Source organism: Notamacropus eugenii, chromosome 3, assembly GCF_028372415.1.
Source record: "Notamacropus eugenii isolate mMacEug1 chromosome 3, mMacEug1.pri_v2, whole genome shotgun sequence".
Taxonomy (NCBI): Eukaryota; Metazoa; Chordata; class Mammalia; order Diprotodontia; family Macropodidae; genus Notamacropus; species Notamacropus eugenii.
Window position 1 is genome coordinate 202,939,190 of NC_092874.1, and position 124,129 is coordinate 203,063,318.

The 124,129-nt window shown below is 38.7% G+C and overlaps 4 protein-coding genes and 1 long non-coding RNA gene across 15 annotated transcripts; 3 read left to right on the forward strand and 2 right to left on the reverse strand.

Annotated features, from left to right (window-relative positions):
- Positions 1-2,906: 2,906 nt before the first annotated feature.
- Positions 2,907-58,269, reverse strand: TULP3 (TUB like protein 3). 4 transcript variants are annotated; one of them, XM_072654028.1, is made up of 12 exons: positions 58,064-58,185; positions 36,001-36,052; positions 24,793-24,955; positions 24,212-24,388; positions 12,526-12,659; positions 11,644-11,841; positions 10,248-10,360; positions 8,708-8,822; positions 7,227-7,325; positions 5,760-5,931; positions 5,242-5,368; positions 2,907-5,117 (listed from the first exon to the last, which is right to left on the reverse strand). In XM_072654028.1, the coding sequence occupies exons 1-12, from the start codon at positions 58,132-58,134 to the stop codon at positions 5,114-5,116; spliced, it is 1,425 nt and encodes a 474-aa protein (XP_072510129.1). In that variant the 5' UTR covers positions 58,135-58,185; the 3' UTR covers positions 2,907-5,113. The 4 variants fall into 4 exon arrangements, with proteins under 4 accessions (XP_072510129.1, XP_072510127.1, XP_072510126.1 ...); XM_072654026.1 differs by having other exon boundaries at positions 12,496-12,659; XM_072654025.1 differs by lacking the exon at positions 5,242-5,368 and having other exon boundaries at positions 12,496-12,659; positions 58,064-58,269.
- Positions 58,270-59,298: 1,029 nt separating this feature from the next.
- Positions 59,299-62,882, reverse strand: RHNO1 (RAD9-HUS1-RAD1 interacting nuclear orphan 1). 4 transcript variants are annotated; one of them, XM_072654032.1, is made up of 3 exons: positions 62,613-62,882; positions 62,088-62,342; positions 59,299-60,327 (listed from the first exon to the last, which is right to left on the reverse strand). In XM_072654032.1, the coding sequence occupies exons 2-3, from the start codon at positions 62,253-62,255 to the stop codon at positions 59,758-59,760; spliced, it is 738 nt and encodes a 245-aa protein (XP_072510133.1). In that variant the 5' UTR covers positions 62,256-62,342; positions 62,613-62,882; the 3' UTR covers positions 59,299-59,757. The 4 variants fall into 4 exon arrangements, with proteins under 4 accessions (XP_072510133.1, XP_072510135.1, XP_072510134.1 ...); XM_072654034.1 differs by having other exon boundaries at positions 62,088-62,297; positions 62,613-62,752; XM_072654033.1 differs by lacking the exon at positions 62,613-62,882 and adding an exon at positions 62,482-62,568.
- A 12-nt stretch (positions 62,883-62,894) lies between these two features.
- FOXM1 (forkhead box M1) lies at positions 62,895-85,055 on the forward strand. Of its 4 annotated transcripts, none has more exons than XM_072654021.1 (9): positions 62,895-63,191; positions 66,841-67,392; positions 68,234-68,388; positions 75,042-75,233; positions 78,383-78,511; positions 79,053-79,097; positions 79,769-79,841; positions 80,011-80,186; positions 82,968-85,055. In XM_072654021.1, the coding sequence occupies exons 2-9, from the start codon at positions 66,882-66,884 to the stop codon at positions 84,000-84,002; spliced, it is 2,316 nt and encodes a 771-aa protein (XP_072510122.1). In that variant the 5' UTR covers positions 62,895-63,191; positions 66,841-66,881; the 3' UTR covers positions 84,003-85,055. The 4 variants fall into 4 exon arrangements, with proteins under 4 accessions (XP_072510122.1, XP_072510123.1, XP_072510124.1 ...); XM_072654022.1 differs by having other exon boundaries at positions 79,772-79,841; XM_072654023.1 differs by lacking the exon at positions 79,053-79,097.
- A 97-nt stretch (positions 85,056-85,152) lies between these two features.
- On the forward strand, positions 85,153-93,522 carry TEX52 (testis expressed 52). 2 transcript variants are annotated; one of them, XM_072654031.1, is made up of 3 exons: positions 85,153-87,273; positions 91,017-91,191; positions 93,237-93,522. In XM_072654031.1, the coding sequence occupies exons 1-3, from the start codon at positions 86,726-86,728 to the stop codon at positions 93,243-93,245; spliced, it is 732 nt and encodes a 243-aa protein (XP_072510132.1). In that variant the 5' UTR covers positions 85,153-86,725; the 3' UTR covers positions 93,246-93,522. The 2 variants fall into 2 exon arrangements, with proteins under 2 accessions (XP_072510132.1, XP_072510131.1); XM_072654030.1 differs by lacking the exon at positions 93,237-93,522 and having other exon boundaries at positions 91,017-91,482.
- Positions 93,523-97,846: 4,324 nt separating this feature from the next.
- LOC140533805 (uncharacterized) lies at positions 97,847-120,894 on the forward strand. Its single transcript, XR_011977064.1, has 3 exons — positions 97,847-98,194; positions 116,319-116,493; positions 120,077-120,894. It is a non-coding gene; the product is annotated as an uncharacterized lncRNA (long non-coding RNA).
- Positions 120,895-124,129: the final 3,235 nt, after the last annotated feature.

Here is a 124,129-nt window from a genome sequence, read left to right on the forward strand (position 1 = left end):
AGTAAAGCAAGTCAGAAAAATAAAAAAAATTTAAAAAGGAATCATAGCATAACTTCTTGACAAAAATAAGAAATGAAAATGAGGCTGAAACCAAAGTAAGTTTCTCAGTGTCTCTTTAGGAGCCAAGCAAGGAAAGTTGTTTCCTTATAGTGAATTAATTAAATCAGGTTTGGTTGTAGAAACTGAAGAGACTGTGTCTAGAGAAAATGTTTGCTAAGACTATTAGTCTTTTGGTTCAACTGAAATCATATACTTGTAGATTGATATCAATATTTGGCAGTACCTACCTGTGTAAAGGAAAGCTAAGTGGTATGATGGATAGAACACCCCACCTAGAGGTACAAAGATCTGATTCAGCCTCAGATATGTCCTAGTTGTGTGACCCTGGGCAAGTCACTTAACTTTCTTTGCCTCAATTTTCTCATTTGTAAAATGAGCTGGAGAAGGAAATGGTAAACTAATTAGTATCTCTGCCAAAAAAACCTCAGATGGGGTCACAGAAAATCAGACATGACTAAACAACAAATCTGTGAAAAAGGTTGTTTTTTTCAAAGATAAACTATTTATAGATCAGCATTAATTATTAACATTTGCAATCAATTTTAATGATAGGGAAGTAATTTTGAACCCCAATTAAGTAAAATGATATTTCTCAAAAAGGAATTCCATTCTTCTCATTAGTAGACCTATAATCTAAAAAAAATTATACTCAATTATTGTTTGTTTTAGATTTTATCAGTAACTTGTGGAAATTTATTTTCTCCAGTTAGATAAGTTTACCTACATAGCATCTTTGGTTTTACCTCTTCGCCCACAAAGTCAAAAATATTTATTATCTGCTCCTTTACAGAAAATGTTTGCTGACTCCTAATCTAGAACAAGAGTTCTCAAAGTGCAGTCTGAGGACCTTCCTAGCGGGTCCCAAAACCCTTTCAGGGAGTCCTTGGGATCAAAATTGCTTTTAATAATAATAGCAAAACATTACTTGCCTAGTAAAATACTCCTTGCTTTCCCAATTAATTATGTATCTGTGTGGTCAGATTTTCTTCATATGCTTTGACCAAAACAATATATCAAAACAGATTGAATGTAAAATCAGACATGAAATTCCAGCTGTTTTCTCTTAAACTATGTGTTGAAGAGATTTGGCAAAAATATGCAAAACAATACTATTTTTTTCACTATTTTTTCTTTCAGAAGTTATTTTTCTTAAAAATGTTATTTGTTAACATGCAATGCATTTGTTATTTTGATGAATTAATATTTTAAAATTTAAAAGTTTTAATTTCTAACATGGTACAATTGATAGATATAACCTACATAAACAAAAGCTCTTTGGGGTCTTCAATTTTCAAGAGGGTAAAGAGCTTCTGAGACCAAAGTTTGAGAACTGCTGGTCTACAAAAAAACATTGAGGAACAAGGAGTATGCCTTCTACTTCTGTTCCTGTGTGAAGGGTATATGGGGTGTTCAGGAAGGACTAGAACCTTTGGTATAAGGGCTTGTCAAGCTCTTTTCTGGGCTACTCATCCACCTTTGGTGTTCACCTTGACCCAACTCTCATCTGCGGCTCCAAGAAGCTGTCAATAATGTGGAGCCACATCTGGGTAGGACCTTCTCAGTAGACAGGCTAAACCAGGTTAAGGGTAACCTACAGGGGTCAAATCTGTTGGTGAGTTGGGGGGATGTCTACTCCAAACATGAAGACATCCCCCTAGTAGAATGAGCAGATGAGAACAATTTGTTCCAACAGCCACGAAGCTGTGGAATACTTAGAGCTTAGCCTACCATCAAAGATGTCAAGATCATCCACTTGGTCCCAGGTCATTGACAGTTGTCCAGACTTTTGTTTTGCAACTGGACCTTGATGACTCAGGAAGATAGAGTGAGGCAATGACTTTGTGCAATTCTGCCTCACTTAAATCCAATTCACCCGTGAGTCAAGACATCACCCCATGATTTTATCGGTCCTCTTTGAAATGGACAAACAAGGCTCCTAATAGTAGGAATGCAGTGTCTTCTATATGGAGCTAGGGTTCTCTGAGTACAAGATGGAAAATAGGAAGAAGTCCAGGAAGAAGGAAAGTTTGCCAAGGGAGAACAGCGTTCTAGAGACCACAATGCCAAACTTGGAAAAATGAAGAACTGCACAGAATCCTGCCTCACACATTTACTATGTGATCATGGGCAAATCACTTAACCACTCAACCTCAGTTTCCTTAACTGCAAAATGGGGTAACAGCAATTTCCTCATAGGGGTATATGAATTTCAGATGAGATAATGTAAACTTTAAAAGACTACAAACATTAACTGTTATTATTGCCACTAGGCTACTGCTCTAAGCTAAGGCTAATTAAGATTTCTAGGGTCAGAATTTTTTAAAAATTGTATGTAAAGCAATTTGAAGGTGCAAATGGTGCTTGGGATTGGTTCTAATATAAAGCACTTAGTCCCTTGTGAAGGCTAAATCCATAACATAACAGCAAAGAAAATCCAAGGAAACAAAGTGGTAATTCCCTAACTCTCACATTTTCTATAATGCAGCCACAAAATGCCTATACTCTATTGGCATTATTCAGACATAGAATCACCATCATCTAGATTACATCAGTGTGTGAACCTCCACTCTACCCCATGATAAATATTTACTAGAGCATTCATTAACCACTGCTTTTGCATATTTTAGTAGAAAAGTTAGCAAACTTGGACTAAAGTCCCTGCTCTGCCACTACTTACTCACCTAAGTCCCTTTAAAATAGTGTGTTTGGCCTAAGAGTCTCTTCCAGCTTAAAACTCTAAAATACCTGCCTAATCCATTATTGCTAAATGATGAAAAAGTGCCATCTTGCCATGTTACTGCCAGGAGATTCTAAGTATAGATATTGAAGAAGAGATAGCAGTGAAATATTTGTATAAATTATTTTTTATTGATATAACATACAAAAGTTATAAATATGATTCATGTAAAACCAGAGTTGACTGGGGAAGGCATCTCTCTAGACACTCAAGCAGAAAGCACATAGGGCAGGGTGACTCTTCTGAAGATCAAAGGAAAAGCAAAAGAGAAAAGGAAAGAGACTACATTTACAGCCTCAGGTTTGGCTCCTAGCTTCCAGTTCTAGCTATTCCACAATAGCTGAAGACAAAGGAACAACTTCAGTTGGCCACCAGTTTATTATGTCTGGCAGCATGTTAGTGACCTAGGTCTAAAGGGCCTTGGAGCACTTAATGGTGAGGCACTTGACTGGAGGAGCCAGGCCTAAAATGGAAATAAATTAACAAAGGGAAGATGGGTTGAGTTGGCCAAAAGGGGATTAAATTTAAAGTCCTTTGATCTGCTGCCAGACTAATTTCCTATTCTAGGCATTCTGACTTGGAGAGATTGGTTGTGAGGAAGCAGGAAGTAGAAGACTGAGGCAGAAAAATACATAGACAACTGATTCCTAAATTTTGTTGCAAAAGACACTACTGGATTTATTGAGATTTTCTAGTAGCCAGAACACATCAAAGATATGGTGATTTATGAGTGAAGGCAACGACAGGGCAAGTTGTACCAAAATACAAAGGCTTTGGTGACACAGCAAGTGTACAAAGGACACTGAGTGCTCGTCATATTTATGCCAGGAAGGGTCAATCTCTGCCCATCTGAGGGCTGTAGAGTTAATACGACAGCCAGGGTCACCAAAATGTATAGGAACAAAACCTTTTCACTGCTACCTTTTTTCCTTTTATTTTTTAAACCTACAAGACAGCTGAAAGTTTCACTAGATAATTTCTGCTGGAGACTACATTCCCTAGGTGAATGGCTTCATAGACACCTACATACAGGAAGCACCACTGGGTTGAAAATAAGAGCAGCTGTAACACCACTGGGTGAAGCCATCTCCAGTACTTGTGCCTGGAAGGCACCACTGGCATCAGTCAGAGAAGAAAAGGATTTTAATCTTTACAATGAAATCAAGACAGCTAACTTACATTATCGCTTCACTGGTTACAAATCTGAAAGCCACTTCTCTATCCCCATAGCCAGTATTGGGGCCGGCTGAATAGTCGATTTTGAAACCAAGAGGGTTTCACACTGACCCAAGAACCTTTGGTGCTAAGGGAGAAACTAAACTAATTTCAAAAAGCAGATACTTAACTTCCTGAAAAGGGAGCTCCACAGTCAAACAAATAACATTATGGATAATCTCCAAGCATATATAGACTCTGGTTATCTAGGGCATTTCTTTTAGGATAGGGAAGAATGATGGATGCTGCTTCTTCCCATGGAACAGGGTGCGGGGAAGTCAGCATACATGAGCCACCAGTGAGGTGTCAAAAATGATAAGTCACTTTGGATTTCTCTGATCTTGGTAGAAGATCATTCTCTGGGAATCATCATCCCTGAAACAAGTCAAAAAGCTGGATATAAATAGACATATACTACTATGGACACATAAGCTTCATGGCCTCAGTCATTTAGCTACAGGGTGGTAGAAGGAGGCAGTAGCATGAATGGAGGCTTTTTTTTTTTTTTTTTTACATAATCAGTCCTCCCATTTACGAGCTCTGGACCACAGGCATAAGCTATAGAACCTCCTCTGTTGCTGAAAAGCTCTAAGCATGAGTTACCAATATGGGGCAAAAGAATGTTAGGAAACAACTGTCCCTTTCTGAAAATAGGTAAGTACCTGAAATAATCTGAACCTGATGCCAGATTCCAGGCATAGGAAAACTGATGTTTGAGGCACAGGGCAAATGGGCCTCATTAGTGTTCTATAGGTAAGATTTTCTTTGCAGCTTGAATAATCTTTCATCTCTACTGGGCTGGTAAGGCCTGGAAATTCCACTGAATAGTTTTTTTGTATATGCCAGAATCAACCCAAAAGATACTGGCTGACTTTTCTCATCTTTTTCACATTCGGGGAAGGGAAGTTATTTTCTCCCTAAATTTAGCTTCAGGGAGTAAAAGACAGGTTTGGGTCATGACATGTCTCCTTTCATTCACAAGCTAGTTTGCTGTCAAAGCTGGAGAGCCCAATAGCAAAGGCCTGGAGGGCACACATGGGATAGTTGTAGTCCAGGGTGAACACGTCTTCTGCCACACGTCCAAACTGCATGACTATATATTCAGCTGCGGAGATAGAAGAAAAGAGTTGAAGGAAATTGAGAATGTTTAAGGTAGTGATAAGGACAAACCTATTTTAATTTTAGAAAGAATTAAAAGTTTTGTAAAAGCTAATTAAAATTTGCCTTACATTAAAAATGTGAAAAAAGAAAAACTTTTTGAGGTTAAAAGCAGTTTCCCAGTCTTGAGGAGTTTTAATTTACTGCTTCTACTGTCCACTGGAAATAGAAGACTGTTTCTGACTACCATAAAGGATCCTGGTAAGAGGAAGGAAAGGATGAGAACAATTGACTAAAGGTACTAGGAATTAGTTAAACAAAAGGACTCAAGCTATGGGGGACCTTTGATGTATGTCATCTGATTGGGCCTTTCAAAAAATAGCTCAACCTAATACTCTCTCTGTGGTAGCCACAGCAGCTACCTGACATTCTCTTCACCTGTCCGTGCAGTAAAGTTCAGAAGCTCTTCTCCTAAAATATGACTCTGTCTTCCTAGAGGGAGTGGTCTCTCTCAAACAAAGGTATAACTCTTTAATTTGCCCATGAAAAGTAATTTGCAGAATTTGTCTTAACCAAAATGTAATTCAAAATCTCCCTTCCAGAAAAGCCCCTCTCACTGCCCCCACTTGGCCCTTTCTGGGGGTCTTACGGTCATTTGCATGGACGATCTGAAAATTCTTCACAGATGCCTGAGTCACTCGGCCATGGAAATTTAAAACATAGGACTGAGTGTCATCATTCCAGACTGGGGCTTTGTTGTGTAATTCTATCACATTTTCCATGTTTTTATTCTGCCATTTGGAAAGCAAGTTCTCATGCTCCTGCACAAGAGAAAAAATATAATGTTGTATTGAGAAGGCATCTATATCACAGGCATTTCTTCATTATGATCTTATTCATCCTTAAATAACAGTCAGAGGGTGCAGTGGAGGGGTGGGTTCTTTTTGCCATTTCAGAGAGGGTAAAGCTATGGTACAGAAAGAAAAAACACCTGAACTAGGATTTTTGATACTTATCCCAGTGCCCCATGTTACTATTTCATAAGCAACATACCTTTTAATCAGCAATTACACGTAGCTTTAGTCAGTAAGTATTTATTAATGTGCCATATACTAAGGTAAGTGAAAGGGATACAAGGAAATACAAAAAAACCAATTCTTACTCTCAAGGAGTTCACAGTCTAATGAGGAAGACAGCATGCAAACACAGCTATGCATAAGCAAGATACGCAGAGTAAGTGGGAGAAGGCACTAGCATTAAGGGAAATTGGGAAAGGCTTTTTATAGAAGGTAGAGTTTTAGCTGGTGCTTGAAGAGAGCCAGAGAAGCCAGGAAGAGAATCTGAGGAGAGAGAGAATTCCAGGCAATGAAGACAAGCAGGGATGAGGCCCAGGGCCAAGAAACAAACTATCTCTTTCCAGGAGCATCTGGAGGCCATTGTCAAGGGATCAAAGAGTATTTAGGGGTGAATAAGGTGGAAATACAGGAAAGGGAGGAGAGAACCATGTTATGAAGTGTTTCAAAAGCTAAAAGGAGGATTTGATGTCTTAATCCTGAAGGTAACAGTTTATCTGTATTTTAGGAAAATCAACTTAACAACTGAGTGGAGAACAGACTGGACTGGGAAGGAATTTGAAGCAGGGACACCAATCAAAAGGTCACTAATATAGTCCAGGTGTAAGCTGATAAAGGCCTGTACTAGGGAGATGACAGTACTAAAAGAACAACCCACACAATGACTAACAACAATTTAAATAAAGATGACACTAGTGCTAGTATCATGATGTGAAATTTAAAGCACATATTATTCCTTTCTAGTAGCTTACAATCGTGCAAAGTTGACATGTACTTTCAGTGGCAATCACAAGCTGTTAGGTGACTTTGCTTAACTTTTCTGGGAAAATACTTTATACAGGGGGTGATTCTGGAGGTGTGTTATAGGAAATGTTTTTTCTCTATCAAAACAAAAAAGGATCAATACATTTTTTAAAAGAAAAAATAAGGCTTTGCCCAGGAGATTTGACAACTGTAATCTGAATTGGAACCAAGGGAAAACTGAAGAGATTTCTTAACAGCCTTTCAAGCCCACTTTGCAAATTAGGTATGTCCCAACTTACATTTCGTGGCCGGAATGGGATTCTTTCATGACTCATATTCATCCCTGGAATAATCACAGACATTTTCCTGGGACCTTTAAATCCAAGCACATTGGTTTCCTAGAAAATAGAGAAACCTCTTGGAAAGTGAAATAGCACTCTTGGAAAAAAAAAGTGACAACTTTTTAACTATCCTTCTTTAGCACTTTTTTATTGGCAGTAATAAGAAAAAAAGTAATGGCAGTATCACGGTCAAGGCACACACAACTGGGTTTGGAGCAAAAGGACCCCCTCAAGCTCTGCCACCTAACTCCTCTGTGACCTTGGGGAAGTCACTTAATTTCTTTAAGTTTGTCTCCTTATTTATAAAATGAGGGGTTTGAAACAGATAATCTCAAAGGTCTTTCCCAGTTTACAAAGCATTTCTTTACTATAATTCTGTGAAGGACGATTATCTCCATTTTATAGATGAAGAAATTAAAATCCAAGGAACTTGCCCACAATCACACTGTCAGTAACTGATGGAGTGGCATTTAATAAGGTCTTCTTGGCTCCATATGTTTTTTCCCCTCTACATTAAACTGTTAGGAAGCATTATCTCTATCAGGAGACAGTAATGCAGTTGCTATAAACAGAGGTATAATCATATCAATCCATATAGATCTCCACAACAGATATCATTGTCCTAAAATTCATCTCCTTTGTTTCTAATTAAAAAGGAAATCACAAGTAACTTTAATAAATTGTCTAACAGTCATCCTCAAATATTTAACAAAACTATAAACTATGGAAGTGACAGACTTCAAATTAAATATGGTCTCTAATCTTGAGACAATCTAATAAGGAAGAATACGATCATACAATTAATATTTATTCAGAATACATAGAAGTTAAATGCATTATAGACAAAAAGAAGATAAATGGACAGGGTTTGGTTTGTATTACATAGAACAAATATTACTGAAAGGCATAGGCTGAACTATCATTTAGGATCAAAAAGATAAAGTTTGGCAGATAAATTAAAGATATTTCTGAAGAAACATCATTTTCACAAAAGCACAGAAATTAAAAAATAATTATTTGATTCAAACCTGTCAGCAAGCTGGCATTCTTAGAGATTTATAGTACTGTGATTTAAAGTTGGCTAAAAACAAATGAAAGTTCTTAGTTTCATTCTTAAATATTTGAGTGTATATCAGCTAGTTAGTTAAAAATCTTAATTTTTATCAGAGACTTTCCCCTCAGTATTATAGGAAGTAACCTGAAATTATAAGTGTTTATAATCCCTGGAGGTTAACCAAATTCCTCCATTATTATCAGGAATTACTGAAAGCACAGGGTTAGATTGGGTCCTCTGGAATTATCTGGTTTATTTTCTCAAGAAGTTTATATAATCTTACTGGGGCTTGTTGGTAGAAGCAACATAGTTCTCTAGATCCATTCTCTGTTCTAACCTTAGCTGGGAGTTCAGAGAAGGGATTAAATAGCAAGAATGGCCTTACATAACAGATAGCTGCGAGCTCCTGACGAGTATGGGCCTTTTCCACCAGGCCTTGTGCCTTAGTCGGGCTGACTCCATGATCGTACACTGTAAACTTGGTTCCCATGAGATTGGACCTAGAACAAGGAAGAGATTGTCACCAATAGTCTCATTTTTCTCTTACACAAACAAAAATATGCTACATTGAGTGACATAACAGGTAACTGTTCACATATTCCCTAAAATGTCAAAGTACATCTATCACATCTGCCACTTCTACAAATTCTTTCATTAGAAAAAAACGAGAACTCTTAGTTCAAATCAAAAGGCTGGGTTCCAACAACATTCTGTAGTAGCAAGTCTCACTGACTCACTGAAACTACAGGCACAGGTTACACACACCTTTTGGCAGAGGTGGTGGACTAAAGGTGCAGGAGACACACATTTTCAGATACAACCAATGTACTAAATGGTTTTGTCTGACTATACTTATATGTTATGGGGGCTTCTATTATTCAGTCAGCTGAATCAATAAGCATTTATTAAATGCCTATAATTTGCTAGGTACTGTGCTAAGCAATGGAGACATAAGGAAAAGCAAAAAACAGTCCTTGCCCTCAAAGAGTTCACAATGTAATGAGGAAGACAATACGCAAACAACTATGTACAAACAAGTTATATATAAGATAAAAAGAAAATAATTCATGATTGCCTCAAAAAAAGAAAAACGAGGGATTGGTAAAGGCTTGCTGTAGAAGGTGGCATTTTAGTTGGGACTTGAAGGAAGTCAAGGAAGCCAAGAGGCAGAAATGAGGCTGAGCATTCGAGGTATGAAGGACAATCAGAGTAGGAAATGAAGTGTCTTGACCTCTTTTTTGTTGTTGTTTGTTTGTTTAAGAAAAATACGAGGCAAAGTTCTCAGTTGAGAGAACAGGGAGAGGGAAATCATGAAAGGAAGGGAGGTTTCAGGAGGGATGAAAAGGTTTGCAAGAGCTGCGGCAGTGAGTAGGAAAACGAGTTAATTAGGGTGGTGTAAAAGGACTGCCAACAGCAAACCCAAGTGAGATTATATAACATAAATCGGTAGTGAATCCAGTCAGATTACCTGCTTGATTTTTCTATTAGCAAAGGACAGGGAAATAAAAGAATTGCTAGTGATAATAATAAAATAAAAAAGAATAATATACTTAAAGATACACAGAAGATAATAAAAGTCTATAAGGATACAAAACTTGGCAATTTTGTTACTATAACATTAAATTCAATACATTCTTAAAACAACAATCTGTATATAACAAAAGTTCATGATTTCATGTGTCTTTTTTGTTTCTTTGTATACTAAAACATACATGTTTGCTGATTATTTTTACAATAAAATTGAAAAATTAAGTTAAAAAAAGAAAGGGCAACAAACAGGGAAACTAAACAGAGTCCTTTAATCCCTCTTGACTTCCGTTTGCTCATTTGTAAAAAGAGGGGTTGAATTGAATGGTTTCTGAAGGGACCCCCAGTCACTAGGTGACCCCCCCAGCCTAAAACACTGTCAGCCCTGGGGCTTTCACCTGAGCTTGCCAATGTAGCTCTCCCCTTCCCGAGATAAATCCGTTGGGTCAATAGAGATGAGGTAGTTGGACGTTTTGCTCTTTTTTCGCTTTCTCCCAGCAAGAAGGAATGTCTGAAAAATGCAAAATGTCAAGTCAGGTCTGGAATGAAAAGAGCACAAATCTCACTCTATCTATTCAATCTCTTTGATCTCTCATTCCAACCTCAAACCTGTTTATACAAACTCACTCTCCACTGTTCTTTCTTCTTTCTTTCCTCTTTGGCAGTGAGGTGGCACAGTGGAGTTAATGTGCCCAACTGTAAAAGAGGGTCAATGTAAGGACCCAATGAGATCATATTTAGTGCCTGGTACACAGGAGGCACCTAATAAATATTTATTTCCTTTTTACAGCTTTCTAAGTTTTTTTCAAACCTTGCTCTCTGTATTGCTGCTTATTTTTCTATCTGTTTTCTATCTATGGAGCCAACAAAACATCTTTCTCCCTCACCATGAATTGAACCCAATTGATCAGTGCAGTCACCCTCTCCTACCTTTCGCTTTATATTCTTCACTGCAATAATTCCCTTGCTATTCTATTCTGTACCTCATCACTTCTATGACATGACCACTTCAGCATTAAGTTATGCCTTCCAATCACATCACCTGTAGGAACTCCATGTTAACTCTTCAGTCCTTTTTATACAGAATGAATTATTCATGAAGAAGTTTAAAAATGCTGAAAAACCCAAGTCTGAGATAAACTAAAATTGTTGGGGTAACTTAGCTTGTCTCCTCTTCTGACTATACCTAGGTCATTCCCCCACCCAACCCACACCCTTGTTTTCCTTTGTCATTCTTCTTCTCAGATTACACAGACAAAGCAAACCAAGATACTTCCCCCAGGAAAAAAAACAAACTTATTTCATATTTTTAAAAAAATAAGGGTATTCTCTACTGTATCTGGTGTGTCAAAACAAAATGCAACACTTTAAAATGATTTTTCCTTAAACAAATGTAACAAAGAAATCTATTTATTAAAACTTTCATTTCCTTATATTTAATTCATTGAAGAGAGCACTAACACACACTTACAAGCAATGGAAGCTCATCCACTTGCATTGAACTTGGCCTAACAGCACAGGATAAAAAGATAATAGATTTGTAACTGAAAAAAACCATGTAATCTACCTCTTTCATTTTACAAATGAGGAATAGAGGCCCAGAGTGGTTAAGTGACTTGCCCAAAGCTACAGAGTTATTGGTAAGTGGCAAGGTTGGAATTTGAATTCAGGTCCTCTGACAGAACTCTCTCCAATGTACTACATTTCCTCCACTAGTATTTTTTCCTTAGTACAAAATCCAACCTCCTATACTTCACCTCCTGAAAGCTCTGCCCTAGGAGATCATTCACATACCTTCCGATTTTCATCCCTTTCCAAGTGCATGTAATAGGTGGGGTAGAGGCCCCTGTCCATTCCCTTCTTATCTCTGGTGATTCGACATTTCACTGTAATTCCCCGAGGAGCAGGACGAAATGCAAAATCTTCTAAATTTTCTACTTCTCCTAGCTGGTTATCAGCCTGAAGGGATGATGTACAGGAGGCTCCTGTATCCTGAGGGAACAGTGATACTTGAGTGAGAGGAGAGACCAAGCTAGAAGCTCACACATTCTTGTGAGGAATAATTTGCCTTTGAATCTTCACAACTAAGGCCTTCTGATAATGGCAAAAGAAATTCAGGAACATCAAATGAAATGATAAACATTTGGCACAAGAGAAGGTAGCAAAATGGTGATGCCCTTAAAAGTTACTTTGAATGAGGGCTCCTGTAGGCGTTGATCTGTCCATGTTCAATATGAACTCTATGAAGGCACCTTCATTTAAAAAAAATGTTTTTACTGATATCTTCTGTTCTCAAAATTGCCTACATTTTGCAGCAGGTCTCTCCTCTGTTTCCTCATCCCTCACAAGCAATAAAGAATAGAAATATAATATGTAATAATGTATAACATGTATAATATAAATATATGAACATGTATAATATGTCATAATAATACAATTCGTGATAAAGAATAGAAAGGTGGGGGAGGGGAGGAAATATTCCTAAAAACTAACCAACATATACAAAAATCTGAAAATATTTCAGCACAACCATAGTCTCCCAGCTCTTCAATGAAATGCGGGGAGGGATGGGGGTCGAAAGCACCCTAATTCAACAGTGCTATTATGTTATGAAGGTAAGCTGTGGGGACAGTTGGTCTAATTTACCCAAAAGGAAGAGCTTCCAGAACTACATACTGCAACTGATTTCTGGCTAGATCCAGAACTGGGTCGCTGTGTTTCTGAGAAAGGTGAATGAGTTCTTGATTTCTTTTCTTCTTCTTCTTCCCCATCAGTCGCCTCTTCATCAAAGTTCAAACTGTCAGAAATGCCTGGTCAAATATAGAGATAAAACTTTCTAAATTAACTAAGAAAGAGTTTGAAAATTTAAGTAAAAAATTAATTCCCTTCTCTGCCCAGCCCCTCTACCCATTTAACATACACATATCCCGGTAAACCTTATCCAAATTGTTCCAAATCTTCTGGATTATTGCAAGAGCTTCTTTGTTGGGTTTCCCCTCACCAATCCAAATTAATTAGTCAAATTTATCTTCCCAAGTACCTATCATCCTGTAATTCCTTTCGTCAAAACTACTTTCAGTGGTTCTCCATAAAGCAATATCCTCAACTCCTTAGCTTGACATGCAAGTCTTCAGCAATCTTGCTACAATCCTCAGTCTGCAGATTATAATACTGAGGAGCTATGGACTTGAGTGACTTATTTAAGGACAGGAAAGTAATACACATTAGAGTTGGGAATGGACTCTAGATCCTCTAAGTCTAAATCCTATCCTCTTTCCAGAATTGTCCATTTACTGTTCTTCATATTTCCTTGCTTACATGATTTTTTCTTAGTGCTATCCCTGTTTTTAATAGCCTTCCTTTCCCCTTCCTATTCCCACCTATCCTTCAAGGACTAAGTCCTACTCACTCTATAAAGCCTTTCCTAATAATCCTCATCCTCACTCCCCTAGCTGGAAATGATCTCTCAATCCTTTGAACTCTTAAAAACATTTATTCTCTAGACCAATGATTTGGGATTTAGCATACTGCCTTGTATGGTAAAGTATTTTGCCTTTTTAAAAATGCTTATAAGCTTCCTGTTTCCAGCTAGATTATAAATAAGAAGAAAGTTGGGACTGTGCTTTATGAGTTCTTGTATTCTCAACAGAAAAAATGTCAAGCACATAGTAGACAATCAATACTTCTTGATTCAATTAAACAATTCAACAAACATTTATTAAATGCTTACTATGTTTCAGGTGCTGTGCTACATGCTGAAGATGGGAAGACCAAAATAAAATAATCTGCTCTCAAGAAACTTACATTCTAGGGGGAAGGGGAAGAGGAAATAATATATAAACAGTTAAGTAAATACAAAATAATTTTGAGAGGAACACTAACAATCATGGGAATTAGGAAAGGTCTCTTTAAAGGAGTGGTCTTTAAACTGAAGCTTGAAGGAAGCTGGGACTCCAAGAGGCAGAGGGGGAGCATCCCAGGTATGGGGGGGCAGCCTGTGTAAAGGCACAGACAGGAGAGATTATGAACAGGGCAGAGCAAGCAGGCCAATTTGGCTGTAATACCCTGTGTGTATAGGTCAGTAATATGTGCTCAATCTAGTAAGATAGGCCAGAGCCAGATTCTAAAGAGCTTTAAATATGAAAGGCATTTACATTTGATACCAGAAGCATTAGGGAGCCACTGAAGCTTTCTGAATAAGGAGTGACATAGAGAAAATGTGGATTTGGCTGTGGGAAGGGAGAACTTGTGTGATGGAAAGGCTGAATACCAGGATGTCAACAAGGAGGCCACTGCAGCAGGGCCTCAGTTAGTGTGGTGGCTATGGAAGTGGAGAAGAGGGAGCAGATTCAAACAAGACAATGTGAATAGGAATTAGATCAATTGATCAATCTGTTTGTTCTCTTTTCAGCATTTTCTCAGAGGAAAAAATGGGGCTTCTCTTATTTTTAGTAAATATTATTTTATTTTTTCTAATTACATGTAAAGATAGTTTTTAAATTAATTTTTTATAAGATTTGAGCTCCAATTTTTTCTCCCTCCCTTATCATCTCCTTCCCGCCAAGATGGCAAACAATCTGATAGAACTTATATATGTGCCATCATGTTAAACATATTTCTCCATTAGTCATATTGTGAAAGAAGAAACAGAACAAAAGGGAAAAGTCATGGAAAAACAAACAAAAAACTCCCCCCAAATAAAAATAGTACGCTTTGATTTGCATTCAGATACTATCAGTTCTTTCTCTGGATGTATGTAGCATTTTCCATTATGAGGCTTTTGGAATTATCTTGGATCATTGCATTACTGAGAAGAGCTAAGTCTATCACAGATAACCATCATGCAATGTTGCTGTTAACGTATACAATGTTCTCTTGGTTCTATTCACTTCACTCAGCCTCAGTTCAAGTAAGTCCAGGTTTTTTCTGAAATCTGCCCAGTCATCATTTCTTATGGACCAACAGTATTCCACCACATTCATATGCTACAACTTGTTCAGCCATTCCCCAAGTGATGCACAATTGCTCCATTTCCAATTCTTTGCCACCACAAAAGAGATGCTATATTTTTATACATGTAGGTCTTTTTCCTTTTTATATGACCTCTTTGGGATACAGACCTAGTAATGGTTTTAATGGATCAAAGGGTATGCAGAGTTTGATTGTCCTTTGGGCACAAAATTCCAAATTGCTCTCCAGAATGGTTGGACCACTTCAGAACTTCACCAACAATGCATTAGTGTTCCAATTTTCCCATATCTTCTCCAACATTTATTATTTTCTTTTTCTGTCATATTAGTTAATCTAATAGGTGTGAGATGATAACTCAGAGTTGTTTTAATTTGCATTTCTCTAGTCAAGAAATGGGACTTATTTTCTCCAGTTATACTGTGGAGATGCAAAAACTTTGAGAGGGATTCCAAAGCCACCCCAAAAATCCACATCAGAACCTAGCTGAAACCAATTTCTTTGGGTCTGGGTTCTTCCTAGCAGAGCAGAGAATTACAGAATTTCAGAGCTAAAATGGACCTTATAGGCTATCTAGTCACATCTCTGCCTAAAGAGAAATACTCGGTGTTACAAGGAGATGGATCTCTGTATAATGGAAAGGGGAAGGATATATTTAGAAATGAAGGGGATGTAAATTAAGCAATCAACAAACAAGTATTTATTAAGTGCTTATTATGGGTCAGGTAATGAGGGTACAAATACAAGGAACAAAACAGTCCCTTCTTGCAAAGAGCTTACATTCAAATGGTGTTTATGCATACATGTGTGTGTTTGTGTGTGTGTGTATATATATATATATATATACATATATATGCATATATATACACACACATATATATGCATACACACATATACATTCATATGTATGTGTAATGTTAATAAATATAAATTTATATAAAGTGGTTAAATACAAGGGAGGGAGGGCTCTACCTGTTGGGGGAGGTATCAGGAAAAGTTTCATGACAAAAATGGTGCTTGAATTGCATCTCAAAGAAAGAGAGGGGCTCCTGAGGCAGAGGTAAGAAGGGAGTGCACAGAGACAGGCAAAAGCTAAGAGACAGGAGATAGGCATGTCATGCATGAGGAACAGAGAGAAGGCCATCTGGGCTATCTCACATAGTATGCAGGTGGGGAAGTAACATCCAATAAGACTGAAAGATAGGTTGGGGAGCTTGTATATGAATTTAAAAGCTATACAAAAGGATTTATATTTTACCCTAGAAACAGCAAAAAAAACCACTGATGCTGGCTGAGTAAGGAAATCACAGATTTGTGATTAAGGAAAATTACTTTTGGCAGCAGTGTGCCAGATGGACTGGGGTGAGACACTTGAAGTAAGGAAATCAATTAGGAGGCTTTGAAAAAAATCTAGGCAAGAGGAGATAAGGGCCTGAACTAAAGTGGTAGTTGTGTGAGTTGGATGAGAGATATAAGGATAGAAATGGCAAAATGTAGCAATTGCTGTGTGGTGAGGAGTGCAACATAATACTAAGATTAAGAACCTGGGACACTGGAAAGATGGTGGCACCTCTGAAAGAAACAAGAAAGGATAGGGAGGATTTAGGAGGAAAGACAATGAGCATGCTGAGTTTAAGACATGTATGAAACATCCAGTTTGAAATATCCAATAGGCAATTGGTAATGTGGGACTGTTTTGATTGAAATTAAGGTACACTGAGGCACAAAGTTCCAAGTACATTCAATTTACTGATAAGACTAGCAACTGGCAATTAAATGGTTCTTTCACCTCCTCAGTAAGCAACAAGAGACAGGGCTTACTAGCCTTCATATAGTTTTGAGAAGTACAAGAGAACAAAGAACAGGAAGTATCATAGAAAGAAAACAATATGATTGGTTCTGATGTCCAAAGTATCAGAGATGATGAAAACAATATGACTGCATGGAACCTGGAATACAGGGCTAGCAACAACCTTCCTTTCATCTTTTTGCTATAGAAACTTCATTGCTGGTGTCCACTTGCATGGATAGTTAAGTGTCACAGTGATAACAGACCAGAGTTTCTTGAAAGATGGCCAGGATTGCAGAGATAACAGACCAGATTCCCTGGCATCCTACCACACCCTTCAAGGAGAACAGATTTCTTCTAATTACAAAAGGGCAGTTAGGGGTATGGAAATAAATGTTTTCTTTCAACTGAAGTGATTTATAGGGAAGCAACTTTTAAACAACTCAGAGAGGAAAGCTGAACTTCTGGACTCATGAACTTCTGAACCTCAGAGACAAAAAAATATGACTCAGATCATGAATAGAATCAATAGAGAATGGATTCAAAAATAAAATAAAGATCAGTATTTTATTTTCTCACAACTAAAGCTTGTGAGAAAGGGGACATGATGTGGATGAGCAGCCAGCAAAGGGGACTGAGAAGGAGCCATCAGACAGGTAGAAGGCGAAAGACAGTAGTATCATTTTCTACTAGCTGCGCTGTTTGGATTTGACTCCATCACCACCATGCCCCTGAGCCACACACCTTCTCCCTCCATCTTTTTCAGCTTTCTTTTCTATGTGGTCTTCCTCCTTTGGGACTGTCTTTCTTTTTCTTATTGGTATTCCGTGCTCTTAGTACAGTGCCTGGCACATAGCAAGTACTTAATAAACGTTTATCACATTGTATTACTGGGATGCGTCATGAAAATCTAGAAAGAAGAGTATCCAGGAGAGGCCGGGGAATGGGAATGAAAAAGATCATCAGATTTAGCAAGTAAGAGATAAATGGCAACTCTGGTGAGAGTGGTTTCAGTTGAGTGATAAGGTGCTAAGTCAGACTGCAAAGGTCTGAGGAATGGAGGTAAGGTGTGGTAGGTAAAAAGAGGAGAAAGGATTACTGGTCTAATGAAGATTTTAAGGATACAGGAAATTTGCATATGTTTGAAGGAAGGGAAGAAACAAGTTGATAGGGGGAGGATGAAGATTTAAAAAACAAGGAAAACCTGAGGGAAAAAACAGAAGACATTAACTTTTAAAAGAAGATCCTGTTGGCAACTTATCTGAAAGGTGATCCCCAGGCTTTACTTCAAAGTTTCAAATGAGGAAGGACCTACTGTTTCCAGATCTACTCATTCTACATTTACTTAGCTCTAGATTTTAGGACCACTTTCCTTGCCTCACATTTCTACAGGTCTCTTTACAACTTCAATTACTGTTCCCAATTCTATCCTTTGGAACCAAGGAGAATTAGTTTAAAGTTCTCGCTTTCATGTAACAATCCTTCATATGTCTGAAGTCAACTGTCAATGCCACAGGGCAGCTAGGTGATATAGTGGATAGCGTGCTGGACCTAGAGGCAGGAAGACTCATTTATCTGAGTTCAAATCTGATCTCAGACACTTACTAGCTTTGTGACCCTGGGTAAGTCACTTAATCCTATTTGCCTTGGCTTCCTCATCTGTCAAATGAGCTGGAGGAAGAAATGGCAAACCATTCCAGTATCTTTGCCAAGAAAATTCCAAATGGGATAATGAAGAGTAGCCTGAAAAACAAATGAAAATCATTTCTTCCATCCCATATATTCCCCTTTCACTATTCTCCTTTACATTAAACATTCCTGTTTCCTTCAACAAATACTCATATGTCATGAAGTTAAGAAAGCATGTTTACAGTATTTGCAAATGACACAAAACAGCTTCCAGGAATAAGGAGGTAGATGTGCTAATGTACTCTGCCCTGGTCAGAACATTTCTGGAGTACTATTCAGTTTTAGATACCACATTGTAGTTAATAATGTTGACAAACTGAAGATTGTCCAGAATAAGACAACCAGGATGGGGAAGGCTCTTGAATCCAAGCCATGTGAAGATAAGGGTGAGGAACTGGGGAGGTTAAGACTAAGCCCAGAGAAAATATGACTTCTGTCATCAAGTACTTGAAAGACTTTCATGTAGAAGAGGGATTCTCCCAGGAGGAAGAACTAGAAGCAATAGACGTAAAGTTGCAAAAAGGCAAATTTAGCATTTGCTAAAAAGAAAAACTTCCTTATTTATCTAGTTATTAATAGAGTTGTCCCAAAATGGAATGTGCTGTTTTGGGAAATACCCACTCAGTAGGGGTCTTCAAGCAAAGGGTGGATAATCACTTGTCAAGGGTATTATAAAAGAGACTCTTTCCTTGGGTTGTGAATTAGGTTAGGAAATTGTGGTGGTCCCCCCACTTCCAGCTCTGGAAGTATGTGATTTTGCAAACTCAAGGCACTTCTCTATCCTGGTTATCTTCCTCTATATTTTCTCTAGCTTATCAATTTCCTTTGCAAAATGTGCCCAGAACAGAACACAATATTCCAGGTGCTCTATATGATGGGATATCACTTGGATCATACATATGCCTCTCAATGTAGCCTAAGATCAAATAAGCGTAAGAACATAATATTACTGTCTTTATCAGTTTTACCTCTTAAAATATCTTAAATGTCCTTTTGCAATTTTGGAATATGTTATTTCTTGCTCTCAAGAAATATGAAGTTAAAATTTCATTATCATTTTTGATCAATATTTACTGAATACAACAAAATGTGCGACTCACTAGTTCACTTTGCTGAAATTTGACCTTAGTTGTACAATGCCTTATATAACAAATGCCTTCCAAACAAGCACGATGATTATAAGTAGAATTGTATTTTTCTTTTTAATCATATTTCTTTTGACTTACTTTGTAACTTAGAACTCTTCATTTCTGATTAGTGCTCTATTTAGTTCTCTATACTTTAAGCTTTATTTCCTTCAATCGTGCCTTCACAAAGTCACTCAGTCCAAAGTGCTTATTAATTTGTAAGCATTTCTTCTTGTGTATATATATATAAATATATAAAAGTTGTAAAAAACAAAAAAGACTCCCACCAATTAAATCCTATAGAATTTAAATGTAAATACGTATACATATACATGTATGGGTATGTACCATACATGTCTTCCCTGTATAAGGTAAGTTCCTTGAGGACACGGGTGTTTTATTTTTCTCTTTGGATTACCTGTACAACAAAGGAAGCATCGTGTGGTGTGTGGAGCACTCTGGCTTCAATCCAGCAAGATGTGGGTTTAAGTCCTGCCTGTGACCCTGGGCAAGTCCCTCAGCCTCTCAATGCTTTAGATATTCTACAACTCTAAGGCATAGAGAAAGTACAGACTTGTTGAAAGGAGATTCCATATAACAGTGAAACCACAGATTCCGTCTCAGCACCTAACACAGAGCCTGGTACCTAAGTACTTTAAAAACGCTTGTTAAATGATTAATAAAAGTCTTAATATAGAGGAAAACTAATGTCAATCTTTTGTAGTGCCAATTTATTTCACATTTTAGGAGTAAATTTCCTGTGAAAAGAGCTGTATAGTCTCTCCTTACCTTTTCTGAAAATCTGACTGTTCCCTTGAAGACTACATAATTTGTACAATCTAACACTGCTATGCTTCTGCTTTATTCCAGAATGTTTACTAAGTGTTCTAGCATTTTGTTCTCACTCATATTTGGGGACTTTGGGAGTTGATAATAGCAACAGCAATACTGAAACCTTGGAATTATAGAACATTTTTATGCTAAAAGTCTCAAAGTCCCTTCATAAACTATTCCTACCCCTTCAAAATTCTAATTTTATCTTCACATTTCTTTGAGTTAGATGAGGGTTAGGGAGAGTGAATTGTACTCCTACCTCCATCATACAGTATGTGGCAGAGGAAGGACTAGTGGAAATGTCGTGTTTTTTCTTTGCTTCTTAAGCTCAAGTTTACACTGAGATAAAGTTCCCAAATCACAGATTTTGAGGGCTATCTTCACCAGTGGCTCTCCCCACCACTCTTACTCCACTTTGATGCCCTACTGAAATGAATGCGCTGTTCACATTTGCACACTGTCTAAATCAGTGTTGTCAAACAAGAGGTCCCAACAGGCCCCAGTGGCTAGAATCAGATTAAAAAGTAACTGGGAAATAGTTAATAAAATAAATAAAAATATAATAAAACATAAATAACATTAATTTGTAGTTTTCAAAGTCCATTGGTGACCCATCATGACCTTTACATATGGTTTAGTGGCCCCCTTTCCTATTTGTCTTTGACACCATACGCTAAATGATTCAGGGTTGGTGGTACGCAAATTTATCAAAGGCCATCTGAATTCTCAAACTATGTTCTTCCTACATTTAATACTTCAGCTCTAGATTGCAGTGACTTAAGCCTTAACAAGACATATCTGTATTTACCTAAATTGAATGGAATCTGTATTCCGGAGTATTCTGTATTCTGGCTATTCACCCTGTGAGATAAGGTTTTCATGCAAAGGTCCTTTGCTAACCAATAAGAATTATTGATTTCATTTAATATGAAATTCAAGCATACACATCATTCTGGAAGTTTTGCTACACATGAAAATGGAACATATCATTGTGGAAATTTTGTGGAAAATAACTGTACCTTCACTCTCCTTTTTTGTAGTTACATAGATTTGCATGCTAACAAGCCCACCAGTAGAGCCTTGAGCCCTAAGTGTGTCCCAGTATGATTTTTATTTTTCAATCAACAAATACACTGTAGGCCCTAAATTGTTGTTGAAATGAATATCTGAGTGTTTACTATGTGCAAGGGACAATTTTAGCTTTCTTTTTCGTTTTTGCTGTTTTGGAATTCATAATCCAGAATACTTTTACTTAAGATTGAATAAAAGTTATGTAGCTTCAGTACGTGATACATTTTCCCCAAGTGATACATATACAAAGGAGAAATAATACCACTCTGATTTCAAGTGACTTCAGAAAATGAATTAAAATTCTTCCCCAATAATCTACATTGGAGCAATATGATTCATGTAGTTTTCTATATTTATCAATGAAAATGTCTATCTGTAGAAAGGAGAAGGCCAAACTTAAACAATTAGTGCTTAAAACTGAATTATAGGACATAGCATGATCTGAAATGCTAAAAAATCCTATTTTCTAGTCTTTAAAACATTTCTCAGACCCTTACAAAACAATTCAATATGTCAAAGAATAAAATATTGAACTTAGCTGAAATGTCTAGAATTTTATTCTGAATTATTTTAGTCATCATTAACTCAAAATATATGTAGTTAGAATACAATAAGGAGCAGCTAGAGACTGAATATTACTATTCTAAATATTACTATTTAGTAACATACTATTACTAAAAAGAAACAGGACATAATGGAAATAATGGTTTTTCTAACGTACTAAGATTTCTTTGTTTGTCAAAGGATATGAACAGCAGTTTTCAGAAGAAATCAAACCTATCTATAATAATATGAAAATATTCTATATCACTAATGATCAGAGATATGCAAGTCAAAACAACTCTGAGGTATCACCTCACACCTATCAGATTGGCAAAAATGAAAGAAAAAGAAAATGACAAACGCTGGAGGGGATGTAGGGAAACTGGGACACTAATGCATTGCTGGTGGTGAAATGGTCAAACTATGAACTATGATCAAAGGGCTATACAATCATGCATACATATACTCTTTGACCCAGCAATACTACTACAAGATTTGTATCCAAAAGAGATTAAAAAATAAAAAGGAAAAGGACCTTATATGTACAAAAATATTTTATAGTAGTTCTTTTTGTGGTGGCAAAGAATTGGAAATTGAGGGGATACCCATCAGTTGGGGAATGGCTCAACAAGATGTGGGACATGATTGTGATGGAATACTGTTGTGCTATAAAAAATGGTGAGCAGGATGCTCTCTGAAAAACCTGGAAAGCCATGAACTGATGCAAAGTGAAGTGAGCAAAATGGGGAGAACATTACATACAGCATCACCAATATCATATGATGATCAACTGTGAATGACATAGCATTTTACAAAATGACTAATATGGAAATATGCTTTGTATATACAATTTCACATGCATAACTAATACTCCCTTTCTTGCCTTCGTAAAAGGTAGGGAAGGGATGTGAAAGGAGAGAATTCAGAATTCAAAATTTAAAAAGAATTAACATAAAAAATAAATACTAAAAATTAACAGTGACTGCTTAGTTCATAATAAAAAAAGAAAATTTAGTGAAAAAAGGATGCTTCTGAAAGCAAAGTAATATAAACTAACTTTCCTTTGCAGGATAAGACATCATCAATACGTACAGAAGTTTTAAAGGATGAAATTTTCTAACAATAACTTACACTTAATAGATTGATCTCTCAAAAAAGACACCATTGGAGCTACTTCAAAAAATATGCTGTCAAACGAACACCTCTTGAAGAGCCCTTTTATCTCCAGGCTAATGGTGGACTTTAAAAACAGATATATTTTGAGGAGATAGACCTAAAGTGACTTTTGTTTCATCCAGTATTTTGAAGCCATTTCTGAGGAGGAATATAGCAGTGGTTATAATACAACAAGATCTAGTAGTTTGGCATAAATGGCTACAGGCCCTGGGTTCTGTTCCAGAGCTAGCACTTATTACTACGTGACAGCTGTCACAGTAGGGGCAGTTAGTGGTGCAACGGATAGAGTGACAGGCCTGGAGTCAGGAAGACTTAGAGAGTTCTAATCTGGCCTCAGACACTTACTAGCTATGTGACCCTGGGCAAGTCCCTTAACACTGTTTGCCTCAGTTTCCTCACCTGTCAAATAAGCTGGAGAAGGAAATGGAGAAGGAAATCCCTCCAGTATCTTTGCCAAGAAAATTTCAAATGGGTTCACAAAGATTCGGACACAACTGGAATGACTGAACAACGAATAGCTGTGTGACACAGAAGGCACTTCATCTTTCTCTATTCCTCAGTTTCATTTGTAAAATGGAGGAGTTAACTAAGTGATCTCTAAAGGGTCCTTCCAGCTATTAAATTCTATGTGTCTATTCTGAAGGGAAACAGAATACCATGCTTAAGTAAAATACATAAGAGCCTTAGGGGAGAACATGACCTATTAAAAGAGCACTAGAAAAAGGAATGTTTTGATTTAGCTTGTGCTCTTTCGAGGTTGGTTACTCATATTTTCCCCATCACCTGCAGTGAAGGACAGTTTCAGCACTCAACAGGACCTCTGTCAGAGAAAGAGGTAAGACAATGAAACCGAACATTCTTAGGAGATAACTAAATTCATGTACAGCAATTTTGCTGCTGAGGCTTTGGTTTACTCTTAGGGTAATTCTCTAATGTGTTATTCCAGATTATTAAGATAATTGCCAACATTATTGAAAGTCATTAATACTCCAGTGTCTGTGATGCTTGTTACCTTCACCTCTGTAAAGTCCTTTGCTGTCTTGATAAATTAATGATCCAGCTGGAAGTGAATCTGACTGATCAACTTAAACATTGATGACAAGAGTATAAAAAAATCACAAATGGTAAAATGAGCCTGTGAACAGAAATCCACACCAATCCTCACCACGTTTCTGAAGAAGTTCCTGGAGATCTGGTTTCGAGGCAGTGTCTACAATATTCTCTCCATCCAAGTCTGCCTCAGACTCTTCTTCTGTGGTAGAAGAGCCCACTGAGAGAACGTGGAGTTTGGTTCTCAAATCTTGAGCCTCTGGTTTCATAAAGGCAGCTGGACCATCAATTCCTAGAGAGAATAAAAGGGAACAGAGAAAAGAGATATCTGTTGTTCACCTGAATAGCTTGATATATTTCATTAGTTAAAGGATATTTAATTAAATCATTTCTCCTTCTCCCTCCTCTGACATCCCTGAAGTTCCTCATGATGTATTAATTGAGGAAATATTCCAGAATCAATATCCATAGCAGGCACATAGTAAGAGGCACTGCAGCAGGGCTAACTTATTTAGAAACTAGGGGGACTGGGATTCCAGTCCTACTTCTGATACATCTTGGCTCTGGGACTCCTCTAAAATCAGATCTATGAACACGAGTAATATTAAAAGGATTACTAGGACTGTTCCTTTTGCCCACCTGTTTTCCTGGCCTACCCTCAACACTGGTAAGAAAGAATGCTGGCGAGGTACATACCATGCAAAACTACATCATTGCCAAGGTGGGTGTGAGGCTCCACCAAAGGGGTCTGCTCTTCACAAGCTTTTGGCTTTGACCGGCGCAGCCTGGCTTCTGGGTTTGGTTGTACCATGAGGGGCTCAAGACGCTTCTTCCTTTGCTTCTTTTCCAGCAAAGCTCGCTATGAAATAATTATGATCATGAGAACTATAGCTGTCACTTGCCATAATAGTAATAACAACAGAATCTTGGACTCATTCTAATAAACTTAAAACTTGGAAAGTATCTTTCATTGACTCCCACAACCTCATGAGATAATGAGGCAAGCGCTTATTCTCCTTGTTTATGATCTGGGGAAACTGGCATAGAGGGGTATGTAATTGTCTAAAATCACACCATTCATTATTGGCAGAACTGAGACCATGATTCAGGTAAAATTAAAAACATACAATAGGCAGCTAGGTGGTGCAGTGGAGTAGAGTGCCAGTGCTAGAGTCAAGAAAATTTATCTTCTTGAGTTCAAATCTGGTCTCAAACACTTACTAGTGTGCTACCTTGGGTAAGTTACCTAACGCTGTTTACTTCATCTATCAAATGAGTTGGAGAAGGAAGTGGCAAATCACTTCAGTATCTTTGACAAGAAAATGCTAAATGAGGTCACAAAGAGTCAGACACGACTGAAAACAAGTGAACCAATAAAAAAACCATACAAAACGTACAAATTAAAACAACTTTTGGGTAAACAGATCATATCCAACAAATTAGTGAAAACAAGTGAAAGTGAGAAAATGTAATGCCATCTGGATTGTGGAAAAATAGATAAATTCACAGATAAGTGCAAATGGACAAAATCTTTTTGAAGAATAATCTGGAATCCCAGTTACAAAAATAATCATACTCTTCAACTTAATAATCTAATTATGGAGAATTTATTTTTTAAAAAGAGTCATCATATGTTCAAAGATATTTATAACAATGTTATTGTAATGATAAGTAACTGAAAATGTGTAACAGGAGGTAACTAAATAAACCATGAGAAATTAATGTCAGAGAATATTATAGTTAACTTAAAATGATGAAAAAGTATGGAAAGATAGGAAATAATTTTAAGTAAAAAAAAAAAGCAGAACCAAAATAACAGTATAAATATTGGTTATTAAGTATAAAAATAACACTGGTGAAATAAACAAATGAAGAGAATAGAAGGGGTACACAAAAACTATTATTACATATACGCTTACAAAATCTGTAGAACTACTTTTAAACATTCATATGAAAGGACAGGGTTGATACATGCTAAGTCTGACCATAGTCAAGTTACTTAACTTTTATGCCTCAGTTTCCTTATCCGTAAAATGGGAATAATAATACTTGCACACTTACCTTTGAGTTCTTCTGAGGAAAGAAGGGTTTTGTGAACCTTAAAGTGCAATATAAGTGTCAGCTGTTGTTATGCTGAAGGTCATTTTCAAATGGAAATTATCATAAATGAAAAACTGTTTTCATTTAAAATTTTGTTAAAATACTTCAACATAATAAATGGTAAAGAAAAAAACACTGTAAACCCCAAAGCTGGGTACTATGTAACTTAATGCTGTGGAGATAACCTGTAGGTAATATATTCCTCCCTTTAAACTTAACTACATTGTAGTAAAAGTCTGATTAACAGGCTTCACACGTGTCCCTTACTATGAGTTTAAAAAGGGTTCTTCTATTACTTGTATTTGTAAATAAAGTGCTATATGTGTATCTTAAAAAGGGTAAACTCACAACTAAATAACAGGTTCCTAACTCCCTAGCTAAATTCATTAAACTTGTAGATCCAATTTGAAGTGATTTTTGGGTTTAAATTTTTTACTAAAAGATAATTAGATTTACTTTCTTACTCACTTCATATTAACAGAAATGAATCAGAGACATGCAAAGGACAGAAGAAAATAGCAGAACAGGTTAAGAATCTAAAGAACTCGAGAATTCCCAGGGAAGCTACCTGAAAAGTAAATAAAGGACAGAGTGGTAAGAAGGAAACAGAACTAAAGAACAGTAAAAATGTGACAGATTATAAAGGACAAAAAGGGAAAACCTTACAATACTGACAAGTTTAAATTTACAGCATGTAAACAGTTAAATAATCTACAATGCTTGAAGCAATTATCAAGTCTCAAGGTTTAAATGGAAATTTTCCATGAAGCAAAAGGATAAGCATTCACTTTGCCTTTTTTCACTAACACTGCTTCCGAAAAGTGTTGCCAGGGAAGAAGAACTGATGGATGGGAAGGGAATAGGCTGCTAAAGTAACATAGTATTTTCCCTCCAGTAATCTATGAAGGCAACCAAATTTCAGAAGGTACTGGGGAAATTAAGTTGTCTTTTTTTTTAATCTACTCTTTCATATGGAAGAAAAACGACTCAGATAATATGGTAACTTGAGCCATACTATTAGCAGCGGTTAGGGAGAGAGAAAGAATAATTACAGCTAAGTTAATAGCCAAACAAGAAACAAACCATAAACTATAAGCCAAAGTTACTATAATGCGGTACTAAGATCTAACCTATCACTACCCCGCAACGCTGTAAACTGCATACATAGCAGTAACTATGAGCTAGCAAGTTACCGTCATGAACAAGTGGAATTGTGACTTGTTCTAAATGATAGCTTCTTCATAAGGTCTAGGCTTTGAGATTCAGTCTAATTCAGGAAACGTTTATTAAGCAAGGCATGTATGGGTGATACATAAAATAACCCAATACACTCAGGAAGTTTATAATCAAATAAGAAGATAAAGCATGTAAACAATTAACTGTGCTAGAAGAGAGAGTGAGACAAGTGCAAAGTACGTCAGGTATGATACTATGGGAAATTGAAGCCTGTCCCCAGGCTCACTAAGCTAAAGATAAAATGAGGAAAGGCTTTCATGAAGGGAAATAGCACCTGGGTTAAACCTTCAAATCCAACATATGGAGGCAGGGAGTTGGAGTGGGGTGGGGATGGGATCCATTCCAGAAATGGATAAAGACACAGAGATGGCAAAAGACAGAATAAGAATGGAAGGAGTGAGGGTGGGGTAAAGTAGTCCAATTTGGCCGTAACACAGAATACATGAAGAGAAGTAGTATGAGATAAGTGTTGAAAGATAGATTGGAGTCAGGTTCTGGAGAGTTTTGAATACCAGGATCAAGATGACAAATGCAAAGCAAATTTGGATATAACATTGACAAATGACACCTATTTATAGTTTACCTTTCTCTTAAATGCTAAAAAAAGTGCTCAAATAGAATTAGTGAAAATAGAATAGTTCTTTTTAAGTCAGAGTAGAAACAAATTTGATAAAACTCTATTACACTGTGGTTTTATCCACTGCTAGATCATTGTGTTCGTCTTTCGTTGCCAAAGAAGACCATGTCATCAGAGAAATGATGAAGAAATGACTTGCACTTCACTTTGTTTGGAGTGAGGGAGGGCTGTTGCCTTTGTGAATACACATACACACACATCATATGGACCAGAAAATTAGCAATTCCAAGAACTTCCTTATGGTAACTTGAAGAATCCTACTCTCTCCCACATCTGACAATACAGCTTACTCTTATACCACTAGGGAAGAAAGACTGAAAAGCAAAAGTTGTAATAAAGGATAAAGGAATGGAGCAAATTATATGTTAGTAAAACTTTCCTTCATAGAGAATTAGGGACCTCTTCATTTAACAAGAATAAAACTCATGTGAGTTATAAGAAGCTCCAATTAATTACTATCTAGATTTTTTGATGTTTATTTGAGGATTCCTTGAAGCTATTGAGTTTTAGCCTTACACTATCAAATTCTCTGAGGGTAGACTAGCTACAGCTGTACAGATGTACAAGCAAGAAGCAGCAGGACCAGATACATTGGTTATGGTCTTTGTATACATCCAGTTAAAAGTACTAAAACGTCTCTGATGTATTCCCTGGGGTCCTAGGTATAATGCCAATATGATACCCACAGCAGCCATTATGGATATGCATGTGTATTTCCAGGGTAAATTTACAAAATATAATAAACTTTCTTCCTCAAAGGCAAAATCAAAATATTTACTTGGGACCTCATTAGAATATCAGGAGGTAAGATTTAAAAGGATACTCATCACTAATTCAGGGAGTGCCAACATCTTAAATCTTCTTTCTGTCAGGCCTCCCCACAAGAACAAGGTCCCCTAGACAAATTCCTCCCTTCACCCACTCACAGCTTGCTTCTCTCACTCTCTGCTCTGCCTGCTCTCACTCTCTGCTCATGTACTCTCTCTCTCTCTCTCTCTCTCTCTCTCTCTCTCTCTCTCTCTCTCTCTCTTCCTTAGGCAAACTCCTCCCAGTCTGAGCTCCATGTGATCCAGGCTCCATGTGACCACAGTTTCCATGTGTTAGGCCTATTAATGGGTGGAGAAGATCTTCCTATTCTATTGACTTTACATTTGGCTCCAAGATCTTTCATATATATTACACAGGCCAATAGGACTTTAGGAATAACTTCTATCAACATAACTTGCATGACAATATAAAAGGGACAACACAAAATAAACACATAAAATAATGTCTTAGGGTGGGGGCATGGGCATAAGCACCCCATCTTCCCTCCTCAAATGAATGGGTCCCAAAATCCCTTGGTCTCATCTTCTGAAACTACTTCCTGCTGAAATTGGACATGGAGCTATCCCTGCCTCTTGAAGTTCTATTTGAAGGGTCAGTTCCTTATCGAGTATGTGGAGCTTGGTCAATGCCACGTCCAGGGGTGAGGTATCATAGTCTTGGACAGAGAGTGACATCCATCTTAATCGGTCAGTCATCTACAAGTGGAAGGCACTAAGCCTATAGTAAACAAATCTAGCAAACAGGTTAAACAGACAAAGGCCAAAAAGAATAAGGAGACAATAACCAGAAGTAGGGTAAATATAGCATCAGCCATGCTTCTGGAGTCCAAGAACCCACCAGAACTGCATTAATTCCTATCTCCCTTACTGCAAATTGGTATCTCCCCTCAGGCAAATTTAAATTCCTACCTCTCAATATATTTATCCCAATGATATATTCAGGAACGGGTAAAATTACCACTGTATATTCTTTTCATCATTAGTTTAACTTGTCTGGTTAGTATTTCAGCCCCTCCCAGTCCTGTGATGGTAATAGGGGTTCCATATTTAAATTTATCTGGGTTTCCATATATAAGGGAGGCCTCCACTCCAGCATCTATTAATGACTTAGTTATAGTGGTTGATCCAATTTTCTAATATATAGTTAAACTGATATAAGGTCTGTAATTCCATCTGTATACTTATTTAATCCGAGGTGGGGGTTGGTCAGTCTCCTATTCTCCCTGTAGATGTGACAAACTTGGATACAATGATGCAGGAAGATTTGTAGGGGTAGTTATTACTTCCCTATTCTGTCTAATATTAAATCCCTTTTCCCAGTATATCTTATTTAGTTTATTAGCTGGAATACCATCTATTCTTTCATTATCTGTTCCTGCTCTCAATAAAGCAGTAAACATTCCTCTCTTTGTTAATCTATTCTGACTGAATCCACTGGCTATTTTCTCATCTTTCTTGGGGAAATTTATCCTTTCCCCATTTCCCTAAGTCACCTAATTGTGCAATCTTATCTAGCACCTCTGAAAGAGAGGGTCCTATTGACCCAATTAGTAGAGTCAGAATCACGCATTTATAAGCAAGAGGAGCAGTCTTCACTATTATGTTTCTATGAGAAATTGTTAAGGGAGTGCTGTGGTATATATCTGCATCTCCAATCATAATTGCAGTTTTCATTATCTCTTCCTTTAACTTTCTTATACAGCCTCTAAGGAAATACCAGGGTCTGTCTCTACTCAACCACAGAGAGTCAGTGGGATACTGTTTATTGCATCCCTCAGCAGCTAAAACTAACAAATTAGTTCCATTGCTACTTCCTTGAATATGATAATCCCTAAAAGTTTGTTGTACAAAAGGATTCTGACTAATACCAATAAATTTCAAATAATCTATGTTATCTACCCATACTCCTCTGGCACCCTTGTCACTGATTCTCACCATCCAAGATACTAGTGATTCTCCAATTTTTTGAGTGAATCGATTTATAATATCTGTGACCTCCTACTGAGTAAAATCCTTAAACACTGTGTGGCCCCCTTCCTTTCTTTGTAGTACTGGACGAATATCCAAATTTCTAGAAGCTTCCTCATCTAAATTTGTTTCATTTTCCTCCCATGCATCTTCCTCCAAGGTATCTGGGTCCCAGTCAGGCCCTGCATGTGTAAGGGTTACATGCACCTTCCTCTTGTTAACTTTTCTCTTCTTTTTCTGAGCTAAACTCACAGCTGTCTTTTCTACTATCACCTGATACTTTCTAGTTTGCTCCTCTGAAGGGAAGTTCTGATGCTATAGCATAGAAAGCTTCTCATGCAAATCAGCTGACTCCTTTTTCAGCTAAAGCTTTTCCTCCAGCAATTTGTCTCTACTTTTACATATAACATGATAACTTATTAACAATGCCCATCCTCCTCTACAAAGTCTTGCCATTTCCTTCCCAAATTCTATTGGTATTCCTTGCAAACATCTTTCTAAATCTATGGCTTCTCCTTTCTGTAGCTTGGGTTCCCAGTTTTCACAAAGTTGTAATGTTAATGGAATAGGAAGATCTTTCCCACCCATTAATGGGCCTATGTGACCTGCTTTGAGCTGGGGCCCAGCTGACTGCTGTGATGAAGCCTGAGTCACATAGCATGGTTGAAGGAGTCTGCAGAACAGTGGAACAGGAAGAGTCAGGCACAGCTACAAGAGAGTGAGGCAGAACTGAGGCAGAGCAGCTAGTGTGAGAGAGGGAGGAATTTTGCCTAGGAGAGCTTGTTTGTGAGGAGGCCTAACAGAGGGAAGGCTTAGGAATGTTGGTACTCCCTGGATTGGTGATGTATATAAACTTCTTTGCTACCATGGTAGAATTGGCTTTCTAGTATCTGAATAAATATTTTGGTTTTGCCTTTGAGAAAGAGAGTTATTTATATTTTGAAAATTTACCCTGGAAATACGCATGCATATTTATAGCAGCTGCTATAGGTATCGCATTGCTGTTGCAAAAGTCCTGTGCTTTTAGCCCATTCTCTCACTAGGAAGGAATAAGGTAAATTCTCCCATTCTGGGATACCATTCCCTTCCCTAGAGCCTTCCTGTCTCCAAGTAGAGGTTTTATATTTTGCGATCCCATCCTCATCACCATTTGTAATGTGATACATAGCAGCCACTATGAATATGCATGCATATTTCCAGGGTAAATTCACAAAATATAATAAACTCTCTTCCTCAAAGGCAAAACCAAAATATTTATTTGAGACATCATTAGAATACCAGGAGGTAAGATTTAACAGGGTACTCATCATCAATCCAGGGAGTGCCAAAATCTTAAACCTTCTTTTTGTCAAGACTCCCCACAAAAAACAAGTTACCGTAGACAAATTCCTCCCTTTGCCCACTCACAGCTTGCTTCTCTCTCTCTCTTTCTCTCTCTCTCCCTTTCTCTCTTTTCTCTCCCTTTCTCTCTCTCTCTCTCTCTCTCTCTCTCTCTCTGTCTCTGTCTCTCTGTCTCTCTCTCTGTCTCTCTCTTCCTTGGGTAAGCTCCTCTCAGTCTGAGCTTCATGTGACCACAGGTTCCATGTGTAAGGCCTATTAATGGGAGAGGAATTCTACTAACATTACACTAGGCCAAAGGTCAATCTGGTCTGCAAGTTCACTCCATCATCAGCCATTTGTTTGGGAAGTTTCTACATCTAGGGGGTACACTGATAATAGGAGCATAGGGATGACTAACCTATTACCAAAAAGGCTGTGATAACTTGATGTTTTCCAACAGACGGCACTAATATTCCATAACTAAGGTGTCTCTGTGTTCCTAAGGAACTATATTCTGATTCCGAATTCTCTGATTGCCACATACCATACTACATGCTGGAAATATAAAATCAAGGGAAACAACAAACACACATACACATATGTGAACATATGTATGCATATATATATTTATGTATATATATATATATATATATTTTTTTTTTTCACACATATATTTTTCCAATTGGACTCATGATTTCATTAGTGTAAGGTGGTCTTGATAAGGAACCCTTTACCAATGGACACTGACATCTTTCCTGCAAATTTATAGCTTTAGAGAGTTGCGTGAGGCATTGACGGAGTTTAAGTGACTTGCCCAGGATCTCTCACACGCATGCATAGCCAGCATGTGTGAAAAGTGGGACTAGAACTCAGGTCTTCCTGACTCAGAGAACAGGTCTTTATCCATCATGCCAAACTATTTCTTATAAAAAAGTACAGAAAATAAATACAATTAGGAAGTTGATTTAGTAATTTAGGTCTGAAACCATGAGGACCTATATTAATGTAACAGCAATGGGAATGGAAAGAATTAAGAAGACATATTTTGAAAAAATAAGTAAAAGGACTTGGTGATTTATCAATGTACAAGGAAAGGGATGATTTGTATTTTGATTGAGAGACCAAGGGAATGCTGGCATCACTGACGGAGGAAACTTGCTGCATGTATGGAGATGAGTTCACCATGCATGAGATCACTATGGGTCATTCAAATGGAGATGGCCGTATATTTTTGGAGATACAAGATTAGAGCTAAGACAAGAATTGAGACTGAAGATGAAGATTATAAAGTCACTGACATTAAAATGATAAAACCATAAGAATCGATAAACTCTCTGAAATAAGAGTAGAGGGAGAACATGCCTAACAGTATGGATGGAGACAGAGAAGTATCTGACAAAGTCCCTACCCTCTAAAGAGTGTATATTTCTAATTAAACCTCATTATAAAATATGTCACTTTTCAAAGATTTCTCAAATTTACTAGACCAGAAATTCATATTGAACATATTATACTTACATCAGGAATAATAATAATAATAAATATATAATATTTATGTCAGGAATCCTGGTACTGAGAATCTTCCAACTGATAGGGTACAATATAGCTTTTATTGTATGTGCTACAGCCAAAGTCTAAAATGTGACACCTTTAAACAGTATTACTGACCCAATTCAGTTTGTCAACAAGTCCAGATTACCAGGTCTGCATAAACTACATCCCAGGTTACTGAAGGAACTGGTAGATGCACCTCTTTATCTACTACTTGTGCGACATTTTACTGGGCTTCAGTTTTCTCATCTGTGCATTGAAAGGACTAGACCAGATGACCTGAGAAGTCCATTCCAGCTCTGAATCTATGATCCCATCCAAAATGTCTCTCTTGGTGATCTCATCAGTTCCCACCAGTTCAATGATCATTTCTTTGCAGACAACACCCAAATTCATAAGTCTAGCCCTAATCTCTTTCCTTAACTCCAATACAGTATCACTGTATCTCCTGGATATACCAGCAGTTATTTCCAACTCTACATGTTCAAAACTGAACTAATTATCTTCTGTTCTAAACAAATCCCTCCTCCAAATTTCCCTATTTCCATGGAAGGTATCACTATTCTTCTGGTTAATCCAATCCAAGATTCAAAATCATGAAATCATCTTTGACTCTTTCTTATCTTTCAACTGACCAGCCCTTCCCATCTCCTGACCCATTCCCATCCAATACATTGCCAAATTTCAGGGATTTTATCTCCACATCTCCAGTATTTGTCCTTTTATCCCATTTATAAAACTACCATTCTAGTTTAGTGTCTTATCACCTCACATCTAGATTACTAAAATAGCCTCCTTATTGATTTCCTGCTTCTAGTCATTACTTTTTCCAGCACATAATCCAAATATATGCCAAAATAGTTTTCCTAAAGCACAAGGCTGACCACATTATCCCTTGCTCAAAAATCTCCAGTAGCTCCCTATTGCCTCTAATTGAAACACAAACTCCTCACCCTGAGTATTTAATCTCTGTCACAATATGGTTCCAGTCTATCTTTTGTATTATCTCCCTTTAAATCTCCTGGGTCCTTTCGCTACTTTATTCTAACACTAAATATGTCTCCTTAGGTAAAGTGTAAATGTACCCATTAAAACTTGTAAAGATTAATTAACTAAGTCACATAAGTCATATTCATGAACTTGCCCTTGGAGAGAGAAAGACAGAGACAAGAAAGAGACAAAAAGAGACAAATCACAAAGAGCCGACAGGTCTCTGTTGGAATTGGGAGAAGAAGCCTACACATATGTAAGTAGCTCACCCAGGAAACAACACAGCCTGGCAAAAAGAGAAGATTGGGAAAGGAATTCCTAGAGGAGAAGTCATAGAGCTGAGGAGTTCCTGGATCAAGCCTTCTAGAAATGGAGAAATTTCTGGAAATTGTGTATTTCCTATGCCAACTCTAAGAGGATCACAGACCTGGAACTAGGAGGGACCACAGGGTTATCTGGTCTAATTCCCTCTTTCTACAGATGAGGAACATGAGTTCCAGAGAAGTGAAGGAAGTGTCAGGGATGGGGCTTAAATCCAAGTCCTCTGACTCCAGAGACAGAGCGCCATTGCTCCTTCTGCTATACTAGCAGTTCTGGAGCAGAAAAGGACAGAACCACAACATACAGAAGCAAACCCTAATCTGGTCATCATTAGCCAGAGAATACAGCTAATTCACATATAGCTAATTCAGGCAGATGAGTTCTATGGACTAGGCAGGGCCAGAGGAAAAGGATTATCTATCAATGCTGAGTTCTTTTCCTTCTTAGAGGAAGGTGAATGAAAGTAATACCTTTGGAGCTGGAGCACCATATTAAGTCCCTGGAGAGAAGATGAGCACACCAGAAAAGGAAGGACTTATCTTTATCATTAATGTGGTCAGATATGTGTCCTCTCTGTTTTGAGTTTTTTGTTTTAATTAAATCAAGGCTGACCTGTAGCCTATGTATTATCAGTCTGAATTTTTACATTGGAAGCAGAGAACGCTTTTATTTTTCGGTAAAGATGTAGATAAGCTATTTTCTGTTGCTCCTACAGAAACTGCCCCTAAGACTAAACCTGGTCTATGTAAACAGAGAACTGCATTCCCGAGTCATGGGTTATACCAACTCAAAAGGCACCATTTAGTGAATAAATCTAAGTAGCTATACCTTTCCAGCCCTTGTTCAATTAAGTGATCAAGGAGAAAATCCATTTTGCTTAGAAAGAGTCCAGATCATCAAAGACCACAATATTATTAGAAGGAGTTTAACACTAAAAAGTAGAATCTATCTTACCTGATTATCCAGTTTCAACTGCCGGAGCTTCATATTTTCATCTTCAAAAGCCCTGTTTAAAAAAAAAAACAAAACAAGAAGAAAAAAACTTGTGAAAAATCTGGCTAGCTTCCTCTCACATATGTACCTGCCCTTCTGAGTTCACTCAAGTAATTGATTTTGCCAAGACAGATCAGTTTCTTAGATGCTCCTTATACTATGTATGACCTGTCACTCTACTTGCCAAAAAGAGCCCACAGGTATTCTTGACAACTTCTGTGCTCTACTGCTCTAGCCAGCAGCCACCATGAGAAGAAAGATTAGATCACAGACTTTCAGTTTATCAGGAATTACAGATCTATCATAAAGGGAAATTCTTCCTAAAAATAGCTTTTAAATTATATTACTTTTTAGAAATGGCTCTAGAGTACTCCAACACATTATGAGGAATTCTTGCTCCAGTGCTACCAATTATTTCTTTATGCCCACGGATATAACTTATTTGTATTTCCTGGGTCTGAGGTAGTTACATAATACAGAGTTATGCTGAGATTCAGGAATTTCAAGATCAACACAGTTAAATTTTGTGTCAATGTATCTGTAATTAAAATCCAGTAAACTCTATGGATTTAGATATGCAGTACTTTCTGGTTCTCCTATATCCTATTTTTATATTTTAGAACACTCTATATGCTCACAAACAATTCCAAACCATCCAAACAGACTATTTTCTTAACCAATCTTCTAGTTCCATACCCCTAATTCACTTCCTCCAAAAAATGGAGTTATCTCAGTGGATCTTGAGTCAGGAAGATATGAGCTCAAATTTAGACTCAGAACTTACTAGCTGTTTGATCACTGGCACATCATTTAATCTGTCTGCCTCAGTTTTCTCATCTCTGTGATAATAATAGCACCAATCGTACAGGGTCATTGTGAGAATAACATGAGATAATACTTGTAAAGCTTTTTGTAAATCTTAAAGTCCCATGTGAAAGCTAGATATTATGTAGTAGTAGTAGTAGTAGTAGTAGTAGTAGTAGTAGTAGTAGTAGTAGTAGTAGTAAGTAGTAGTAACTATTTGACCCCAGAAGGCAAACTAGAAGCAATGGATAGAAACTATAAAGAAAAAAGCAAACTTAGGCTTGATATAAAAGTAAAACTTCCTAACAAATAGAGCCATCTACTAGTGTAATGGAACTGCCTCAGGAAATAGTAACTTCTTCCTCACTAGAGATCTTAAAACAAAGGCTTATTCAAGTATGAGTTGGACTACATGGCCTCTGAGGTCCCTTATCAACTTTCTCAGATTCTGTGATTCTATAACTATTAAGATCATTACAGGGATTCTGTAAAGTCCTGGTCTCTACCTTCTGAGTAACTACCTTTAGCCATGGTATATGCCATGATATAAGAAAAGTTAAGTTAGAAATGAAACAGACTCACTGATATAGAGCAGTAGTTTCCACATTGTCACATAAACCACATTGTTACATAATATTCCCTGAAAGAATGATCTTGGGTATGTGTTTAATGCAATATTACTCCATTATCAATGTGTCCAACCTTCAATACTGTACGAGAGCTAAGGTTCTTTCATGAAAAAAAAATCCAGAAGTATGCCACAACCTTTGCTATAAAATTGGACTCTTTAAATATTTCTCTCAAGGTTTCTAAGAATGAAGAAATTACTGCACAAACTAGATGCCACACCTAGACACCAACCAACCAAATAACTTTTTTCAAGCTTGGGCAAGTTGAACATAACTGCCAAACAAATTGCATGTAATCAAAGGACATTGAGCTCACTGGTACAGACACTAAATATATGTTATGCAATCATACCATCTAAGTGCCTTTAATGTCTCAAAAAGACATACTTTCATTAAGCCATCCGGGACAGTTTAAATTATAGCTTAGAAACAGTAGCAAAGATAATTTGTATATTTACAGTCATAATGAACAAGGATTCTCTTTGAACTAGAAAAAGGTCTTGAAGAATTTGTGGGATTTTTTTTTCTCATTTTTGTCATACTAAAGGTACTCAGCAATAAATCTAACTAACCTTGGTCAGTAAATAGAACAAGACAGAAAGGATTCCTAATTTTTAACAAGAACAGAGTTTAACAACTACATGAAAGTCTCTCGACTTTAGTTTTCATGAAAAAATTGTGAGAATAAAACCTTCCAAATGTTCTAAATGAAAACTAAAAAATTCAAAGGTTCATAAATCTTGGAGAAATGTGGCAAACTATCACCACAGATGATGTCCACTTGGGATGGCTCCCTGCTCTCTTGACACTGACCTCTGGGCCAAAGTCTGAGTTGAGGTTGCTTGAATAAATTATCAATGCTATAAACACCTTTCTTACTAAATACTCTTATAGGAATCCTTTCCCAACCCCTTGAGGGCAGGAATTGCTTTTTGCCTCTTTTTGTATCCCCAAAAGCACAGTGCTCAGTACACAGCAGGCACTTAAATGTTTACTGATAAGACTGATACTGTCAATATCAATAGATATAAACCATTTAAATAAAATCTCTTTGGGGGAGGGATCCTCAATAATTTAAAAAAATTTTTTTAGAACTGCTGTTCTAATAGATCAGGGTCATTTTCAGTCAACCAATCAATCAATAAACAAATGAGATTTCTTATATTTTTTCCCCCTATTCTTTCATTTATGATTTTGTTCTAATAATTCCAGCTATCTCTTGAGGTTACTTTTGTTTGGTCTATTCTACTTTTTAAGGAAGTCCATTTCTTGGGTAAGGTTTATGACTTTTTCTTCTTTTTTATTCTGCTTCCAGTCTTTTCCTTAAGAGATTTTACTTCCTTTGCTTCATTTCTTCCAGGTTTGTAGCCCTTGTATAAAAACTATTTTCTCACTTGGAGTCTCTGCTTGCAGTTTGTAGAGTTAAATTTGCAATAATTTTTGATACCAGATAGCGTTTTCTTGAATTTACTCATCTCATAAGCTTTAGTTCCTGAATTAGGACTTTATGCCAAGCCAGGCTCCATCTCCAGTTGCTCTTTTGAGTGAACTGGTTGACTCTACTTGGTCTGCTCTGAGTCCCCTGCACTCTTATATCTCCACCTCTGCAGTTCAGTCCTCCTAGATCTTTAAGGTTCAGAGTGCTGGATCTTCAGGGTCCTCTCTGGTATATCAGGACAGAGTATTAGGGGCATCAGTCCCTTGGTCTATTCTGTTTAGATCTGAGTGCTAGCAAAACCACATTGCTTTGGTCTCTGCCAGATGCTACCATTTCCCAAGGCGTCTAAGCTCTCTACCATGGGAGTTTTTCAGGAATTTCTCCATTTTTCCTGCCTTTGGACACAGAATCTTGCAGGTAATTCATATCCCTTGTCTCTGGTCACACTGAGTCCCTGCATTGGTGCTGGCTTTGCTGATAAAGGTCTCAGCTGACTTTTTGTGCAGTTCTGAGGCAGAATTGTCTTAATGCCATTTTAATTTGATTTCATGAACTTCATGGTTTTGCAATAAGTGAGAGCTGGGCCATTCAGGCAGCCATCTTGGCAGGAAGTCTTTCTCTGGCTTTAGCAATGAGCATGATACACTAGAGAGCCTCAAATTTATTAAAAAAAAAAAAAACAACTGACATGGCCAAATGAGAGCTTACTAATAGTAATGTAGGCTAAATGAAGTCTAGAAAGGGCTGCATAGGATAGTGGATAGAGAGCTAGCCAGGAAGTCAGGAAGACCTGGGTTCAAGTTTCACCTCTGACATACAGCAGGTATGTAACTTAGGACAAGTCCTTAACTTGTCAGTGCTCGAGATGACAGAGTATCCAATATACTTGCTGACTGAAAAAGGATCCTGCTAGAAACATATTAAAATGTAACTGGGAAATATTTAACAAAATAAATAGAAATACAATAAAATAAAAATAATGTTAATATATGTTTTCCAAGTCACCATCTGATATCTACTGGAGTTGGTTGCCACTTCTATGGAAAACTCTCTAAGACAGGCTGCAGAGAAGGTGCTGACCTGCACTGGTAGTGAGAATTTCAGGGCTAGTGACTAACCTTATCCTTAAGAATGGGCTAATTTCTTTAGTAGTTATATAATTCTGGTCAACGAATAACATATTTGAATTTCCATGACTTTTGTTATATTTTTGAAGTACACTAATTCTGGTTAGACTTTTACAATAAAACTAGAAATAGTTTTTGCCTTTCAAATAAAAGGTTCTTAATAAATGTTCAACTTGTTGTTTGTACTACATATATTTCATGACTTTGCTAAAGGTTATTCCATGCTGTGGATCTTTTGATAACCTTTACAAATCACTTAGGGCATATTTCATAGTATCTTAGGAAATGAAAAGGAAGGGGCAGCAAAATATGGAACTAATGAAGAAAGAGAAATGTTTTAATCAAGATTAAGCAGCCATGTTCATTTTAAAATTTTCCTGATTCCCAGTTCACAATCTGCCCCACAGACTATTTTACCAAACGAAGTTAAAAGTTTCAGGATAACAACATACCAAAGGCAGAGTGATCTCATACTAGACTCCCTCAGCTTACAATCAGTGTATTTATCTAGCTGTCAATGACATAAAATTTAAAGAATTGCTGAAGACCACATGTTTCTGCTATCTACATCATACTAGATAATAATTATGCTGCAATCAGCATTTAGCTATAATTTGGCCTCTGGTGGGAGGGTTAAATAAATAGTCTCCTTCTGTTGTACTTGTGCCAGACACAAAGCAGGATAAGACCTAATAGATAAATATAGACTTTTCAATCTAAACTGCTCCTGAATTTTTCCTCTACTGACTACAATATGATATCCTACAACCAACAAATCATTATTTTTGTAAGTAATCAACTCAGTCTGGAAAGTCTATGAAGCAATTTACTGGCAAAATATTAAATCATTATGAATCATCTATCCAATTTTAAGCATTTGGGTTGCTGTTTTCTTATATTTGAATGATGGAGTATCACTTATAAATATGCTACCAATGGGACATTTCATTCTTGGAAATTATAATTCAAAAAGGGGAAAGAAAAGTTATGGAATATAAGATCAGAAATTTGAAGCTTGATGGAACCTTAGGTTTAGTCTAACCCATTCCTTGTACATGTGGGGAACCTATCAGGAGTGGTTAATTTATCTGAGTTCACAGAGTTAGTAAATAGTAGATAGAACCCAGAATATACAGAGTACTATGTTTACAGTTTTAGTGCTCTTTATTTAAAATTATAGTTCCTGACATCATAGAACTTACAGCCTACTAGGAGAATGACATATACAAAAATAACTGTAATATAAAAAGAGTACGGTCAATGCATAAAAGAGGTAGAAAACAATAGAGGTGTTTTGGGAGATTCATTTGTAACCGAATGGAAATTTTATGGGGATAAAATGTGTAAGAGAAAATAAATAAAAAGCTTCACGGAGAAGGACCATGTGAAAACCTGGGGAAGACTTGTATGAAATGACGCAGAGTGACATAAAGTAAGCAGGAGAACAATTTACATAATGACAACAATATTGTAATGGAAAACAACTTTAAAATACTTCTGAGCTCCTACCAATGCAATAACCAATCACAGCTTTAAGTGATGAATCACCTTTGGCAGAGAATTGATGGACTACAAGAAAGAGACATATTTATATATTTATATACAATGTATTGATTTGTTTAACTATGTAATGGTTAAAAGTGAAAGTTTCAATGGAGGGAGGATTCTGGATTGTGACAGGTATACAAAAAAAAGCAAGAAAGAAGCAAAATGAGACATACATTTTCAAAAATTATCAATGGCTGAATTTTTTTCTTGACAATATTTACTGGTTACATAGGGAAGAAGTGAATTAATGGGCAGGGATAAGGATAGTTTTTAAAAAGTAACCCAATAACAGAACATCTTAAAAATACACATAGAAAATAACTAAAAGAAGTTATGAACATTCTGAAGAACACTTGGAACTATGCCCAAAAGGTTATAAAAAGGCTATAAAACCACACATACCCACTGATCCTATAATAACACTGCTAATCTATATCCTAAAGAGGTAAATAAAAGGCGGGGGAAGGACCTATTTGTATAAAAATATTCATAGCAGCTCTTTTGTGGTGGCTAAGGATTAGAAATCAAAGGGAAGCCCATCAATTGGGGAATGGCTAAACAAGCTGTGGTATATGATTGTGATGGAAGAAAAAAAAAAAAGCAGGTTGATTTCAGAAAAACCTGGAAAGCCTTACATGAACTGATGCAAAGTGAAGAGAACCAGGAGAATGTTGTATATACAGTAACAACAATTGCACGATGAACAACTGTGAATGACTTAGCTATTCCCAGTAATACAATGATCCAAGACAACCCCAAAGGACATATTATGAAGCATATTATCTGCCTCCAGAAAAAAGAACTGATGGTATGAATATAGACTGAAGCATGTTATTTTCACTTTCTTTTTATTTTATTTGAGTTTTCTCTATAAAATGACTACTATGTAAATGTTTTACATAACTCCCTATGTATAAACTATATCTGATTACTTACTGTCTCAGGGAGCGAGGGAAGGATAGAATTTGGAACTCAAAACTCAAAAAAACCCACACATTGTTAAATTGTTTTAATGTGTAGTTGAGGAAAAACAGAATTTATTAAATTTGAAAAAAGACATGGTGAAGGGGACACACACTAGAATTTTGTAACTGACTTGTTAAATTTAATACATACTTTAAAAACAAACTGTACAGAAGTTCACAGTTTCATTTTTCTTTACAGAATGAAATGTGTTTGATGGTTCATAATACAATGGAAAATTTTAAAGGAAAAGAGAAAATTGTCTCATGTCATTAATAAGAATGAAATAGAACATTTATTTAACTTTCACCAAATATTTAGCAATTGCCTCCTTTGTACAACACCCTCAACTAGGCATATGCCTGATGTTATAAAATATTCAGGAAGCACAATTTAACTAAGAAAATGTAAATGAGGATGAAGCTTTTCACCACCATAACATGTTAGGATGCTATGGAGATAGTTAATGAGATAAACTGGAAACCTCTAGAAAATATGACTAACCCACAGTGTTTTTTTCTTTACTATTTTTGCTTTAACTTTGGGGGACCAATGGTATACACCATCTTTCACTGGGAATTCTCTATTTTCACTACCACTGAACAACCTCCAAAACAATGCTTCTGCTGAATTCTCAAGAGACATATAATATGGTGACTTGTTTGAGGACTTTTAAGTCAATTCTTCTAGCAACTCAAAGGATAAAAACAAATGGCAAATAATTTTAAAATTACAAATATCTAAATTCTCATTCCAGGGTTCTATTTACCTGACTTCTTTAGACTTATATGGAGGATTTTTGCATCAAAGCACATGGAAGATCTAAAACAATGTAAGGAATTATTTTGCATTATTTTATTTTTTAAAATTCAAATGAATCTACTATAAACTTAGAAATACTCTCAGAATCTGTAGGATGTCCAATTACTATATGTAGTGTTCTAGTGACTAAAGCCCCTCTTTTTTAGTATCCACCGCTAAGTTTTCAATAGGCTTTGCTGTCATCCAGATGGTGACACCCTCTCATCTCTATCTCTTCCTAAGGTAACCAAAGGCATGACTTCATTCCAACTGTGGAGTTCATCACCCTCATAAAGTTTCAGAAGGACATGCCACTGATCCCCAAATTCCACCTGGACTTTCAGTGTGGAACAGGATGATGGAAGAAGCATGCTAAGAAACTGTTAGTAGTACCGTGAACTAGGTTAGATTTTTCTGAAAGTTGTTTACAACTATATCCAAAAGTCATTTATCTGTACATACCCTTTAACTCAGCAATACCACTACTATTATTATCAAAAGAATCAAAGGAAAAAGGAAAGAATCTATAAGTTTATTTACAACAGCACTTCTTGTTGTGGCAAGAAGTGGTCAATTAGGGAATGGCTGAACAAATAAGAGGCAGCCAGGTAGTGTAAATGGATAGACAGTGGAATCCAGAACACCTGAGTTCAAATTATGTCTCTCACACACTCACTAGCTGTGTGACCCTGGCAAATTACTTGAACTCTTTGAGTCTCAGTTTTCTCATGTGTAAAATGAAAATAATAATGGCACCTATTCTTAAAGATCAGTAAATAAAAATGATATTATATGTAAAACACTTTGCAACCAGGTCCATAATGGCACTTCTCTTGGACAGACCCAGCAATACCACTTCTTGGTCTGGATCCCAAAGAGATCATAAAAATGGGAAAAGAATCCACATGTACAAAAATATTTATTGCAGCTCTTTTTGCAGTTGCAAAGAACTGAAAATTGAGGGGGATGTCCATCAACTGGGCAATGGTTGAACAAGTTGTGGTATATGAATGTAATGGAATACTATTGTGTTATAAGAAATGATGAGCAAGTGGCCTTCAGAAAAACCTGGACTTATATGAACTGATGCTGAGTGAAGGAAGCAGAACCAGAACATTGTAGACATTAACAGCCACACTGTGAGATGACTAACTTTCATAGACTTATCTCTTCTTAGCAATGCAAGGATCTAAGACAACTTCAAAAGACTCATGATGGAAAATGCTGTCCACATTCAGAGAAAGAACTATGGAATCTGAATGCAAATTGAAGCAGACTATTTGCTCTCTCCCTTTTTTTGTTATTGTTTCTTCTTTCTCATGGTTTCTTCAACGGTTTTTAATTCTTCTTTACAACATGACTAATGTGAAAATAGGTTTAACATGAATGTATATGTAGAGTCTATAACAAATTACACACCATCTTGGAGTGGAGGAAGGGTAGAGATGGGGAGAAAATTCGGAACTCAAAATCTTATGGAAGTGAATGTTGAAAGTGTTTTGTAATTGTGTTCACATAGTCCCTGAGTTTGTTTTGGAAGGTAGACTCCCAGATATTTTATAGTGTCTACCGTAGCTTTGAATGGGATTTCTCTTACTATCTCTGACTGTTGGGCTTTGTTAGTAATATATAGAAATGCAGATGATTTAGGTGGATTTATTTTGTAACCTGCAACTTTGCAGAAGTTATTTATTATTTCAAGTAATTTTTTACTTGATTCTCTGGTAAGTATATCATCACGTCTTCAAAGAGTGATAACTCAGTTTCTTCTTTGCCTATTCTAATTCGGAAGCAAATGTTCAAAACTGAAAATAAATAAATTTATTTTTAAAAAATGAACTGGGCCCAGGACTGAACAGAGGAAGAGAGCTAGCTGCCTGAATTGCATCTGGAAAATTACACAATGCTTTCAAAGGCCTCAAGTTATTCCACAAAACTATTAATATCAATATCATTCTAGATATGCTATACGACTGTGAATAATAGACCTCTGGAGTCTACTACAGACATACCTCATTTTATTGCATTTCATATGTATCACAGGGTTTTTTTTGTTTTTTAAACAAACTGAAGCTTTATGGCAACTGTGTTGATCAAGTTGATTGGCACCATTTTTCCAACAGCATGTGCTTATATGCTGTTTCTGTGTATCATTGTGGTAATTCTTGCAATATTTCAAATTTTTTATTATTATTATATCTATTTCAGTGATCTGTGATCAGTAATCTTTGATGCTACTGTTCTAATTGTTTTGGGGCACCACAAACCACATCCATATAAAGACTGTCAACTTAATGGATAAATGCTGCATGTGTTCTGACATCTCTCTTTAGGCTTTCCTATTCCCTGAGATACAACAATATTAAAGAATATTGCACAGACTTGGTTGATAAAGTAGTGGCAGGGTTTGAGAGGACTAACTTCAATTTTGAAAAAAGTTCTACTGTGTGTAAAATACTATCAAACAGCATCACATGCTACAGGGAAATCTTTCATTAAAAGAGTCAATCAATGAGGCAAATTTTATTGTCTTATTTTAAGAAAGTGCCACAGGTACCCCAACGTTCAGCAACAACCCTGATCAACCATCAGCCATCAACATTGAGGCAAGACTTGCTGAAGCCTCAGATGACGGCTAACATTGGTTTTTAGCAATAAAGTATATTTAAACTAAAGGGTGTGTGTGTGTGTGTGTGTGTGTCTGCGTGTGTGTGTCTGTGTGTAGAAAAAGGGGGATGCAACTAGGTAGCGCAGTTGATAAAGCACCAAGCCTGCAGTCAGAAAGACTCATGTTCCTGAATTCAAAACTGGCCTTATTAGAAGTGTGACCTGGGGCAAGTCACTTAACCTTGTTTGCTTCAGTTTCCTTATCTGTCAAATGAACTGGAGAAGGAAATGGCAAACCATTCCAGTATCTTTGCAAAGAAAACCCCACATGGGGTCATGAAGAGTCAGATATAACTGAAACAAATGAACAACAAAAACAATGGTTTCTTGGACATAATGCCATTGCACACTTAGTACACTACAGTATAGTGTAAACATAATTTTTACATGTATTGGGAAACCAAAAAATTAGAGTGACTTACTTTATTTGTGATATTTGCTTTATTGTGATGATCTGGAACTGACCTCACAATATGTGGGAGGTATGACTGTACTTTTAAATAAGAGACAGTTGTATTTGGAACAAACAGATTCCTTCAGATAACAAGAAACATTCCAAAGGAGTATAATAATGCAGTATATTACAGAAAAATTGTTCTTTGAAACAAAAGTATTTTAAAAGAGATATATGTGACCAGAGAAGGATAACACCAGCAATAGGGTTTACAGAGCTTTTAAAAGTTTACAAAGTACTTAAGAAATACTCTCCCATTCAATCCTCAAAACAACCTTACATGGCAGGTGCCATTATTATCTCCATTTTACAGCTGAGAAAATTTAGGCCAACATAAGTTAAGTGACTTTCCCAGGGTCACACAGCTGGTAAACAACTAAGGTTACATATGAACTCAGGTTCTCTTGACTCCAAGCTCAGCACTCTATCAACTGCACAACCAACTGATGCCCTTTTGATATGAATTCCTGGGAAAACTGGAAAGCAATTTGGCAGAAAGTAGGCTGAGACTAACATTTTACACCATATTCCACAATAAATTCAAAATGGTTATATGATGTGAATATTAGCCATAAAAAAATTGTAAGAGAAGCAGATCTTTCATAGCTATGGGCAGGAGACAAATTTTTAAACAAGGATAGAGGAAACTGCAAAAGAGTAAGTAGATAATTTTTATTATGTAAATTGAAAAGCTTTTGAACAATCAAGAATAATGTATTTTGCATAAGGGAAAGAGTCAACTGAGGAAAAAAATCCTCTGTATTCCTATTTTTTGGATAAGAGTATTAATATGAAAAATATATAGACAACTAAGAGAAATATATAAAACCAAAAGCCATTCCACAATAGACAAATGCTTAAAGGATATGAACAAATGGTTCTCAAAAGAACTGCAAATTATTAACAACTATATAAAAGAATGGCTCCAAATCACTAGTAATAAAAGAATGGTAAAAGATGGGAAAGAGGCAATGCTAGAGGGTCTGTGGAAAGTCAGGCACACTAATGCATTGTTGGTGGAGTTGTGAATTAATACAACCATTCTAGAAAGCAATCTGGAATCATGAAAATAAAGTGGCTATTGCTTGAACTAGAGATTCCACTGACTGCCAGGCATATATCCCAAGGGGGTCACTGATAAAACACAGACACCACATATTCCCAAATACTAATAGCAGCACTTTTTGTGGTAGCAAACAACTGAGAAAAACAAAAATACCAGATACATAAATAGGAGAATGGCTAAACAAATTCTGGTACACAAATATAATGACTATTGCTATATTATTATATAATTGATATCAAATTGCTTACCTTCTCAAGGATAGGAGAGGGAAAGAATTTTGATTTCAAAATTTTAAAAAAGGATTATTTGCTAGAAGAAATGATGAGCTGCAATCTTGTTCAAAGAACAACTATGAACGACTCCTTTATTTTGAGTATTACAAATATGCAAATCAGCTACAAAGGAAGATGCTATCCACCTCCAGGGAAAGAACCAATAAATAAAAGTATGCTTAGCATGGTTTTATCTACACCTATACAATATGTGTGTATGTGTATGAGAAATGGCGGCCTTCGCTGGTGTGGGGAGGGAAGGAGTTTGGAAGCTAAAACGTAACCAAAAAAATTTAAATTAAAAAAATATTAAACAAAAAAAAACTTTCCATGCAGTTGGAAAATATTTAATGAAATAAATAAAAAATATTTTAAAATATTACTACAAGAAATGAGAATATGATAAATACAGTGAAGCGCTGAAAGAACCAAGAAAACAAACAACAATGTAAACAGAAAAACATACCACAAAATAATAAAAAATGAATTTGCAGAATAACAAAGAACATGGCGGAAGGGGCCAAAGAAGAGAAAACACCTCCTCTCACTTCTCTATAAAAGGGAGGGTGGGGGTGGATCCACTGCTCATAAATATAAATATACATATGTATGTATATAACATACATGCATACATATGTATATATATGTGTGTGTATATATATAAAATCAAGTTATCGATGGACTTTGCTAGTCTTAATATGAAAACAAAACTATCAATAAAACTGATTTTTAAAAGACAACAAATAGATATTGAGACAGCAAATGGACAGCCTTTGTGTACTGCATAAGTCTTGAGTAATCAAGAAATGCAGAAGGTCCCCAGAACATTGCATGGACATGCTGTAGAGGACATCAACAAGAGACACAAAGAATGAGAAGGCACATATGGGTTTTGATCAGTATTAGAGAAGAGAATGCCCATATTGATTAGATCATATGGAATAAAAGGTAATTTACTGACCCAGACGCTGGGTCAAACTCCCTACAACACTCCAAATGCAAGGGAGCTGAGAATATAAGTCAAGTTATCACAGATCTGGAAGCAGAAGCTCTGATCAAAAAGATTCTTCTATCATTCTACAAGAGGCTCTGGCAAACTCCATCCACCTGTTCCTCTTGGCCCTATGATTGAGGGTAAGTGCCCAGTGAAGTGAAAATACTTTCTCATTGCAACTGCCCCCATATTTTCATCCCTATCCACTTGAACCCTTCACAGTCCATATCCTCCTCTGCTTTCCTATTCCACTGAACACTCAGATATGACTTCTACAGTTAACAAACTCCCCTTCATCTCACACTCCTTCCAATTTCTGGAGCTCCCTCCAGAAAACACTATATTTTGGTTACTGTCTCCTCACCTGGATGCTACTTCTCTCATGCTCCCAAACACGCTAATTAAGAAGGAGCGATAGACCTACTCCTGGCTCTTCCATGTCACTTTTTGCCACTATCATTAAATCACCTACATATAGCACCCAGTCCAGATCATTGTCACAATCATCTATTACCCATCAAATCATTCTCCTTCCTTCCTAAATGAAGTTAGTACCTGGCTCACAGATCTCTACTCACTTCAAAATCTGCCCTATTACATAGGGACTTCAATATACATATTGATGACTCATCAAACACACTGACTTTCCAGGTCATCAACTCCAACTCCCAGGGCATGAATTTGTTCCAGTTCAGAAGTGACAGTTGTATCCATCATGACCCACTATAAATATGCCACAACCCTGAACTCTGAAATTACCTCTGATCATAACATTCTATCCTTACATCTCTCTGCTTCATTCTTAAGCTATGTTCCTTTATTCACTCATTTTGAATATCATTACCTCTATCACCTATCTATTCTGTTCTTACTAAAATGCTGATGAAGCCTCCTCAAGAAAGGTAACTGACAATTAGGTTTTCAATGCTGCATGGCCATCATTTTATTCTTCCCTAATTGACACTCTCACACATTCTATAGCAGTTATTTCAAACTTTTCCTTTTGTCACCTACCTCTCCCTTTTTCCTCGAGTATTTCATCACTTATTTTACAGAGGAAATGGGAGGCTATCCATACATAGTAAGCTTCCCTGAAATCTTAAAAGCTTTCTACTTCATTCCCTATTTCTTCAAGTCTTTAAGGAAGAGGTAACCCTTCTCTTTGCCAACACAAATTCCTCTAACTGGATCTTGAACCATCTTCTCCCATATCCTTTAGGAGCTAGTCTCCCTAATTATTCCCTGCCCCCTAGCAATTTCACTCTTACCTAATCCACTGACTTCTCTGCTGCTGACAAATGCATCCAGATATTTACTTTTTTTAAAGAAAACAAAAAACAAACCCTTCTTTTAATCCTGCTATTCCTTCCAAACTCCTAGAATTTATAAGCCTTGCTTCCACTCACTTAACTCCTTGCAGTTTGTCTTCCATGCCCACAACTTTACTGAAAATGCTCTTCAGGTTTCCACCAATCTGAACTGCCAAAATGATAGCCTTTCTTCAGCCCTCATCTTACTCAATTTCTTGGCAGTTTTTGACCTAGTTGACCATTCTCCTAAGGGTTCTTGTCTCCCAAAGTTTTGTCTTCACCTTTTTCTCTTGATCCTCTTATCAACATCAATAGCTTTTACTATCATCTCTATGAAAATGCTTCTGGTATCTATATATTCAACATCAGTCTCTCTCACTGTTCATCTGCAATGCTAGTCCAGTACCAGTGCAATTCCAGATATATGTATGGAGGAACTAACTCAATGGACTAACTGCATATACCACTCTGGTCAATAAATATTCTTCATCCACTTTGTTTTTCCTTTGTGGATTGTTAAGCCAATATCTTATGAATAACAATGGATCTCCTTTAGGAGACCTGAAAGTATTTTGTGCTTAGAAGTAATCAGTACATCCAAAGTAGTACATCAGCATCCAAAACCAGGAATACTTAACCATCTATAAGGAATATCACTTCCATTTGGACTCTGTAATAGGGCATCATCATGATAATGGTGAACACTGTCCCCAAAAGACAAAACAAGAAACAATGGGTAGAAGTTGCAAAGAGGAAAAATTAAATTTTATATCAATACATTATTAATAGTTAGTGCTATCTAAAAGTAGAATGAGCTGCTTCAGGAACCAATGGATTCCTTCTCACAGAATATCTTCAAGCAGAAGCTCAATGACCATTTATTAAATGTTATAATGGGTTGGACTAAATGGTCACTGAGGTGTTTCCAACACTGATATTCTCACCTCTGTTTTATAAGTCCAATATTCTCCTGCTGATACCATATAACAAACCATGAACCACCACAATCTCCAAAGAGTCAAAATTTTGTTGACTCACAGGGTAATAAGGAGCCTGATAAGGGGAATATAAGTAGGCTACAGCATATTACAAAGGATTAATCAATCATTAAGTATTTATTAAGTGCTTACTATGTGTCAGATATAAAAAATAGTACAAGAATCAACATCAAGGATACGTATGATCAGGAAAATGGGTACCTGATCTGGGTAAAGGTCACATCATTAAAAGAAATTACATGCGAACAGGATCAGGAATCTCTCATAGTTATAACTGAGGAAAGAATTCTACATAGAAATAATCAAAAATGTATAATTTTGATTACATGAAATTGTAAATTTTTGTACTAACAAAACCAATGCAACCAGGATAAGAAGGGAAGATGTCAACTGGGGAAAAAACATCTTTGAATCAAATGTTTTTGTTAAAGCCCAGATATCCAGGTTTGTATGGGGAACACAAATATTAAGACTAAGATCCATTTCCTAATGGTCAAAAGATAAGAACAAGGTTTTCAAAAGAACTGTAAACTCTTAACAACCATAAGAAATAATGCTCCAAATCAGTAACAAAAGAAAATTGAAAAAAACAACTCTTAAGATTTCACCTCATACTCAACAAATTGGAAAAATGATAAAAGTTGGGAAGTCAGTGTTAGAAGGGTTGTGGAAAGACAGGCAACTGGTCAAGCAATGAATTAGTCTAACCATTCTGAAAAGCAATCTAGCAGCATGGTAATAAAGAGTCTAAAATATTCATGCTTTTGACTCAGAGATCCTACTGTTAGGTATTTACCCCAAATAGGGCAAGGAGTTAAAGATGCCATAAAGACTAAAATATTTATATCACTATTTATAGTTTCTTCTTTTTTTCTTTCACAAGGGACAGGAGATAAGGGAGAGATATATCTAGAAATCAAGCTAATGTGGAAATAGAAATAAAAAAAGAAAAATTAGTCCTTAATTTATCAACAATAAGAGAAACAGTTCAGCAAATTAATAACATACTGATACAGTGTTTTAAGCTTTGCCAAAGTGTTCTATATATATTATTTCATTTGATCCTTACATCCAGAACAATACAACAAATAGAACCTCTATAAGATTTATAGGTGGCTGTGAACAAGAATAGACAGTATGAAAAGGCAAACAAATGGATTAGGATCTGGACAGATGGAAAGATCACCGCATGGATAAGACTACTTAAGCACTGATTAGGATATATTGATATCAGTGCTAAGTGACAGAATTTTAACAACTACAAAGTAATTTAGAGATCATCTAATCCAACTCTCTTATTTTCCAAATGAAATCCAAAGTCATACACAGCTACTTGACGGCAGTCAAAACTATACACAGCCTCTAACTCCACTCCAACACTCGTATACAGTGAGACTAAACACCATGGAGTAACAGTAGTACAGACATTCCATCAATCACTATTTTTAAATGTGCAATTCAACATAAATATGGTTGTAGGGAATAATAAATGTGATTCTGAGAACTACAGAAGAATCAAAAAGGACTTCAGTGGCTCTCTAGTCAAATCTATAATAAAAAAGTAATTATCACTATAACATACCTAGCAAACATACCTAACATACCAAATCAAATTCATTGTTGCTTCAAAGGCTGGCAATGAGAGAGGAACCCACTAACTCCTGACAGAGACCATTCCACTTCTGGATAGCTTAATTGTTAGGAAATTTTTCCTGATCTCAAACCACTATTTGCCTCTTTGCAGCTTTTACCTACTGCTTCTGGTTCTGCCCCCTGGGGCTTTTCTTTTCCCAGATCAGGGATTAACATTTTTTTGTGTGTCATAGACCCCTATGGCAGGTTGGTGAAGCTTATGAACCCTTTCTCAGAATGTTTTAGATAATTAGAGAAAATGATGTTGCATTTATGGGTTAGTGAAAATAAAGATATAATTTTTTCCTCCATCCAAGTTCACAGACCCCAAGTTAAGAAATCTCTATTCTAGACATCCTTCAGTTTATCAAAGTCTGCCTATATCATCCAGGCCGAAAGGGGAGCAGAGCCTGCCCACAGGCCCCAATTCCAGTTCTGCTCATACAGAAGCTCTAACCTGAGCCAGTTTGGCTCTCCTTAGGCAGCCTGGTGGTCCTCCTCCCCCTCCCAGGGGTTTACCAGATTAGTGCCAGATAACACCCTCAGCTTTTACCCTACTATAGCTCAGAACTCTAGAGCTCAAGGAATCCATCAGCCTCAGCTTTCCCTGGAGTAGGGATTACAAAAATGTGCCTCAATGTACTTTGGCCTCAACGTACTTTTAAAATTAGGGTAATTAGAATCAAATACAAAATTCCAGAGGTGTTCTAACCAAGGCAGAAGAGAGGAATTGGCTCCTCTTCATCTATGGAAGTTATGTAACTAACCCAAGATCTTTTTTTTTTTGTATTTTTAGCTGCCATATCATACATGTGACTGGTATTGCTCTAATAACTTCATTAAAAGCCCTCTTCAAACCCTTTTCATATAAATTGCTTTCTAATCCCTTCCCCAACTTGTACTCATGAAGATTAGATTCATTCAGCTCAGTGCTCAGGTCCAATATTTCATTCACAAAACAATTAAATGTTGCTGGAACCAGATTAAAATGTAATTGGGAAATGTTTAACAAAATACGCCAAAACACAATATAATATAGCTAATGTTAATCTGTGGTTTTCTAAATCAATATGCTGCCTGGTTTCTATTTGAGTTTGACACCACTGCCCGAGCCCATCAAGAGCTCTTTGGACACTTACTGTTGTGCTGTGTGTTAACTATCTCTCCTGGCCTTTTGTCATGTGCCAATTTTATGAACATACCATCTATGTCTTTGTTCAAATCACTGATAAGAACATTAAAAGGGATATGGCATATGGCAAAGTGCAGATCCCTAGAGCACACCACTGAAAACTGCCTGTTAAGGTGACACAGCTATTCTTTACGCCCAAGTATTTAACTGTTTACAATCCATCTAACAGTATTATTTCAAATTCAAATCTCTATCGTCTTTTCTACAAAGTGTGAGATACTTTACCAAATTTTTTTTTTTATAAATCTAGGCATATTCTACCTCTAGTATCATCCTTATATACAAATTTAGTAAACCTATCAAGAAAAAGTATTAGTCTGCCAGGACCTGTTCTTGTATGATATGCTGGCTGTCTGTGTTAGACATATTCACTTTAGTGGTCTGGTCAATATGAGAAAAATGAACATCTTAATAGGCAGAAAAGGATTCAAGATTTAACTAAGCCGGAAAGTTTTGTTCATTGTACAGTCATTAAGAAAGCCTTAACAAAGTAAAACCTTATTTAGTAGCAGTAGATTATTCCCAGTAACTAGATAAAAAGCAGCAGACATAACTAGGCCACAGGAGATTTTCCATCTGAAAAAAGCCTTGCCAATCTCATTGCTCTTCTACTTCAAAACAGCAGAAAGACTCAATGAACTGTGTGTGCATGATTCTCCAATCCCAGGGGGAGCAATGGCTAGAGTGCCAAACCTGGAATCAGGAAGACCTATGTTCAAATCAGACCTCAGACGCTTACTAACTGTCTAATGCTGGACAAGTCACTTTAACTGTTTGCTTCAGTTTCCCTATCTGTGAGATGGGTATAATGACAGCATCCACCTTGCTGGTGCTTAGCATGGCACCTGGCACACAGTAATCACTACATAAATGTTAGCTATCATCATCATCATCACCCCCAGTGTTCAAAAGAAGCGTCTAATCTTCCACTGAATGATTTAGGGATTCTTTATTTTTCTCTACTAAGAGGAAACATCAAGTTGGAAAGAAACATACAGAAGTAGCAACATAATTTCACACAGAAAGACAATAGCAGAGCTACTCAAAATCACAGATTAGGAGACCCAGAAAGATTCTGTTTTTCTCCATTAACAATGTCAAGGAACAAAAATAACAAGAGCACAGAAGCTACCTTTCAAGCTCTGTAGGACTCAAAACAGGGGGAAAAAACCAAATAGGATGGATATTTTTAACCATTTGCTGTAGCACTTTGTATTTGCTATCAAAATAATTTACTATTAAGTATTTTTAAAACATGGTGTATGTATATTTTGCAACAATAATTAATAAATCTGATGAAACTCTGAGGGACTAAGGGAAAGAGAAAGAAAATGAAAAAGTTTGCTTTGGATGAAATAAGAGCAGAAACTGAAGTTTTATTTTTAACATCTAAAGAGAAATCATAGCTGATGGAAGAATTTTCAGGTCTGAAAATGAGCCACAACTAAAACTGATTTCTAGATATTCTCTTTCATCAGAAGAACATGGTTCTGCCAAGCCCTATCATAAGAAAGAAGTTTAATAGTCAATTCCCAAATGGCTCCTGTGATTTAATCCCCATCAAAATCACAAATTTGGCTTCTAATTTAAGATTTAGGGAAGGTTTACTTTGCTTTGAAGACTTTTCTATTTATTAAAAGAACATGTCCACTTCAAGGCAAAATAGATACAAATACAAATTTTAAGTTACAGATTACCCATACTTTTAATATACATTTGTAATTTTTTGAACCTAGCCTACCTCCAGTTTATTACCCCTACAATGAAAAGCATTTCTTTGTCCACATCTTTGATAAAAAATAAAAAATCTGAAACCTAAAAATCAAAGTGAATTCACACTCTCTAAGTCACAGATGAACTCAACAGTAACAGAAGCTATACTGCTATTACTTGGTAGAAACAAAAACTTACCTGATTGAAAAATTACCTTTTGATGTCAGTTTTCATTTTTAAAGGTAAGATTTATTTTTTTTTAAGAAAACTTAAGCTCCAGTGGAGATTCCCCACATTGTTCACAAAAGCTTTCTTTTCTCTTGATGTTCTCTCTTGCCTGCCCTTTCACCCTTCTAAAAATTAATTTTTTAGATTTCAGATTCAAGGAATTTTTTTTTTTTTTGCTTCCTGATTACTGGTTCGGAAAAGCCTATTTTTAAAAGCCATTAGTCATATAAAACATTAACTAATACCCACGTAACAAAATTTTGGATTCATTCCTTCATTTATTCAATCCTCCACCAAAGTCCTGCTTAGGGGTGGGGGGTGATGACCTTGGTTCCAGCACAGCAGGTTCTTCCAAGTGAGACTTTAATCCATCCAGCAGGCTGATGTCTGTCTAGCTAAGTCATGAAAAGTTCATCACCAGAACACAAGATGAGAACACATTTTTTTTTCTAGTTATACCAAGTCCATTCTACTCACAGAATTACACTAGGATAAATTATTAAAGAAAGTAGTGAAAGGAGTTGTCATCTACATCAACAGAGGGAACACTCACAACAATGACATTAGATATGCCTGAAGTTTTAGTCATTCAATAAATATTTGAATACCTACTATATGTGTAGTATCTTGCATTCACTCAATAAATGCAATCAGAGAAATGGAATATGACCGTAGCAATTTCTCATCCTTTTCCAAACACACTGAAGTCTGAGAAGAAAAAAGTGTGGATACAGCTGCTTTGAACAGTAAAATAAATAAAATCAGTGAACAGGTTTCTGAGAGTACCAAATGAATGGAACTTGACTAAAAAAGGGGTTGTGTCTCTCCCTCTCTACTCTTTCCTAAGAGCATTATGTCTATTCAGAGCAACTCATCATTAACATAATAATTTACGTTAAGTAGTGAAAGGAGTTGTCATCTTCATCAGTGGAGTACTTAGACCAAATGAAATCAAAGATCCTTGAGTATTTAAATATTTATTGAATAAATATTTGAACACCTACTATACCTAGAACATACCTCGTACCTACCCCTCAATAAAGGGGCGCGGGAAAGGACCCATCTTCTTTTATTGAGTTCCATTCTTAGCCAAATGTACTCTCTGACATCTGTTCACTAATTTATTTACTTTACTGCCCAAAGTTGCTGAATCCACAGCTCCCTAGAAATCAGTGTGTTTGGAAAGGAAGGAGAAATTGTTGGGGAAGTATTCAACTTCTCTGACTGCACTGAATTAAAATTTATACTGACCAGATCTTTATCTGTAAGGAAACATTCATTTAGGTTTACAAATAAGCTTAATGTCCTTCCCTAAAGATTTCAACATTCTCAAGTTTCAGGCTGCCCTCTCAACACCTTATAAAAAAAAAAAAGCAACCTGGCATAGTGGAAAGCATCAGAATTGAAGACCAAGCATATACCACTTCATCTTAGAACACCTAGTCTGTACTAATCTGTAAAATAGGAGTAATTAATCCTTACTACCCACATCACAGCACTGTTATGGGAAAAGTTCTTTGCAAACTGACAGGCTATATATGAATGTGTGTGAAACAAAGGAAAACAGATTTCAGATGATTTTATTTCCCCAACTCTCCCTCTGATGGAGACGGAAAAGAGGGGCGGCTGGAAGAGAATGAACAGAAAAGCACTGCTTCTAGGTAACGCACAAACTGTATACAAAGATCTCGAAAAATCCAGAACTAAGAATACTTTGTATTTGCAAACTAATTTTGCACTTTCAGCCTCCTGGTAACGTCCCCAAAACATGGAAGTTAGGGTCAGTTACTAGCTCCTACCCAACAACACTTCTGCCTCGATGTCCTCAAAAATGAACACATTCGATTTGATTTTATTGATATTATTTGGATACAGCATCCCTTGAAAGCAGATCCTCATTTTATCCTCCAATAAGGAAAAAAAATGAGGCCTAGTGCCGGCAGAAGAAGAAGATGGGACCCCTCCTTTTTGGGGCGGAGAAGGGGCAAGAAGGAGCAGCTTCCGAGGTGGGGGCAGCGCGGCCGGCCCCCCGGCTCCCCACCTCCAGGCGCGCCCTTCCCTCCCTCCAGGCCCGCCGCGAGCCCAACCGGCCCTCGACCCCCAGGCCTGACCACTCAGCCCCGACCTCCACAGCCAAGCTCCGTTCTCCCCGATCCCAGGAGGAGACCGACCACTACCCAGCGCTGACCTATCCCCGCCGGGCCCGAGTCTGTGGCGCGCCGCCTCCATCCCGAGCCGCTCGGCAATCGGGAGCTGCATCCAGTCCCGACGGTTCCGACCCCGGCTCCAGACGCCGCCGCCGCCGCCCGCCCCCTGGCAACCGGACCCCGCACCACCGCCACCCCCCATTGGTCCGGAGCGCCGCCGCCGCCGCTTCATTGGCTGTCGCTCCCGTCCGGCGATGCGGGAGGGTTTCTAAGGAGAGGGGAAGGGGCGAGGGAGCGCAGAGCGCCTGCGTGGGAGCTGTTGGCCCTGGAGTTACGCGCCTGGGATGTGGGGAAAAGGACGGGAACTGGGGCAACACCTACCCCGGTGGCAGACCTCGTAGTCTTCCCTCCTTCCACGCGTCCCCAGTTCGCCCTCCAGCAGGCCACAGAGCAGCCTCTCTTCTCGTGGCCAAGCCGAGACGACGCAGCCCGCTGCGGCGGGATTAGGTGCGGCCCCTGTCCGGGGGAGCGGCCCACCAGCTCTGCTACTAGCCTCTGGGCTACCAAGAATCTGGGCCCACCGCTACGCCCATCTCCGAAACACCTACTCTGAAGAGGGCAAAGACCTATCCAGGTGGTCCAGTGGGTGGAGGTCTAGCCCGTCTAGGATCTAGAAGCTCAGAGTTCAAACGTGCCTTCAGACGCTTGTGACAGCTCTGAGACCCTGGGCAAGTCACCTAACCTGTTCACCTCAGTGTCTCCAACTGTAACACAGGAATAATAGCACACTTACCTCCAAGAGTTGTTTTGAGGTTCAAATGAGAGAATGTTTGTAAATTAAACCCATATCCCCTGTCTTCTCCTCTTTCAAAATGAGAGTAGTTGTCTGACAAAGGATATTCCTTGTGCAAAGCTTTCTTTGCACAAGAAGAAATAACACTTTCTTGAAATCTCGCTACCCTGGAAAACTGGAACACGATTAAGTCCTACTGCTTAGCACTTGGCACATATATTAGGCATTTCATAAATGCTTATTCCCTTCCCTTCCATCCGCCCTAAACCTGCTCTTCCTCTGGTCATTTATAGAATTTTCTTTGCTCAGTCTTAGACCTGCCCTAGACTACCTTGAGCTCTTCAGTCTATCAGAAGAACCCCAAACTTGCCCTCTCCTGACCAGCTAGGGGCTTTCCTTTCTTCAGGCACTTATGCCACCTAATGAGTGGAGGCATTTGGTTAAGTATGAAATACTGGCCTACTACAAACAAAAGAGGCAGCATTCACTAACAGTTTTCTGCATTTATTTGTAAACATTTTTAATATTTTCTAAAAGTTATCTTCCCACCCTTAAGTGCATATTTACAATTTGTTAGAAATATTGTATAACCATTTCCCTTCTATCTGCTATGAATTACCTTTAAACTGGATAAATATCAGGAGGAAAAATATAAAAAGAATGGTCTGTGTATACTATGCCAGTAACTAGCAATACCAAAAAACAGATTATGGAACTTCAGCTTTAGTTCACATAATCATTCTGGTGCTTTTGGTTCCCTATTAAATCAACAGGAAGGACCACAAAGGTTCTAAATGACACTTGAGTCTATTGATTTAATCTCTTCAAGGGCCAGAAATTGGATTTAGCAGCACTATAAAAACCATCCATGGGGCAATGTAAATTTCTGCCCTTCTGGATCCAAGTTATTGGTAAAAAGGAATCAGTATTTCAAGGTTCCACTCATGTCTTCACAAGAAACTGGCTCATGCTCAATTTCCCCTTCTCCCTGAGGTAAGTAAGAAGTTGATACCGTCTTCTCCAAGTTACCTTCAGCCCATATTTCTCCTCTGGTGTGTCTGCAACCAGTACAGGGCCAGGGTCTGGGCTCTTGGGAGGATCCATTAGGAGAGGGCAGCTCTTTCTCATATGCTGCCTCTGGTCTGTGGGAATATGCCCACTGTCCTTCACAGGGGACTGTTCTGGGGTCTGGATATCAGGTGGGATAACCATGTAACCTGAATTTTGAAGGTCATGAGAGGACAATTCCGCACAGCTTTGAGGACTCAATAGAGGAACCAAGGACTTTCTGGCAGTGTCTTTTGGACACTGTATAGGGAAGTCCATAACTGAGAGATTGTCCAAAGCAGCTTCACTGGAAGAAGACACTGAACTCTCAAAGGACAGAGGTGGAAACCTCTTCTTGGTTGCTTTTCGAGAAACTTTTGCCAGGTTCTGAAGATTGTAAGGCACCTGATGTTGTTTTTGGTAGACTGGCAACCAGTCTCCTGTTTTCTCAAATTGAGGAGACACCTAAGAAACAAACAGAAGCTGTCAGCCCAGAACCACAAACATTGCTGGAAATTACTTCATCTCCATTCAAGAAGCCACAGATATAATGCTCAAGTTTTCTAAAATGAGAGCCTATCCACATTAAAATGAGCTCATTTTCTACAGGCATGAGCACCAGACTTGGAATCAGGAGCTTTGGGTTTGAAACCTGCTATGAAGTTATAGGATTTTTATGAGAAAAACACTATATAAAACTTTGTGAGTTATTTTTATTAGGTATCTACCCTATTCCTGGAGTATGGATTATTGCTTTTCCAACAACTTCTAACAAGTCATTTTTTAAAGCACTCTTTAAGCAGAAGCTGAAGTCCAAAATTGGCCCCTGCTCTTAACTTCTACTTCTTTCTCACAACATAATCCAAAACTCTTTCAGCTGGAGTCTTCAGAATGTTAAAACTTTCCAGTGTGTGGTGTTACTTTATAGCAGGCTATTAGATAGTAAACAATGTATCTAAAGAAGAACATACAGTATCTGGGACCAAAGAAAAATACATTTCTCTTCTCTATATCATGCCGCTACTTTTATCATCAGACCCTGCATTTTTAAGAATGCTCAGAATCTTGTTTCTGTCCTTGTCACTCTCCTACTCAGTAAACTCTATCTAGCAAGTCCCTATGGCCCCTAAGATAAAATATTAACTTTACCTTTTAAAGCCATTCACAACCTGAACCCAAACTATCTTTCCAGCCTCAGTGAACACTCCCCCTCCCACAGTCCAGTCAAAACTGACCTTTCCTCTGTTCCTCACACAAGACAATCTCCTATCTCTATGCTTTTCCATGGCTGCCCCCATGCCTTGAATGTAATTCCTCTTCATATCTGTTCTCTTAGAATCTCTCTTCTTTTAAGACACAGCCCAAGCACCACCTTGTACATGTACAAATCCCCCTACTAATGCTAATGCCCTCCCTACTAAACTACTAGTCTTTAACTACTTTGTATTCTACATATCCATACATGTGAATGCATATGTATGTTTAGAAAGATATGAACACATATATGTATGTACATATTGTCTTATCTTTTGGAATATAAACAACTTCTCAAATAGGAATTGTTCAATTAATTGTATTTGTATCCCCTGTGCCTGTCACTTAATAAAAGCTATTAACAAATGCCTGCTGATTGACTGAATCAGTGGTTGGGAGAGAGAAAAGGAAAAAGGTGGGTTCAAGTGTTCCTGAAGGTATTATTGGCTAATTGGTGTAGGTAAGGTCTTGATTTATCAGGCCAGCCACTAAAGGTCAACAGTAACAAGGGAACACCAAAGCAAAAGCACATTATTACTGAATCTTCAGACTACTCTTTAGTCTTTTGGGGGGGGGGGGAGGGGGATGAATGAACGGTAGGGAGGGAAGGATGAGACCTTCCAGCAAGAAAATGAACACAATGTCCCAAAATTCCCCACTGTAGTCACTGCTCTTTAAAAAGAATAGCAGGGCAAAGTAAAGCCAGTCTAAATGTCAACAATTCTCCCTCTGATTGGCTATTTCCTGATCAGCCCCCAGTTATCTAGCTCTTCTCTCAGCAACTGCCCATTTTTACAACTTAGGGGAAGAGCAGTTGGTTGAGGAGTTATGGTTTAGGAATTAGGGCCTCTTGCTCCTGTGTACCACTAAGTGGGTGAGTGACCTTCCTCCTGATGTGGGTCAAAGACAGTACCCACAATATGAGTCACCTCGTACCCAAAGCACCCAGTGTAAGAACTCGCTGGTCCTACCCAAGAGGTGATGGTCTGGTGATCTACTGGTTTGACCCGAGCATGCCTTGGGAGGGCTGCGGCTGGCTGTGGGGATCCATAGGGATGCATGGGACCCTCCAGAGGCCCCTCTCGGAATGCCAGTTGTGGTTTCCGGGACTGACTTTTGGGTTTCTTCCTGGGAGGCATCAACAGTCGAGGAGGGAAGGACCGTGAGTAGCCTCATGTTGCCTGGGGAAATACGTCGGGGAGATGAGCAAGGATCCTCACCCATGCCTAGAGATCAGACAACAAAACAAGCAGACAGAGAAAACCGATCACTGCCCGGGGCAGCAAAGCCCACCACGCTGGGCCAGACTAATCATCGCTCTCAGCGGGAAAGGGAGGCTGCTATTTACGTCCCAGAACCACCAACCTGAAAATGCAGGAGGGACTCAAGGCAACAGCATAGATTAGGCGCCTACTATGTACCAGGCTCAGCGCTGCAGGAAAAGGGAGGTGCTGCTCTGAGAAGGGGTGGGGGTGGGAGGCAGTGGGGTCACTTACACTGGGTGAGTGCAAGTCCTCCAAGGAAGAAAGCACCTGGAACAAAAGCTCGAGCATGAGAAAGGGGGTTCCGGGGGAGCGGACTCCTGGCGCCGCCTCCCCGCGTCCCTGCCCCCTCAGCCAGCCCCGGAAGTCCGCCCGACCCACTCTCAGCTGCCCGGCTCAGCTGTATCCGGCCCCTTCCCTCGTCCTCCCCCTCCCTCACTCGGGAGGCTCCGGCCCCTCTGCCCCCAGGCCCCGGCCCCTTGACAGGCCGGGCAGAGTTCCGGCCCCGAATGCTTAAACGACGCTCGGTCCCGATTGGCGGCGCCCGCGTCACGTGACCGGCAACGCTCCGCCGGCGCCAATTTCAAACCGCGGAACAAACTGAAAGCCCCTTATCCCCCTCCTCCCCCTCCCCCCCTCCCGGCGACCCCACCCCTCCCCCCCGCGGCCGGGGACCTGGCCGACCCGGCCCCTAGCGGCCCTGGGCCTGCTCCTGGACCCTGGCTCAGCCCCGGCGGGCTGAGGCTGAAGGGAAACCCGACCCCTGCAGGCCTACCTTGGGGCGGTGGTGGAGACAGCGGCCGCAGTGCTGAGGTGAGAGTCTCGGGTGGCGGGGGTCCCCAGCCTGCCTCCCTCCCCGGGAGGGCCCTAGAGAGCCCGGGCGGGGTGGGAGCCCCGGACCGGGAAAGGAGCAGGTCTCCGCAGCCGTCCTCCTTAAAATGGGCCCCCTCCAATGCCCAGCTCCTGGGCCGACGCGGGGAGCCCCGGAGAGAGGGTCGCGGGCCGGAGCTTGGATCCCAGCTCCGCAGCGACCGCCGGGCCCCGACCTCGGAGTCTTGATCAGGGAGTGAGTGACCCGCAGGAGGGAGTCCTCGAGGTGCCGCGGCTGCAGACGGTGCGGCCGGACCTGACAGCACCTCGGGACGGGCCACCGGGGCCCCCTCCACTGCGGGCCGGATCACGGCCCGGCCGCATAATGCCGGTGCAGCCCCAGCCTCCTGCGGAATTCAGCAGCAGGTTGGGCCCAGGGACCCAATCTGTAACCCCAGGAATCTCTCGACCCCCCTTGCTGGCGGTGTCGTGCCCTCCTCTGTTCAGTGTGGGGTAGTGAAAGGCTTTTTGCAAAGGACCTTGGATGGTGAAACCACTCAGCGTTTTGTTTAATGTTTATTATGCACCTTAGACCCTGTATTATCATTACTGGTAAATGTGCATTATTAAATTTGACATTCCTTGAAGGTGAGAGCTAAATTGTGTTTCCTCTGTTATGTATCCCCTTTAATGTTTTAACCCTGGGCCGTGTAGGTGCAGTCAAATACATAACTGAGCTAGTGTTAGGAGTGGGAGAGAGCAGGAAGACTTGCTTTTGGGAAAGGATATACTGAAAAAAAGGAAGCAGGATTTGAAGGTTTTGGGGGGAGGGGATGGCAGTAAAGGGTCAAACTTAAGAGAGATGGAGACAAGATAAAATTGCAGGAACTTAAAGAGGTGAGAACTTAGACCCAAGAATTAAGAGGTAGGAAGAGCTCAAGGGAGGCCCAGGTCATCTTACCAAATACCTATGACATGGTTAGGAATTGTGATTCCCCAAATTGTATAGCAGGGACCTAGGAAAAAGAATTCCTCTGATTCCCAGGATGACACTTTCTAACAGAATGATGTACATTTGAGGGATGTCTTCTCAAATAAGTATTTGAAGGTCCCAAGCCAAAGATTTGTTTCCTTCCTCCAGCTTTACACAGCTACCATAGCATCAGAAACCTGAATTCTAGTCCTGACTGCCATTAACTTGTAGAAATTGGACAAGTCATTTCTCTATACTTAATTTTCCTCATTTAAAATGCAGCTAATAGGTACCCTGCAGAGATGTTCTACAAATTAAATGAAGTAGTTGGTATCAGATACTTTAAAAAATGAAAGCATACAACTCTGTAATACTAGCGTTGCTATGGGTTCATAGATTGAGAGCTGAAAGGAACCTTAGAGATTAGCTTTATCATTTTACAGATGAATATAGCCTGAGGCTCAGAGGTTCTGATCAGAAAACATCATGGTTAGTTCTAGGAGCTATATTTAGTATCCACCCCAATGAGGTGGAACTATGAGCCAGAATGGTGAAGAGAATCGAAATGTTGAAGCGATGCGACATAAGGACAAGTGAAGAACTGGATATATTTAGTTGAGAGAAGAGAAAACTTAGGGGCACATGATAGTGAAGAGGTTTGAGGTGCTGCTACCCTGAGAATGCCAAGTCAGAGTTGCCTGCAATGAATTCACACTCAAGTTTTCTATTAGTCAAGAGGCAAAAGTTTTATTGTAACTCCAATAGTAGCAGGTGAAGTTCCTTTGGGGAACTTGCAACTTAATGGGGTTGAATCTAAAGCTTATATAGAAAAGGGGCAGGTAAAGGAATGTTAAGAATGCTTATTTATTAAGTAATTCAAGGAGTCCAGGTGTCTGGGAGCAGCCGTCAATGATTTATGAATGGGAAAAGTCAAGGAGTCAGCAGAGACAACTTTGCTGATATCAGACATTGAGGAAGAAAGATAGTTTAGCTGCCAGAGACTTGGACCTTGGCAATCTGGTTTGAGGGAGAGTCCTTGGGCCAGCAAGGCACAAAAATCCTTGGGGCAGGCACCCCTGTGTTTGTCCTTTATCTAAGGACATGTGTTCTGTAACAAGGGGAGAATTTTCTTATGGGGGTGAGGGTCTGGGATTCAGAGTTGCTTAGGCGTGATGTCTTAGGGCTTTTGGGGGTCCAGGTCCCACCACCCCATCAATAGTACTTGAAGGTCTGTCAGGTAGAAGAGAAATTAGACTTCAGAGTTTGCTTCTGAACACAGAACTAATAATAATTAATTGACAGAAATTTCAAGGAGGCAATTTTAGACTATAAAAGTAAACACTTCCTGACAAGCCTTACAAGGTAGTGGTTCTTCCTCAGTGGAAATCTACAAGTAAAGGTTGGATGACCTCTTGTCCAATATGTTATTGGATGAGGTATGGGTTGGATTAGATGGCCTCTGGGGTGCCTTTCAACTGTCTGAGATTCTCTGAGGTTATGATTTTCCTAAGGTCATATAATTAAAGAATAGCAGAAACAGAATTCAAATCCAAGCTGTCTTGACTTCAAATCCATCATTTTCCCACAGTGCCAGGCTACAATAAATAAAAATCTACATTTTTTCCTTTCTTTAATACTCTCTTGAGACTGAAAGCTTATTGTAACAACTTTCATTTGAATTTTCTATTCCCTGGGATTATTATATCAAGAAAATGCCCACCAGAAGCAGCAAGGCATAGTGGAGACAGAGCTGGCTTTGGAATCAATAAGATCTAGGTTAATTTATTTTGCCATTAAATATGACTTAGCTGTAGATGGAGCTTAAGTCCCACTTTTCATTTCATTTGCTTCAGTGATATGCTTCCTTCCCACCAGACTGAATGTTCCTTGCAAGACCAGGACTTTCTTTTTTTTTTATTCCTATCTGAAAATGTATTAATAGACATGCATTCCTGCTTGTAGAGAAAGTTTCAGAATTCCCTCTACTAATTAGAATAATTTAATGGAAGCAATTTTTAACTTACATTTAATAATAATTATAAAATAAGACGCTAAATTCCATGGCAAAGTAAAACTTAAGATACAGAGTATAAGCTTGAGACTTTTGATTTGCCAATCATAAAAAAATGTTGATGCCAGTTATACTCTAGGAGAATATGTCTTCTAGAAACCAATTATTTTCTTTCTAGCCACTCCCTATGAGAGTGGATTAAACAAGAAAACATACCTACTTCTACATTGGTCACCACAGGGATAAGGACTGGACCTATAATTTCAATACTTCAGGTAATTTCCGGATGAGGAAACCTTTATAATTTATGGCTTTGTTGCCTAGAAAACTGACAAACTAAGTCACTTGTCCAGAGTTACAAAGCCAGTATTTGCCAGAGGTGGGACTTGAACCCAGGTCTTAGTGGATTTGAAGTCAGCACCCAAGGACAGGGACTTATTCTAGTTTGATCTCTGTATCTTTTGTACCTAGTACAATGCCTTATATTATCAGTGGGTGACTAACATTCGACTAAAATTGATTTCCGTTTAGTTGGGACTAATTCTCTTGTCACTAAAGCATAACAATTCTTTGGATTCATTTTGATTATCAAGACTTGCTCCTGTGTAGAGGAACCCCTTTTTTCTCAGCCTCATAGTCCATGTCAAACTGCCCCTTTTTCTTTATAGGTTGTATTCTTGTTTTCAATGGAGAGTGATTGCACAGATTCATGATGAAAACTAGCCCCCGTCGGCCCCTGATTCTTAAGAGACGGAAACTTCCCCTTCCTATCCATGATGCCCAAGGTGAAGGAGCAAAGCAGGAGCCCAAAGGGACGCCTGCCCAACAGGAATGTGGCCAAATGCAGCCATCCAAGGAGGTGGTGGAACCTGATCTTCAGAAGTTTCCAACAGGCATCAAGATCATCAACCACCCCACCATGCCAAACACCCAAGTGGTGGCAGTTCCCACCAACACAGATATCCAGAGCATCATTGCAGCCCTGACTGCCAAAGGAAAAGAGAGTGGTAGCAGTGGGCCCAACAAATTCATCCTTATCAGCAGTGGACGGGCCCCTGCCCATCCTCCTGGATCCCAGCCCCCAAACCAAGGAGATGAAGTGGCCAAGAGGGCAGAAGTGGTAGCCAAGAGCATGGGACCAAAACCTGCAACTAGAGATATGAACCTCCCCAGACCACTAGGAGCCCATTCCAGTCGGGGATGGGAGCAGGAGGGCTGTGGTATGTGATCTATAAAGCAAGGAGATGGGGGGAACAGTGAGAAACTATCTTTGGTGATGGAGTTTTTGTTTACATTACATTTAAGATACAGAGTATAAGCTTGAGATCTTTGATTTGCCAATCAGAAAAAAAACATTGATGCCAGTTATACTCTAGGAGAATATATCTTCTAGAAACCAATTATTCCCTTTCTAGCCACTCCCTGTGAGAGTGGATTAAACAAGAAAACATACCTACTTTTACTTTGTTAATACTTCAGTTCTTTTCTCTGAATGCATACAGCATCTTCATAGGATCTTTGCAGATTTGGTACTTGTTTTTTAATGCCTAGGATATATCACATCTAGCCGGAAACTCTAATAGAAACTAATCTGTTCTTTGGTCCTGAAACCTTGATTCTTAGCAACTGGGTTCTGAGACTGTAATTAAAGTTCAACATTTCCATATCCATTTTTAATTTGATAAAGGACTTTCTGTTTATTATTCTTTCAGTTGAGCTTGCAAAGAAGATAAGATTAGTTTTTAGTTTATGGTGAAGTACAGGGACAGAAAGTGACTTATCTTGAGTGAGTGGCTTTTTGGTAAGGTTAAATTGCCTAAGAACCCTTGAAGATCAGGGTGACTTGAGTTAAGATCCAAGTTGAACTTCAGTTCTGAATTTCTCCCAAAATCTAGAATGGAGTAAAGCAACTGAGGGCCATCTTAGATTCACAGACTCCCTGATTCCAAAGTATTGAAGACTCTGGGAATGTTCCTCAACTGTGTATTTGGATATTAGGGAGACCTAGCTGCTGGAGCAGCTGGCAAGCAGGTAAAGAAAATCCTTGATTTATTTCTTCAGCAGCTGGAAGTGAGGCATCAGGCTGCCTTCTGGATGATAGCCTGACCAATATTCAGTGGTTAGGAAAGATGAGTTCTGATGGACTGGGTTCCTGCAGCATCAAGCAAGAGATAGAGGAGAAGGAGAATCAACGTGTGGAGCAAAGTCAAGTCAAGGTGAGTTTTCTTAGAGTAATATGAGTAGAAGGGTCAGTTAGGATCATTTCAGGGAGTTCCCAAGACAGGGAAGTGTCTTGAATGGTCAACTTTAACAGAATCTCCTGGTTCCATTTCATTTTCCAATACTGCTTGTTGTATAACCATGGACAATTTCCTTTCCTCTGAGACTTTTCCCCCTCAGGTATGAAATGAGAAGACTATTCATAAATATTTCTGTGGTAAGTATGAATCATTGAATTGAAAAGAACTTTAGAAGCTGTCTTTCAATGATCCTGTCTGCCCAGTGCATGAGTCCTGTCTAAAACATCTTCAACTAGTGATCATTCAGTATCTGTTTGAACACTTTCTTAGAAGGGGGGATTTACAACTTCATAAGATAGAACATTTGAAGGCATCACCTTTCTTCAAAGTCTCATTCACTCATTCTCTTCCCTCTCATTTATGTCCAGTCTTAGAAATTCCACTTTTTCACTATCTCTCACATCTATCCCCTTCTCTGCACTCATGCCCTATAGGACCACTTCAGTCCAGGTCCTCATCCCCTCTCCCCTTTCCAATATGTCCCCCATCTAGCTGCCAAAGCAATACTCCTAAAGTGAAGGTCTGACCACATCTGTCCTGTTGAAGAAGCTTCAGTGGCACATGACTGTTTTAGGAAAAACAAACTTCTCTTTGCCATTTAAAATTCTTCACAGCATAGCTCCAGCCTCCCCTGATTATGTATTTGTATGCCCTACTTAACACACTCCAACTAGTACAGCCCAACTGGCCTGCTTGCTGTTCTCTATTCATCATTCTGGCTCATAACTCCATCCTTTATATAGGCTTTGCCATGCTGGAATATTTTCTCCTCACTTCTGCCTCTTGGAATCCTTAGGTCCTGTCAAGGTTCAGCTTAAGCACCATTTCCTTTAAGAGACCTTTCCTGATTCCCTCAGTTATTAGTACCTTCTTGTCAAATCACTATGTGTTTATTAGAAATATGATCTGTATTTTTACTTATCTGTGGACAGGTGGCAGGAACTTTCTGTGTATATAATACATAGCATAGTTCCTAGTACATAGTAGGTACTTAATTGTTTGTTGATATATTGATTCTAGTCTAAAATACATTCTTCCTCTTTGTAATTCCAATTGAACAAGTGTTTTGTTTTGTATTTTTTTTAAAGAAAAGCCAGCATAACATATATTGTCATAACAAAACTTGAAATTCATATGATGGAGGAAGAGTAGGTGGTAGCAGTTTCTTTTACTAAAATGCTACACAGGACAATGAAAGGGGGATGGAAACATGGAGAGAGGGAATATGGGAGAGGGAGTTAGTAGTTGCAGAGCTTAGATGTTGAAGCTGTGCTGTCTTTCAGTTTTTTTATGGAGAATATGCAATGATTTGTTGTGACTATTGTAATGATGACTAGAATTTCATTGTGATGAATTTTTTTAAACTTTTATTATTCTGAACTTAAAAATAAAGCATTTCTATAACAGAGTGGAATAGAAAAACAAATTTGCATCTGAAACTACAGTCATTTTGCACAACTTGCTATTCAAATAAACAAATTATCACGTAACTTTTTTCCCTCCACTCCTTCCATCTCACCCTAAAGATGGCTGCCATTAGACATGGATATGCATGTATTATACACACACACACACACACACACACACACACACACACACCAGTTCTTTTCTGTGAATGCAAACAGCATCTTCATAGGATTTTTGCAGATTTGGTGCTTGTAATAGTCAGAAATTTACTTTGTACAGGTCTCTCCATGCTTTTCTAAAGTCATCCAGCTCATCATTTTTTATAGCGGAGTAACTAACAGTCTATCCTGAACATATACTACAATTTGTTTAGCCATTCCCTACAATTGACAGGCATCCCTACAATTTCCAGTTCTTTGCTGCTATAAATGTTTTAGAACATATAGGTTCTTTTCCTTTTTCTCTAATCATCTTGGGAAACAGACCTAATAGTGGTATCGCTGGGTCAAAAGGTAATATAGGCAATTTAATGACTCTGGGCATAATTCCAATTCACTCTCCAAAATGCTTGGATCAGCTCACAAATCCACCAACAATGAATTAAGGTTCTGGTTTCTCCACATCCCCTCCAACATTTGTCAGTTTCCCCTCTATCATTTCAGCCAATCTGAGAGGTATAAAATAACATCACAGAATTCTTTTTAATTTGCATTTTTTTAATCAGTAATGATTTGTAACATTTTTTGTATATAACTATAAACCATTTTGATTTCTTCATTGGAAAACTGCCCATTCATATTCTTTGATTATTTGTCAATTGAGGAATGACTTGTATTCTTAAAGATTGGACAAAATTCTTTACATATTTGAAATATGAGACCTTTATCTGAGGAACTGTCCTTGAAATTTTTCCCCCAGTTTTCTGCTTTCCTTCTGATTTTGGCTACATTTATTTTATTTGTACAAAACCTCTTAAATGTAATGTCATCAAAATTATTAAATCTCATATTGCTCGCTCTCTCTTATTTGTTCATAATTGTTTACCGGTCCTTAAGTCTGATGGGTAATGTGTTCTATATTCTTCAAATTTTCTTGTAATATCTCCCTTTCTATCTAAGTTAATATTCCATTTTGACCTTATCTTGGTAAATGGTTAAAGACATTGGTCAATGCCCAATTTCTACCAAACTTTTGCAGCTTTCCCAACAATTTTTACCAAATAGTGAATTCTTATCCCCAAAACTCAAGTTTTTACACTTGTCAAACACCAGGTTACTATATTTGTTTGCTGCTGTAAATTGTAGGTCTGCTGTTCCACTGATTCTATTTCTTAGCCATTACCAGACAGTTTTGATAAACACTGCCTTATAATATAGTTTAAGATCATTTTCTTTAATAGAAAAGCTGGAGACAAAATGATTAAGTATGGTAGAATCTTGATGCTGGAAGTTATCTAGTCCAATTCCTACCTGAAGCATAAATCTTCTATGTCATCCCTGACAAGTAGCTATGCATCATCTACTACAAGAACAGCAGTGACAGCATATTACTTTCTAAGACATACTATCCTGTTTTGAGGTATCTATAATTATTAGGAAGTTTCTTCTTGCCTTGAATTACATTTGCCCTCCCTATGATTCCTACCTCACTGGCCCTTGCTCTGCGTCTTAGGATCAAGCAGGACAAGTCTAATCTCTTCTGCATGACAACCCTTCTGGTATTTGAAAACAGTACTAAGGTCTTCCACACTATCCTTTTCTCCCAGAATTTTCAGCCTAAACATCTTCAATTCTTTGAATCAATCTTTGTATACATGGTTTCATGTACTTTCACTACTCTAGTCACCTTCCTCTGAACCCTCTCCAACTTGTCAATATCTTCCCTAAAAATATGACACCCTCTTTTTGTCCCCCAAACTATAAATAATCCCAGTGTGGTCTGACCAGAGCAGAGTACAGTGGCATAATTCCCCATCCTTCAAGTACTTATGCTTATTAATGCAGCCTCAGATCACATTAGCTTTTTGTGGCTGCCACATCATGCTGTTGTTTTTATTCACCTTGGGGTTCACTAAAAAACCCTGGATCTTTTTGACATGATCTACCTTAAGAAGCAATTAGGTGGTGAAAGGAAGAACTCTGGTTCTAGAGTTGGGAAGACCTGAGTTCAAATCTGGTCTCAGACACTAGTTATGTAAGTAAGTCACTTAACCTCTTCCTCAGTTTCCTCATCTGTAAAATGGGGATAATAGTAGCATCTGCATTGCTGGGTTGTTGTGAATCAGGTAAGATAATAGTTGTATAGTGTATGCATATGTATATGTGTATGCATATATATATATTTCTTTAAATCTTATATATCTTTATATCTTTAAAATCTGATCTTATCACTGAGTTCTCTCTCCATATTAATTTCTTTAGATACTATCCTCCACTTTCTTCTTCATCAGAATCATTTACTTTTGTCATCAGAATTTTGTTCTTCCATTCTCGAGCTTTGAGATCTTTCCCACCTTTTCTCTAAATTCATCTATTATACTATGTTCAAGGGTTCTCTCTTAATAACAGTTTCTAAAATGACAATTCTTTTTTTAATGTCTTTTAGTTTTTAAAATTATTTCTTTTTACAAGCATTTATTGTTCCTCCTAGAATCTCACTCTTTTTAGGACCTAAAAAAACAAACATATTGTGACAAATATGCATAATTTAGCAAAATAAATTTCCACATTGGCCATGTCCAAAAATGTCTGTTTCCTGCTACATTTTAAGTCCATCACTTCTGTGGCAGGAGGTAGGGTGGCATGATTCATTTTCAGTACTCTTCACTCATGGTTTATCATTGCATTAATCATACTTTTAAAGTTTTTCAAAGTTGTCTCTATAATGTTGTCATTGTATAAATTGCTCTAGATGAACGTTTTACCCTGTATTTGGTTCAGAGAAGTCTTTTCATAGTTTCCTCTATAATCGTCCATCTTGTCATTTCTTGTGACAGAGTAATTTGCTATTACATTCATGTGCCATAATTCTTTAACCATGGAGTTTCTTCTTATTGTTCGAAATCAGGTCTAAAATAATGGAATCATGATGCACTTTCCTTTTGTCATTTCTTCAACCTTTGAGAGGTCATAGGATCAGATTTAGAACTGGAAGGGGACCTTGTAGATTATCTAGTTTCAACTATCTCATTTTACAGGTGAGGAAACTGAAGCATAAAGAGATTAAGTGACTTTCCTAAGATCCTTCAGGTAATTAGTGTTAGAGCTGGGATTTGAACCTGGGTCTTCTGATTCCTAATCCTGCATTCTTTCCTCTGTACCATGGTTTTTCCCCAGTGAAAATGAAAGTTGTCCCCAGGAAAGTGAAGAATTCATCATCTTCTCAACTTTTAGTAGAATCTTTCAACATATGTCTGACCTATTGGAGTGAACCATTCATTATTATATTTTGTCTCTTTGTTCAATTTGTAATTTCTATTAAAAACTTGCTATTTCCTTTGTCCACCTGGCTTAGTAGCTTGCAATATGTCCCCAGCAATACCATTTCTGTGATGGAGAGCTCATTCTTATATAACATATAATAATTTGGACTCCAAACATGAGTTCTAATTTAATAATTATAAAGCATCTTAAACTTAATCTCTAGTATTTCAAGAATACATGATTTTAATATTATCATTACTCTTTTCATTGAAGTAGATTGCAGTCCTTAGTAAATGAACCTTAGTAATGGGACTTTGTGAATTGATAGATTCAAAACGTCAATCACTCTGCAGCCAACTGGGTGTTGAGCTTCTTGAAAATATATAGGTTGGTTCTCAGGTTGTGGTTGTTTGTCCTTCATTCTCAAAGAGGACCATGACATCAGGAAGGTGATACCGAGACATGCAAGCAAATTGGATTTAAGTGAGGAAGGCCTGTGCAAAGTCACCTGCCTTACGTTCTCCTCTGAAGCCATCTGGGTCCAGTGGCAAGATATAGATCAGGGTGACTGGAGACAGCCCCCATTGATTGGTTCTCAGACAAATGACTTGTAGTCCATCATGGAGACTTTACTTAAAGCCTTTCTGTGCTGGAAGGACTTGTCAGAACTCACATTCTATAAACACTCCTTACTATTGTCACGTATCAGCAAGACTTCTGTGAACTATAAATCATTTCTGGAGAATTCTTTTCAACACACAAGAGCTATATAAATTCATTAACTCACAGGCAGAGTGTGAAGGAATACATATTTTCTCAGTGGAACATCATCTGGGGTTTTGCTGCCATACCAAGAAATGCTTTATTTCTTTAAAATAAATTTGATTATGCAAAAAAGAGCCCTATTGGTTAGTGTATTATTTTCAACTTTACCATATATGAAACAACTGACCAAGCATTAGGTTTACAAATCTGATGGGGGCATTTTAGAATATATTATGTTTGATTGTGAAGGCAGAAAAATGATGGAAATGTTCATATCCACCGTGGGTGACAGTTTTTTACTCAGGAACAGAATGTTTTACTGTGTTTTTTTACTGTATTTCTCGAGAAGAGTAAGCTTATTATTTAGAGTAAAAACGTAGAAACTATTGCCAAAAGATATATACACAGACACATATGCACACTAAAAAAATACTATTGGTAGCAAAGTGAGTCATGTATGAGTTAAATACTTCCTAGTGTTGTATTTGAAGTCAGAGGTCCTGGGTTCAAATCTCAACCCTGCAATTTACTGTTTGTGTGATCTTTGACAAGTTACTTATCCTATGATCCTAAGAATAATACAGACTGATTTAAGCCAATCTAGCAGTCTGATGTTATCAGAAATTCCTTCTAATTCTTTGTAACCATTTATACCAGACCACTAGAATGTCATATCAGTTTGGATTATTCTTAGGTTCACAAATTTAGAGCTGGAAGAAATTTCAGAGATCTAATACTGAGTAGTCTGATATAAATAGCTTTCACAGAATTAGAAGGAATTGAATCTCTGATGACTCCATACAGGGCAGGTCTCACAGTAAGATGGCTACGAACATGTTTCTTCTAGAGTCATCTTCTGGTTAAGAGGGTTTTTCCAAGAGATGAACTCTAGATGGGCATCTTTGATGACTTGTTCCTTCGCTCTTTCTCTTTTTTTTTGTGCTTCTTTTCCTTTGACTCCCTTGCTGTTCTCAGGTGGAAGAACCTCCAGCTGCATCAACCTCCTGGCAGGATTCTATATCGGAAAGACCACCTTATTCCTACATGGCCATGATCCAGTTTGCTATCAACAGCACTGAACGGAAACGCATGACCTTGAAAGACATCTATACCTGGATTGAGGATCACTTTCCCTACTTTAAGCACATCGCCAAACCGGGCTGGAAGGTCTCTATAATGTCTCTATAACAACCAGGGTCCAGGTGACCGAATCCCCACTGTCTGGTGTCATGGAAGAACACTTGAAAGCAGAAGAGACTAGACCTAAAAATAAATGCATCTGAAATTTGGGTGTATAACATACTTCCAATAACTTAGGCAAAATAGCCAACAAGTTACCTATACAGATGCTACTTATAATACTGTCATGCTTTGTTGTTCAGTCCAGTGTAGAAGATGGTTCAGAATTCCACTTTGCCTCTGCTTAGAAAATACTCTTAGTATGTGGCTAGATGTCATGTCTTACTATGTAACTTACACTGAAGTCATCTGTTAGATTACTGAATATCATACTTGATAGTCTCTAGAAAAAAGGTGGGGAATGTATGACCTCAAGGCCGTGTGTGGCCCTCTAGGTCCTCAAGTGTGACCCTTTGACTGAATCCAAACTTGTGAAGTTTTGAAGGCCAAACTCAAAGAGCTAGAAGGCTGCATGTGGCCTCGAGGCCACAGGTTCCCCACCCCTCCTGTAGAACATCTTCCCAAATTTCTATAGTTCCTAGTAACACTTTCAGAATCAATATAGAATGACTTGTTCCAAATAACCTAGCAATTTGAGTTGACAGTGACTGATGAATCCCCTCTTCTTTATATTTGTGGAATTGACAAGCTTTTTAAAATAGTGTGCCAAGGTTCTGACCCCTCAGGAGAGAGGATGATGGAAAGGAGTGAGGCACAGGGCCATGCATTCCATGGACTGTTGACTTCTATTCCTGTAACAGTCCTGTATGTGGAGAATTTCCTGAGCAGGGACCCCTGTGCTAGGGCCTACAGGAGGGTAAGAGGCAGTGTAGGAACAGGCACCTGCAGCCCTCCTCAAGGCACTGATTGGTGGTGATTGATCTCCATAGGAAATGTTCTTAACTGTTCTTCAACCTCTACTTTAATCTACCTAAAGGGATGAGGATGTTCCTTTTTTTGGTTCTACTTGTGTTGGTAAATTCCACATCAGCCAGTGCCCTTGAGGCCTCCCTCTTGTACCATTGGTGTCTTGAGGATTCTGATGTGCTGCCTGATCTGTCAGTCTCTTGTCTCCTGTTCTTGCTGCATAAGTCTTCCTTTTCTGATCAGCCTTGTCTTCCACTCTCTGCCCAAGTCATCACTGTCTAATGTTGCTGCTGCTTTATTTCATATATTTTTTACATTTTTTTGAATGTGTAGAAGGCCTGCTCCCCATTTTACACATGGGAAGACTAAAGCACAGTCTTATTATAGCTCTGTCAAATCAACAAGCATTTATTTAGCATCTGCTGTGTATCAGGTGCTGTGCTTAGCTCTGGGTAGACAGAAACTCAAATGAAACAGTTCCTTCTCTAAGAGAATCTGCATTCCAGTGGGGAAATTACACGTGCACATGTAGGGTGTCCCCAGAGTCTTACTACACTTTTAAGCTCTGGAACTTTGATAGCATGTTGTGGTCTTCCCCAAAATTTAGTTTTAAACTAATAAAACTACACCAAGACTTTGGGGACATCCTATATAAGACTATACAAAATAAACAGGATAATTTAGGGAGGGAGGAAGGTTATTAGCAACTGAGGGGATAGGGAAAAGCCACATATAGAAAGTAACACTTGGGCTGAGCCTTGAAGGAAACTAGCTAAGATGCAGTCAGTGATAAAACCAAAACTGAATGAGGTGTGATGAGTAATAGATTCTGGGTCCTGAGGACCTGAGGTCCCAGTCTCAGCTCTGCCATTTTCTTACCACTATGATTTCTGGCAGGTCATTTCAGCCCTCTGGGCCTTGGTTTCCTCACCTGTGAAATGAGTGGTTTGGACTAGATGGTCCCTTATGGTCCGTTCCAACTTTAAGTACTGTGACCTTTTTGGTTGGGACTTGTAACTTCATTTATATAGGGTAACTTGCCCTACAGCGCTGCCACTTAGAACCTTAGAGAGTTGCCTCGAGCACTGAGTGGTTAGGTGATTTGCTAAGGGTCACATAGCCAAAATTTTGTCACAAATGAGACTACTACCCCACACTGCCTCTTGTTATATGAACTATAATTCTCAGCCTACAACTTTCTAGCATATGATATGTCTTGACTAACTTCTACACAAGCTTCTCTTGATAATGCTTCACTCTAAAACAGATTTTCCCCCACCCCCTAATAACTACCCAGACTTATCTCTTGATAACTAGCCTAAAAAATGGGAGTAAATCACTAACCTGTGTCCCTCTTGAGATACTTGGGATCTTGCCTGTGCCTGGGGACATTGCAGTGGAATTTTTAAAAAATTATTATTATTAATTTATTTGTTTTCAGTTTTCTACAATCACTTCCATAAGTCTTAGATTTTCTCCCCCTTCTTCCCTGAGACGGCGTTCAATTTTATATGGGTTCTACACATACATTCTTATTAAACATATTTTCACATTAGTCATGTTGCACAGAAGAATTAAAATGAATGGGAGAAACCATGAGAAAAAAACAAAACAAAATATAACACAAGAGAAAATATTCTGCTTCATTCTGTAATCCGGTTCTATAGTTCTTTCTCTGGATGTGGATGGCATTTTGCTTCAAGAGTCCATTGGGAATGTTTTAGGTCCTTGCATTGTTGTGAAGGGTTATGTGTACCAGAAAAATTCCTCGCACACTGTAGTTGTTATTGTATGCAATGTTCTTCTGGTTCTGCTACGTTCACTTAACATCAGTTCATATAAGTTTTTTCAGGCCTCTCTGAAGTCCTCCTGTTCATTATTTCTTATAGCACAATAATATTCCATTACATTCATATACCACAACTTATTCAGCCACTCCCCAATTGATGAGCATCCCCTCCAATTCCAGTTCTTGGCCACCACAAAGAGAGCTGCTATAAATATTTTTGTACATGTTGGACCCTTTCCCATTTTTATGATCCCTTTGGGATACAGTCCTAGAAGCGGTATTGCTGGGTCAAAGGGATTGCAATGGAATTTTAAGAGTGAGAAGTGTAGTTAGCCACGAGTGCCAGAGATTTGACAGAGCCCCAAAAAAGACTTTATTATGATGAAGCAAATTAAAGTTAGGTAGCTGGGTACCATTCTCCAATGAGAATCAAAATTCGTGTTTTCAGAACTGAAATCTGAATGTCTTCATCTCATTTCAGAATTCTATCCGCCACAATCTTTCTCTCCATGATATGTTTGTTCGGGAGACATCTGCCAATGGCAAGGTCTCCTTTTGGACCATCCACCCTGATGCCAATCGCTACTTGACACTGGACCAGGTTTTTAAGGTGAGCATCCTGATATACAGTGGATGGCTCCTGGAGATTATTTTTAGGCTCAGAAACCCCTTTAGAATTGAGGGTGACAGTACCCATGAGGGAGTTGGATCTTTTTGTTCTCTGCTCAGCCACACAGTCAACATGTATAGAGAACATAATGTATTAGGTACAGTTGAAAAATAGTGGCTAAGGTTTTGGAGGATGGGAGGTGGAGGAGGAATCTAGCAAAAAAAATTTAGAGGTAACAAAAAAAGGCAAAATTTGGGGTTTTCTACATTTTTAAACTGGAGATCTAAGACCTAATTCATGATGTATTATCACTAAGGGGTTCTTTGTTGAAAGGAACAGTTGTTTCAGTGTTGCAGTCATGTTCATAGATCTGCTAAGGTTCTTACTCCCATTCTCTCTCAAACCTAAAACCCTTCAAGGAATATTTTATGAAAGTGTTCTTCAGTATGTCAGGTTTATGTTTCTTCCCGTACTGGTGAAATTGACCAAACTGGTTGGTAACTTCAATCTTATTTCTTTCCCAATGCCTTGCTGCCTCCAGCCACTGGACCCAGGTTCTCCACCATCGTCTGAGCACTTGGAATCAGTAAGATTCTCTCTCTCCAGCTCGGGGCTTGGCCTTGCTCTCTTTTTGCTGCTCAGCATGACTTCAGTGGACAGGGACAAGATGTTCAAGGAAGGGCAGGCAATCCCAGGGCCATGTAACTGCTGGCCCTAGACACAAGACTACCCCAAGGCTATCTTAGATATGAGAGAACTGAGCTGTTTCATTCTTACTGTCTCACTTCTCGCAGATGCATACCTCTTTAGGGATCACAACTACTTCCCTTTCCCTTCTCACAGGCAACAGCAAGGTGTTCAGCAGAGTGCAGCATGACAGGAGAACAGTGCCACAGACTTGGCATGGAATAGCAGCAATGTAAATGACATGAGTCTTGCAAGCAGCTATTTTCACCCACATTTCTCTTCCTTTGCTCTTTTCCACTTGTTTGGCCACACAGTCTAGCTCCCCAGGGGAGACACCATGGGTATGGTTGGGGGCACTGTTGGTCACTATGCTGCTCACCCTTCCCACAGACAGACCATGGAAGCAGGACCCATGGCGATCCCCTTGGATCAGCTTTTTCTTTCTTTATGGCTATCAGGTGGCAGAGAGACAGCACTGTTCGAGCTGAGCAGAGCATCTGGTGGGGTTTGCTTCTCCTCTCCTTCACTTTCCTGAACTAGGCTTCTTTCTTTTCCTTTTTTTTTGACAAGCAGCAACAGAAACGGCCCATCCCTGACCTCCGCAGAAACCTGGGCATCAAAGCTGAGCTTCCTTTGAGTGCACGTAAGTTATATGGGAAGAGTTAAGTTCAGCTTTTGTTTAGAAGCAAGTCCAAAAGGACCCAAGACTCTTAGGTTAAGTTCTCAGTGTCTATCCTTAGGAAGAGGATCGGGGCTTCAGAAAGGGGAGGAAGTCTGGGCACCACTGCTCTTGACCTCATCCTCTCTCTCAGGACGGAAGATGAAGCCGCTACTTCCAAGGGTCAACTCATATCTAGTACCAATCCAGTTCCCAGTGAACCAGTCCTTGGTGCTGCAGCCTTCGGTGAAGGTGCCATTACCCCTGGCTGCCTCCCTCATGAGTTCAGAGCTTGTCCGTCATAGCAAGCGTGTGCGCATTGCCCCCAAGGTGAGTAGTGCCCTTTCTCCTGGTCCTGTAAGGGTACTCATCTAGTCAGTCAATCAATATTTACATGCTAGTTCATTATGCTAGGTTCTGTGGAGGATACAAAGTTGAATGTGACCTGATTCCTTTCCTTGGGAAGATAGAACAGTTATGAAAAGATTACATTCTGAAATATGTTATAATTAAGTTCCATAATAAAGAGATTGGGGGAGGGGGGAAATGCTTTAGGAATTAAATGAAAGAAGATACTTCCAGTGGGGAAGGATCATTAAAGTCTTTCTGAAGGAGGTAACCTTTGAACTAATTGTCCTTAAAAGATGGGGGGAGGGGAAGGAAGAGAAAAAGGTTTAAGGGTATCTCAGATGGAACAGGGCAAAGAGGCAGAAAAATGCAACAACTGTTAAGGAAATGATAATAGTTCATTTTGACAGGAACGTTAATTTTCAAGGGAAATAGATTAGGCTGGAAAGGCAGGTTGGGGGCATTTGGTAAGTCCTTAAATGTCGTGTTAAGGACTTTGAGCTTAATTTTATTGACAGTGGAGAGCCATCAAAAATACCAGCAGGAGATTATTATGATTAAAACTGTGCTTTAGAAAGGAAGCACCTGTAGCAATCTGTAGTCTAGAGCAGAGATAGAGTAGAGACCAGAAGTGGTGGAACTGTTGACATTATTGTTGTAGACGTTTAGGACTAGACAATTTAATGGGGACTTGGAATAGAGAGATATCAGTAGTGATAGAAAGAGCAGACAACTGCAAGAAATATTTCCAAAATCAATTAATAGTTATGGGGGCAAAAGAGAGAAAAGTCTGATAGTTAGGAGGAAATGATGGTACTATTGCTAGAAATAAGAGTTTTTAGGGAAAAAAGTTTTTAGGTTTAGTTTGGGACATATTAAGTTGATTCTGGATTGAGATATCCAGGTGGAGAATTCCAAAAGGGATCAGAAATGTTGACTTAGAATTTGAGAACAGAATTAGGGCTAAGGATAAAGATTTGGCAATCAACTACACAGAAGTAATTAGTTAAGGAATTACCAAGAGAGAATTTTAAAAAGACAAGAAGAGATATGAAAGAATTTTAGAGAATCCTGCATTTGGTTGGGAGAGGAAAACAAAGACCAACAAAGGAGAAATCATGCTCAACTAGAGGAACAGAAGAAGAACTAGAAGAGAAGGTGACTCGACCAAGCAGGAGAGGGTTCAGGGGTTGCTAGTGTTGGGCTGCCCAGAGCTCAAGGAAGATGATGATGAACAAAAGGGCCATGGGCAGCAAATTATGCTGATTTCGTTAAACAACCTCAATCCAGAGACCAAATGATGGTAGAAATGGAGGGTGAAAGTGAAACACTGTATTTGCAGTATTTTGCCAGTTTTTTCTAACTGTTCAGTAGGGAAAAGTGAGACATGATGTAAAAAAAAAAAAAGTATTGATAAAACCAGTTATAGAAAAAAGGCCATGAATTAGGTGTTTAGGAAGTCGTGGGAATACTTTAAAGGGGCAGTTTCAGAAGCCAAATTATGAAAGATTAAGGAGTGAAAACATATTAAGCATTATTTTTATGCAAGGCATTATACTAGGCTCTAGTTTTGAATCCAGAGTCATCCAGTAAACATTAAGTACTCTTATGTGCCAGGCACTGTGCTGAGGAAAGGCAAAAACAGTCCTTAACCTTGAGCTCACAATCTAATTGGGGAGACAACATGACATGGTTGGACTTGTAGTTTAGGATAATCTCTTTTTCAACTGAAGGGAGAATGAATGGACTGGAGTGGGGAGAGACTTGTGGCAGGCTATTTGCAATAATCCAGTAGGGGCCTGTGAGGGCCTGCACGACGGTGGCAGCAGTATCAGAGGAAAAACAGGGGAACATGCAAGAGCTGAAAGGGACAGGCCTTGGCAAGGAATCAGATCCGGAGGGTCTGGGGAGGCATGAGAAATGATGAAGACTTGAAGAGGACATCTGGATCTGGAGTCTGGGAAACTGGCAGGATGGCAGTGTGTGGCTGAGGTGGAGTAGGTCATGAGAAGAGTGGGTTGAGGACCTGGGAAGTTAACGTTTGAGGGAGGATCAGTGTGTGTGTTGAAGTCCTTTAGTATGGAGGGCAGGAGTTGGGAAGGAGAGATTGTGAGCCAATGACCGTGTTCATTGAGGAAAGAAGGGGAGTGAGGTCTGTATTCAGCAACTGACAGGATGGTTGGTATTTATAGAGTACTTTAGGATTTACAGTGCGCTTCATACTGTCTCATTTGATCCCCAAAATAGTCCTTTGAGGTAGATACTACCTTCGATATAATAATACCGTGTGTGTTATTATATCTGCTTTATAGATGAGGATAGCTGAGACCCAGAGAGCCTTGTGACTTGGTGCAAATCACCAGGAAGTAAATACCAAAGCTAGGGTAGCAAAGAAATAGGAATTGAACTGTATCTCTCAGGTCTGTTCACTAAATCTGACATTCTGTGATGCTATGAATTCTTTTCATCCAGAGAAAAATTTTCAGAGTGATTTCATAGACAATAAGTGGGTTGTTAGTTGGTGGGGTGAGGAACCTCTGAGAACATAGAAAGCTTAAATAGTAGGAGGAGTGCTTTAACTTAGGCAAAGAGAACCAATTTCTTAACTAAAAAGCTTTGTTTGATCCTGAGATAGGTAACTAGTTAGTGGAATCACCTTTCCAGGAGTTTTTTAAAAAGAAGCTAGGCTAATTCTGCTAAAAGGCTGAGGAATGAATATGATCGCAAGGCATCCCTCCCACCATTTTTGTGTTCTACTTGCAGGTGCTGCTAGCTGATGAGGGCCTATCTCCCTTTTCCACTTCTGAATCATTGAAAGAGGAACGAGCCCTACCTGGGGAAGGCCTATCTCCTTTGTTTCGGGCCCAGTCTGTTAAAGAAGAAGATCTCCAGCCCATGGAAGAACCATCCCAGTTCACAAGACCCATCAAAGTAGAGAGCCCACCACTGGAAGAGTGGCTCTCACCCTTTCCAGTGGTCAAGGAGGAAGTACCACACCCTTGGCAGGACTCTTCCCTTCTCTCTGTCTCCAGACCCAAGAAGACCTTCACGGGGCTCAAGTCTCCACCACGGGGTGTTTCTGACATGCTCGTGATTAAACGGAGGGAAAGGAGGGAGATGAGCCGATCCAGAAGGAAACAGCACCTTATCCCACCTTGCTTGGAAGAACCAGAACTATTGTTTCCAGAAATCCCTGGACCCTCCAGACAAAACACAGATCTCTCCTTCCTTCCAGAGGCATCAGAACCCACCTCCCAACTCAGCCACTCTCAGGATGAAGGAGGTCCCTTTAAAACACCAGTCAAGGATATGTTATGCAAGCTACCCATTTCCTCCACCCCCAGCAAAGCTGTTCTCCCTATGACCCCAGACCCATGGAGGCTTACACCCCCAAACAAGGAGACAGGGCTCGATTTCAGCCCAGTGTGTACTCCTCAAGGATCTTTCACCCTGCTGCCAGATTCCATGGGGCTGCTGGATCTCAGCACTACCCCACTCAAGAATGTCCCTCTCTTTGAGTCACCCCAGGAGCTTCTTAATCCAGAGTCACTTGACCTGGTCCCTGACCCTTTCACCACTTCTCCCCGCTCAGATCCTGAAGCCCCCAAGCCTGGCTCCCCTGAGATGCCTGTCTCTAGCCTTTCTGCCAACCGTTCGCTGACTGAAGGTCTTGTTCTGGACACAATGAACGACAGCCTCAGCAAGATCCTGTTGGACATCAGTTTTCCTGGCTTAGAGGAGGATCCCCTGGGCCCCGACAATATTAGTTGGTCTCAGTTTATCCCAGAGTTACGGTAGAGCCCAGCATTCCCCACTAGTTCAGGTTTGACAGGTAGCTGGGTGGTCTAACGGTTAGACCACTACACACACTTTGTGTGAAGGCAGCAGGTCTGCCAAGAGGTGGTGAACCTGTCTGCTTCTCTTATCTCTGTTTCTCCCAAGTAGTTCAAGGTAGCCAGTCATGTTCTAGCTGTCTCCTGATCTGGCTGACTACAAGCTGCTTTCTTGATGGCTGCTCATGGCCTAGCCTGGAGCTTCCTCATGAAAATCTGGCCTCTTTCCCTCTGTCACCAGCCTGACCTCTTGTCAGGCACTAATGGGGGGTGTAGCAGCACAAAGGCCAACAACCAGAGGAGGAGCTCCCAGCCTATGAGCTTCTTTCTTCATCTTTCCCTACTCTCCTCAGTGGCCCTTTGGGGCTAGGTGGTCATTGTAAATAGTGTATATTCTCCAAATTATCCTCTAATTATTAACATAACTTTATTTCCTTAGATCAGTATCGTGGGGGTTGCCAATGGGTGGATTTTTGGTTTGTTTCCATGGCTTGCTTTTGGTCTTCCCTAGGAGACGAGCTTCAGATTCATGGCTCAAAGGTTTTTCTGGGTCAGGAATGCACTTGTCAAGGTTTCTTAATCCACCATGCATTCAAAATAGGAGATCGGTTTTCCTTGCACTGAACTCTTATAATAACTTTCCTGTTGAAGATTGCAAGGTTCTTAGTGGAACAAAGGAGAGCTACAAGACTGCTTCTGATTCTCATTGTGATGGGGCCAGTTCCCTGAAGCTGAGTGGGGGGAGATATCAGGCTACTAGAGTACTTCTACTAAGATTCCAGAGTTTGCTGGGCATTCCTGATAAGGGAGAATTTGGCCAGAGGATGGGTGGGATGGGGAGTGATCATAAGGTCACCCTTATTTATACTGGATCCCCTCCATTTGCACTTCAGCTTTTATAACCAACCCACCCCATAAGCCAAAGTCTTATCCTTTATATTAAGCCAGAGTCTTAGGCACACATAATTGTAACTACCTACTCAATAAAGGTTAGGGTGGAGATGGGTTTTGTGAAGTATTTGGAGATTGTTCTCTGAGTTCTAAGGAAGACATGGAATCATTGACAGGGGGTAGGGTGATGGGGGGAGGAATAAAAGTGGTACCGGACTTTGGGAATAGGAGGAAAGAAGGGAGAACTGGGACTGTTCTAAAGAATCACATGTCTAAGGAAAGTTCAGGACTGACCACACTATTAAGGGCTTGGCCTCTCAGCCTGTTCCTATCCCTTTTCCTTCTTCACAGTTTCTATCTTGATCTTAAACGATTTGCATCTTGGTTCTATAGAGAAAATTCTTCACCCTTAATATCTAGAGCTGTTGGCTAGTCTGAAATCCTATCCTTAGGCTTTCCCTACCCACACTGATTTGATATGGAGAAGTAAAGGAAATAATCTTAACAAGACCTTAATAAGAATTTTAGAGTGGTCTAAAAATCAGAAAAACATGCCTTTCAGCCCTTTAGAAAGGGGATACCCCTTTTGTTTTCTCCCACCCTCTAAAGTTCCTTATTGAGGATAAAACAGTCCCAGAGTGATGATTCATTTTCATCTGGGGCTCCTGGAGAGGCTTCTCTATCTCCTCAACAAGGGAGTTTTATATCAGCCTACAAAGAATGCAGTCAGGCTACATGTTTGGAAGGGTGATCACCAGGTGCTACTAAACATAATGGGTTGATATGGGTGAAATTCAAGGTTTCTAAGGTCTTATGTTATTGACAACTCCCCACTGTTTCCGGCCCAAATAGTGCAAATGGTTTCATACACAGTTCACTCATCATGATGCATCACCATAGCAACTCATATGGGCAAACAATGGGGGCCTGGGAAGAGAAGGGCATTTTCTAGCTTTGATAGTTTTTTTTTTTATTTAAACGTATCTTGTGATCAAGAATACCTCCTGGAGAGAATGTGCTATCACAAAATACAGAACCTCTCCTACAGGTAGGAAGGCTGCATCCTAGAAAGCTAATCCCCATGTCCAGAGTACCTGCCTTATGTAACTCTTGATTCTTATCATGTAGTCCTCAATGGAAGTTCTATTTTCTACTAGGCTCTAAAGGAAGTGATTATGCTGATATGCCATCTACTTAGCTTCCTAGTTTTCCCAACTTTAGCCATGTGAGATGTGGAGGTCAGAGCTAATAGAAAAGGCAGGACACCTGGGATCTAATCACATCTGGACTTGCTGAGGGTGCTCAGAGCTGGAGGAGTAGGGGATTTGTGGACATTAGCAAACAGATAGGGCTGATTGGAGGGAAAGGGCATAAGGATTGAGGTGTGGTGTGGTTGTGTAATGGGACAAACAGAGCCAAGTTTGAGTCTCAGCTGTGCTGCTCACTACCAGGCAAGAAGCACATACTGTGTGACTTGGACAAGTCATTTCACTTTGGGAGCCTCGGTTTTCCTCATCTGTAAAATGAATGGATTGGATTAAAAGATCTCTAGCTCTAGATTCTAAGGAAATGTGTAGAATAAAGAAGGAAGGACTATAAGGTAGATAGGTTAAACATTTGGTAACTTCAGTTTCCTAGGGTAGTATTGGGAGTCATTTTGAGATGAAAAGAACTGAAGTTTAAGGCTTATGCAGCACTTATTCTTTCCTTGGTTGCAGCTGAACAAAATAGAGGGCGGAGAGGCCGATTTCCCCACCAACTCATCAGTCACCAGGTCCCATCTTAACTCTTACCTAGATGACTTGTTGCAACGATTCCTTCACTGAGGAAACATGGGTACAGCGAGAATTCTTCCACCCAGACATCCCCTTCGTCTTTGGAGGCTTCACTCCAAAGCCCTACCATCAGCTTGCTGTGAAGCAACCACCCTGTACAAAAATAAAGTCTATCATACGCCAGCGACTTCTCTCCCCTTTGAAGTGTACATCTCAACATACATGGGGCTTCCACACTTGGGTGGATGTGGGGCGTCTACCCCCGGTCTTTCCCACAAGTCCTGATAAACCTTATGATAGTAATGTCTGGCGATGGCTCACTCACAGTGAGGCCCATAAATGTTCTTTAGCCAAGAACTCTGTCCCTCCACCTTCCTGGCTTGGGAAGAACACTTTATTGAATTTTATTGACACTCGTCCTATCTTCACGGACCCAGTAAGAAGGGAGAGGGTGGTCACCCAGGCCAAGAAGGAGATAATGGAAGCAGGAATACTCAAATCAAGAAGTGAAGCAAGGGTACCCCCACTGGATGCCCAGGGTAACATCTTGCCCCCTAAGAACTTCAAGAGGTAAGACAACTGCTCCCTAGCTGCCTGTCTCCCCCCCCCCCCCAAAAAAAATCTAAATATTAATAAGTACTGAATATAGTAGTGAGCATTATGAAAGGTGGTTTGGGAGATACCCCTCTAGAAACATAAAGTAGAATTCCTTCCCCAAGGAGGCGGCTATCTGGGGTGATTGGGCACATGTATGCAAGATGGTATTTAAGTGCCATCTGAGTTCAGAGGAAGGAGAGAATACTATAGACTGGGTACTCAGGTTAAGTTTCTTGAAGAAGATAGGAGTTAAGCTATATATTTGAAGGATGGTAACAGAAGGTAGGGTGATTACTTATGAACTAAATAGGAATGTGCCTAGCATTTAGCAAGGCCTTTGTGTTATTTGGAGCCACTTTGTTGGGTCCTATTGCCCCACACCCTATGGGAATTTGGAGCTAAGCCCCATCCACTATCCAGAAGGAATAGTCTATGGGGGTGAAGGATGTGGATTCAGGCTAACCTGGCCAGATCCTGTGCTGGAAGAGCAGTGGGTGGTGATGTAAATACAACCTACTCTTGAATCCAAGGTCACATGATCCAATAGGTAATCATAATTGAGCCCTTTGCCTACTCTCTCCTGTCTCCTGCTGCTCTGCCTTTTGGACCATCTCTCCGCAGAAGCAGAGAAGCATGTCAGAGCAAGTTCTATTGCTCCTATGAGTAGCTTTGGTAAAGGATAGAAATAAATGACTAGAATGGGATTTGGGGATTGTGGATTTTCAGGATTTTCCCTTTCTCCTTCCTGGAACTCCATCACCCACCATCTCTGATTATTTCTGACCATAGATAGGTAACAGATGAGAATGAACTTCAGAGATATTCTAGTCCCATCTATACATGAATAAAAATTCCTTCTATAACATATGTAATGGTTTGTAGATTTAGAACTTTTTTAATAGAGAGATTTAGACCTGGAAGGGATCTTAGAGATCATAATCATCCAGCTTTTGTCTGACGCCCCCTTCTTCAATGAGGAAGTCATTGTCTGCCTCCTGAACCCATTTTACTGCTGGATTGCTCTTTTGATAGTGTTGCCTTACGCTTGAACCTAAATCTACCACTTCAGTTTTCAACTATTATTCTTAGTTTCGACCTCTAAGGCCAAACAGAATCATAGAACATAGATTTAGTGATGGAAGAGACTTTAGAGTTCCTCTTCTCTTGCCTTACAAATGAGGAACTGATTTGTCCAAGAACACTGTAAGTGAAAGTGCTAGGATTCAAAGAGCTGGGATCCCTCTTCCACAAATTTGATTTTAAACTGGGCCTCTGGTTTCATTGCTCTTAAGAAATCACTTCTTAATACAGACTGAAAAATATGCTGCAAATTATAGCCTTAGAGAGTGACCTGGGGCACTGAAATTAAGTGACTTGGTCTAGGACTCAGCCTATATGTGTCAGTAGCAGCTGCTTCTCATATGAAATATGTATAGGATAAATACAAAGCAGGTTGGAGTCAATGAAGGAAAACTCTTAACAAACTGCTGATCAGGAAAGGCCTTCTGTAGGTTGTGACATTTGTGTTAGGCTCTAAAGGAAGAAAGGGAGGAGCAGTACTCTAAACCCACTGCCTCTAGAACATCCCGTCTCACTTTTGGACAGCACTAATAGACTTCTGACATCAAGCCTAAACTTGCTTAGTTACAATCTCCACCCATTCCTGCCGGTTTTGCCCTTTGGGACCAAATGCAAATAGAGTACAAGTCTACTCTCTTTTCCACGTGACAGATATCTTCCCTCAATCCACTTAAGTATTATTTTTCCAAGTTAAGCATACTGGATTGTTGGCATGTTTCCATGATCTTTGAATACTTTTGTTGCCCTTGGGATTCTCTCTAGTTTACTAATCGCTTAATTGATTAATCAACAAATATGCCCCCTATGAACCTAGCACCATGCTTGGGAAGAATACTTCCTGAAATACCTGGATGTGTCCTATTATTCTAAAACCCCTTGGCATAACAACAAAAGGGATGAAAACAGGGCCCATTATCTCTTCCTTATGTGTATATCTGTCAGGGTGCCACCAACCTTCCAGTCACCCAGGTTCCAAACCTCAGAATCATTCTCAATGCTTCATTCTCTCTCGCTCCTCTCCAATCAGATGCTAAGTCTCACTGATTCTACCTCCACAACATCTTGTGCTTCCATCTTTTTCACTTACCTGGCCACCACCCTAGTTCAGGCTCTCATCAGATCCTGTTTAGACTCTTAATATTGGTCTCCATTTCTCTAGTCCCTAGTTTCTCCAATTCATTCTCCATATAGCTACCAAACTGATATTCTCAAAGCACACGTATGATTATGTCACTCCCCTTCTCAAGAAGCTTCAGTAGCTTAGAGATGAAATCCAAATTCTGTTAGGCATTTAAAACCCTTCTGCATTTAACTTACTTTTCCAGACACGTTTCACTTACTGTTCCTCGCATACAACAATCTATGTCTTTGCATATGAACTCAGTTACTGGAATAGTACGTTCTCTCTTCACCTCTATCTCATAGACTTTCTTGTTCAGTTTTTCAGTTATATACAACTCTTCGTGACCTTGCAGGCCATAGCACACCAATAATGTTCTCCCACTTTTTTTGGCAAAGATACTGGTGGTGGTTTGTCATTTTATTCTCCAGTGGATTAAGGCAAATAGAGGTCAGGTGATGTGCCCATGGCCACAGCGAGTGTCTGAGGCCAGATTTGAACTCAGTTTTTCTTGGCTCTGGAGCGCTATCCACTATGCCTCTTAGCTGCTGCATAGAGTCTCTAGGCCCCTCCTTCAAAGGTCAGATCTTCAAGACTTAGTCTGATTACTCCAGCTGCCAGTAGTTCCTCCTCCACATTGATTTTGTATATACGTCGTTTTTACTTTATATAAATACGTGTTATTTTAGGGATAGTATAAACTCCTTGAGCATAAGGGATTATTTTGGTTTTCCCTCTGTATTGCCAACCTGCTAAGTAATAGGTACTCAGTAAATACTTGATGCTTACTTGCTTGATTGACTGATGAGAGAAAGTAGAGAAATTTACAAGGGTACCACCACTGGCTGCACACACATACATATGTTAAGCTCATATTATATATATCATATATATATACATGTACATGTATATATACATGTACATGTGCATATATATTTACATTCATGTGTATGTATACACATTTATATATACACTTCTTATCAAACCTTAAGTTCTCAAGCCTCTTATCTATTTTTGTATGTGGAAATGTTGATGATTGTTACATTCCCAATAAAAAAAATTTAAATGAATGGAGAGATCAGAGTGGTGAGATAAGACTTTGTGTGGTTTTGAAGAAAGTTTAGAATTTAGGGAATAACCAAGAGTGGGTCATAAGAATTGAAGACCTAAACCACATCACAATTCAATTCAACAAAAATCTTTTAAGTACCTATTTGCAGAGCACTATGATTGGGGGAGGGGAGGGATACAAAATTTAGATTTGAGAATTCCATTATGGATGTAGAATTTAATATCAATAAGAAAAAAACACAATACACAATTGACCCACATCACACCCTAACACCCAGGCAGTTAAATCCACGAATCAATTTTCTTTGTTAGTTGTCATGCATTATTGCTGGGATGAGGGAAGTAAAGGACAGAAACTGCATTTGAATAATTCTTTCCATGTAGTCATTAGTACCCCTACACAAGATCTCCCCTTACATCTCCATTCTCTCTTCACTACAAACAGGTACAGATATGTGACTCCAGGTGGACGACTAGACCCTAACAGCCTCCAGCTTGTGCCCAACCCCATTCCCAATTTACTCTGCAGGGGTTGGCCCTGCCCTAACCCTCAACCACATTACGAAGAAAAGTCAATGAGACTGTTACTGCAGCCTGCCCCTCCCTTGGACCCTGAAATGGTGAGGAATTACCAGATCCTTGCAAAGGACCGATCATCTACTCCCGTCTGCTATGTCTCAGAAGAACCCTGCGTGGCATGAGGGGAAAGGGGTGCAGTTAGGAGATGGGGTGCTGGGAGGAAGAGGGATGTCTCATTCTCTAATACAACTTCACACAGGAGAGAAATTGAGTAAAACCAGAGGATCCTCCAACTCCAAAGAAAGACACCAGAGAAAGATTGGTACATTTATATTCTGTGTTCCACAGACCTTAATCTGACACCCCTGCTTTAAGCAAGGAACACCCTAGGGTGATGGATATTCCAGCTCATATGTGTTTTTCAATCTACAAAGTTCTTCCCTCACAATAACCTTTATATATTTACTATATTATAATATAATATATTATATAATTATATATGTTATATATTATTATATTATATATATTATAATATTATGTTATATTATATATTAGTAGATATTGGTAGATTAGTCCACATATTTTACAGGCATGAAAGCCAAGATTAAAAGTATAACTTGGATTAATCATAGGACTTTAACATTGTAAGGGACCTTAAGAAATCATCCAGCCAAACTCCCTCATTTTGTTTATGAGGAAATTGAAACCCCAACAGGTGAAATGATTTGTTCCAGATTCCACATATAGTAAACTGAAGAGCAGGGGTGGAATCCAAATCATCTGGCCTCAGTTCCAGTGTTCCTTCTTCAGGACCTCTTACACACACACACCCCAACATAAATATACACTCTAAGACAAAGAGAAACACATTTGTAAGGCAGAGAGATTAACCCCATTTCCCTTGTCCTTTGGTGGCCTTGTACACTCTGCTCCTCATTGGAGAGAGAGCTATGTTTACCACAGATGATTTTTTTCTCTTTTCCCTCTTTTCCCCTTCTCTCTCTCCTTCTCACCCCTAGAGGGTGAGCCTCTCGTACACTGGAAGTTATATGTGAGATAGGAGTAGCTTGAGATACATATCCCAAGTCAGCTTAGGGAGACCCTCTTTGGGACCATAAAATATTGAGGAACCTTGAGGTCCTTGAGGGACGAACCTGCATCTGCTTTACCTTATAGAGCACATTGATCTTCTCAAAGATCTCCCACTCAGCCAGCAGTACCCCGGCCCCAGGTAGCCACACAGGCTAAGTGTTCCATTTCCATTCCCCTTGCCTCCTTCCATGGTGATTTTCAAAGCTAACTTTTCTAAAAAAAAAAAAAAAAAAAAACCAAACTTTTTTTTAAACTGATACCTTTTGTGTTGACAGCATAGTCATTTCCTAACCTCATCCCACCATGAACCCTCTCTTGCAGCAAAGAAAAATAGTGAGCAAAGGCAACTGACAATGATGACCTTATCTGACAGTGCATGCAATATTCTGAGACTGTTGCTCTCCACCCGTCTCCTGAAAGGCATCTTATCAGAGACATATTCCCCCAACTTATAGGGAGTTGAACTCTCAAGAGACCTGAGCCCTGAGAACCCAGGATCATAACTCTTAGCCTCCCCTTACTTTCCCAAAGAGGGAGATATCTTGAGAGGGAAACAGGAATAGGTAGTTCTACATTTGCACTCCTCCTACCCCCCATGTTCCAGGGCATAAAACACATACATACATTCACTCACACTGTATCTCCCCCAAATATTACTAGCCTCACTGATATTAATTACTACCCATTGCCAGAGGCCTTTGAAGACACTTTTTGTCTAACACTCTTCTGGGGAAACCTTCCCTTCCTCAAGGACACAGACTCATTAGTCAGAATCACGCAGCTTCTAGTCCCCAAAGCATAAAGGACCAGAGAAGTTGGAGGTGACTGGTTGGGGTTGAGGAAGAGCTGTGGAGAGGAAGAAGAAAACACAACATTGTTAGGCCTTGCCCCTAGTTTTGATTGTCTCCCAAATTTTACAGTGGCTTCCCACCATGGTAGGGTACAATGAGATCCAAAGACCTGGTTTGTTGCTGCAAAGCCTGACTGTCACAAAGCTACCTCAGACACCTTCCCTTTCCTGTATTCTAGCCTGTTCCTCAAATGTCTCCCCCAGGCACACTGAAGGAAGCCTTCCTGGACTGATCCAAAGGTGAGGGGAGGTAATCACTCCTTCCTAACTCTGTCTTGATTGAACTACGCCTCGTCTGAAGTCTTCTGAAACCCTGAATCTGGATGTCCTGGATGTCCTACTAGATAGGGCATCATTATCTAATCTGTTTTGAGGAGGGTCAACCTCTGTGTTTTATGTAGTATCCCTAGGTCTGGACAGTAAGGGCTGGTCCTGTCAGATCAACAGGGAATCATCTTAAATTAAAAAAAAGTCCTTATATCCCCACAAATATAGTGATCCTTTCTGTGTGTGTGTGTGTGTGTGTGTGTGTGTGTGTGTGTGTGTGTGTATGTATGTGTATATATACATATTTTTTTCTTTTTTTATGAATTTGTTTTGTGGGCATTATTATGTCCTTTCTCTAAATCTATGTTTGACTTAGGTAATGAATGCCAAGAAGGCACAAAGCCTACCTTATTTAACCCACTCTGAAAAATACCCATCACAGTGACTAATAAATGCCTTTTGATGAAGAAAAAGTTTTTTACTGATTGAACAATCATTGAGAATTTAGTCAATACAAGATTAGGCATCATGAGATATTTGTTCAATACAAAACTAGGCGTCATGAGATATTTAGATGCTCTAGCTCTTGCTTAGAACATTTGTGTAGTTTAGATAGTTGCTGCTATAAATTGCTCTCTCTGTGGGAACCACCAGATACTCAAAGCTCTAGCTACCCCAGTTCCTCCAATTAACCTGTGTAAACACAGAGCAGCCAAGGAGCACCATAGTGCACAGAGTGCCAGACCTGGAGTCAAGACACCTCAAATGAATTAACAAATTTCAATACATCTGGTCCTGATGCATTTAAAAGTGAATTCTGTTGAACATTTAAAGAGCAATTAATCCCTGTGCTGCAAAATTATTCTCGATAAAAGAGAAAGAAAGCAACATGCCAAATGCCTTTTGTGATCAAGTGTAGTCCTGATACTCAAGCCAGGGATAACTCAGAGAAAATATGAATTCGCTAGTGAATCTTTATTCAGAATTTTAAAATGCAAGTTCAGCAAACAGATTACAATATTGAAAAAAAGTGTTATTGCCAATCACCAGGAATGCAAGGACTATTTTTAACATTAGGAAAATAATTGGCATAATTAACCTTAAAAATAATACAACCATGAAACCTGCAAGATTACATTAATAGAGTCAGAAAAAGCATTAAATAAAATACGTTTCACTTATGTTAAAAACCATTTAAGGGGGCATGGAGCCAAGATGGTGTAGAAAGACAGACCTGCTCTAGCTCTGCCTCCATAACCCATAAAAATACCTGTAAAAAAATGACTCTAAACAAATTCGAGAGCAGCAGAAGCCACAAAATGGCAGAGAGAAAGAGATTTCCAACCTAAGACAGCCTGGAGGACCAATAGGAAAGGTCTATCACACAGGGCAGGGAGTAGAACATAACCCAGCATGGGCTTGTCAGGCACAGCCTAGAGTGGGCCTGTGAGGCACAGACAGGACTGGAGCAGGCTTCAGGGCATGGAATCAAGAGAGGCAGCTGCAGTTCCCAGATTTCTCAACCCACAATTACCAAAGACAGCTTCAAAAGTCAGTAAGGAAGCTTTTTCACCTGGGTGAAGGGGGTGTGGGTCTGGCCCTAGCCCTGGCCCCAGGGTGGCAGCAGTCACTACAGTGGCATTCACTTTTGGAGCCTTTGGCTTAAAAACCCTGGAGGAATCAAGCTGCTGATCTGGATCTCATCCCTGAGTGGCAGTCCTGGGGTGAGGAGGAGCACTGGCACTAGTGTGGTGGAGCTGGTGGTAGCTGTGAAGAGGGAACCCTACTTACAGATCCTGGACAGAAAAGAGTGCTTGTGGTTGCTCACAGACAAGAGTGCAGGCCAAGAGAGGAGTAAACTCCTCTCCCTTGATTGTGCCACCTTGAAGAAACCGAGAACTTACAGGTCCCCAGAGTATACCCTCTACTTGACAAAGGACTCAAAAGTCAAGTGACTGGCTGGGAAAATGCGCAAAAAAGGAGAAAAAATAAGACTATAGAAGGTTACTTTCTTGGTGAAAAGGTATTTTCTTCTATCCTTTCAGATGAGGAAGAACAAAGCATACTATCAGAGAAAGACATCAAAGTCAAGGCTTTTACATCCAAAACATCCAAAAAAATATGCAATGATCTCAGGCCTTGGAAGAGCCCAAAAAGGATTTTGAAAATCAAGTAAGAGAGGTGGAGGAAAAATTGGGAAGAGAAATGAGAGCAACGCAAGAAAATCATGAAAAGCAAGTCAACAGCTTGCTAAAGGAGACCCCAAAAAATGCTGAAGAAAATGGCACCTTTAAAAATAGACTAACCCAAATTGCAAAAGAGGTTCAAAAAGTCAATGAGGAGAAGAATGCTTTAAAAAGCAGAATTAACTAAATGGCAAAGGAGGTTCAAAAACTTACTGAAGAAAATAGTTCTTTAAAAATTAGAATGGAGCAGATGGAAACTAACGACTTCATGAGAAACCAAGAAATTATAAAACAAAACCAAAAGAATGAAAAAATAGAAGACAATGTGAAATATCTTACTGGATAAACAACTGACTTAGAAAATAGATGCAGGAGAGATAATTTAAAAATTATGGGACTACCTGAAAATCATGATTAAAAAAAGAGCTTAGACATTATCTTCCTAGAAATTATCAAGAAAAACTGCCCTGATATACTAGAACCAGAGGGCAAAACAAATATTGAAAGAATCCACCAATCACCTTCTGAAAGAGATGCCAAAAGGAAAACTCCTAGGAATATTGTAGCCAAATTCCAGAGATCCCAGGTCAAGGAGGAAATGTTACAAGCAGCCAGAAAGAAGTAATTCAAGTATTGTGGAAACACAATCAGGATAACCACAGGATTTAACAGCTTCTACACTAATGGATCAAAGGGCTTGGAATATGATATTCGAGGTCAAATGAGATAAGATTAAAACCAAGAATCACCTACCCAGCAAAACTGAGGGTTTCAGGGAGGAAAATGGGATTTCAATGAAACAGAGGATTTCCAAGCATTTTTGTTGAAAAGACCAGAGCTGAATAGAAAATTTGACATTCAAATACAAGAATCAAGAGAAACACGAAAAGGTAAATGGGAAAGAGAAGCCTTAAGTAACTCATTAAAGTTGAACTGCTTACATTCCTACATGGAAAGATGTTATTTGTAACTCATGAGACCTTTTTCAATATTAGGGTAGTTAGAGGGAATATATATATGTAGGTATATATAAGTATGTATGTATGTTTATATTATATATGTGTAGGTATGTACATATACATGTGTATGTGTATATGTATATGTATGTACATTATATATAATACATATATACATACATAGACAGAGGGTATAGGGTGAGCTGAATATGAATGGAGAATACCTAAAAAAATAAAATTTACGTTGAATGGTATGTAATAGGAATAAGAGAAAGGGAGAGATAGGATGTAGCAAATCATCTCACATAAAAGAGGCAAGAAAGAACTTTTATGATGGAAGGGAAGAGGGGAAAGATGAAAGGAAATAATTGAGTCTTACTCTCATGGGATTTGGCTTAAGGAGGGAATAACACACACTCAATTGGATATGGAGATCTATTTTACCCTGCAGGAAGGCAAGGGAGAAGGGGATAGGAGAAGGAAGGTAATAGAAGGGATAGCAAATTGGGCAAAGGGATAATCAGAAGTAAACACTATTGTGGGAGGACAGGTCAAAGGAGAGAATGGAATAAATGAAGGGCAGGATAGGACAGAGGGAAATGTGGTTAGTCTTTTTCAACATAACTATTATGGAAGTTCTTTGCATTGTTACACATGTATGACCTATATTGAATTGCTTGTTTTCTCAATGAGGGTGGGTGGAGAGGAATGGAGAGAATATGGAACTAAAAGCTTTAAGAATGAATGTTAAAAATTGTTTTAGCATGCAATTGGAAATTAAGCTACACATGTTGTGTTTAGCCTTCATTTTAAAATATCCAATAGGCAACTGATAATGTGGCATTGAAGCTCAGGGGAGAAACTGGGGCTGGATATATAGATCGGGCGTTATTTGCATAGACATTATAAGTTAAACCCATGGGATCTGATAAGGTTACAGAGAAGAGGGTCCATGACTAAACTCTGGGGAACAACCACATTTATTAGGAGTATATGATGTAGATAATGAGTCCGCAAAGTAGACTAAGGAACAGTCAGATAGGTAGAACAACCAGGAGAGAGAAATGTCATGAAAACTCAGAAAGGAAAGAGTGATCAGCTGGACAGAGGAAAAAACAATGCAAAAAGCAACAGATAAATCAAGAAGAATTAGGCCTGAAAAAAGACCGTCAAATTTGGCGATTAAGAGACCAGTGGTAACTTTGAAGAAAATACTTTCAGTTGAGTGAAGAAGTAAAAAACCAGATCATAAAGACGTGGAGTGAGGACAGACTCAGGTGACTTTTCTGATCCTTTGGTGGACATAGACACAGTGTTCTCATCCACATCACCCTCTAGATCCTCACTACATAAACCAATTTCCTGCTTTTCCAGTCCAGCAACTTGTGAGCAAATCCTTCTCAAACTCTCCATATATTTTCAGTTCCTACCCCTCAAATAATTCTCCAATGTGCTTTCAGTGTAATTGTCTGCAAAGGGATCCAATCACACTCTGGAATTCTTGTCCAGTCTTTCAAATACTTGTTATAGGATAGGTTTCCAGTGTCCTACTACCTTGTATATTACCTCCACACCAAGATTTCTTCACAGAATTCTACCTTCTTGAGGTGGTTTCTGACAACAAAAGGAAGCATTACAGCATTACTGTTTCTGTCAGAAGCAATAGACCATCTTCAGCCAAGCTGTCAGATGAAAGTTACGGGAGCTGTGAATTTCTACATGTTCTTCATCTTCAAACATTACAAAGTACAAGGTAAACATGACCTTCACCCAAACATCAACAGGTATGGGGACATCATTCTTGGTTCCATTGTATGCATGCACTGGAAATGTCTTGCCTTGACTACACTGAGTATTATTCTAGGAACTCAGGATTCCCAGTGTGTTCAGGTGTATATGATTAAAGTGCTCAGGTTGTGGGTCATTCTGAGGGCAGTAGGGTAAATTCTAGACTTCCTGACTTCTGCCTGAAAATCAAGAATTCCTTAAATAGCTTCCAGTCAAAGTTTCTACCCAGTCAGATTAGATCTATAATTTTTGGAGCATAATTTTAATTTGCTTTCCAGAATGGCGGGACCAATTCACAGTTTCACTGACATTGTATTAGTGTACCTTTTTTTTGATCAACTTTTCCAATATGAATGGTGTGGGGTAGAACCTCTGAACTGCTTTAATTTGATTTCTCTAATTAACAGTGATTTAGGACATTTTTTTCTTACTGATAGCTTGGATTTCTTCCCTTAAGAACTTCTTTTTTCATATCTTTGACCATTTATCAATTAGAGAATAAATTTATCAATTTATCAGTTGGACTTATTTTTATAAATTTGAATGAGTTCCTAATATATCTTGGAATTGAGATCTTTATCAGAGAAACTTACTGCATTTTTTTTCATTTAACAGTTTCTCTTCCAATCTTAGGTGGATTGATCTAGTTTCACAGAGATTCTTTTTTTTTTTTTTTAATGTTTAACAATCACTGCCATACAATTGAGATTTTATCCCCCCCCACCTACCCCCCTCCCTCCCCACGACTGCATACAATTCTGTATAGATTCTACATATACTTTCCTATTGAGTATATTTTCACTATAGTCATGCTATGTAGTCAGACTAGAATAAATGAAAGAAATCATATAACAAATCAAAACATGATACACAAACACATACACATACACAAACATGATCTTCTACATTTTGTGAATGGCTTCCATATTTCTTTCTCTGAGTGTGGAAGGCATTTTGCCTTGAGAACCACCATTGGGATTTTTTTTTTTTATAAGAAGTTCTTGCGTTATTACAAAATTCCAAGTCTACCAGAAAAAACTCTCGCACACTGTGGTCGTTGCTGTGCACAAAGTTCTCCTGGTTCTGCTACTTTCACTCAGCATCAGGTCATATAAGTCCTTCCAGGCCTCTCTGAAGTCTTCTTGTTCCTCATTTCTTATGGCACAATAGTACTCCATTACATTCATATACCATAATTTATTCAGCCATTCCCCAATTGATGGACATCCCCTTGACTTCCAGTTTTTGGCAACTACATAGAGTGCTGCTATAAATATTTTTGTACATGTGGGACCCTTTCCCATTTTTATGATCTCTTGGGGACACAGAGATTCTTTAGATACAACCAATTAACAAATATTTTTTCTGGATCAGGATTCACTCCCAGTTGAGACACTACGTGACATATATATGTATATGTATGTGTGTGTATACATGTATATGTGAGAAAGGGGTCTTCAAAGGTCATATAGTTAGACTATCTCATTTTACAGATGAGGAAACTGAGGCTTAGGTAAGTTAAATATTTTCCCTAAGGTCAGAAGTGAGATTTCAGCCTAGATTCTCTCTCTCTCTATATACCTGATATTGTTTCCACCAACAGAGACTTTGCAGAATAGACACTGGTCAATTGACAGTTTTCTACCTGCATCTTCCAGCTGATCTAACACTGGTATTAGCCTTTTGTTATTTTTTGTTGGTCTTCCCAGAGAAAAATCTTCCAACTATAACAATGCTAAGTAGTATATATCTCTAATCATCTTTTCCCTATAGTGTAGAAAAATATCTGGTGTTTCCAAGTTTTCTTGCAATATACACTCACACTGGTAGAATCCTGCTGGACAGATGGAGGCAATGTTCTCCTTGTCTTCCTGTGCCATTGAAATCTTATAGTACTGAGTGTATCTAGTCTATAGGCAACTGGTGGTGCATCAGGTAGAGACCTGAACCTGGAGTCAAGGAGACCTGAGTTCATATCTGGCTTCAGACTCTTACTAGCTATATGATGCTGGGCAAGTCATTAAGAAAAAAAAAATCTGTTTCCTCATCTTTAAAGTAGAGATAATAATTGTACTTAATTCCCAGGGTTGTTGTAAAGATAAAAATGAAATAATGTTTGTAAAGCTCTTTGCAAATCTTAAGGTACCATATAAATGCTAGCTATTATTACTAGTGTGCAAGCAAAATACTGAAAATCATTGACTGTCTAGCAAATAATAAAGAGCATTTTGAACTTGGGGCATGATATACTAGTCTAATTTGTTTCCCCTGTTCAGTGTTCAGTAATCTGCACAGTGCTGATCTGCTCAATTCCACACCATCACTATGGTTAAGGTACATAGGTTGCAGGGCTCCATGATAATATCACTGAAGGAGGTGGTGTGTGCTTGTCCTTTGTTTCTGAAGAAGACCATGCCATCAGAGAAATAATGACATGACTTGCACTTGACTTTGTTTTGAGTGAAGGAGGGCTGTGCAGGTCACCAGCCTCACTTCTCCTCCAGAGCCATCTGAATCCAGTGACCAGATATTCATCAGGATGACTGGAGATGACCTAGGATAAGCCAATTGAGGTTAAGTGACTTGCCCAAGGTCACACAGCTAGTGAGTGTCAAGTGTTTGAGGTGAGATTAGAACTCAGATCCTCCTGACTCCTGCACTGGTACTCTATCCACTGCACCACCTAGCTGCCCTACAAAATCCTTGAAGGGAGCCAGTGTCTAAAATCTGAAAAGGCTTAAATTAAAAGAAAAGACATTCTAAGGCATAGTTGACAGTCTATGCAAGGGAAACCAACAAGGAATGGCATGGCATGTACAGGGAAACAGTAAATAAGCCAGTTTAGCTAGAGTGTAAAGTATGAGAGGTGGAGTAATGTATAATCAGCTTGATGGAAAAAGATAGACTGGGGGAGGCTGAATTAAAATGGTATGATAGCAGGAAGAAGAACAAATTTTTAAAAATATGGAAGAAAATTAAAGATATCTCATTGCAAAAATCACTAACCTGAAAAAACAGATCAAGAGATAATTTAAGAATTATTGAGCTACCATCTATCTGCCATGACCAAAAAAAGAGTCTAGACATCACTTTCCAAGAAATCACAAAAGAAAACTACCTAGATTTCTTAGAACCAGAGGACAAAATAAAAACTGAAAGAATCCACCAGTCACCTCCTGAAAGAAATCCCAAAATGAAAATTCCCAGAAATAAAATTCAGACCTTACAGATCAAAGATAATTACTGACAGCATCCAGAAAGAAATAATTCTAATACCTAGGAACCACAATCAGAATCACACAAGATTTAATAGTTACCATCACAATGGAAGAGAAGGGGAATAATGATGTTCTGGAATGCAAAGGATCTAAGATCTAAGAACAACTTTTCCAGAAAAACTGAGTATACTCCAACAAAAGGAAAATGGACATTGAATAAAATACCAAACTTTCCTGATGAAAAGACCAGAGCCAAACAGTAAATGTGGTATTCACACAGGACTCAAGAGAAGCATAAAAAAAATGAGGGAGCAATCATAAGGGACTAAACAAGACCAAACTGTTTGTGTTCTTATATGGAGAGAGGATACATATAACCCCTCAGAACTTTATCAGCACTAGGGCTGGGAATATAAGGGCCTGGGTGTGATTCTGTTATGTTGGGATTATCTCAAAAGAAGAATGGAACAATGAGAAAGAGATATTTACTGGGATGGGGGGAAAGGAAAGGAAGAATTGGAAAAATTCATTCACATAAATGAGGCATGCAAGGAAGAGACATGCAAAGCATACAATGGAGGAGACTGCAGGAGCAGTAGGTAGGGAGCAGTTCTTGAACCTCATTTTCATCAGAACTTTTTCAAAGAGGAAAGAACAAAATATACACACAGTTGGGCATGGATATTCATCTTACCCAATAGCAAGTAGGAAGGAAAGGGAAAGTAGGAAGAAAAATGGAAAAGGGGAATAATGAGAATGGATTAAGGGAAGATTAGTTTGAAGCAAAACAAATTCTTAAAGAGGGAACAGTGGAAAAAGGAGAAGGAAAAGCACAAGCAAATGGGATGAAGGGAAATATAATAATTGTGAATGTGAATGGTATGAACTCATCTATAAAATGGAAGAGAATAGTGGCGTGAATCAGAAACTAAAATCCCATAATCTGTTGTTTGCTAGAAACACTCTTGAAACAGAAAGAAACACAGAGTTTAAAATATGGGGTCAGGTAGAGAAGAAGGGCTGGAACTGAATCTATTATGCTTCAGCTGAAGTAAAAAAGGCATGAATGGCAATCATGATCTCAGACAAGACAAAAGCAAAAAGAGAACTAATTAAAATGATAAACAAGGAAGCTATATTTTCCTAAAAGGTACCATAGACAACTTATTACTATCCACACTGAACATATATGCACCAAATGGAAGAGCATTCAAATTCATGAAGGAAAAGTTAAATTCATTACAAGAAGAATTAGTAAAACTATACTAGTGGGAGGGACCTCAATTTATCCCCCTTAAATCTAGATAAATCTAACCATAAATCAAATAAAAAGGAAATTAAGGAGATGAATAAAACTGTAGAATAGATATGACAGGCCTCTGGAGAATACTGAATAGGAATAAAAGGAATATACCTATTTTTCATCTGTGCATGGCACCTTTACAAAACAGATTAGGTAGACAATATACAGAAACAAATGAATACAATAACCTAGTGTTTGATGAGCTCTAAGATCAAAGCTATTGGGGACAAGAACTCATTATCTGACAAAAATTGTTGGGAAAACTGGCAGAAACTAGGCATAGACCAATATTTAACATCACACACTAAGATAAGCTCAAAATAGGTATATGATTTAGGCATAAAGCATGATATCATAAGCAAATTAGTGGTTATAGAAGAAATTGTCAGATCTATACATAGGGGAGAGTTCATAAACAAAAACAAAAGACAAAGAGCTTCATGAGAAGAGTGAATAATTTTAATTAGTTAAAGTTAAAAAAGCTTTTTATAGAAACAAAACCACTGTGGCTAAAATCAGAAGAAAAACAGGCATCTTGGAAAAAATATTTGCAGCAAGGTTCTCTGATAAAAGTCTCATTTCTCAAATATATAGAGAATTGAGTCAAATTTAGAAGATTAAGAACCATTTTCCAATTGATTAAAAAAAAGTATATGAAGTTAGTTTTCAGTGGAAGAATCAAGGTTTTCAATGGCCATGGGATAAAACCCCTAAACTGCTAATAATTATAGAAATTAAAATTAAAACAACTCTGAGGCATCATCTACATGAGATTGGCTAAGAAGACCAAAAAAGAAGATGACAAATACTGAAGGGATGTGGCAAAACAGAGACAGTTGGTGGACCAACTATTCCAGAAAACAATTTGTAACTATACCACAAAGGCTACTAAACTTTTCATATCTTTTGACCCAGAAATACTGCCACTAAGGCTAAATCAGGAGGAAATCAAAGAGTGAGAGAAAAAGGACCTATATGTACAAAAAATTTTATAGTATCTCTTTTTGTGGTGGCAAATAATTGGAAACAGAGGGTATGCCCATCAAATGATGAATGGCTGAACAAGTTGTTGTGTATGAATGTGATGGAATATTATTTTGCTATGAGAAATTGTGAAAGTAATGGTTTCAGAAAACCAGAAGAACAATCTACACAGCATGCAAATGGAAATTAAGCTATACAACCAATGGAGCACAGAAATCTATTTTGCTGTACAGGAAAATAGAAGGGAAGGGGGATGGAAGAAGGGTGGGTAATAGAAGGGAGGATAGACTGGAGGAAGGGGAGAATGGGGTGCATGCTGTCCTGGTTTGGGGGCTGGGGACAGATGGGGAGAACATTTTGAATTCAAATTCTTGTGGAAGTGAATGTTAAGAACTGAAAAATAAATAAATTATGTACAGAAAAGAAAAAAAAAAGAAATAGATCTCACCAAACTAAGAAACAGGAGGGAATGGGTCTTAGGTAAAGGGGGTGGGCAGTATTAGAGAGAGGGTAAATTAAGGGAGGAATCAGTCAGAAGCAAACCAAACTCTTAAACAGAAAGTGAGAACAAGAGGAAAAAATATATTAGAATCAGTGGACAGAAATACATGATTAACAATAATAATTGTAAATGTGAATGGGATAAACTCACCTATAAAAACAGAAGAGAATAGTAGAATGGATTAAAAACCAGAATCCAACAAAATGTTATTAGAAGAAACTTGATCAGAGAGGTACACACAGAGCTAAAACAAGAGTCTGGATGTATGTGTAGAACCCATATAAGACTGCATTCCATCTCAGGGAGGGAGGGGGAAAAATTTAAGACTTAGGGAAGTAATTGTTGAAAACTGAAAACAAATAAATGAATTTTAAAAAAAAGAAGTCATTACAGTTTTGGAAGAATGAGCTTTCTGCAATGATGTGAAGCAATTTTTTTTCTTTTTTGTTTTGCCATGATGTATTTCTGTTCTCAATTTTTCATTAACATTAAAAGAGAAAAAAAAGGGTGGAGCCAAGATGGTGGAGTAGAAACACACAAATATGCTAGCTCCGAACCCACAGCCCATGAAATATCTGTAGAAAAGAGCTGCCAATAAATTCGGGAGCAGGAGAAGCCACAGAACAGTGGAGCGGATGAGATTTCTGTTCCAGAGAGCCTGAAAACCTCTCACAAAAGGTTCTTTGTGCTGCGGACATGGAGCAGAGCCCAGCTCTGCATTGGCCACCTAGCACCGAGAGGAGCAGATCTGAGCAGGCTTCAGGGACAGAATCTCCAGCAGCTGCATGGGTCCCTCCACCCACAGGTGACAAGGGTCAGTGAGAGGGTCTCTTTGGCGGGTCAAGAGGGGAGTGGGGAGCCCCCATGACTCAGGACCCCTCGGGAGGCACCAGCGGAGGTGGGAGCAGACCGGGGCTCCCCAAGCAGGCAGGAGTCTGGATCCATTGTTGAAGGTCTCTGCATAAACCCCCTGAGGGAACTGAGCCCTTTAGGCGGCCCTGCCCCCACCTGGGTAGCTGAACTTGATCTTACACTGAATAGCAGCTCTGCCCCCGCCCAAAGCCCTGAGGCTGGGAAGCAACATTTGAGTCTCAGACCCCAAGCACTGGCTGGGAGGATCTGGAGGCAAGGTGGGTGTGAGGAGAATATTCAGAAGTCAAGTCACTGGCTGGGAAAATGCCCAGAAAAGGGAAAAAAACCAAGTCTATAGAGGGTTACTTTCTTGGTGAACAGGTTTCTCCTCCCCTCCTTTCTGATGAGGAAGAGTGGTGCTCACCATCAGGGAAAGACACGGAAGTCAGGACTTCTGTATCCCAGCCCACTCAATGGGCTCAGACCATGGAAAAGCTCAAAAAGAGATGAGAAAATTTTGAAAATTATGTTAGAGAGGTGGAGGAAAAACTGGGAAGAGCAATGAGAGACATGCAAGCAAAGTATGAACAACAGGTCAACACCCTGCTAAAGGAGACCCAAAAAAATGCTGAAGAAAATAACACCCTGAAAAATAGGCTAACTCAATTGGCAAAGGAGGTTCAAGAAGCCAATGAGGAGAAGAATGCTTTCAAAAGCAGAATTAGCCCAATGGAAAAGGAGATTCAAAAGCTCACTGAAGAAAATAGTTCTTTCAAAATTGGAATGGAACAGATGGAGGCTAATGACTTTATGAGAAACCAAGAAATCACAAAATAAAACCAAAAGAATGAAAAAATGGAAGATAATATGAAATGTCTCATTGGAAAAACAACTGACCTGGAGAATAGATCCAGGAGAGACAATTTAAAAATTATGGGCCTACCTGAAAGCCATGACCAAAAAAAGAGCCTAGACATCATCTTTCATGAAATTATCAAGGAAAACTGCCCTAATATTCTAGAGCCAGAGGGCAAAATAAATATTGAAAGAATCCACCAATCACTACCTGAAAAAGATCCAAAAAGAGAAACTCCTAGGAATATTGTGGCCAAATTCCAGAGTTCCCAGGTCAAGGAGAAAACATTGCAAGCAGCTAGAAAGAAACAATTCAAGTATTGTGGAAATACAATCAGGATAACACAAGATCTAGCAGCTTCTACATTAAGGGACTGAAGGGCATGGAATAGGATATTCCAGAAGTCAAAGGAACTAGGACTAAAACCAAGAATCACCTGCCCAGCAAAACTGAGTATAATACTTCAGGGGAAAAATTGGTCTTTCAATGAAATAGAGAACTTTCAAGCATTCTTGATGAAAAGACCAGAGCTGGAAAGAAAATTTGACCTTCAAACGCTAGAATCAAGAGAAGCATGAAAAGGTAAACAGCAAAGAGAAGTCATAAGGGACTTATAAAAGTTGAACTGTTTACATTCCTACATGGAAAGACAATATTAGTAACTCTTGAAACTATTCAGTATCTGGGTACTGGGTGGGATTACACACACGCACATGCACACGCACACACACACACACATAGAGACAGAGTGCACAGAGTGAATTGAATAGGATGGGATCATATCTTTAAAAAAATGAAATCAAGCAGTGAGAGAGGAATATATGGGAGGAGAAAGGGAGAAATGGAATGGGGCAAATTATCTCTCATAAAAGAAGCAAGCAAAAGACTTTTTTAGTTTGGGGAAAAAGAGGGGAGGTGAGAGAAAAACATGAAGTTTACTCTCATCACATTCCACTAAAGGAAGGAATAAAATGCACACTCATTTTGGTATGAAAACCTATCTTACAATACAGGAAAGTGGGGGATAAGGGGATAAACAGGGTGGGGGGGATGATGGAAGGGAGGGCATGGGGAGGAGGGTACAATTTGAGGTCAACACTCATGGGGAGGGACCGGATCAAAAGAGAGAATAGAAGTAATTGGGGGCAGGATAGGATGGAGGGAAATATAGTTAGTCTTATACAACACAACTATTATGGAAGTCATTTGCAAAACTACACAGATTTGGCCTATATTGAATTGCTTGCCTTCCAAAGGGAGGGGGTGGGGAGGGAGGGAGGAAAAGAAGTTGGAACTCAAAGTTTTAGGAACAACTGTCGAGTACTGTTCTTGCCACTAGGAAATAAGAAATACAGGTAAAGGGGTATAGAAAGTTATTTGGCCCTACAGGACAGAGGAGAAGATGGAGACAAGGGCAGAGAGGAATGATGGAGGAGAGAGCAGATTGGTGGTGGGGGCAATTGGAATGCTTGGTGTTTTGGGGTGGGGGGAGGGGACAAGGGGGGAGGAAATTTGGAGCCCAAAATTCTGTGAAAATGAATGTTAAAAGTTAAATAAATAAATAAATTTTTAAAAAAAGAGAGAGAGAGAAAAAAAACAAAAGTCTAGAACAGAAGTTATTATGCTTCATCTGAATTTTAAAAGGGGTGTCAATTACAATCTCAGACAAAGCAATGGCAAAAATACATTCAAGTAAAATAGAGAAACAAAAGACTATATTTTGCTAAAAGGTATCATAGACAATGAATCAATATTAATACTAAACTGTTAGGCACCAATTGGCATAGTACCTAAATTCTTAAAGTATAAGTTAAATGTGATACAGAGAAAAATAAAGAGCAAAAATATGAAAGTGAGGCAACTCAACTTACCCCTTTCATACCTAAATAATTTAACCAAAAAAAATACACAAAAAAGAAATAAAGGCCCCAACTAGAATTTTAGAAAAGTTAACTATGCTAGACGTCTGGAGAATATTGAAAGAGAATAGAAAGCAGTACACCTGTTTCTCAGCTGTGCATGGCACCTTCACAAAAACTGACCATCAATTGGGCATAAAAACCTCACAAACAAATTCAAAAAAGCAGAAAAATCAAATGCTCTTTTACTGACTATACAATAATTTTTAATGCTTTTACATAGAAATATTTACTTCAAAAGATATAATCACAAGTTTGCAAACTTACTCCCCCAACACATGGGGGAGTAATCATTGTCCCCCTTGTCCCATCACAGTCTATAGGGAGGGGAAGGTGATTAAGTTTATAGTTTAGCTCAATTCCTATAGAGTACATAATCCCAGTTCCAGATCCCAAACCCACCTTGGGCTTAAGTACTAGGCATCCTGGCTTCTCCAGGTTTTCCTACTTGCTGGCTGAAATATCCCATGTACAATACTGACTCCAACTGTAACCTTTATCATCTAGGCAGCAAGAATGCAGGAAAGAGTGTGAGTCAGAAAGAGCCCATAATAAAATTAAAAAACAACAACAACAACACAAAACGTACATAAAAAAAGAAAGAAGCTAAATTACCTTTATCGCAAAAAAAAAGGTGAATTCATAACAAATGAAAAAAAATGTTAGGTGCTATTTTGCTCAACTCTGTGCCACTGACAATCAAAATGAAGTGGAGAATATTTACAAAATTATAAATTATCCTGATTAACAGAATAGAAAATAAATTTAAATAACCCTATCTTAGAAAAAGAAATAGAATAAACCACAAGTGAATTTTCATACTCCTTCCCCCCAAAAAACAAAACCCAGGATCAGATAAATTTCCAAGCAGATTCTGCCAAACATTTAAAGAAATATAATTCTAATACCATATGAACTGTTTGAAAAAATTGGAAAACAAAAGGTTCTGCCAAATTCCTTCTATGGCACAAATATAGTCTTGATACCTAAACCAGAAAGAGTTAAAACAGAAAAAAAAGAAAATCTATAGACTAATATCCCTAATGAATGATGATGCAAAAATTTTAAGTAAAATATTAGCAAGAAGACTATAGCAACATATCATAAAGATTATTCATTATGACCACATTAGAGTTATACCAGAAATGCAGGTTTAAAGTAAGAAAAACTAAAAACATAATCAGTCATATTGATAAGAAAAACAACAAAAATCTTCAGATTATATTAATAGATGCAAAGTTTTTGATACAATATGACCTTTTCTGCTAGAAAGCATATGAATAAATTGCTTTCCTTAAAATAATAAGTAGCATATATCTAAACCTAAGGCAAGAATTATCTATAAAGAGGATAAACTAGAAGTCTTTTCAATAAACTCAAGGGTAAAGCAAGAATAGGCAGTTATGTGGTCCAGTGGATAGAAAGCAGGGCCTGGAGTCAGGAAGACTTCTCTTCTTGAGTTCAAATTTGGCCCCAGACACTTATTTGCTGGGCAAATCACTTAATGCTGTTTATCTCAGTTTCCTCATCTGTTAAATTAACTGGAGAAGAATATGGTAAACCACTCCAGTATTTTTGCCAAGAAAACCCCAAATGGGGTCACAAGGAGTCAGACACAACTGAAAACGACAACAAAAAAAGCAAATTATCATCATTACTATTCAACATGGTGCTAGAAATGCAGCAAAAAAGACAAAGAAAAATTAAAGGTCTATACACCAAAGACACCAAAGAAAAAGGGAAAGGACCCATGTATGCAAAAATATTTACAGTAGCTCTTTTCTTGATGGCAAAGGATTGGAAATGAAGGGAATGCCTATCAATTGCTGAAAAGCTGAACAAGTTATGGTACAAGAATGTAATGGAATACTATTGTGCTGTAAGAAAAGATACAGGGGGTGGTTTCAGAGAAACCTAGGAAAACTTGCATGAATTGATACAAAGTGAAGTGAGCAGAACCAGGAGAACAATTTATACAGTAACAATAACAGTGTGAAGCCAAACGTCTTTGAAAGACTTGGGAACTCTGATAAACAAAATGATCAGCCACAATTCTGGAGGACTTATGATACAACATGCTATCCACCTCCAGAAAGAGACATAATGAAGTTGGGGTACACACTGAAGCTAATTTGAGGTTTTGTTTTGCTTGCCTATACATATTTGTAATGGTTTTTGGTTGTCTTGCTTTCTCGATAGGTGAGGAAGAGGAAGAGGGGAGTAAGAGTTCAAAACTGTAAATAAAATATAACTGAATTTGAAAAATAATTTAAAAACATAAATGGCCAGAAATCAAAATTAAAAATATAAATAGAAACAAAAAAAAGTTTTTTTAAGCATTAAAAAGAAAAGAAAAAAAGGGAGGCTGGAGTCAAATGATAAAGGACTAAATGCCAAACAGAAGAGTTGGTTTCTTATCCAAAAGACAGTGGAAAAGCAGACAGAAATATTCGAACTTTTCCAGAGCCAAAGTCAAGATGGTAGAGTCAGTACTCTTGATGTTCTCTGTCACCATTTGCTTTTACTGCGCAGTAAAGTTTCTGCATAGCAAAAATTGCCAAAGTATCCACATACTGAGTCTTTGATTTTTACTTGTGATATTTTGCTATTTCGAATAAACTGAATTTGGTCTCAGTCACTGTAGACATACTGGATTCACCTTTGTGGTGATAAATATAATTTCCTTAGAAAACACAAATACAGTTTTAATATGAATTTCCCTTATCATCCATGCTGCAGAGGTTTAATCCTGTACCACAGAAACACTTTTTTCAAATGTCTCCCTTAAAATGACTGTGATTCACTATCCTACACAGTAGTGGATTGCATCTTCAATTCTCACTGTTATTGCAAGTCAAGACAGAAAAAGTTAGATGGGAAGGACTGAGAACATTTTGTTTGATGGGGTCCAACTTAGTTTTTTCAAGATCTTGAGCAATTCCCGTGATCTTAGACAAAGCAAAAGCAAAGAGAGACCTAATTAAAAGAGATAATCAAATCAATACATTTAGCTCAAAGGTACCTTAGACAATGAAGCAATATAAAAAAAATTTATAGCAAGTTTCTCTGATAAATTTCTTAAGTTATATGTATTACCTTCTATATTGGAATGTAAATAGTTTAACTTTATTGAGACCCTTGTGATTATTCTTTCATGTTTACCTTCCTATGCTTCTCTTAAGTCTTCGTTTGAAAGTCACATTTTCTACTCAGCTTTGGTCTTTCCATCAGGAGTGCTTGAAAATCCTCTACGTCATCAAATAACAATTTTTTACCCTTGAAGATTATAATTATTTTTACTGGGGAGGTTATTCTTGGTTGTAATCCTAGCTTCTTTGCTTCCAGAATATTTTTACTCCAAGTACTCTGCTCCTTTCATGTAGAAACTGCTAAATCTGGTGTAATCCTGACTCTGGCTCCATTATATTTGAATTGTTTCTTTCTGGCATCTTACAATATTTTCTTTTTGACCTGGGGACTCTGGAATTTGGCTATAATATTCCTGGGAATTTTCGTTTGAGTATCACTTTCAGGAGGTGATCGATAAATTCTTTTAATTTCTAAGATGTCAGGACATTTTTTCTTTATGATTTCTTGAAATATAATGTCTACGATCTTTTTTGGACCATGGCCCTCAGGTAGTACAAAAATTCTTAAATTATCTCTCCTCAATCTATTTTATAGGTTAGTTGTTTTTCTGATGAAAGATTTCACATTTTATTCATTTTTTTATTCTTTTGACTTTGTTTTATTGTTTCTTGATGTCTTGTGGAGTCATTAGCTTTGTCTTTCCCAATTATAATTTTTAAGGAATTATTTTCTTCAGTGATTTTTGTACCTCTTTTTCCATTTGTCTAATTTTTCTTTTTAAGGAGTTCTTTTCTTTAGACCAATTCTGTTTTTTTAATGTGTACAAACACAAGTACTAGTTCTCTTGCTCTGGAACTGTAACCAGGTCCCCTGCTCTCTTGTGACTGATCACAAGAGCTGCATATTGGCAACAAAATTGCCAATAAGCACCAGATATACCCAGTGCCAGCAAAAAGTTTCCTATAGTCTCTTTCTGACCAGCTGTCTGACTCCCCTACTATCTCTGGGTTGAGAGCTCCTGAAGCTGCTGCTTTTGTTGTGGCTGTTGGAGCCACAGCCTGCCGTGGTGTTGCTACTGCTCGTACTATGCTCCGGGCCAAAGTCCCTCTCAGTGTCCCTCCCTCTCAGTATTATGGACCTCTCCTATTGAGCTAAGTCACTAGGCTTAGGCTGTAAAAATATCTCACTCTGACCAGCTGTTGACTCTGCTACTCCAAAATTCAATTTGAAGACTTATTTGAAAGCTGTTTGGAAAAAGATGTTGGGAAAATTCAGCTGAGTTTCTGCCTGTACTCAACTATCTTGACTCCCTAGAAATCACATTCTATTTTTTATGATGAAAATCTCCTAACAAAAGCACTTATCTTTATGTATTGTATTCCAGCTAGCACAAAGCTCTAATCTTTAAATTTATATTATTTTAAATTTATATTAGAGAATATTTAAATTTATATTAGAGATTTAAATTTATATTATAGAAATATTGAAAATGTTCCCACTAGTTCATGGATAAAACAAAAAGACTCCTTCCTCCACTATTATTTGATGTAGTACTAGAAATTCTAGTTGTGGAAATAAGATGAGGAAAAATTAAAGAAATAATCATTGGAAAAGAGATTACATACAGACACCTACATACAGAAGATACAATAGTCTGAAAACGCGTTTAGTGAGACCTCATCATTCAGATGAAACTCCTCTCTTCTAAGTAAGCAGTGAACCCTAAACTATCAAATCTAGTGAACTTTTCTCAGTTTTCTTCCTTCTTAATCCTCTACTGCATTTGACATTGCTGGGCACCCTGTCCCCCAATACCCTTTCCTCTCTAGGTTTGAGTTTCATTGTTCTCTCTTAATTATCCTCCCGCCCAACAACTCTCTTAGTCGGTTTTGTTGCATCTTCATCTGGGTCATGTTCACTAACTATGAGTGTCCCTCAAAGTTTTTTTTCAAAGACCCTTTTCTCCCTCTTTACTACTTGCTGGGTGATCTTATCAACATTCATAGATTGAATTATCATATTTATGTAGATGGTTCTCATATCTAAATATCCAGACCTAGTCTTTCTGTTGGCCTCACTTCACCAGCTGCCTACTATACATCTTGAACTTGTATATCCTATAGAAATATCCTATCCAATACGTCTAAAACAGAACACATTATCTTTTCCTCAAGTCTTTCCCTCTTCTAAACTTGACTATTACTGTTGAGGGCAGCAGAATCTTCCCAGTCAACCAAACCTGCAACCTTGGTATCATCCTCAACTCTTGCACACTCATTCCACCAGTACAATCTCTTGTTGAGCTTTGTCATTTCTACCTTCACAACGCCCCTCATATACATCTCTTTCTTTCTCTTTATGTAGCCACCATCCTAATTCAGTCTTAGTGACAAAGGCCAAAAAGGAGCATGACCTTGAGAGCTTCAACTTAACTCTTTCCAGGTGGTCATACTATTGATAACACTGTACCAGACTATCACTGACCCCATACAATTTCTGAAAAGACAGTTGGTGCTATCCAAGACCATCTGATCCATGATTATGAAAACACTTCATGATGATGTAACTAGTGCCAGATACAAATAATTTTGTGTTCTACAAAAACTCTTGCATTTCACAGGCGTAAGATGTGTAAAGACTAGTGGGTGAGCAATATGTATATTTGCCTCCCATAGGTGTCTAGAATAGCTACTCAGTGTGTAATCACTGCATATACCACAAGGTGGCACTCCTACTCCAAACCACCAGACCAGGCTTCTTTCACCCAAGCGAAAATAAAGGCTGCTTGCCTAAATTTCTGAGCATGTGATCCTAAGCACTCCCAGCCTCCCAGTGCTTACTTTTATTCTTCCCAACTAGATCTAGGGTTGAACATGTGAAAATCATTCTATAATAGTTCATTAATTTATCAAAATTGGATTATTTGCCCTTATCCTTCATTAAGATTTTTATTTTCTTTTCAATTATGGTTGAACCAGAGACATATGCATTCATAAATTAGAGTGTTTACTGGGAGGTGGGGTTGGTGCTAAAATCGCACAAGCAAATGTAAAATATCTTGAGAGATAGGGAGTATACAGTCTTCCCTTTTGCACTCCTCTCCTCCTTCTTAGTCCAAGAAAAGATGGAGGAAATATTATGTATTTTAGGATCCGGGTGGAATTTAGAGAGGTTCTTGAAAGTTTAAGACTAGAAAGATAGCAGGGGAATTGTGCTAAGAGCTGTGAGGCAGAAAATAGAAGAACAAAATGAAAAATGTGTGAAGGGGACCTACCAGCACCATATCTCACAATATGTGGAACCATTGGTTACAACAAATGGAGAAGTTCTGAATGCTGTGGATAAGTTCACTTACCTTGGTAGTGTACTTTCCAGGGATGTACACATTGACAATGAGGTTGATGCATGCATTGCCAGAGCTAGCTCAGTGTTTGGGAGGCCCCAAAGAAAAGTTTGGGAGAGAAGAGGTCTTAGACTGACTACCAAACTGAAGATCTACAGAACTGTTGTGCTGACCTCATTGTTGTATGCTAGTGAAACATGGACAGTCTACCAGCGCCATGCCAGGAAACTGAATCACTTCCATTTGAACTGTCTTAGGAAGATTCTGAGGTTCACCTGGCAAGATAAGGTACCAGACACTGAAGTTCTTGCTTGAACTTAGCTGCTAAGCATTAAAACTATGCTTCAGCTAGGGCAACTCCGAGCTGGTCATGTTGTTCAAATTCAAAATGTATGCTTTTCAAAAAGACTATTTTATGGAGAACTCGCATGGGGCAGGCGATCACATGGTGGACAGAAGAAATGATACAAGAACACACTCAAGGTCTCTCTCAAGAACTTTGGATTTTACTGTCCAACATGGGAGACACTGGCACAGCACCACTCAGCATGGTGTGCCCACATCAGAAAAGATGCTGTGCTCTTTGAGCAAAGAAGAAATGAGACAGCACAAAGTAAGCATAGGATGCGTAAATTTGGGGTATCCACCCCAAATATTCACCCAGACTATGTTACCCAACCTGTGACAGAGCATTCCAAGCTCATATTGGTCTGATCAGTCACAGTCAGACACACTGAAATTTCACTTTATCATGGTGATGTCACTTTGGTCCTCTTAGAGAACTTAGGACAACAACCGAAAAGCAGCTATCATTACAAGTATTTGGTAGAAGATGAAAAAAAATACAAAAAATTGATCAGTGGAATAGATTAGATACATAGTATATGGAAGCAAACATAGTAACATAGTGTTTGATAAACCAAAGAAAGGGATAAAGATTTATTACTCAATTTAATTCAACATTTGTTAAGCAACCACTAATGCCAGGCATGGTGCTAAGTGCTGTAAAGAGGCAAAAGAGAGTCCCTGCTCTCCAGGAGCTTACAATCTATTGGGGGAGGTAACACTCAAACAAATATATACAAGACAAGTTATATACAGGATATATAAAAAAATAATTAACAGAGGAAAGGCACTGGAGTTAAGAGGTGTTCGGGAAGACTTCCTGTAACAATTAGGATTTTAGTTGGAATTTAAAGAAAGCCAGAGAGGTTGGTGTTCAGAGTGAAGTCGATAGAACATTCCAGGTATGAGGGACAGCCGGGAAAAATACCCCAAACCAAAAGATGGAGTATCTTGTTCACTTAACAGCCAGGAGAGGGCAGTGTCACTACTTCAAAGTGTATGTGTTGGGGAAAAAAGTGTAAGAAGATTGTAAAGGTAGGAGGGAAGTAGGTGTTGGAGGGCTTTGAATTCAGCAAAAACTGCTGGAAAATTAAAAAGTAATTTGGTAGAAATTGGGTTTAGACCAACATATCACTATATGGTACAAACTCCAAGTGAGTGCACGACTCAGATATAAAATGTCACATCATAAATAAATTAGAGGTGTAGAGGAGATCCTTATCACAACTATGGATAAGAGATGAGCTCTTGGTCAAACAAGTGATTGAAAGTATCCCAGGAGACGTTTTTTCATTTTATGAAATTGAAAAGCTTTTGTACAAATAAAATCAAGGCAGTTCAAATTAGAAGGGAAATAGTTAATTGGGGGGGGAATTTCTGGGTGGATTTCACTTGCATATCAGCAAAGATGTGATATCCAAGATAAATAGGGAACTGAATAAAATATATAAGAACAAGCTGACCCAGAGATAATACTACTGGCATTGTAAACTCTGTGATTAGACCATTATCTACCAGACATTCTTCTTCACCCCAAAACATGAGTTGGACTGATTTTTCCCTAAAAGGTAACAAAGCAGATCCCAGACTTTATTGTCCCAGAAGGTTAAGGCTCAAGGCACACCTGCTTTGATGTGCCTTCCTAGTTGCCTCTGACTATAATGATGTGTCTTTCAGATCATTGATGTCCATAGAAAGCCCCACCAAAGGCTTTCCAAAGGGAGTTGGAATCTTCCAAGACTGAGCCCAAACTCATATCCTGCCTGCAGACCACACAAGTTTTTCCATGGAGTCTGTGTCCATCCAAGCTAAGTGTTGGAGTTTCCTTGTTGAGGATATTTTATATTCTACGGTTAAGTAAACTTCCTTTTGTTGACTGTTGAATGACCTATGAGCATGCCCTTTTTTATTCCTACATTGAACCTGAACTAAGAAGGTACAAGGCTGAGTCACAAACACACTAACACCCCCAAAGAGATAAAAGAGGTAAAGGGCCCATGTGTATGAAAATATTTGTAGCACTATACTTTTTGTTGTCTGTCTGTGTTCGTCTTTCGTTTTCGAAGAAGACCATGACACCAGAGAAATGATGACATGACTTGAACTTGACTTTGTTTTGAGTGGAGGAGGGCTGTGTAGGTCACAAGTCTCACTTTCTCCTCTTGAACCTTCTGGCTCCAGTGACCAGATATTCATCAGGATGACTGGAGATGGCCCAAGATGCAATGGGAGACCTTGGCCTATTCAAGTACTGACTTAGAGTGAGGTAACACTCTTTCAGTGAACAAGCCTCTTTAAGGAGTATTCAAGGAATGGACCCTAAATGAGCAAAAGAAAAAAATAAGTAAATGAAACTGGGAGGGAAAGAGCAACAGTTAAACCACTGACTCTGAAGCCAGGAGGGTCCAAAAGAGAGCCATTAAGTGGAGTTTGGGCAAGGACCTATTGTTTGAAGTTGTAACAAAATAACTAAAGACTAGGGAGTGCCTATAAATTGGGGAATGACTGCACAATTTATGGAATATTAATGTAATGGAATATATTCAGATAAATTTGGGAAGACTAATATGAACTTATTCAGAGAAAAGTGAGCAAGATCAGGAGAAATTACACAATGACTATAGAGTTATGAAGAAAAACATCTTTGATGATGAAAAATGTCTTTAAAAGTTGTTAATGTAATAATTAACAAAAAATCCAAAGGATTGATGATCAAGTAGACTTCTAGTCTCCTAACACAAAGTTAATGGAAGTTCAGAATGAGAGGGTTTTTTTTTTTTGACATAGCCAACGAATGGACTTATTTTGTTTGATTATGCCTGTTTGTTACAAGGATAGGTTTGGGAGCATGGGAAGGTGAAATTAATGAGAAGAATGATAGTGATGTTAAAAAAAAGAAACATGTCATTAAAGCATTTTTTACAAATGCACAGAAAAGCTAGGCTTATATTTCCTGCCATTAGGGGTTGTTTAAATTGGTAGATTATGTTCAGGAGTTCTGAGCTACAGATAGATGGGTTAAAGCTGATTAGATGTCCTAAGTAAGTATGGTGAGCCCCACAAAAGGATGGGGGACTAGGTTGCTTGATAAGGGATAAACTAGTCAAGGTCAGAATCAGAACAGTTCAAAGTTTCTATGCCTATCTATCTGTCTATCAAAGTTTCTATGCCAGGCATTGGTAGGATAGTCAGTCAATAAATGTTTAAGAGCCTACTATATTCCAGGCACAGTGCTAAGTGATAGGAATACAAAAATAGGCAAAAATAGCCCTGCCCTCAAGGAGTTCACAATCTGGTGGGGGAGACAAACAAACAAAACGTGTACAAACAAGCTATATACAGGATAGCCTGGAAATAATTAAGAGAGAGAGAAGCCTGTAGAATTAAGAAAGGATAGGAAAGGCTTCCTGTAGATGATGAAATTTTAATTGGGATTTAGTTGGAACTTGAAGGTAGCCAGGGAAGCCTGGTGGAAGTTAAAGATGAAAAGGGAGAGCATTCCAGTCATAGAGAACAGACAGAAAAAAATGCCTGGAGCTAAGAGATTAAATATCTTGACTATGGAACAGTTGGGAGACCTTGTTGGATTGAAGAGGACATGAAAGGGAGTAAGACTTAAGAAGACTGGAAAGGTAGAAGGAGCTAGGTTATGAAGGGCTTCAAATGCCAACCAGATCATTTTGTATTTAATCCTGGAGGCAATAGAGAGGCACTGGGGTTTACTAAGAGTTGACTTGTGCTTTAGGAAATTCACTTTGGTGACTGAATGGAGAATGGACTAGAGTAGAAAGAGACTTCAGGCAGGAAGACCCATTAGCAGGCCAATGCAGTTGTCCAGGCATGAAATGATGCACCAGTATCAGAGGAAAGAAAGAAGTATATTGGAGAGATGTTGCAAAAGTCTATTTCTCCTATAGGCCTTGAGAACACATTGGATATAGGGGTTGGGAAGTGGTGAGACATAGTGAGGAGTCAAGAGGTAGGTTGTGAGCCTGACTATTTGAAAGGATGATGTTCTCCTGACTAGACGTTAACAGAGAGTTTAGGGCAGGATAGGTATATTTAAGAATCATCAGCATGGGGATGCTGGTTAAATCCATGAGATCACCAAGGGAAGTTGTTAGGGGTGTAAGCTCAGTTTTCACGTGGACAGTCTCGGGCAGGTGAAGGTGAGGACTTCTAAACCTCAGAGTTCTCATGAGGCCCCCCAGGGAACAGCTGGGAATTGAGGTGTGAAACAGGGGCTATCTCGTGCATTTCCATGTCTTCTCAGTGGGAAACTTGCTGGGGAGAGCATCCCACCCTTGAGATTGGCCCGTGGTCTGAGCACACCTGTTGTTGACTAGCTAGGGGCTGAGAGCAGGCACGGTATTCACGTGCAAACTATGTGGCAGGAGAGCTTAAGTAGGGACAGGAAAGCCTGAAGGCCCTCTTCTGGATGCGGAGTCCCCTCCGGGGTCTCTTCGCTCTGAGGGGCCCTTGGAGGGAAGAGGGTCCCCCCCCACCTCTTCCACTCCCATCCTCTTGCTGTACGATCCTTGCCCCTTGGGAGGAGGAGGATTACTCTCTCCTGAGGAAGAATTCACCCTGCACATGTAACTAAGACCCTGAATAAAGCCTAACCCTTGTTCAGCTCTGGAAATTCTCTTCTCTCAATACGTTTATCCAGTTGGCCACCGAAGACCTGCGAAGGTGAAAGGTAAGACTCGGGTAGCCCTTCGGCCTCTAGGCCGAACAGGAAGTAATATATAGAGAGAAAAAAAGACCCAAGACCAAACGCCATGGTCAGTTGCTCACTTCCAAACTGGGAGAGACCTAGTCACAAAAAAAAAAGAAAAAATGTACAGAGGAAAGTAGTAATATGTTCAGAGATAGTCAAACAAGTAGAAGAGCTTTGAAAAGAACACATTGAATTTATTCTGTACTTTAAAAAATATATGTATGTACGTACGTAATAGATTCAGTTTCTATTTATGTATGGAAATGTTCTTATTGTTATTTATGAAATTCAGAAAGACAAAAAAAATATTTTAAGGAGTAGCTCTCATGGAGGTGAGAGAAAATTAAAGTGTAACCAGCAGTCCTCATCAACCTAGTTTAACATTTCAGTCCACACCATCTCTAGACAAAGAATAATAAAAGACAATTGAATATGAAATGATGAACTATAGCATAAAGCTTTTTGAAAAAGTATATGTAGAATATATTCTGGCCATGTAAGATGTTTACATCCGCATAAGATGTCTAAGCATATAAGTAGGCCGTTTTAAGGAAAGCATTGATAGATATCTCTAGGATCTTACCTTCGAGGGTAGCAGACAAAGGGGCAGTGAAGTGTTCTCGTCTGAGGAAGGACTGGATTAAATTTATGTTTCTCTGTCCTTGGTAACATTTCTGGTCTGGAGACATGATGTTTTTGTTTTGTTTTTTTTTAGGTTCAAAAAGCTGCTTTTCTGGATGCTCCCTCTTAGATGGGGAGGGCTTCCTAAGCTTGCAGCCTAAGGCTTGATTTCTTCCCACTAGTAAATGGGACACAAAAGATCATTACAAATAGTGAAATCCAGTGAATCCATTTATCCAAGTAAATAGCAGAGAAAAAGTGGAGTTCTATAAATTAGAATATGCCAGAAGATACACGAGAATGAATGAACTCTTTCGATGGATGCAAACTGCTCAACAGAAACACAAGAAAGATTCTGATCTGACCCAAAGGACAATTCCCCAAAGTCTCTAGGGCAGGGGTGGGGAACCTGAGGCCACATATGGTTGGGAGAAGCAAGCTGAAAACTAATGCCATGTTAAGATGCTAACTTCTCCCACGTGTCTGCCTTCCAAAGTCTGCCTCCCTTTCTCCATATGTCTGAATTTCATCCCCAAGAGTCTGAAACCATGCATGTCCTTTCTTGAAGAAGGAATGAACAATTCTTCTCCAAAACTCAACAACTGACCCTCGTGCTTGCATTCTTGTATCAACATTTTCACCATCAAATAGTCTCATGAAAAATGTACTTGAGTTACACATATATTTAATTTAAAATGATAGTACCAATAGTGTTCTGTTTGTCTGTGCTCCCTCCTGAACTTCCTTCTAATCTCTTCCTGTTTTAAAAAGATGTTTCATTTTTCTTTCTTTTTTTCGTTTTTGCATCACTATCACTATCCACTACTCCACATAAACATAAGATAGTTATTCTCCCCCACAAAGATAAAAGCACTTTCTTTTAGCAAAATATAGTTGAGGTTATTTCATAGATGAGGGAAATGATTCAAATGCTGCTTCCCAGCCTGAGGGCTTTGGGCGGGGGCGGGGCTGCTATTCAGTGTGAGATTAAGTTCAGCTACCCAGGTGGGGGCAGGGCCACCCCTTGGGACTCAGTTCCCTCAGGGGGTTTATGCAGAGACCTTCAACAATGAATCTGGGCTCCTGCCTGCTTGGGGAGCCCCAGTTTGCTGCCACCTCCACTGCTGCCTTCCAAGGGGGCCTGAGTTATGGAGACACACCACTCCCCTGTCAGCCACCCAAGAAGACTCTCTCACCAACCCTTGTCACCTGTGAGTGGAGGGACCCACGCAGCTGCTGGAGATTCTGTCCCTGAAGCCTGCTCGGATCTGCTCTCCTCGGCGCCACATGTCCAAGGCAGGGCTGGGCTCTGCTCTGGGTCCAGTGCGTGATGGACCTTTCGCGGCAGGTTTTCAGGTCTCTCTGGAACAGAAATCTCGTCAGCTCCATTGTTCTGTGGCTTCTGCTGCTCTAGAATTTGTTGGGAGTTCTCCTTTACAGATATTTTATGGGCTGTGTGTTTGGAGCTAGCATATGTGCATCTTTCTACTCCGCCATCTTGGCTCCTCTCCCTAGGTTTTCTTTTTTTAAAAAATTATTTAGTATTTTATTTTTTCTCCAGTTACATGTAAAAACAATTTTTACCATTCATTTTTAAAACTCTGAGTTCTAAATTCTCTCCCTTCCTCTCCCCATGCCCAAACCAGGTTTTCTTTAATATTAGACTGGTTCTCTGTCTACCACACATTCCATGATGCCTCTATTTTGCCTTTTCTATCAATTGTCTAAATAACCATATAATATTTCAGTGGGTTAGCTAATGGTAGTACTTCCCCATCCCCTCTTAGGCACAATGTATTACAGTTATATAAATGAGTCTGCTTCTATGAGGGTAGAGGAGACCCTCGGTTCTCAAAGGCTAAGCTAGCAGAACATAAATTCTGGCAGATTCTGCCCAGTAAGAGACTGTCCTGGTGATAGATGGTGAGTCTGTTGTCCAAGGGACAATGAAACTATTTTTAGAGAGGCTCATTATCAGGTTGGTCACTGGGTGATCAAATTTTGGGTCACATCAACTCTCAAAGACCATCAACTAAATTATGGTGAGGTTACAATGTACATGTGTAGAAAGTGAGTACTCTTACTCAGCAAAGTATAGATCTTGAAGTATTGACACATGTCAATATGGCAAAAATAATGTGAATGTGAGCTTGCCCACAATAATTATCCCCAAAATCAGAGGTCTGAAAGGAAGTAGTAGGATAACCCCTAATTCCTTATCTTGATATGTTCAAATTGCCTGACCTAGATGAACTATATCCTTGGGAAGATATGACTGCTGAGCTACTGCCATTGACTTAAAAGATCGTTAAGATTGGGATCATAGGATCATGAGAAGCAAAATGGGATTTAAGAAGAGCATATGCCATCCTACTTTTTCACAAAAATGGAGTCAATGAGTTCATCAACTTCAGGTAACTTCAATTCTTGACAAAATTCTGGAAGGTATTATTAAAGGGATAGTTAGTCAGCATTTAGAAAAAACAGTGGTGATTAGAAAGAGTAAGAACAGGTCATACCAGACTAACCTTGTTTCTTACCTTTGATAGGGTTACTAAACTGGAAGATCAGGGAAAGTTGTATAGTTTACTTCTACTTTAGCAAAACATTTGATAAAATCTCTCATGACATTCTTGTAGAAAAGATGAAAAAAAGTGGGTTAGAAGATAGAACAATCAGACTGATCTGGAAATGGCTCAAAAGTCTGACCGGGAAAGTAGTTATTAATGGTTCAAAGTCAACTTGGAAAGAGATTTGCAGTGGTGCATCCTAGGGATCTACGTTTGTCCCTGTATTGTCTGACATTTTCTCAATGCTGTGGAAAAAAAGGCAAAAACACACATACCAATCTGTCAGATGACATAGAGCTAGGAGAGAGAGCTAAAAGTATGGATAATAAGGTCATGATTCAAAAAAGATCTTGACTTATTAGAACACTGGACCAAATGGAATAGGATGAAATAGAGATAAATGAGAGGTGTGCGAGTACATGTTTAACAACAAGGTCTCCAAATGATAATGATGATAATTGTAAATAGGAAATGCTTTTAAGTATGATCAGTATTAACAGTTTTTTCCATAACTTTCTTAAGTCTAGAAAATCAAGGAAACAATAAATCAATCCTATTTGTAGGATTTGCCCATTTCCAAGATGTAAATAGTCACAATGAAAGTTTAACAATTGTCTCCACCACACCCCTGGATCAACATAAAATTTCACTGTTGGGTTAAAGAAAATCAACCTCACAAAGGAAATTGGGAGATGTCTTCAAGTTCATCTGAAAAAATTCTGGAGACATTAAAAATTCAACTTGTCTAAAATAGAACTCATTTTTTCTCTAGTTTGTCCAACGTCCTTCTGGTCACTCAGGTTTGAAGCCTTTTTCGGCTCTCCGCTTTCCCTTACTCAGGTGCCAAATCCTGTAGTTTTTCTCTCCACAATCTCTCCTCCATTTGTCCTCTAACCTTGGCCAATACTACCTAATTTGAGACCTCATCACCCATTGCTTGGGTCACTGTAATAATCTCCTAAATGGTCTCCTTGCAGCAAGTCTTTCTCTTCTCCAGCATCTCCAAAGAGTTGTTAAATTAATGTTCCTAACCCTAACTGTGCCACTCCCCTCCATATTCTAGAAGATTCACTAGGTCTCTAGTGTCTCTGGGACACATAAAATACAAAATCTTCTGTTTGTCATTTAAAGACATTAACAAATCTTGCTCCAGCTTTCTTTCCAGAATGATTTCACATTACCCTCATGCTGTGTTTCAAAGTAGCCAACTTTGCACAACATTTTATCTTGTCTTAGCACAGGTTGTCCACAATGGTGAATGCTCTCCCCAATCCCTTGGCCTCCTGGTTCAGATGTCTGAGTTCAAATTTGGCCTCAGGTACTTACTAGCTGTGCAACCCTGGGCAAGTCACTTAACCTCTTTCTGTCTCAGTTTTGTGAACTGGAAAATGGGATTAAAAAAAGCACCTACCTCACTGTGTTGTTGTAAAGATCAAATGAGATCATTGTAAAGTGCTTAGCATAGTGCCTCATCCCTGCCTCCTCACACCCAACTTTATCTCTCTGGGACCTAGCACAGTGCCTTGCATGCAGTAGGTGCCTAAAATAGACTTGGTGAATTGAATTGGCATCTGCTT

What these genes read in the sequence shown, in the direction of transcription:
- FOXM1 (XM_072654021.1), top strand. Translation starts at nt 66,882, where the DNA reads ATGATGAAAACTAGCCCCCGTCGGCCCCTGATTCTTAAGAGACGGAAA. An exon ending in TGGAGCAAAGTCAAGTCAAG is followed by an intron (nt 68,389 to 75,041) that starts GTGAGTTTTCTT and finishes TGCTGTTCTCAG; the next exon opens with GTGGAAGAACCTCCAGCTGC. An exon ending in TCGCCAAACCGGGCTGGAAG is followed by an intron (nt 75,234 to 78,382) that starts GTCTCTATAATG and finishes ATCTCATTTCAG; the next exon opens with AATTCTATCCGCCACAATCT.
- RHNO1 (XM_072654032.1), bottom strand. Translation starts at nt 62,255, where the DNA reads ATGCCTCCCAGGAAGAAACCCAAAAGTCAGTCCCGGAAACCACAACTG. An exon ending in ACCAGACCATCACCTCTTGG is followed by an intron (nt 60,328 to 62,087) that starts GTAGGACCAGCG and finishes TTTGTTTCTTAG; the next exon opens with GTGTCTCCTCAATTTGAGAA.
- TULP3 (XM_072654025.1), bottom strand. Translation starts at nt 58,254, where the DNA reads ATGAAGCGGCGGCGGCGGCGCTCCGGACCAATGGGGGGTGGCGGTGGT. An exon ending in CTCGGGCCCGGCGGGGATAG is followed by an intron (nt 36,053 to 58,063) that starts GTCAGCGCTGGG and finishes TTTTTTAAACAG; the next exon opens with GGCTTTTGAAGATGAAAATA. An exon ending in AGCTACATTGGCAAGCTCAG is followed by an intron (nt 8,823 to 10,247) that starts GTGAAAGCCCCA and finishes TCCTTGTTCTAG; the next exon opens with GTCCAATCTCATGGGAACCA.
- TEX52 (XM_072654030.1), top strand. Translation starts at nt 86,726, where the DNA reads ATGACTTGTTGCAACGATTCCTTCACTGAGGAAACATGGGTACAGCGA. An exon ending in CCCCCTAAGAACTTCAAGAG is followed by an intron (nt 87,274 to 91,016) that starts GTAAGACAACTG and finishes CACTACAAACAG; the next exon opens with GTACAGATATGTGACTCCAG.